The sequence below is a fragment of the Marmota monax genome, unplaced genomic scaffold, assembly GCF_021218885.2.
Source record: "Marmota monax isolate L192 unplaced genomic scaffold, Marmota_monax_Labrador192_F-V1.1 WCK01_AAM20220418_F8-fsc00102, whole genome shotgun sequence".
Taxonomy (NCBI): Eukaryota; Metazoa; Chordata; class Mammalia; order Rodentia; family Sciuridae; genus Marmota; species Marmota monax.
In genome coordinates this window covers 2,122,787-2,224,355 of record NW_026692494.1, presented here as the reverse complement: position 1 = coordinate 2,224,355, position 101,569 = coordinate 2,122,787, and the positions used below count along the sequence as shown (strand labels likewise).

The window sequence follows — 101,569 nt, the reverse complement described above, 5'->3', positions numbered from 1 at the left end:
GTGTGCATGTGCGTGCACTTACGTGTGCCTCTGTGCACCCTGGGCCTGTGTGTGACCTTGTGTGCTCACGAGTGACTCTCCGTGTCCCAAGTCCACATGTGCCCGCCTAGGTGCAGTGCTGTGCTGCTGAGCTCTATCGGGCGGCTCTCAGATGGCAGTGTGGCTGAGAGGGTGTGACTTCCCACCAGTTCCCATGGTGTGAATGCTCCCATCCTGGCCGATCTCACACCACCTGTGTGGGTCATTGAACGCAGGACAGTAGCACAGACTGAGCAGCACTTGTACCACACAGGCCCCGTGAGCACACTGAGCCTCAAAAAGCACATGAAACCAGAAAAATGCAGGAAAAAATCAGGAAGTGATTTTGCCACAATTTTTATTGTGGCAAAATAAATATTGGTAAAATTTACCAGTGACCATTTTTAGTTTATCGGCATTAATACCTGATGATGAATGCACGATGAATTTTTTTACCCCTTCACTTATTTTATTAAATATTGCACATTATAAATAAAAAATATACAATGTATACAAGGTAATTTTTTATGGCACTGGGAATGGACCCTGTGTGCGACACCTGTCCACCCATGCTAGGCAAGCGCTAACCACCGAGCCACCCTGGGCCTGGCGTGATGTTCCGCTGTGTGTGACCATCCACAAACATGAGTCAAGGAATCTCCAGGGTCCATGTCCCCAGGGTGCATCCTGCACCTGCCTTTGTGTCTCGTCTCTGGCATCGTAGTCCTTGCCTGTGTCCCCTGAGCATGCATGGGACTCCACACAGCTCCACGCACAGTGCTGTGTCCACAGCCTGTGTGTGACACCTGTCCACCCAGGCCTCTGCTTCACACTGCCATCTGCATACACTGTGCTGGGGGGGGGCCGTGTGAGAGAGTGTGAGCACCTCCCCTGGCTCCACCCTCAGTGACTCAGTGAGGTCACACGGGTGGGCAGTGTCAGCCATGGCCAGGGTACTTACCCACAAATGCTACAACGCACAGAGGTGGTGGTGAGCCCTTCCCAGCACAGCCTGTGGACACATGCGTCTCTCTCCCCGTGTGTTCCCATGTGTGTTGAGTGCTGGTCTCTGTGGAGACACATGATGCCTTGCACCCATGTGCCCGGGTGAGGCCCCCACACCCCGTTCCTCTTGAGCAGTTGGTTATGCAGGAAGCTGTGGGGGAGAGGAGGGTGCTGAGCCTCCCAGGTCCTGCTCCACCTCCCACACCTGCCTGTGCGGGGCTGGGGGAGGGGAGGGCTCGTGCTCCTCCAGCCCCTGCTCTCTGCCCTCTTCCCAGACCCCTGGTCTGCCCACAGCTGGGGCTGGCGGTTGAGGAAGGGGAAGTTGGGGCAGAGTTGTATCATCCTGTGGCTTGCGCCAGGCTCTGGGGCCAACTCCCCTGCGCTGGCTGGACACCCTGGCCACGGGTGGTGTGGGCTGCAGGAGCTGGTAGCCAGGCTGGGTACCCACCTCACCGAGAACCAGGCGCCCTCCGGTAAGTAACCTCCCAGACAGCGGGGTCAGATGGCCCCAGGGGACAGCAGCAGGGGACCTGGAGACCTGCAGGGTAGCAGGCAGATGGACCAGGCATCACAGTCCAGCCACCTACTTCCTAAGAGGGTGGGGAGGCTGTCCACCCATTCTAGAGGGGTCTGTGGCCAGAAGAGGTGACGGGGCTGCTGGGGTCCATGGGGAGCCACGGGGTAAGGGGAGAATGAGGCCCAGCAGCCCAGGAGTGCGTGGGGACAGGGGATGGAATGAATGGGGATCGGAGGACCCTGTGGCAGTCGCCAGTCATCCACTGTTCAATCTGCAGATTCTGGGTCCCCCATGGGCCTCCCTGAAACTAGCTCTGAAGGGGACCTGGGGAATCCAACTTGCAAGACAAACTCTCCCTTGAGAGTGCCATCCAGGCACCAGCCAGAGAAGGGCTTCTCCCCATCTTCCCAGATCGCCAGAGGAGGACCACCCTCTCCCCGGCAGCCGAGGGGGGCCTCTCCCTGGGGAGACACCCCTGTTGGCCACCTTGGGGCACCTCCCATACCAGCTGCCGGGGAGGGGAGAGGCAGCGGGCTGTGGTCTGCACGGGCACGCCCTCTTCTCAGCTTCCTCCCAGCCCCGATGCCTCAGGGAAGAGCCCACTGGGGTCCCAGGATGTGGCCTCTGAGCCAGGAGGGGGCGAATTTGGAGCTGACCGCTGGGACTGGGAAGGAAGGAACTGGTGGGTTTCGCAGGGGCCATTCAAATGTCTACAGAACCTGTGGTTCTGAAGAAAGGGCTTGACACCCAAGAGCAGTCAAGAGAGGGCTGTCTCCACGCTGAGTTCCCTTGGGGTGACTGTGAGTCCCTCTAGGAGAACTTCCAGGAAAGGCAGCCTTTTCATGAAGAACCAGCAGAACGCTGATCACAAACCCTTCAGCGTGACTGTGGGGGCTGTCTCCACCCTGCTGCCCCCAGCTCCTACACAGGGCTGGACACATGCTGGTGCTCGGTCCAGCTGTTGTCAATACTATGATGACTGCTGGGCAGACGTGGGTTCAAATCCTGGCTCCCCTGCCTCTGTGTGTTCACCAGCAAGTTGGCTTAACCTTTCTGGGCTTCAATTGCTCATCCATCAACCGGCGGCCGCGGTCATGGGGTCTTGCGTGTGAGATCTTAGTGCAGTGCCTGACAAGCCACAGTGGCTCATCTTCCCCTTTATAATCTGTTCTTGCACCAGAGCCTTGGGCCTGGGCGGTACCCACCCATGTGACTGACACCTGTGTGTCACCAGAAACTTTGTGTTGTACTCAAGAAAGACCCGAGACTGGTCCCAATCTCAAAGCAAGTCCCGTGGTCCCTTTAGCCACAGCTACACCCTTTGTGGTTTCCTTTACCCAGTCAACTGCAGTCTCAAAATACTACATTTCACAAATACTGTAAGGGAGAGAGATCCCGTCTGCAAAACGGTCACTAGCCTATTGTGATAGTTGCTCTACTCTCAGTTCCTGTTGTTAATCTTTGTGCCTGATTTATAGATTAAACCTTGCCATAGGTGAGGGTGTTGGGGGGACAATGTGTGCAGGACTGGGTGCTGTCTGTGGTTTCCAGCAACCACGGGGGTCTTGAAGGCACCCCTGAAGATCAGGGGGAACGCTGTATCCCAGGGTGGGCTCCTTCAGGGTCCCATCTCCAAACAGGACGACCATCACCTCCGGGGACCCTGTTTGAGGGCGGCTCTTCCTTGGCGGGGTGAGGTTTGGCAGCCAGGGAAGCTGTACCGCCACGTGGGTCCATGGGAACAGACTTCGGGCCCCCAAAGGAGAAGCACCTTGAGTGAAGCAGGGGACCAGGGGCAGCAGAGACCTTGGTGGATCTGGTGCCGGGCCCTCGGATGTCTAAAAGGGGGACCTGGGGGATCCAACTTGCAATCCCCGGCAGGGCAGGGCGGGAGGTGCGGCCGCCCGAGGAGCGCCAGGGAAGGGCCCCGGGACAGGGCTGAGAGTGGGGTGCGGGTGCCTCGGGCCTCGGGGTCGCGTCTTCTTTCGGCTTCACCACGCTGGGAACGCGCGGGTGCAGAGGTGGCCGGCACTCTGCCACCCTGTTAGGTTTTGTAAAAGTCGATTCCGCCGTGGGCTCCCGTGAGCGCCACCAGGCGGCTGGGCGGCGCTGGCGGGTTCCAGGGCCCGGGCCTCAGTGCGCAGGAGGAGCTCTGGGCTTCCACCACCAGGGGGCAGCACTGCGTGCATGGCCCCGGGTCCCGCGTACACGCCGCACACCACACACGCGCCACTCTTGGGCACACACGAGAAACACACCTAGAAAGAGACTCACAAACCCAGGCAGACGCCAGAAACCCTCAGACAGCACCACACAGACCAGACACGGAGATGCATCCCAACAGATCCCAGGGACATCACACACACACACACACACACAGTATCACAGACTTCCAAAACCACCTAGACGCTGACTACACTCCCATCTAGACAAGTTGACACCCAAGACTGGCAAGTAAACACTCACAAGCCCCAAAATATACCCTTTGTACACTGACATCAACGCACTGTCAAACAGAGACAGAGGCACACGCACTCTCACACACACACACTCACACACACACACAGGCTGCCTACAGGACTCAGGCTGCACGTGTTCTCTCCTGATGATGTCTTGTCTGGCCAGGGCGAGAGGCCCTGGGACTGGGTAATCGGGGCGCTCAGGGCTTGGCCCCCCAGAGCCTGGGGTCCCCCCGGCCCCCCAGCTGGAAACCTGGCCCTCCTCCCCAGCCCCGGGCTCCCATCAGCTGATGCGTCTGGCAGACCCTGGCTGCAGTCTCCGCCCCTTGCTGGCAGCAGGTCCTGGCAGGGATTCCCAGCCCCACTCCCAGCTCCTCGCCGGGCTGCTCATCACTCTCACTCGGGCCCCATGGCAGGCGCCACGCTCAACCACTCCTGGCCGGCCTTCTCCAAGCTGTGGCTCAAGCGGTGGGCTTTCAAGAGAGGTAAGCGGCAGGCGGTGACCAGCGGGCACCATCCACTCAGGAAGGGACTCCGGGCGGCCGGCTCACAATCCCCTTTTTTTGGCTGGGGAACAGACACTGCCTGAGCCGCCCCAGATCCCATGACCCCCGATCGCCCGAGCTCTGGGAACATCACTGACCTGTGGGCCCCCGCTGGTCTCCGAGAAAGCGTCTCCCTGGGCTCCTCAAGGGACTTGTCCCTGGACCAGTAGTTTGCAAGACAGTCCACTCTCTGCACCTGGCTGCTGGACCCCCAGGGGCGGCTGGCTGACTTGCTGGGGGTCCCCTGCTGTGGGTTCCTGGACCCCTGCAGGACAGGAGGCCCAGGTGGCTGCTAAGCAGGAGGCTCAGTTTACCTGTGCAAGGACCAGAGAGGCCCTGAATCACATCCCCCAAGGCTCCGTGAACTGTTTTTGCAAAGACCTTTCTAACTCTCGGGGGAGTTTAGCTCTTGAGGGTACCCAGGTGGTGTCTGGGCCCCCCGAGATATGGGGGGACATTGTGATAGGAGCTGGCCATGCACCCATGGCCTCCAGATTTCCTCAGCCTCTGTGCCTCCACCCACCAACAGGAGCCCCTCCTGGTCAGGCCAGCTGTCCGGCTCAGCCTCACCGAACCTGCCACCGCTGCCCACGTGAGCCAAGTCCTTGTTGGAGGTGGCTTGTGTTCTGTGAAGGAGGGGGTCAGCATGAGGCTCATTAGCTCATTCAACCCACAGACTCTCCCTGAAGGCCTATGGTGTACCAGACACTGTGCTGGGGTCAGGGAGCAGGTGAGAGTGTCAGGGGAACCAGAGGGTATGATTGGGGCTGGAAAGAAATAGGGGAGCTGGGGAACCGGGAAGCAATAGAATCGTGGTCATAAAGGTAGAAATTACTGCCAGTTGTTGAGCCTTCATGAAGTTGAGCACAGAGAGGTTGAGTGACTTACTCAAAAGGTCACACAGCAAATACATGCTGGAGGAGCTAGAATTTGAAGCCAAGTTTGTTCTGGGGTCACCTTTGTGGTGGGTTCTGATCAGTAAATAAAGCAGCCAATGTGGGCGGCCCAAGCACCTGGGGAGGGTATAAAAATCCATCAGTGGACGCAATCCTGAAGAATCAGTGCATGAACCGTGGATGGCGGTGGTGTCTCCCTGTGACCTGGGTCCCCGTGGAGGTCTGTTGTTAATCCTTGGTGTTAATCTCTGCTCCTGGCCGGTGTCTTCCCCCCAGGCAGGTTGAGGCCGCGATTTACAGGCTGCCAGGTGGGGGAGTGAGCCATGGGGACTGACAGTGATTCTTACACCCTTTTATGGCTGATGCTGCCGGGGCTGGCGGAGGCTACCCTGGACCTGAACCCAGGCGGGTGGGCGGCCCCCTGGGGAGCGGCAAGGGGTGAGGGGGGCCGAGCGCAGCTGAGCCCCATCCCTGACTTTCCTCCCCCCAGTGACTCTCCAAGCACCATCCCTTCCTCTGGAGGCCCTGAGAAGCAGAGCCATGGCCATGCTGTGCCCCTCGGAAGCTCTGCCATTGGCTGCCCGGGACTAAGGGGACTTGCCAGGGCAGCCGCGGGGTTGGCCCTGGAAGAGGGGACTGAGCCCTGTAGTGAGGGGCCCATTCTGACCACACGCTTCCCCCGCTCCCCAGGGAGTGCCTATGTAGTGCGGCTGTCCTGTGGGTCACCTGTGTCCTCCCCGCCTGGCTCCTCCCCTCTTCCTTCCATTTCTCCCCCTGCAACTCCTCAGAATGCCATCTTCGGAATGTAGCACATCACTGCCTCTGGACACAAACATTCCACCGTCCTCCAACGTGGACCCTCTGTCCACCCACCAGCCAGTCAAGCAGCCGACAAGTCACCCATCCGCCCACCCCAACCAGCCATCCAACCACCATCCTCCTATCCAGCTAGCCGGTTACCTGTCCATCCACCATCACCCATCTAATCTAACCATTCATCCATTCATCCATCCAACCAACCCTCCATCCATACAGCCATCCGTCCGTCCATCCAACCAGCCAGCCAACCCTCCAGCCAGCCAGTTAACCATCCAACCATCCAACCATCCATCCATCGTCCATCGATCCATTCATCCACCCACATATCCATTCATCAACAAACCGGTGAGCACTGACCCTGCCCAGCCCGACACGGCCCAGGACAGGCTGGTGGGTGTGAGTCCTTGTTTTGAATTCAGAAATACACGTGTTCAAACCCCAGCTCTGTCCTGTGCCAGTGTGGTGTGACCTTGGTAGAGTCAATGTACCTCTCCAAGCCTCCATTCCCCGCTCTATAAGTGAGGACTCCTGGGGACACTGGGGACAGGAGAATGAGAAGCACCTAGGCAGGCATCTAGGACGTGGTCCACACACACAAGAGTTTCACGCTGGATGCCTGAGAACCCAGATTTGCTGAGCCGTGGTTTTGCAGAGCCCTGGTCCAGGAAGAGCAAACAACAACTCAGAGCAAGGCCAGGAGAACGCAGCGCCTCGGGCCGGGTCGCAGAATTGGAGTTCAGCTTCCGGCAGGAAGGGCAGGAAGGAGGCGGGAACAGGCCAGAGCCACACGCAGAATGGGGAGCTGGGGACCCGTGAGGGAGGGGACTTGAGAGGGAAGGCTGCGGAGAGCGTTGAGTGTCATTCTAAGGAGACTGGTGCCTATGGGGGAGGGGCAGTAAAAGGACAGTGACCACCGAAGTGTCATGCTGGGAAGACACACCAGCCCTAAGACAGAGATGGACTGGACGGGAGAGACTGGTGGCTGAAGGTTAGCGGGAGTTGTGGTTGGCAATTGATGGCGCTCAGCCTAGGACACTGGGGTCAGGGCTCAGCCCAGGACATGGGGACAAAGGTCCAACTATGAGAGGGGATGAAGACCAGTCTGTGACATCAGATCAGGGATCAACAGGTTAGGGGTCTGTTCATGACACTGGGATTGGGCTCATTCCTCAGATGAGGACCCAGTCTATGACACTGGGATGGGGGCTCAGTCAAAGACCCAGTCTATGACACTGGGAACAGGCTCAGTCCTCAAATAAGGACCCAGTCCATGACACTGGGATCTGAGCTCAGTCCATGACACTGGGATCAGGGCTCCCTTCTCAGATGAGGACCCAGTTTATGACACTGAGATGGGGGTTCAGTCAAAGACCCAGTCCATGACACTGGAATGGGGACTCAGTCCTCAGATGAGGACCCAGTCCATGACACTGAGATTGGGCTGCGCTTGGGATGGCCGGGCAGTGATGGGGGTGGGCTACGGGGGACAAACCAGGAGCCTGGCAGAGTCTGTCCCCAGAATCAGGGCTCCATGTGTGACCCAAGGCTCAGGACCCAGTCTGTGTTGGGGTCCGGGTTCAGTGTGTGGCCCTGGATTGGAAGCTCCGTCTGTGACACCAGGGTTGGGGCTTGGCGTGTGACACCAGGACCTAGGCTCAACCTAACAGCAGGATGAGGCACTGACCGTGACACCAAGGTCAGGGCTCAGTCTGACACCAGGATGGGGCTCATCTGTGACTGGGAGTCAGTCTCTGAAACAGGATCAGGGCTGAGTGTGTCATCAGGTCAGACTCGGCTTAAAGACTGACCCAGCCCTGACCCCTGATCCTTGGCCTTGGATCCCAGAGCTTCAGGATTCACTAGCACAGGGCAGGAGGGTCTGTCTGTCCTCTGAAGGAGACCTCAGGCCTCCTCACAGGCCCGCCTACTGGGGCAGGCAGACCCCACTGCCCCCTGCTGCCCCTGGGGTCTCCGGGTCCCCCAGGGCCCCCATCGGCCTCCAGGACGTACCCCTACGCCTGTCTTTCCTCTTCCCTCGCAGTCTGTTTAGTTCTGACCAAGGCAGGAAATGCCTTAGCTCTGGGGTGGGAAGAGGGCAGCTTCAAGGCTTGATGAGGACAGGGCACCGAGTGGCTCCGACCTGCCGCAGGTAGCGGGGGCGGGGGGGGGGGCGGTGTCCTGGTGGAGGCCACGGCTGGCCACAGCACTGCGTATCCTCCACCACTGGTGCAAGGTGCGTCAGGGGCAGCGACACAGGGAGGGTGGCTCTGGAGCCCTGGCTGCCGGTGTCTGCCTTCCAGGGCTTGGCCCGGGGCCAGCGCCACACTGGGTTGTAACTGTTTGTTGAGATATAATTCACTTACTATGCAATTTACCAACTTAACGCGTACAAGCCCACGGTTTTTAGCATACTCACAGAGTTGTGCACCCGAGACCACATCAATTTTAGAATATTTTCATTAACCTAATGAAAAAAAAGGAAACTCATGAGCCAGGCATGGTGGCGCACACCTGTCATCCCAGTGGCTCAGGAGGCTGAGGCAGGAGGAGTGCAAGCTCAGCCTTAGCAACTCAGTGAGGCCCTATCTCAAAATAAAGAATAAAAATAAGGGCTGGGGTTGTGGCTCAGTGGTAGAGCACTTGTTTAGCATGTGTGACGCACTGGGTTCGATTCTCAGCACCGCATATAAATAAGTGAATAAAATAAGGTCCATCAACATCTAAAAATATTTTAAAATATATATACCTACGGGCTGGGGATGTGACTGTGTTTAAGTGCCCCTGAATTCAACCTAAAATACAAAAGAAAAAAGAAAAGAAATTCACATACTTGTATCTATTGACCTACCTTCTCCATCTTCCCCAGCTCCCACCCCTGAATATGAAGTGGGTACAGACAGCCCATCCCCTCCCCCTCCCTTGGTTCATCCCACATTGGGGTGGGCAGGGGCGTCGCCTCCCTCTCCCTCCTCTGCTGGCTACAACAGCTAAGGACACGGTGGCCACCGTGCAGGGTATCTTCCTACCTGCCATAAGTACCCTGGAACAGGAGGACGGGGAGGTGGGATCCACCCAGCCACAGGGAATCCCCGCTGTACAGTGAACAGGAACCTTGGATACTTTTCAAACTTGTACAACCATTATTGGAAGGTTCTGGAAGGACCAGTCTGGTGGACTGGTCCTTGTTTTCTCCTCTCCACTGTGCTGCCCGCAGGTCCCCGGAACTCTGGGTCTTTGGGACTCCAAGGTTAGAAGGGAGATGAGGGTATGTGGAAAGAAAGAGGGAGACTGAAATTTCCCATTAGAGCCTCTCCTGCATCAGGAACTTGCATTTGGTCTGTGGATCCTCTCGCACTGCCTAGCAGATGGGGATTTTGCTGGAACACGCGTAGTGAGTCAGTTTCACTCATGAACCAACTTGGATCGGCTAGCAATGGCTGCTCAAAATAGAGCAAACGCTCAGCAGGAAAGAGTCTCGTGCTTGACTAGGAATGTCTGCCGTAGGCTCAGGCTGAGGGAGGTAGCGCACACAGTGGCTTTGCCAAAACCTCGTCCCTCTTCCCATCATCCCAACAACCCGGGTGAGCAGGGGCAGGTGCAGAACCGAGGTCCTGGCCTCCTCTGCCCTCCCAGCTCAGCCCTAACACCTGTCCCTCCTTCCTCCACAGGCTCTGAGCCCAAGCCATGCGTCCAACCCTTTGACTCCAGAGCTGCCACCTTGGCCACCAAGAGCAGTCGCGAAGCCTGGACACCTGAGAGCCCCGACTTCGTCTCCACCATGGAGGATGAGCAGGCAGGTGTCTGGCTGTGAGAAGGGCAGGAGCCCGTGACAACAGGGGCAGCAAGTGCACTTTGTGTAGCACCCGCCTTTTACCCAGTCTCAGTGAGCTCTCACTGAAGAGGGGTGAAGTGGTTACCATCTTGTGTGACAGATGAGGGACTGGAGTCCTTTCTGGAATAAGAAGAGGGAGGGAATGATGGATAATGTATGTATGTATGGATGGATGGATGGATGGATGGATGGATGGATGATGGATGGATGGATGGGTGGGTGGATGGATGATGGATGGATGGATAGATGGATGGATGGATGGATGGATGGATGGATAGATGGAGGGATGGATGGATGGATAGATGGATGGGTGGGTGAATGGATAGATGGATGGGTGGGTGGATGGATAGATGGATAGATAAGTAGATTGATGGATGGAAGAATAAATAGGCTAGATGGAAGGAAGACTTGCTTCACATCAGACCCTCTGCTGTGTGGTTGAAGCTGGAGATAGGATTGAGATTTTGTCTAATGTCCTCATGACAACCTCCAGCCTGCTTCTGGGGAAAGGCCCCACTGGGATGGGGGGTGTGATCCTGAGGAAGAAGGGGCCGAGTCATGGCTTCATGAACACAGCTCCACTCCGGCTCTGCTAGGGATAGAGATGACCAAGTGGTGTGAATTGGATTCCCAGGGAGCACATGCAGAAGGAGTTGATCTGAGATGGTGTATTAGTCCACTTTTCATGGCTATAACAAAATACATGAGGAAATTAATTTATAAAGAGAAAAGGGCTATTTTGTTTCATGGTTCTGGAGGTTCCCATGCAAGATTGAGTGGCCCCATTACTTTGGGGCTCTGGGGAGAGAGGCAGGAGTGATAGCAGAGAAAACCACTCACCTCATAAACCAGAAAGCATAAGAGAGACTGAGAACCTGGTGTTCCCTTCACGGACATGCCCCTCCCTGGTGACCTAAGGATCTTCCGCGAGGCCCCACCTCTCAATGGCTCTGGCACCTCCCAAAAGTGCTCTGTTAGCCAACTTTTCACATGACCAAGATGCCCGGCAAAACAACTTAGAGGAGGAAGAGTTTACTTGGCTCGTGGTTTCAGAGGTCCAGTCTGTGGTCAGGCGACTCCATTGCTCCAGGCCCAAGTGAGGCAGAGCACGATGGCAGAAGGGTGTGGCCAAGGAAAGCAGCTCGGGACAGGGAGGCCAGGCAGCAGAGGGCAGGGAGCAGGAGGACAAGATACAGTCCCCCAGGGCATGGCCCCGGCCGTCTAACTGCCTCCAAGTACGCGGAAGCTGGGACCTGCCCGCTTAGTCCTCTCAGGTTAGGCTGGCCCGGTCAGGGGCCGGCTGCCGTGATCTCACCATCCACCTCCTGCATCAACACAGGAGCGTTTGGGGCGCACCTCAGGTCCAAACCAACAAGGCCAAACCGGGGGCCACTGCCCACAACCAAATCATCGCAAGGCCTGAGGTCAGTGGCACCATGGCCAGAGCACATGTGGGAACGAGAAGCCAGAGAGCCTGGGTCCCACGACCCTTTCCAAGGGCATACTCCCAGCTGGCCGAGGGCCCTCCCACCGAGTCCCACCTCTGGAAGGTTCCGTGCTGCCTCCCAACCCCACCGCCCTGAGGACCAAGCTTCCAACCCACGAACTCAGGGAAAACACATGCAAACAGCGGCAGATGGCCCAGCCTTAATGTCCTCAGGTCAGTCGGCCACTGCTGGTGGGTTACCCAGGAAAGCAGGCGACTCCTGGGCAAGGGGCTCGGAGGTGACTGTCCCACCCCCAGAATCACCCTGCTTGGGTGAGAATGGCCCAGGTGTCGGTCCTAGCCCTGTCCCAGACCTGGACCAGGGCGGCAGGCGGTTGGGTGGGTGACACAGAGACAGAGAAACCATGGGCCCCGGAGAGACAGAAAGCCCTGGGCGTTGGGAGGGAGGCTCTGTCCCTGCAGCAAGTCTGTCTCTCTTCTGCAATCCTGTCATCGTCACCCCGTTGGCCACCAGAGCTGGAGACCTGGGCCTTGTCCTTGTTCCCGCCCTCCTGTCAGCTGCCAAGTCCCTCGAACGCTGAGCCCTGGTGAGCCCTCAGTTCCATCCAGCTCGCCCTCCTGCCACCGCCCTGGTGGACGCCACCGTGATGGCTCACCCTGGTGACCTCACGGGTCTTACCCGGTTCCCAGCCTTCATCCTGGCCCCATCCAGCCCATCTCCGCTCTGCACCCCGAATGGGCTTTCTGAAGGAGGACTGTGGCCTCCCCACCCGCCAGGCCCCCCATGGCTACTGGCGGAAGCTTCCAGCTGGCCCGCTGATGTCTCACCGGCAGCCTCTGCATAGCAACTCTTCTCATTCTGGCCTTTGTTGGCTGTCCCCTCCTCCAGGAAGCCCTCCCTAACGCCCTGTGGACAAGGACAGCTGCCCCCCAGTTCTCCCCTAGCCCACTGCCTGGTCACTTCTATCGCAGTTGACAGTAGCAGCTGGGTGCCATCCTCAGCCTTCTCCACTCAGCTCCATGAGGACAGGACGTCATGGACGTGGAGGGCAGCAGTGCACCCATTTTAGAGACAGAAAAACCAAGGGTCAGTCAGGCCTAGGAGCGGGTCTGGGGTCACGCTGAGCTAACGAAGCCACGGCAGGAATGCCCAGTGGCTGTGGCCTCCATTCAGCAGCCTTACTGCAGCTTGAGGATCCCTTATCCGAGCTGCTTGGGGCCAGAAGTATTTGGGTCTCAGAATTGTTTTCTTTTAGATTTGGGAGTCATTGCGTATGGGAAATGGGACTCCAGTCCCCGCATGAAGTTCGTTTATGCCTTGCATGCACCTCATACACATAGCCCAAAGGTCCTTTTTCATTTTTAGGGTCTCTGAATTTTGCTCGTTTTGCTGTGACCGGACATGAGGTCAGGTGTGGGATTTTCCACTTGTGGGTTATGTTGGGCTCAGAACGTTTCGGCTTTTGGAACACTTGGATTTGGGGTCAGGGATGCTCAGCCTGTACTTACTGGCCATCTTGTTTTGAAATTAAGTCACTTTTAAACAGAGCAAAATGAGACCAGAGAAGCAATACGCTTGACTCCTTGGGTGAGTTGTCTTCGTTTCCCGGCAGACACCAGGACGGATGGCCGCTGACGCTTTTGAAATGAAAGCGTGTCTGTGCATTCCCTCCAGAATGGGGAGCCCTGGAATGTTTAGCCTTCTGGGTTTGACTTGGGGGAGCCCATCCCCCAGGCTCCCCTGGATCTGGACAGCGCGAGCCCGGATGGATGGTCAGGACCAGCGTAATGTTTAACCAGAGCCAGCAAAAGCCCCCACGGGCTGCCGCCTGTCTTTCCTCTCCCAGGAAATAAGTCAGAGGATGGGCACAAACTTCCAAGCAAAGGGTGAGCCCTCCCCAGCTCTGGGCACCTTCTGGAGGAGAGCTGGACAGCCTGTGCCACCGTTGACCAGGCCCCCTCTCCCCCCGGCTCTGGCCCGGCTCCCACCTCTGCCTCCGATGAGGGAGGCCAGATGCAGGAGAAGGAGGGAGGCCCAGGCCGGGCCGAGAGGCTGTCCTGACGTGTTTATATTTGTAGAGGATGAAAACCAGAGACGCCAGGAAACCTTGGGGGGCAATGGTAAAGAGACGGCGTCAGAAGGAGGCTGTCCAGGCACCGGGGTTGGGAATGGAGAGCCTGGGGGGAAAGGCCAGATCCGAAAGGAGGCTGCCCTGGAAGTCACATCGGGGCCAGGCGGTCCTTAGCCCACCTGGGCCAGAACCACAGGTATTCCATACAATCCAGGGATACGGTGTTTAAAGGAAGAGAGAGGAGGAGCGAGCAGGGAAACAGAGGGCAAGAATGACCAAGCCTCAGAGAGGTGCAAGAAGGGCTGAGGAGAACAGCACGGAGGGGCTGCGGAAAGGTGAGCGTGACCACACACAGCGACTCCGCCTCTGGGCGCTCGCCCCCAAGAATGGAAAGCTGGGCGCAAAGAGAGACGCGTTCTTCCCACCAGCCAGGCGGAAGTCGCCCTGGTGTCGGGTGATGCAGGAATCACACCACATAAAGATGCGCGCTGTGTCCAGATGGCAGAGCAGCAGCCAGCCGGCCAGGGAGCCTTCCGTCACGGGCTCCAACTGCACAAACCCAGAGGACGCTGCTCGGGGAGAGCCAGACACAGGACACACTCTGCAGGATCCACTCACAGGAGGTCCCCAGGGAGCCCGGGCTGGAACGGAGCAGGAGCAGGTGCTGAAGGGGGCAGAGCTTCAGCCTGGGGCCATGAGAGCGTCCTGAGGTGGGACATTGTGAGTGGGGACTAATGCCACTGAAATGGATTCGCAGAAACGGTCAGGATGGCAACTGTCAGGTTACACACATTTTACCAGAATAAAAAGAAAAGGAGGAAGAGGCCCAACCCGTGGAGAGGTTAATGCAGGTGGAGTGGCCTGCCTCACCCCAGGCAGGTGGGGACCCTGCCCTCTGCCTCCTGTCTACCAAAATCCACAGCTGACCGAAGGCCTGGCTTTGGGCTGCCAAGTATTTTCCATCTCAGCCAAGAAACCCGTCTGGGAATGCCCCCCACTACGCTTTAGTGGGGGGCTTCTGTATTCTTCCCTAACCTGGGAAAGACGGACCCAGCCTGGCTGGGCCGCCCTGGGGTAGGTTCGCAGGCAGAGCAAATGAAACTGCAAGACACCAGTTTGATTTGAATCTCAAATATTGCCACGTTTGGGGTATACTCATGAATAACGTGTTTGCTACTTATCTGAAATCCAAATTGAACTGGGTGTCTATGTTTCATCTGTCAGTGCTATCGTGGGGACTTCCTATAGAATGTACAAAAGGGACCGGTTCCCCTCAGTGGCCTGCTTTAGGCCACCAATCAGCAGAGCCCATCAAGGGCTGCCTGAGATGGCACAGAAGCCTAGTCCACGCCTCAGCATGGGCCTCACGTGGAGCCATGGATCCGGCCCACCCACCCAGCTCCCCACCAAAGCCTGGGGAGAGTCCCAACAAAGACAGAGAAGGGGCAGCTCCTGTCTTGCAGATCCTCAAGGAGTCTGGGAGGCAGCCTGGAGTGCATTCCCAATCTGGGCTTTGAAGGATGCACAGGAGCTCACAGGGCCATCTCTGGATGGGTTGAGCGCAAGCAGAGGTTCTCCAAGCAGGGGAAAGGACGGAAGGATGGTTCTCTGGAAAGATAGCATGACTGGGAGGAGGAAAGAGAAGCAAAGGCCAGAGAAGAGGAGAGAGAACAGTCCATGAGGAACATAAGGCTACATTTTAAGCAAACCTGAGTTTGAGTCTGGCTCTGCTGGTCATTGTGTGGCCGGGGTGAGTCCTTTCTCCTCCACAAGCTTCAGGCTTCTGATCTGCACCGTGGAAGGAAGCACAGCGCCCCCTGGTGGAGCCATCGAGGGATTAGAGATCAGGCAACTTGGGATCAGGGTGAGAAATTCCGGTAGCGCCTGGGCGTTGTCCACATCTCTGCCTCTTTGGTGTCTCACAGTGCCTGGCACCTCACTGCCTCCTGGGTGGGTTGGAGGTGAGGCTGCAAGGGGGCCAGGCAGGAGGTGGACAAGCTTGGAATGTTTTGTGCTGAGCTGAGGAGCCTGGGTCTCCCTACCCTGCCAGGGAGAGAAGTTGCTAAAGGGGCTTCACAGCTCCGAGTTTCAGGCTCCACTGTGGTGGGAGACGTCTGGGCTGAGACCAGTGGAAGGTGGATAAAGCGAGCAGCACAAACGCAGGGTGCAATACAAACCGAGCATCCCTAATCTGAAAACCCCAAATCCAAAGCCTCCCTCCCCAAAGCCGAAACTTTCAGGAGCACTGACCAGACAGACCCTATGAATAGAAAATTCCACTCCCGACTACATGAGACAGGTCACAGCCAAAACACAGGTGCACCACGAAATGCGCATAAAATGACTTCAGGCTATGTGCATAATGTGTGTGTGAAACAGAAACAAATTCATGCTTATATTTGGATCCCGTGCCCACATTACCTCATTGTGTACATGCCAATATTGTGAAATCTCAGAAAACCTGAAATCCAAAACATCACTGTTCCCAAACATTTTGAATAAGAGACATTCAACCTATACAGTTATTATTTAAAATTTGGGTAATATATTCACCATGGATCACCTTGCATTATTTTTGAGTTTTAAAACATATTGCATTAAAATATTTATCTGAGCAACTGAGGGTTTTTTTTGGCACCCACTTGCATTTTGTATCCAAGGCAAGTGGCTCACCATTCCTGGCTTGGGAGAGATACTTAGGGTCCAGGAGACCTGCGAGGAGATCCCCTAAGCAGTCCAAGAAAGAGGCGAGGAGCTCGGACGCTGAGTGAAATTGTACCGTCGGCACCAACAATTGCCTGTCTCCACACAGAGCTTTTACAAACTGGGATCACAGACGTCAGCTTTCATGTGCCTTAAAATAAGCTGGCGAGTTGGATAACAGGTCCCCAAAGCCAGTTAGGTAGGAAGAGTAAGCCCTAATGTTCTACCGCACAGTGGAGTGACTATAGTTTACAATAATTTCTTACATATTTTATGAAGAATTAGAGAGGAATCCAAAGCCTCTCTCTCTGATACTTAAAATTATCCCATTAGATGGTTACATTGTATACATGTAGCAAAATTGTCACACTGTACCCGGTGAATATGTACAGTGATTGTATGTCAACTAGGAGTAGACACTAGCTGGTGAGCAGGAGGGCAGAGGTGACTGTCCATGATGATCAGATGGGGATGATAAGGTAAGGCATGGCCCTTGGGGGACAGGTTGAACCGGAGGGACATAGGCAGGGCCTGGGTGCTGAGCATAGAGGTCTCACGGCCAGGAGATCCTGGCTCTGCTGCCCCAAGTCAACGCTTTCTTCTCCCACAACCTATAGGAAGATGGTTTTCCAGCGCCGCTCAGTGAGAGCACGGAGGACCTCAGCCTGGATTTGGAAGCCCTTCAGGGCAGCGAATATCTCCAGGACCTGGGTCTAGGGGCCGCTTCACACAGCCAGCCTGGGGAGGCCATGGGCAGCACCCCCCGTAACAAAGAAGGTGGAAGAGATTCGCCCTTGTCCAGCTCAGCAGGGGCCCAGGTCCTGCCATGGAGACGGAGACGGAGACGGAGCTGGGAGAGGTCCCGGAGCTGCTCAGGGAGCTGGCAGAGGTGAGCCCCCTCTGCCCCACACCCCACCACTGCACACCTTCATGGTGCACCCCCAGAACAAGGCAGGGGTCTGGAAAGCCAGGGCCAGGTTCCAGCATACACTGCTACCCCATGCCTGCATCGTCTAGCTCCAGGGCCACGAGGGTGTCTGCACTGTCACAGGCAGCCTGGACATGAGCTTGCATGAACATGTATGTGCCTACAGACCCACGTGCATGTAGGCACACCCAGTGGCATGCAGAACACACCTGCATGCACTAGCATGGAGCCTGTGAGGGCACACGAATCCACTTGTGTGCTGATCAAATGTGCGTGCACAAGCCAAATCCAAGACGGCGCTGCACACTGCAGGCACACACCAGCCTGGGCACACGCCAGCCCGGGCACACTTTCCTGAGCACATCCACGCTCAGCCTACACAATTTGCACATTTGCCCTTGGAAGCCAATAAGGGGCGTGGTTTGCACACTGCCTATGCAACATGCACCACGTCAGAGATCACTTGTGATCCAAACACAGATACTTGTTCAGCTCCATGCACCCCACAGCAGCAGCAGCAATGAAGAGGGGTCTTAGCTGCCCACCCTTGTCCCTCCATCCCTCCCATCACCCCAAATAGGAATCTAGTCTGTGCCAAAAGGTGGGTCTGCGATGCAAATGTAGCATTGGCAAATCTAACCAGGCTTCCTCCATAGTAATGCAGACCCCTCCTATGTGAGGAAGCCCAGAGCTCTCTCTGTGACCTACACACCCCTCCCTGACTTGGAAGGGCCCCTGCAGGTCCCCTCAAGCCCTTGGATGCCTGGGGCAGTGGTCTGGTAAACAAGACTGAAGCCCTGATACTCTCCCGTCTCCCCAGGCTCAGCCTTGATGCTTCAGCCTCGGATGCGGGACCCTGTCTCCCTCGGACACTGGCTAGCCTTACTCTGAATCTGTCAGGAGAGGGGCTGAAAACTTGGACCCAGCAGTGTCTGTCTGGGGATGAGACCCCAGCAGAACACCCAGGCAAGGTGGGTGTGGCCTGCAGCTGTGCACAATAGCACACCTCTGCGTTTGGAGGCCTGTTGCAGGCGGAGAGGGCGCCTCCCAGAGCCGCAGAACTCACTTATGAAGGGGGCGTCTCCCTCCTGAGAGTCCATCTGAGCAGGCCATGCTCTTTCTGTTGCTAATAGCACAACCCCACAGACCCGATAAGTGGTAAGGAGGTCTGTTTGGGCTGGTGATTCAAAGAAGTCCAAGGTTAAGGGACTACATCTGGTGATGGCCTTCTTGCTGCCAAAGTCCCAGCATGAGGGACAGGGACCAAGAGTGTTTTCTGGTCTCTCTCTGTCTCTCTTCTTATATAGCCACCAGGCAGGATTCAATCATGGGAGCTCCACCCTGGTGACCTTATCTGAGCCAGTCACCTCCCAAAGGCCTGACTCTAACACCATACTGGGATGAAGTTTCTGTCCTCTGAGTTCCTCGCACTGGGCACAGACTCCAGCATGGGAGGGGGAGGGGGAGGCCATATGCAAACCATAGCAGCATCCCAGGTCCGTGAGGTACCCCTGGGGTGGGCAGAGAACCTCGGCCACAAATGCAGCTGATGAGCACCCGGCCAGGCTCAGAGGGCCTTTGGTGGCTGTGTCTGCAGGGGAAGGGGTCTGCAGCTGGCGAGGGCTCCTCTCAGACCTGAGGCCAGCCCACAGCTGGGGGGTGTGTGGCTGGGCTGGGGCCTAGGCTGGGGCATCTTGGCCCCTGATGCAGGTGGGCATTCCTGCTCCTGCAGCTTGGGGGCTGGGGTTCCAGCCCACAGCTGGGGATCCTCGCCAGAACTCTGGCCCATGGCAATGGACATTATGGCCATGTCAGTGTCCTTCGGCTGGGGCAACTGTGTCCCCAAGTTCTGTGACTGTAGCCCTGGCTACACGTGGTTGGGGCCCTTGATCTGGGGAAACTGCCTGCAGCCAGGCTGTGTCCCAGGTTCAAGGAGGTGCTATTCCCTGCAGAAATGTAGCAGCCCCCAGCCAAGAGTGAGGTCCAGGTCAGTTCCCCTGTCCTGCGAGGAGATCAGCTCCCTGGAACTTGCTCCTGGCTTGGAAGTGCCAGCCCCATCTGTACAAGGTAGCCTGGCCTAGAGTGCTCCTCATTCACACCAGGTCTGGGAGGGAAGGGGACAGGGAATGGGGTTCCACTAAAAGGTCCCATGGGGGAAACCCAGGGACAAAGGCTGGTGGAGGGGCTTAGGGTCCCCTGGGTAGGAATTGGGCAGTCCTGGTGGTCCAGAGGTGGGAAGACACCTTCTGCATCTGCCCTCCCTCCCCCGGGGTCTTCAAACCAGGGCAGATAGCCCAATGCAGTGACATTGCCATACACCCTGGGTCTCCCCTGCTCTCCCGTGGGGCACATGCGCTCGCTCTCTCTCTCTCTCTCTTTCTCCCCCGTCCCCTTGCTCTCTCCTTGCCCCCCCACCTTTGTCTCTGAATCTCCAGTGTCAGTCAGACCTCCTGTCTAAACCCCAGTGGGCCGCATTCAGGCCAGTCCGTGCCCCTGTGGCTTTCTCCATAAGGAGGGACAATGAGCCTATCTCCTTGGGCCACTGGAGTTCGCTGAGCTCACACCTGTGAAGTACTTAACAGAAGAGCTCAGGGCGCTGGGGACACTTTCCTCCCTGGCTCTCTGTCCTCTTTCCTCCTCTCCTCCCCGACAGTGACAAGTCCCATCAGGGTGGTGTCCAGGGGACTGGGGTGGGCGGCTGCAGGGCTGGGCCCTCTCACCTGTGCCCTCGTTGGGGGCTGCTTCTAGGCCTGGACCCGCCCGTGCTGGAGTGCCTGGAAAAGGACCACGTGGAGCCAGACCAGGTGTGAGTGTCTGCCCCGTGGAGGGTCGGGGGGCTGCCTGGGGGTGGGGGCCAGGGCAGAGGGTACAGGGAGCAGCATGGCTGGCCATAAGTGTCCGGGGCCAGTCACCTTCCCACTTAGTCCTCATAACCTGGGACTTCTCTCCCAGACCATCCTTCTCCCAGGGAAGGGACAGAGGCCCCCTGGAATGGGTCTCAACCTGGCACTGGGAAGTGGGTTGGGATTCCCAGATCGGGCTGCACCAGGAGCCAAGCCCTGCCCAGGGCTCATGACTCATCCTGGGGAATGGGGTGACTGTGGGCTCCTTCCTCCCACCTATCCACAGGTTGATTGTTCAGCAAGTGCTTCAGGAACTTCGCCAGTACCATGGGTAAGTGGGGAAGGGTCAGGTGTGAGGAACAGGTATGAGGGCAGGCGTAGGGGTGGACGGGCATAGGGGACAGATGCAGAGACAGGCGAGGGAAAAGTGTGAGGAACACAAGTTTAGAGGAACAGGTGTGAGAGGAGAGTGAGGCAATAGGTACAGCAGTGGACAGGTGTGGGGGACAGGTATAGGGAAGGACGGACGTGGAGACTGGTTGGGAGAAGTGTGGGGAACACAAGTTGAGGGTAACAGGTGTCAGGGGACAGGTATGGGGGTAGACAGCTATGAGGGACAGGTATAAAGAAGTCAGGGAGCAATGAGGGAGAAACAGGGGACAGGATCGGGGAGGAGCCAGCTGCCGCGAGCCTGGCAGATGCGGAAGAGTGCCTCCTTCCTAAGACACCGTATCTGTCAGAGAACATTCCCCTCGTGCTGGTATTGTCTGGCCGATGTCACTGGTCCCTGCCACAAACCCTGTCACAGGGTCTATGTGAGCAGGCTACCGGTCAAGGACTGGTGGGCTCTTAGCCCTGGCACCTGTGCCCTGAAGCCTGGGAGGAAGGTGGGGCAGGAGGAGAGTTGGGCGGCTGCTGACCCAGGCGTCTGTGCCTCTGATCCTGCAGGGCCCGGCAGAGGGCTCGCATGTCCTGCAGCCCTGGGGATGCCCAGTCGAACCTCACCTGGTTTGAGTTCCTGTCTGAGTAAGTGTCAAGAGCTGCTGCAGGTGGCTGCAGTGGGGCGGGGCATCCCTGGGTCAGGATTCGTGAGCACAGATTTTATCCTAGCAGCAATGGGACTTCGGGCATAATCAGTGATGGTGACAGAGGACGGGGACCTCAGACAGGACAGAGGGTCCCTGACTCACTCACGCATTCACTCAACAAACATTTATAGAGATTAGCATTGTTCCGGGAGCCATGGGGGCTGGAGGAGCGGAGTCTCCCTCCAGGGCATAGATTCTGCCAGGGCTGGAAGCGTGACTGGCTTGTTTGTCACCAGCCTTATAAATATTTATTAAATGACTGTGTATCGGCAGTCATTTAGGGGAGACGTACAGTGACAGTGTTGCTGGGAGGGGGAGGATCAATACCAATAAGACCTGAGGCAGGTAGGAGGTGGGTATGGATTAGAGGGAGGGGTCAGAGGTGGATGGAGCCATTTCTGGACCAGGCTGGAACCTCAAGCTGGAGACTATGTGGCGTTTCCCTCTGCAGACCCAGGCCCCCTAGCTCCAAAAACATTGCAAACCCTGCACATGTTTGTTGAGTGAATGAGCAAAGGAGCCAGGGATCCTGCAAAGAGTAAGACAGGATTGGGATGTCACAGGGGAGAGAGTCCAGGATGGCTGCAGCCCCTTTCTGACCGGCCTCCCCTGCCCCCAGGAGCGAGGATGGTGCCAGTAAGAATGAGAAGAACGACAAGAGCACCAGGGTGAAGCGTAGTCTGAGCTCCCTCCGCAGCCGGGTCACCAGGCAGAAGGAAAAGGTCAGGGGGCTGGGCCGGGGGCTCTCTTCTCCTTCTTCAGCTGCACAGAGCCATCTTGACCCCGGAGCCCTGGGATTCAAGCTGGGGCTGATGCACAGGGTATGAAAGGACCAGCTCTGACAGAGGGCATCCTGTGACCCACCCCTGTCGCACACAGGGGAAGAGCCCAGCACATGTAAAGGACAAGACTCAGGAAGCTCGAGAGAGGCGGGAATGTGTCAACGGACACCAGCTGGTGCGAGGAACCTTCCTGGGTCACTGCAGCTGCCCGCTCTGCAGCAAACCCTTCCTGAGCTCCGGTGAGTCCAGCGGCCCCATCCAGTCCCCTTTGCTCTGTATAGCCTCACTCCGTTTCACCCTTGCCCTGTGCAGCAGATCTTGGCGGCTCCCTGGATAGAACCGGGGATCAGGCCCTGAGGACAGGGCCCCTTGGGTTATCTGAGAACTGGCAAAATTCCCTTTACATACCCACTTGTGTTATTACAAGAGTCCTCCTGCAGACTCTGGGTTCTGACAAGGTATTCCTTTGAGGGCGCTGCCGTGAGAAAGTGCCAGGTGCCCACTGGTTGAAACACCAGAAATTTATCACCCCACAGTTCTGGAGGTTGGAAGTCTGAGATCAAGGTACCTCCAGGATGCAGCTCCCTCTGAAGTGACAGAGAAGGATCGTTCCAGGTCCCTCTCCTGGCTTCTGACAGCACAATTCCAGTCTTCACATGATGTTCTCCCTGTGTGCGCGCCAGGGTCCCAATTTCCTCTTTCTCTGAGGACACCAGTCATGTTGGATTAGGGGCCCCACCCTACTCCAATGTGACTTCATCTTAACTAAGAACATCCGCAAAGATCTTATTTCCTAAAAAGGGCACATTCTGGAGTACTGGGTGTTGAGAAGGGTTGGACTGCAACATATGAATGGGGGGCAGGGACAGTGGAACCCATAACAGGCATTGTCCACCCTGGAGCTCTCCGTGGTGGGGACAGCAAGAGTCTCTGCTCAGAAATAGCATCAAGCTCCAAAAGCTCTGAAAGAAGAGCTCTGGTTGTGTGTGTGTGTGTGTGTGTGTGTGTGTGTGTTTTGTATTGAGGATCCAATCTGCAGACTGTTTACAGGCAGGACTCAGGCAAGTTCAAAGTTTCTGGACCTCAGCGCTACTAACACTCAGGGCCAGGTAATTCCTCAGCATGGAGGGCTGCCGAGCATCCCTGGCGCCTCCCCACTAGACCCAATAGCAACCATCCTGTCTCCAGTTGTGACAACCAAAAATGTCTCCGAATGTTGCCCAAAGTCCCCTCTGAGATTGTCCTGGATGACACTCAACAGGCTAATAAGATAACTGCAGGCCCTAGAGTGGAAAGCAACATTCTCCACCCACTGGGCAGGAGCCTCCTCCTGATCTGAGCTGCAGGTTTTGCATTTCTTGACTCTGCTTGCCCCAGACTTGGGTATTTGCCTTCTTCCTTGTCCCTACTCTTCCCAGAGTGCTATTTTGCTGACTAAGGGGCTACGGGCATTTCATTGATGTCCAGCTTTGAGCTTTCTCTCCAGAAGGTGATCTCCAATGAACTTTGTCATACATGAGCTGTGTTCAGCCAAGGCTTGCATTAGCTTTGCAGAAGTCTTGCATGTGCTGACAACTGGAGCATTATGAGGCCCTTAATTTTAAGTAGCAGGTAGCTTCCTGTTCCTCCTGTTATTCTGTTCTCTTCTGCAGGGGGTGGGGCTCACTGGATCTTTATTAGCCATCCAATTCAAGGGGCAGGTGGGATGTTGGCAGAAGGAAGGGCGAAAATCCAGAGTCAAGCCTGCATGCACAGAGCAGGTGCCGGAAGCCTGCTCCTGAGAGTGCTTGTTTGAACAGGTGCAGCCAAATCCCTCACTTATCACCTGCATTGCTGCTTCCTTGTTCATCACTGTCCTTTAATTTCTGTTCCTTTTTTTCTCAGTGCTTCTCAGAAAAAATCCTGAGGTCTCTCTGCTCAATTTTTGTGTCATTAAAGGACTTTTTGTGTGTCTTTGTGGGCCACTCACCTGCAGTCTCACTGTCCTTAGGGGACTTAGATAAACCCAACTGAGACCGATGGAAGTAGAATTTGCATTTTCACAAGATCGCCCTAGAGTTCTGGATGGCATTAGTTGGCTACACGCCACCTCCTACTCTAAGGCAGGTTTTTCCACCTCCGCTGCAGACGTTTGGGGCCAGTTCATTCTTCTGCATGAAGACCTAACTTGTGCACTGAACGGCAGTATACAGGCTGCAGGGATGTCGACTGGCACCTCAATGCCAATAGCAACCTCTTTTGCCCCCCTGTTGTCACCATCACAAATGTTATGTCTCCTGACATTATCAAATGCCCGTGGAGGCAAAAATCACCTCTGGTTGAGAACCACTGTTCCTAGGAGTCTTCCTGTCCACCCATGATTTCAGCCTCAGTGTCTACAGTTTTCTCTTAAAACAAGGCTAGTTTCCCACTCTCAGGCGCACTTAGGGTCAAATCCAGCTTTTGGTATGGCCTGCAAGCTAAGAATTTTTTCCTAACATTTTTAAGTGGCTGGAAATGAATATTTGGGGACACATGAAATAGTACAAAATTCATATTTCAGAGTGCATAAATAAGATTTTGTTAGTGTACAGCCATACTGGTTTGTACACGTATTACCTGTCCCTGCTTTCAGGCAACAATGGCAGAACTGAGTAGTTTGCAGCAGGGCCTGCAAAGGTGGAAATATTTACTGGAGGGCTCACCCCTGAGCCAGGTTATCCAGCAGCAAACCAGCCAAACCCAGCAGGGTGGCTTACCGTGACCTGCGGAGCAATAAGTCCCTTACAAATATAGCCTTTGAGATCAAGGAAGATTTGAGTGTGTGTAAAAGGTAGCACTTTGCATAGTGCCTGGTGCACAGAGGCAGTGGTACTATGTGTCACCCTCCTCCCCCTCCCCATCACCATCATTATTGTGTTTGTTGCTGTTGTCATCTAAGGTCTTTCACCAGCAAGAGGCAATGAAAGCATTTAAATCATGTGTTCTGACCACAGCTGCCTTCACACCTGTGTCGGGACGCATGTACCACCAGTATATGCACCTCATTTCCAACAGGTGCCCCCGGTTATGCCTCAGAGGTATCCAGGGCCAGATGTGACTGTCATATAGAGGAGCAGGCTGGCAGTGTGGTAAACAGAATAGAGAATGGGTCATGCTCCAGGTAATTAGGGCAGGTGGTCTCCAGGGGAAAGCTGGGATGCTTTCCCAGAAACCAATCCACATAGTCCTATTCCTGGTCCTGACCTTCAATGCCCTTCAGAGTCTGACCCCACCTACCTTTCCACTTCTCTCCCACCATTCGGCCACCCAGACTCCATGATCTGGCCACTGGGAAGGACTGTCTAATGAACTATGTCTGTACCTTTCTGGAACCTCCTGTTCCTTAGACATGCTCCGTCTCTTGACTAAAAGTCTGGACCTAACCTGAGTGCTATCATTTGCCCCACACCGTACCCCACACCAACTTCCATACTGAGAGCTCTTGACAATGTAACTGTGTGTGCTGAAGTGAATTTAGTTTGGGGAGATCTTCTTGGCCTATTAACCAGCCTGAACTTTTAGAATCACTGAGCTCCACTCCTGGTTACTGCCCAACTGCCCCACCTGGGGTGGGAGGGACCTGGATTGGACAAATAGCTTCAGGGTTGGAATGCAATGGCACCTGGGGGATTGACATTGCGGCAGTATCTGGCATGTCTACAGGTAGTCTAACAGCACCTGGCAAGGAGGGATCTGGAATGTGTTTCAGATTCTCAACACCTGTTTGCAGGTGTCTGATAATATCCGCATTGGAAATATCTGGTGTGTGTTTTGGGGTAACTGAAAGCTCCCATGTAGGGTCTTGGATATGTTTCTGAGTGTCCAAAAGCTTGTTGAGGGTATCTGCTGGCTCCTAAGTAGAAGTGTTTGGTGCTTTCTGAATATTTGGCTTGATTTTTATACCTGAATGTTTGAGGATTTCCAACGGATCTAGGTAGGGTGTCTGACATGTTTCAGGGTGGCTGGAAGCCTGTTTGGAGAATTTGGTGGCACTTGCCTGGGTGTCTATGTGTTTGGGATAGCTGATGCTACCTGTGTTGGGGTGTCTGAGAACACCTGTGAGGTATATGACTCATTTTTCCCAGATCCACTTTGTAATCTACGCTGGGCCTTCTCAACAGACCCTGCCCTCTCTAATCCTTGCTGCCAGAGGAGGAGTTCCCCTTAGATACTGCCAAATGCGGCACCCCCCCCCACATCCCCAGCCTCGCACACACAATCTACTGACCCCCAAGACATCCCTCCACCCTATGGGGATCCTCCCCCAGGATTCCCTCCTCAGACGTGCTAATCACCTGGGCTCCCACTGGCCCTAGAAAATGCCTCCAATTCCTTGTCCCCCCACCAGGAACTCCCCATTCCCGGGACATCCCAGGCCCCCGGTGCCCTCCCCAGCCCCCTCCCCTACCCACCCCACTGATCTTCCTTCAGGATCCTCCCAACTCCAACTTCCTCTCAGGCGCCCCTAACCCCAAGATCCCCCAGGCCCGCATTGTCCCTCAAAATAAAAGTCCCCTTCCCCAGCTCCACGAATCACCCAGGACCCCAGCGCCGCCGACCTCTCAGGATCCCCCCAACACGGTCATCCCGGCCCCACACACAGGGTCTCCCATCCCAGCCATTCTGGCTCGGGTTGGCCCGCCTCTTATGAAGGAACGCCCCCAACCCCGCAGACCAGCCTCATAGGCTGCCCTGGCCCTCACCACAAGGACCCTCCCCGTGGGGTCCCCGCGCCTCCAGCCTCCGCGGAGCCGACGCCCCGCCCCGCCGCGCCCCGCCCCGTCGCTCGGCGCCGAGCCTAAGGCAAAGTCCCAGGTGCGGGGACCTACCAGCCTCGAGGCCACGCCCCCGTGACCACGCCCCCTTCCTGACCACGCCCCCGGGCGGGTCGCGCAAGCGCCGCTCGCTCTGCGCTGGCTCCCGCTTCCGGCTCCGAGCTGCGGGCGACTGTGGATCCGCTGAGGCCGGGCGGAGGCGGCGGCGGCGGCTGCGGCTAGAGTGGTGGAGGAGCGGGAGGAGAGCGGCCTGCGGGGAACCGGGTCGAGGTGAGGGCAGCGGGGCAGTCCCGAAGAGGACTGGGCTCGCGGGGGAGGCCTCAGTCCCCCTGGGGGCGGCCTGGGGCACGGACCCCCCGGAGCTGCCTCGGGCCTCCCGCCGGGCCCGGTAGACTACGTTGGGCAGGTGGATGGATGTCCGGTTCTGGCTGCCCTTTCAATGCATGGGGACTCTGGGTGGCGAATGCAGTTGCAGAGGTGCAGACATTGTCCAGCCAGTCTTAGGGCGCAGCAGCCTCTCCTCCAAGAGAGGAAAGGTCGCTCGCCTGCAGCCTCTGCTCCTGGGTCAGGGGTGCCTGGGGGCAGGACCAGAGATGAAGAGATACCCACGACAGTAATCAGCGCCCTAGTGTTTTAGGCTTCCCAGGAGAATTCTGAGACCCCGGAGCAGATGTCCTCCCAACCAGCGAGCGTTTGGGTACAAAATCGTGCGAAGCGGGTGTGCTTCCGTTCTTCCCTACGCTTCTTTCCAGGTTCTTGGCTAAAAACTCAGCAGGTGCAATGCAGCTTACCTTGCCGACGGGAATGAGAAGCCATTCCTTGAGTGTTTTGTTGTAGCTGTCTTCCCCTTACCTTTTACCTGTTGCTCTGTTGATATTGCTGGCCGGGAGGGTAAAAACTTTCTCAAAGTTTTAACACGGAAGTAAGGCTAAGAGCAAAACTTTTCCCCCTTTGCCTTGTTCTCAGAGAGATGGAACTCCAGCCTGTAACTTTCAAGGGTCCCTTCTCTTTTTAACCAGAATTCCCGAATATGTGGACAGTCCCACAAGGGAAGATGGTTTGGGGTTGGTTTTGCAGGAATCCGAGTGAATGATTAATCCTGGAGCGTAGTAGGAAATATCAAGAGCATAGGTTTGAGTGTCACATCAGACCTGGATTCTGGTGTCAGTTCCACCACCTGTTGGCCATGTACCCTCACCAAGCCTTAGTCTCTTCCATTTTTAAAATGGGAATAAGGGTGAGTTGGGGATTCAGTTGGTTAAATATGTGTAAGGCGTATGGCAGAGTGCCTGGCATATGGTGCATGCCCAACATAGTGTTATATAACCTGTGCCTAGGTACCCAATCCCAGACCTGTATTTTTTTCTTTTTTTATTAATTTTTTAAAAATTTATATATGACATCGGAATACATTGCAATTCATATTACACATATAGAGCACAATTTTTCATATCTCTGGTTGTATACAAAGTATATTCACACCAATTCATGTCTTCATACATGTACTTTGGATAATGATGACCATCACATTCCACCATCATTTCTAACCCTATGCTCCCTTCCTTACCCTCCCACCCCTCTGCCCTATCCAGAGTTCGTCTATTCCTCCATGCTCCCTTTCCCTACCCCACTATGAATCAGCCTCCTTATATCAGATAAAACATTCTGCATTTGGTTTTTTGGGATTGACCAACTTCACTTAGCATTATCTCCTCCAGATCCATCCATTTACCTGCAAATGCCATGGTTATATTCTCTTTTGTTGCTGAGTAATATTCCATTGTGTATAAATGCCACATTTTTTTTATCCATTCATCTACTGAAAGGCATCTACGTTGGTTCCACAATTTAGCTATTGTGAATTGTGCCGCTTTAAATATTGATGTGGCTGTGTCCTTGTAGTGTGCTGTTTTTAAGTCCTTTGGTTATAGTCCAAGAAGAGGGATAACTGGGTCAAATGGTGGTTCCATTCCCAATTTTCCAAGGAATCTCCATACTGCTTTCCATATTGGCTGCACCAATCTGCAGTCCCACCAGCTGTGTATGAGTGTGCCTTTTTCCCCATATCCTTGCCAACACTTATTGTTGTTTGTATTCATAATAGCTGCCATTCTGACTGGAGTGAGATGAAATCTTAGAGTAGCTTTGATTTGCATTTCTCTAATTGTTGGCAATGATGAACATTTTTTCATATATTTGTTGATTGATTATATATCATCTTCTGAGAAGTGTCTGTTCAGTTCCTTGGCCCATTTATAATGATTGGGTTATTTGTTTTTTTGTTTTGTTATTTTGGTGTTTAACTTTTTGAGTTCTTTATATACCCTAGAGATTAGTGCTCTGACTGATGTGTGAGGGGTAAAAATTTGCTCCCACAATATAGGCTCTCTGTTCACCTCACAGATTGTTTATTTTGCTGAGAAGAAACTTTTTAGTTTGATTCCATTCCATTTATTGATTCTTGGTTTTAATTCTTGCACCATAGGAGTCTTATTAAGGAAGTTGGGGCCTAATCCCACATGATGGAGATGGGGCCTACTTTTTCTTCTATTAGACATAGGGTCTCTGGTTTTATTCCTAGGTCCTTGGTCCACTTTGAGTTGAGTTTTGTGCATGGTGAGAGGTAGGGGTTTAATTTCATTTTGTTGCATATGGATTTCAGTTTTCCCAGCACCATCTGTTGAAGAGGCTATCTTTTCTCCAGTGCATGTTTTTGGCACCTTTGTCTAATAAAGATAATTATAATTTTGTGGGTTAGTCTTTGTGTCCTCTATTCTGTACCATTGATCTACCTGTTTGGGTGCCAGTACCATGCTGTTTTTGTTACTATTGCTCTGTAGTATAGTTTAAGGTCTGGTATAGTGATGTCTCCTGCTTCACTTGTCTTGCTAAGGATTTCTTTAGCTACTCTGGGTCTCTTATTTTCTCAGGTGAATTTCCAGACCTGGATTTTTAGGTTGACATTCCAAGTAATAAAGGGTCCAGAAAATTTGAGCATCTCGGGTGTCATTTGAACTGGGTCAGGGTTAACACTTATCAGTCTTTTGCTATTTCTGTGGGTCATTGAACCCTTCTGAGGAAAACACAAAAATGAAGACATTTGTTCTAGAGCAAATAAGAGTAAATTAATTTTAATTTAATCAAAGGCATAATTAATTATATTCCTGTAAAGGCAATTTGTTTTGGTTTTGTGTGGCTTATTTCACTTTTAAATTGCATAGAGAAATGAAAAAGAGGTGCTGTAATTCTTTTTCTCTCTCCTTTCTTTCTTTCTTTCTTTTTTTTTTTCTTTTTGGTAAATTGACTTGAGAATGCCCCCACTTTGCAAATTGAAGAGGTACATAGGTTGTTTCTCATGAATAGCTGTGGAATAATTTTCATTCTTGTCACATAGTAGCAATTAAGGCCCCAGCCACTGCACTTGTTGTCACCAGCCCCAGGGACTAGGGCCGTGGCAACCAGCTGTGCCTCCCTGGGTGTTTACCTACCACATGTTTAACATAGTTCTGATCTTGTATCAAGGTCTCCTTGGTTCACATATGCTGGGTCATATTTCCATTTCTTCAGACTCCATCTGTGACTTTTGAAACATTTTCACTTCCAGCTATCTTAAATAATTTCAAGCCCAGAGACCTTTGATAAGTCCAGCCAATCATTGTTTCTTTGTTGCTTGTTAAGTAAACTTCACTTTACCCCCAAAGTGATCCAGAGCTGCTGTTTTTGAAAACCCTCTCTCCAGGTGCAAAACAGTTCCAGTCTGCAGCTCTGGAGCTGCCTGTAGGAATTTGTTTGGAGGAGGAATACAGCAGATGGGGGAGGGAGGAAAACTGGTTAAAATAATGTCCTTTGGGGGTCTCAGCTGCAGCTATGCTTTTTGTGTGTGTGTTCATATCAAGTTGTGTATTCTAAATTCAGCTTGCTTGCGTCTCTGTTTTCCCATGTATAGGCAGATTCGTAATTTCAACTAAGCATAAAGTTGTAGTTAATTATGTTCAAAGTAGTAAACATACTGATTTGTGATCAAACCTTGAAAAAATATTCTAGAGGTTTCACTGAAAGTATAAACACGTTATAAATAGTTAAATTTTGAATTATGTCACTTTTTTAGTATAACAGCTTCATGGAGATACAATTCATGTATCATAAAATTCACTTTTTAAAAATGTACTACTCGGAGATTTTTAGTATATTTCACAGAGTTTGCCACTATCATCAGTATCTAATTCCAGCACATTTACATTTTATCAGTTCATTAATCTTATGAGTGGGATTCAGGAGGAGAGAGATTCAAAAGAGGGCAGCAGTTGAAGCAAGCAGCCCCTCCACTGGAGCATGGGGCTGAGGAAGGAGAGGACCACGTCAGATTCTTGGCAGGAGTCCAGCGTAATCCTGCATACAAGGACATCCCAGTTACGCAGTGTTTATGGATAACTCTAATTTGCTGAGGTTTGTTTAAAGAGTAAAATTGAATCTAGAAAGAATAATAAATCATGAAGTCATACACAGTAGGAGGTCCATGTACTCAGTAGTCCCTTTACCAAGGTGAAATGGAGAGTGACTGACCAGATGCAGTGCAGAGCAAGAAGCTGAGCATCTGTGGACAGTGCAGGTAGTGAGGAAGCAGCTCTGCGGTGTCCACAACTCCAGGCTAGGATGATTAGGCTGGGTCCCATGACCCTCTGTGGTACCCACTTGGGGAGTCCTAAATGAAGAGCTCTGAGAGAGATGGGAAGTTAGAAAAATTAGGATCTTTATATAATGCTTGTGGGAATACAGAATGGTGTAGTTGCTGTGGAAGACTGTCTGGCAGTTCTCCAAAAGCTTGAACACAGAATGAAAGCACAACCCAGCAATTCTGGCTTAGGTATATGCTTGAAAAGAAGGAACCCACGGGGCTACCAAATCCCTTACTGATGGTCCTTGACTTAACCATGGAGTTACATGCTGATGAGTCCATTGTTAAGTTGAAGACTCATTTAATAAGCTAACATAATGTCATCGTACAGTTTCTACTGAATGCATACTGCTTTTGCATGATCAAAACCAAGAAATCGATTTTGATTTTATGGTAACTGGAACCATCGCAGGTGGGTAATGTTCAGAGCAGCATTCCTTAAAAGTCTGTCTCCTGTCCAAACCCATATCCACTATGCTAGAAACAACCCAGCTGTCCATCTTGCAGTGGGTAAATAAAATATGGCCCATCATACAATGGAATATTGTTCAGTAATAAAAAGGATTGAAGTTCCAATACGTGGATGAACCTTGAAAACATCAAGCTTAGTGAAGTCCCCACTTACACCAAGCATCCAGAACAGGCACATCCATGAAGACAATAAGCAGATTTGTGGTTGGCAGGGGCCAGGGTGGGGGGGCCTAGTGGAGATGACAGCCAAGGGGCTCAAGGTTTCTTTTTGGTGTGATAAAAACATTGTAAAACCGATGGTGATGGACGCACAACTCTGTGAATAACTAAAGGGAGAGGTGAGAAGAGAGCTAGAAGCACAGTGGAAATGGGTTTGGACATGGGACAGAATTTTAAGGAGCGACTTGGGACTGAGTAGCCAGAGGTTAAGGACTAAAGCTAAGAGAACCCCAGAGACAGAGGAAACAACTTCCAACACAAATGGCGGGCTGGATTATTGCCTGAACAGATTGCCTCCTCTGTCGGACACTGTGCCTAGGCACTGGGGATAAAATCATGTACGGACTCAGTCCCCTACCATGGAGGAGACAGTTACCAGGCATGTGCATGCAGTCCAGCATGGCCAGGATGGAGGCAGAGGTGTAAAGAGACAGTTCTGTGGGCGAAGCCCCAGCACAGGCTGGAAAACCCTCTTGAGCCACAGTGGTGGGCTGAGCCTCAGCAGCAGCTGGCAGATGATGGAACAGCACAGCCAACAGCTCAGAGCCAGGACACAGCGATGAGCCGTTATCTAGTAGCATCCTGGCTGGTGTGCTCTGTTTAGGCCTCATGTTATTGCAGAGAAGTCTGTGGTTGTTTTCATCTGGAGTAGAGGATGGCTCAGGAAGGGCAGAGGCTGAGGACAGTGACCTAGGGAGAAAGAAGGATAGTGGAGAGAGGACAGAATTCAGGTCTATTTGAAGATAGATGTGACAGGGCTTAGGTGACAGTGGAGGGGAGAGAGGAGTGTCTTCCGGTCACTACAGGGGATGTGAGCTGGGCCAGGAAGATGACAGGACCCGAGGTTGTTATCTTTCAGGTGACACAGTACTTGCAGCCTTAGGTGCTGCCATCCATCGGTATGATCAGCTTCTCTAAAGGGTATTTTTCAGTGGGGATGCTGAAAGCTGTGTTCTGCCCCCAGAGCACAGACGTCTTCCCCCCACCTCTGCTCCATCCCAAGGTTGTCTGTTTTTTTTTTTTCTTTTCTTGCTTGCTTTTTAAGTACTGAGGTTTGAACCCAGGGGTTCTCTGCCATTGAGCTATATGGCAGCGCCTTACTTTTTGAAACAGCGTCTGACTAAATTGCTGAGGCTGGCCCCACATGATCCTCCTGCTTCAGCCTCCCAAGTTGCCTGAACTACAGGCATGTTTATAGTGCTTTGAGAGGGAGGGGGTGAGGCAGGACAATGTTTAGAGCTGTCAGCTCCAGGCCGGTGGAGGAGGGAGGCAGAGAACCTGGCAGCTGAGAGACGCAGAGTCCATCTGAGATGGAAACCTAGTCAACCTGACAGCAGAGCAGTGATCTGGTTAACGTGCTTATGTAACCAGAGGCGACACCTCCAGCGGTTTCCGAGACCTGTCCACACCCACAGGTGTCAGCACGTTGTTCATGGAGAGTGGAATATCCCTTTGGAGACGGAAGGCCATACAGGTCTCCTCTCTGTTCTGTAATTTATACTGGCCTCCCCACACACTGCTCTGTGAAAACACCATGACTGGCCTGGCAGGCGGAGGGGAGCGGCCCCCAGGACATCCACAGGCTAGCCCTGAGGCCTGAAAACAGGCGCCCTCACATGACAAAAGGGACTTTGCAGGCGTGATTAAGGGTCTTGAGACAGGAGATCATCCTGGATTATCCAGGTGGCCCAGTTTCATCCCAGGGTCCCCATAAGAGGCAGACAGGAGGGTCAGCGACAGAGAGACTGGTGGATGCTGCACTGCCGGCTGTGAAGGTGGAGGGGTGAGGCGGCCCTAGACGGTGGACTGGGCCTCCCTGGAACCTCTGCAGGAACCAGCCCTGCCACACCTGGATCTCAGACTTCTGACCTCCAGCACGGCAGGCTAATAAATTTGTGCTGCTTTCGGCCACTGTTAGTTATTTGCTCTAACACCCTCAGGAAGCTCACATTCCAGTGTCTCATCCAAAATCCAAGATCTTGAACTTGCAGACTTGACCTGGGAGTCCCTACACTTGCCCTCCCTCTCAGCCTTCCTCGCAGCTCAGCGGCCCCTCGTGCTCTGGGCTGGGCTGCTTTGCCCCTTCAGCAGGCTCCTGCCCTTTCCCCTTCTCTGACCTGGTCCAGGGCCCTGTCTCCTCTCAAAGGGTGGCAGCACGTGACTTGCCAGCAGGAGCCTGGGCACACTCCTGGGTGTGAGAGATGCCCCTCAGCCCCACCCCTTGGCTCTCACCCGTGGGACCCGGGACACAGCAAGGCTCCTCCTTTAGTTGGCTTGTGGTGGGCGTGCGGGTGTCAGGGCACGGTGCTCATTCATTCAGCAGGCAGCGGCTGTCACAGGCGCCAGTGGAGAACCCAATTAGCTATTACATTAAATTAGAATTTTAAATTAAAGCAATTTAAAAAAATAACTCAGTGACGAATGAAGTGTAGCAGCAAATGCCATAGAGGTCCACTCCAGAAGTTTGAGGAACAGTTACAAATCAAATCTCGTAAATGTGTGCTACTAAATGTGTCATTAGCTCCACCCAGCTTACATGATCAGGAAGATCAGACCTTCCTTTTAGGATCTCTTTCTCTTTCAGGATTTTTTAAAAGCTCCAGTCAAGGGGCAGCACCCCCACCACCGCCACACAACCCGGCTTCCCAGCTTGCTGGGGAAAGGCCTGTCGTTCACAGGGTTTTTTTTTAATTGTAATGTTATATTTGACATAAAATTCACCCTTTTATAGTGTGCAGTTCAGTGGTTTTTAAGTTTATTCACAGAGCTGTACAAGCACCACTACTAATTCCAGAAACTTTTCTTCACTCCCAAAAGAACTCCCATTCCCAGCTGTCATTTCCCTTACCCTGTCCTCCCAGCCCCTGGCAACCTCCCTCTCTGGATTTGTCTATTCTGGACATTTCAGATCAATGGAAGACTACAACATACGTGGCCTTTTGTGTCTGGCTTCTGTAGCGTGACATTTTAAGGCTCACCCAGGCCTGAACTTTGCTGTTTTAATCTGTAACAACATGAATGTAGAAGCAGTAGTGACAGGGACGTGCCAGAGGGGAGCACGGCTGCCCTGGGGCTGCGTCAGTTTCACTTGGTTGCCCTAAACCTGTGTCTCTGACTGTGGTTGATTGATCCTTGTCCTGTCTCTGGGGTGACAGTGAGTTAGCTCCTGGCTTGAAGGGCCTCTTAGTCCTGCACTATCCCATAAATACTGCCCAAATTGGAGCATTAACTGGTTTAAAGCTAGAATAAACAGAAACAGCTAAGGTGAGATCCAAAGGCCTTCTACATGGTTAAACTAAACACTGAATGTCCCTGTCCTAGAGATTTTAAAGACTAGGGTTGCAGGGCTGGGGGTGTGGCTCAGTGGGAGAGCACTTGCCTGGCTTGCATGAGGCCCCAGGTTCAATCCCAAGCACCGCACAAAAGTGGGAGAAGGAAAAAAAACAAAGCTAGGCTGGCCTTCAATGGTCTAGAAGGTTCTCCCAGTAGATGAGCTTGAGGACCAGAGCGGCTGGGACTCTGAGATGGGTGCAGTTTCATTTCGACTGTGAACATTGTAAACGGTGACCCAGAAGTTTTACCAAAGGAGACTCATCTGTGTGACCCTCAACAGACCGGTATTTTCTATTCTGTTTTATTTTGTGAGAAACATTTTTTGTAACTTACAAATGGGCTCCAGCCCATAATGTCAGAGTGCTGCCTGGGGATTCCAGTGCACATACAGGAGGAAAATGTGTGGAAAAGATGAAGCACCCCGCCACACAACAGGCAGTTCTGCCTCGGACACTGCGTCCATTTCCAAGGGCTGCTGCAGCAGATCACCACGGTGACAAACCAGTGGTGGTTTAAAACAGCAGAAATGGCCTCTGGGTTTGTTTTTCATCACTATAACAAATACCTAAGATAAACCAACTCATGGGAGAACTTTGCTTTGGCTCACACTTTCAGAGGGTTCAGTCCATGGTCGCTGGCCTGTTGCCTTTGGGCCTGGGGTGGCACGGTACCTCTAGTGGGAGCATGGGGGAGTAAGCTGCTCACCTCCAGGAAGCAAAAAGGAAGGGGCCACCCGATAACCCCTCCAGGGACAAGGCCCCATGACCCAGCTTCCTCCCTCTAGGCCCCACCTCTTAAAGGCTCCACCACTCAACACAGGAGCTTTAGGGGAACACTTAAGAGGCAGACTCTTGGGCTGGAGTTGTAGCTCAATGGTAGAGTGCTTGCTTAGCATGTGTGAGGCACTGGGTTCGATTCTGAGCACTGCATATAAATAAATAAATAAAATAAAGGTCTATCAACAACTAAAAATGTAGTTTTTAAAAAAAGTCAAACTCTTGCAGTTCTGAGGGTGGAACACTGAAATCAAGTGTCTGCAGGGTTGGGCTCTCTCAGAAGGCACTAGGGAAGAATTTTTCCATGCCTCTTCCAGTTTTTAGAAGGTAGCCAGTGGCCAATTTCTCAAGTCTCTACCTCCCTATTCACTTGGGCTTCTCTTGTCTATCTGTCCCCTCTGTGTCCATGTGTCTTGCTGTGTCTCAGTCTCCCTCTCTTTTTTTCTACAAAGACATCAGTCATTGACTCTAGGACGCACCCAAAATTGAAATTGCACCTCAGGATCTTTACCTAAGACATCCCCACAGGCTGTCTTCCCATGTAAGGCCACGAGGTTCTGGGTGGGTGTGAAAATGAGGGGGACACTGTTCAGCCAAGCGCAAGAACCTTCTATTGCAAATGACTCTTCAATGAGGAGAAGTCTGCTGGTTACTAGTGCTCGTTTTTTTAGGTTCTCCATAGTGCATAACAGTTTTTCAATATTTTCAAGTTACAGTGAGTGGTAAACTTGGGCTCATGCAGAAGCCAGGTAATTGCAGAAAGAAAGAAGAAAGCTCTTGGATTCTTTCTGGAAAGCTTTTGAATCTATTCTCTGAAGATAGCTTGTTATAAAGTATAAATAGGTGCCTGATATTATAATCTGTCAGATGTTTGGCTGTTTGTCTATACTCTGTGTAACTATTCTCTCCCAGTGCATTCAAACACCACTTTCACCAAATACAGATGTTAACATGGGTGCAGTGGTGGGCATGTTAAGTACCAGCTATGCGGGAAGATGACTGGGAGGATGACTTCAGCCCAGGACTTCAAGGACAACTCGGGCAACATAGTGAGATCCCCGTCTCAAAACAAAACAAACAGTTTCGTAGATTTAGAAAGGGAAAGAGTTGTAACAGCCATCACCCCCTGCACCTACCTTACAATCTGACCTTGAGATGCAGGATATATTAAAATATATTCAAGCTCACAATGTTGAAGTTGTAAGTGGAATACTAATGAAGGTCTTTGCAAGGTTCTGGGATTAATAGTTACACCTGCATTCCTAAGATGGGGAACTTGAGAGGCTTGGAAACCAACCTCTGGGCCACCTGTTTGCCGCAGCATGGGCTGTTTCAGGACTCTGGAATTCACTAATGACTCCCCCGTTAATCCACCTTGGGCTTCCTTTATTGGGATCCCTTCTGCACTTCAGGCATAGCAGTGAGCCGCCTGGCGGGGCTGACTGGAGAAGAGGTGCTTCCTTCCAGGACAAGCCAGTTTGGTTGTAGACTCTGGGATCAGCAAACTTTCTGCAGAGACCCAGAGAGTAAATATTTTAGGCCAGGCTGCTGGTCAACCCATACAGTAGTGTCAAGCTTTTGAGCTTGTTTCTGGGGCCATGGCTGTGTAGCTTTGTAAATGTCCTCTTCACCTCAGGTCTCTCTGTCCTTGCAGGGACCCTTTTTATTCTGTGGTGCATCTTGCAGGGGAATGATGATCCTCCGTGGTATTTGCAGATCAGGGAGAGGGGTCTACATGACCCACACCCCAGATAAACAGTGAGACTTAGTTGTTCAAGCCCCTGCTTTGGAAAGTGGGCTCAGCCCGCCTTGGGCAGGTTCAGACTGGAAAGACTGGTGAGTCTTTTCAAAGTTCCCTACCCCGTCCCATTCCAGTTGTCTTCTTCCAGAAATGCAGTGCCCTTGAATCATTTCCCAACTCATTGAAGGCAAACAGGTTTTTTCCTGGCATTCTGATGACTCTGTGCCCTGCCTCCCCTGCGACAGAATGCTTGTTATCTGCTGAAAGAAAACCCATTGGCCTCCACCAAGTATTTGATTTCCTCTGTCCTCTTTACGGCCACCTCTACTAACATTTGCACTTTATTACCCACATTAAAATCGTCTCTGACTTAAAAAAATAAAGCCAGAAGGGTTTTCCAGAAGGTTTCAGATGTGTAATAGCTACACCTGAATTAATCTTTTCAGAATCAATCGTTTTCATTAAAATGGTTTCCAGCCATGTCATTTTGATTTCTGCACAGCCAGTTGTTTTGACATAATTGTTTAAAAGATGCCCAAAGAAAGCTGCTGCCCTTCCTAGCTGGGCCCCAGTGGGCAGAATTGTTTTGCTGAGAACCAGCAGTTCAGCCTCCAGCTTTGCTCCAGGTCTAGAGAAATACTGTCCACAGGCCTACACTTCCCCAGTGTTGGAGTACCTGTGAATGGCATGGGAGGTCCTCCATCCTGGTACCAGAAAGTTGTGTGAAACCTGAGCCAAAGGAAGTGAGTAAGCCCCAGGACAAGCCTGGGCACTTCAGAGCCATCTCCACCCCATTCTTGGCCTTTTGTGCTTTTTTTTTAACCCCCAAATAGGGTAAAAAATGAGATCAGACCCCAAGCTTGTCTTTCTTCTCAGTCCCTTTCTGGCCTTGAGACGGGGCTCTAGCCTCCTGATTAGATTTGCCCCTTCCCACCTCCTTTTGAAGGGCCGCTTCCTCCATAGTTGACTCTTAGGGTTCTCACCTCTTCCTCCTCGTGAGCAGCTCCAACACTCCTCCCCCGGCCTTGTGCAGCAGTCACCTTTGCTCATCAAGAGACTCCAGATGCCATATGGAGCCGTCTTAGGTCCCCTGTCTCCACTAACAGTCCTGTGATTGCCCAGGGGTTCAGTGAGTGCAGGCTGAGAGGAGGACACCTTGTAGCACAAGCCAACTCGGTGGGGTGTGCTGGAACTGACCTCTTGGGAGGCTGCCTGGGTCCTGTCACCCAGACAGCTGGCAACGGAGGCGGTAGGAAGAGTCGCGGGTGTGGTTTAGCTTCTGCCTTGTGAATGCTGTCAGGCTCCTATAGGAAATCTAAGTCCAACCTGCGAGGAGCCACAGCTCTGAGGTTCAGGTCTCCTCTAGCAGTCACATCCTTGTAAAATGCCATTTTAACCATTTCTACATGCACCATTCAGTGGCATTAAACACAGACACCTTGTTGCACAACCATCCCACAAACTGCAACCGCCCCTGTTAAGCGCTAACCCCCAGCCCCTGGCACCACCTCTCTATTTTCTGTTCTCTGGATCTGGCGATTCCATGGGCTCCTGGGAGTGGCTCGTGCTGTGCTTGTCCCTTCATGGCTGTCCTCATGAGGTAGCGAGTGTCAGAATTCCCTTTTTAAGGCTGAGTAATAGTCTAGCAAGTGTGTGTGCTGGGGGGTGGGGTGTCATACTTTATCTGTTTTTCTGCTGGTGGGTGCTCAGCTGTGTCCACTTTCTGGCTGTTGTAATTCTGCTGGGAACATGAGGTACAAATACCTGCCTGAATCCCTGCTTCAGGTAACCCTGCAGAATGGGCTTTATGAGGCAAGCTAGATTCAGGAGCCTCAGAAGCCAGCACCGATCCTTATGGAGAAGCCCTTAGCCCCTCTGGCAGATGGACATCAAGTCCAGCTGGTGAGGAAATGGGGTTGACCACATGGAAATGGACAGCTCTGATCAGATCCTGCACATGCTCTTGGGGGTAGGAGAGGCAGCACAGAGATGCTGAGATCTCTCTGAGCTAATCATCCTGTAACCAGGCTCCTAACTAGCTGGGTGAAAGTTCCTGAAGCTACTCATTAGTGCACTGGTACCAATAGGAGGTCAGCACAGGTCCTCTGCACTGTCTGGGTTGTCTGCTTAACATGTCGGTGAAAAAGATGAAGATGTGGGGCTGGGGATGTGGCTCCAGCGGTAGCGCGCTCACCTGGCATGCGTGCGGCCCGGGTTCGATCCTCAGCACCACATACAAACAAAGATGTTGTGTCCGCCAAAAACGAAAAAAATAAATAAATAAAAAATAAAAAGATGAAGATGTAAGAAGCTTCCTTATCAAAACTGGGACTGGGGTAGTGGCTCAGCAGTAGAGGGTTCACCTAGCATGTTCGAGGCCCTGCATTCGATCCTCAGTACCACATTAAAAAATAAATAAAATAAAGGTATTGTGTCCAACTACAACTAAAAAATAAATATTAAAAAAAAAAACTGGGCCTTATGCATCACATGGCAGAGTCAGGACCCAAACAGCTCAGCAGTGGAAGCAGTTGGCTGAAGCACACAAGAAGGGTCTCAGTGTAAGGCATTTGGGTCTAAATCAGGTTTCCCAACCTGGACACGGTTGCCATTGGGACCAGATCATCGTGGTGGGCTGTCCTTGGCATCACAAGGTGTGGGGCAGCATCCTTGGCCTCCGCCTTTTCTGAACCAGGAGCATTCTCTTCCCCCATGGTAACAATTAGAAATGTCAAGAGAAACTAGTGGTGCAGCTCAGTAGTGGACCACGGGCTTAGCATGCAAATGGCCCTGGGAACCAGAGTAGTCCCTGGTTGGGAACTACTGGCCTAAATGAGCAACTATGTGAATATAAGATGGGGAAATCAGACCTAATGACAGCTAGAGAAAGCATCTTAAGGCTTTTAGCTGATTTAAAAAAAAAAAAAGTCTGAGACAGTGGTTGTAATACAGCAGTCCTCCCCCTTGTCCCCCAGAATAAATGACTGATATAATTTGGCTGCTCTGGTACCCTGACCTCTCAACAAAGCCAGACCTTCAGGACAGTCAACTCCATCTTATCTTGATTAATCCTTCCATAAAGCTGCCACCAGATCTCTAGAATCTCACCCACTTCCTATGCCCCAATTTCCGTCTCCCAGTCTAGAGCTCCCTCTGACGCCAGGCTCCTGGATCAGCTGCCATCAGCTGTGACTTTAAGTTCTCATGGGGGCAGGGGCTAGACCCCTACCCACAGTGGAACTGAACTTGCCACCTCTGCCTGGCCCAACCCAAGGTCCTGGGGCCTTGCACTGCCCTAGTGTCCTCTTTCTGCTGCTCCCCAGCCACAGGCCTGGGCGCCCCAGCAGTGTCCTCAGTGCTCCCAAGGCTACCTTCAGATCCAGTCCTCATGCTGCTGCCTTTTCAGGAGCCGAGCCCAGCCACTGCTCTGCATAAACCTCTGTGACTTCAGCTTCAGGGAGAAAGCATCAACCCCAAGAGCCCCAAAGGCCCCCGACAGGACCTTCACAACAAGGGATCCTCTCCATTCAGTGGGACCCCAGACCAGGGACCTCCTGGATGTCCCCTCGCTGCCTCCCTGCCTCCAGTGAACATTATCCAGCAGCACCATGCCCCAGGCCGTGCCAGCAGGGAACAGCACAGAGCCCCCTCCTCCAAGGAGACCCCTCCTCAATAAACAAATACTGTCCAAATTCACCTGCTGGGTAAAATATCTCTGTGACCCCAGATCAATACTCGAGATGCTTTCTTGGCCCTTCACATGTGTCCCCAGGGCAGGTCCCAGCTGGGGGGAGCCGGGGGCACCTGCCTTCTGGTTTCAGCTCTCCTGTTGGAAGGGTGTGCCCTCCTCGAGGGCTGCGGAGTGCCAGGCAGTTCACATTTGTGTGCTTTTCGTTCATGACTTCGAAATTGAACCTGGCTCCCAAGCATAGTGCACAGGCACTGTCCAGTGTCCCTTAGGGCAATTGGGCTGTGACACACCTCACAGAAACAATGTGTTCGCCAGAGAAGCTCCACTTGGGCCCGAGTGGCAGTGCTGCTGGCCACGAGTCCAGCATGGGTGGCTTAACGGTGTATATTAAATGAGGCATCTTGGGGTGGAAACATCAGTGAAGGTCGAGTATTGACAGGAGGCTGGCAGGAGCCTACCCTGCTTCCCCTGGGAGGTGGGTGCAGTGTTCTCTGGTTCGCTCTGCCCGGTGACTCAGTAGGCTGAGAGTGCTCAGAGGAAAACTAAAACCAGGCAGGGAACAGGTGTGTGTGCTGGCTGGGGACATTTTAAATTGTGCAGTGCAGGGGCCTTGGTGACCCAAAGGAGGTGGCACAGGCAGAAGGCGTGGTCAGTCACCAAACCCTGCTACTTTTTAATGCCACTGTTGGCATAAAAATCGCTGCCATCCACTTTGAGCTTTTTTGGTAACTTATTTTAAAAGAATTTGAGTTTTTTTTTTTTTTTTTTAGATTATAGAAGAATTTAAAGAGATTGTGCAGAGTTCCCGTGTACTCTTCCCCCAGGAAGGGGTGTGGGGTGGTGGAGCCGTTCTCCCTGGGGGGCCCCTTCCTATGGTCACCACCACCCCAGATGAGGGTCTCACCACCTTAACTCGTTCTGAACCAGTGAAGCTGTGTCCCCTTGAGAAGGTGGGCAGCCTATCACCTGGACCATAGAGCTGGCCTCAGGCTGTTGTGGCTTCACAGTGATGCAATGTGTGGACTCCTCCAAGTTCCCCAGGTTCTCAGAGGACCACTTTGCCTTTTGAATCAGAGAGTTGCCAAGTTTCATAAAGAACAGCCTGTGGATAAGCGCAAAGTCAGGCGACAGCGATTGCACAGAATTTGTGAAGATAGTTACAACAGTGAATCCAAGGTATTCCTGAAGAGCCCGGCGTTGCCCCCGTGTCCAAGTCGCTAGTGTCCCCCGTGATATGTCCAAGTCGCTAGTGTCTTTGGAAACGTCTGCAAGTGTTTTATTCATGAAAGGAAAAATAAACATTATTAAAATTAAAAAAAAAAATAGCCATGGGAGCCTAGCTCGGTGGCGCAGGCTTGTGATCCTGGGGTGTGGCCTGGTGGTGCCTCGCCCGTCTCCCACACAGAGGCCCGTGTTCCCCCAGCGCCTTTCCTTTTGCAAATCCTCTTTCCTTTTGTAAATGCTCTTGTGCTGCTGGGGGAGAGGGGTGGGATTCAGCCAAGAGTGAAAGGGGACTGTTCTCCAGAGCTCCTCCCGGAGTTTCCTAGGACCCTTCCTATCAGCCAGGAATCTGGGTGAAGGTTTGCACCTCAGGCACACTGCAGGGCCCTGCTGGGAGCTGGCTGGTCTTAGGCCCAAGAGTGTTCCACGCCGTTCTTTTCTTAAAAATATTTTTTAGTTGTAGATGGACACGATACCTTTATTTTACTTATTTGTTTCTATGTGGTGCTGAGGCTGGAGCCCAGTGCCTCCCATGTGCTAGGCGAGCGCTCTACCGCTGAGCCCCAGCCCAGCCCCAGTGGTTCTTTTTTCCTCCTCCTAAGACGACTCACCAGCCGCAGTGTGCCTCGTTAGTTCTTGTCTGTTGTAAGTGAGAATGGAGCTCTGCAGATAAGACGCTGGTGTGGAGAAAATGCCACGTTGGCATTTGTTACAGTTTCCATCCCGAATGTGCCCCACAGGCCTGTGTGCTCAAGGCTGGTCCCAGCCGTGGAAGGTGGTGGGACCTTTGAGAGGTAAGGCTGGTGAAGCTAGGTCCCTTGAAGGGAACAGTGGGACTCTGGCCCCCTCTTTCTCGCTCTGCTTCCCAGCCACTCTGCAGTGAGGAGGGCTCTGCCGTTGCTCCCTCTGACGTACTACGCCACCCCAGGGCCAAGCGACCATGGACTGAAACCTCAAACCAAGCACCAGGATGAACCTTTCTTCCTTTAAATTGATCACAACTTAAAGGCCTCTGTCACAGTAACAGAGAACTGACTAAATGTAGTATTAGATGTTGACTTTTAAAATGCTGTATATATCAATGGAATGATTCAACTAATGGGTATGCTTCCACCTTAAAAAAAACTTTGAGGGACTGGGGTTCTAGCTCAGCAATAGAGCGCTTGCCTCGCACGTGTGAGGCCCTGGGTTTGATCCTCAGCACCACATAAAAATAAATAAAGTAAAAATATTGTGTTCATCTTTTAAAAAAATCTTAAAAAAAAAAAAAAAACAACTTTGAAATGAAGGTTAAGTAAGAATGATAAGGGAGGACTGACCAGTTCCGGGCATCACACAGGAGGGCTGTGACGTCAGCTCAGGTAGCTGCCTGGTAGAGTCCCTGGAGAGCAGAGGATGACATGAAGTCACTTTGTGGAACCAGATGGGGAGCAGACAGCTTTGCAGGGACACAGTGGGGTCAGGTGAGGGCGAGAGCTGGCCCGGTGGATCCCCAGGTGGTGAAGAAGTAGGGGACCAGCGTGCCGATGTGGGCGGGGAGGGTGGGTGAGGCGTTCATCATTAGCCCACCCCCCTTGGGCTCCTCAGCCTGGGGCACCTGCCCTGCAGTCAGCCTCTGCCCAAGGTCCTGGGTCGCTGTAAAAAAACAAAAAATCTGGATTCTGGAATATGCCATCCCTTGAGTAGGAAAGAGCAGAGCAAAGGTGAGGGCAGCAAGCCCAGCGCTGACAGCAAATCAAACCCACCTCGAGCCATGTCAGCCCCCTCTGTTACAGTCCTCCTGCTGCCACCCCCTGACTCTGTCCCCTTCATGCCTCCGTCCCTTTAGCCCGCGACCAGCACAGGCTTTATAGGTGACGGTCTGGCTATGTGGGAAATCCAAAGGGAGTTTGAGTTAAAAAGACAGGCTCGGATTACCTTTAAACTAGCTCCAGGACGGCTTCTTGAACCCCCAGCCTTGAGCTACCCATTAAAGTAGCGAGGTTTACTGAAGAGGCTTGAGAGAGAGAGAGAGAGAGAGAGAGAGAGAGAGAGAGAGAACATGCCAGAGAATGGACTTTTATTGGGGAACAAAAAATTCGGGGGGAAATCCCATCCAATGAAGATTAAGGGGGGCAGTGTCCCAAGGTCAGGTGAGACGATTGGGTCTTCAGGGGCTGTGGCCAGGCACACCTCCACACGGACAATCCCTTGGACCTGATAAGGGTGGAGAAAGCTCTGGACACAAAGGTGTATCTAAGCGCCTCTTGCCCAGCCGGGCAGGTAACTCGGATCACGTGTGAGGATGGCCTCCCACACCTCCCATCTTGGGGCACAAAATGGCACCAAGGTTCAGGTGAGAAGAAAAGGAGTTGACACATGTGTTTGGGCTTGGCACAGACCATGTGTGCATGTTGGCTGCAGCCAGTCACCTCTCCTGACTCGGCCTGGCCTGGCCTGCCCTGGCCAGGTCCATGTCCTAATCCCCTAATCACGTCCATGGTTCCGTCATATTGTATGGCAAGAACAAATTGAGGGTGCAGATGGGATTAAAGTTTCTTATCAGCAGACCTTGAGATGGGGGATCATCCTGGGTCATCTGGAGCCCAGGGTTATCACAGGATTCTCATGAGAAAAGAGGCAGGAGGGTCAGACCGTACTGCCTCCAGGAGCTAGAGAAGGAGGGACTGGATTCTCCTGGGACCTCAGGAGGGACCATCCCCTACCGATGCCTTAATCTTAGCACAGATAGGCCCGTGCCAGATTATGACCCCCAAAACTGTGCAACAAGAAGTAGGTGTTGTTTGAGGCCACCGTTTCTGGTCATCTGTTGCAGCAGCTGGAGGGAACTCATGACTTTGGTGAATGGGAAAGACACTCTGGCAAGTGACGGGAGCCTGTGGTCCAAGGGGCTTCAGGTGGAGACAGCTCCGTCTTCCAGGGGCCACCTCAGGCCCCCAGGGCCATCATTAGGCAGGATTAACATGCGCAAAGGCAAGAAGAGAATGATGGTAAACTAACAAGGCAGAATAATAAAGAGGAAAAGCCAAGAAATTAAACATAGGAGGAGAAAATAGCCTGTGACTTAAAGGAATATGGCAAGATCATGTCAAAATTCTGGCCCATGTTCAGAATTTAAATACGAATAAAAAATTGATACGCCAGAAAGTAACTCAAAAGTCAATGCCTGCGATAATTTTAGAGTGTATCCAGGTGACATTAACTCACCTCTAAGAGCACCTGCTTGAGGAAGTTGCCGACATTTTTGTGTTTTTGTGAGACCGATCAGGGGTGAAGAGTAGCTTAGCTGAAGGGGTCAGTCTTTAGTCCTGAAGAACCCAGTTCTGCTTGAGTAGCAGCAGTGTGTAAACGCATTTCCTCAGGTAGTTTCCACTCCGTTTCATTCAGCAGGTAACTCCTGGCATTTTGAGGGTGTTCCTGGTGTCCTTTCTGTCTTACTGGGTGCCACTTGTGACAAAAGAACCTGGTGGCCGCACAGCCTGTTGCATGGAGACTTAAGTGGTACTTCAAATCCCACCAAAGCTACTAGCCCTCGAAGCCGCAGTTGTCCCTGATTCTGCATTAATTTCTTTACTTTTTTCAGTGCTGGAGATGGAACCCAGGTCCTTGCACGCACTGGTCGAGCTCGACCACTGGCTCAGCCCCAGCCTGGCTTTTCTCCTTAAGACAAGGTCAGGTTTATGATGGGGTTTGCACTGGGCCCCTGCTGGCCTCGCCTTTGGATGCCACCCTCATCCTGTCCTCACTCTGTCCACTGTCCTCATGTAGGGCAGGGACGCAGTAGCCCATGTTTTCATGCCAAGAGAGGCTGACTAAGCACACAGATCTGATGTGATGCCGGCACCCAGGTGGGGGCACGTGACCTCTGCCTTAGGGTCAGGTGTAGTGATGGCCCTTGCCAGTCGTGTGCTGGGCTATAGTGTAACAGGCACACTGGCCCAAAGCTAGCCATGCACAGGGGGGCTGGGGCTAGGTGCCAGGGGCTCTGCGGACCCCCAGTGCTGCAGGACAGTGTTGTTGGGGTACAGGATGCCAATGATGTCAAGAGGTGAGGCTAAGAAGGATCCCAGACACCAGAGATGGGGAGATGAGAGTGAGCAGTCACCAAGAGGCAGCCCAGCCTGGGCTCGTGCCTCAAACATGAGGGAGGAGGTTCCAGAAGAGCCCACAGGAATGGCCATGGGAAGAATGAGGCACAATGTCAAGTGCCTGCAGAGGGAGTGTGCCATCTCCTGGGAAGTGCTGTTGAGTCCATGTCCCCTGCAGGGGGGACCACAGTCTCCCCAGCACACCACAGTGCTCAGTAGACATCCACTGAACAAACCAAAGAATCTGAGCAAGTGCTGGGAGTGATACTGGCCAAATTATATGGTACTGTGTGCAGGTACAAATATGTAGCGACAGATCCCTCGTTGTGTACAACTAATGCACCAATTTTAAAATGTGAGGAAAATAAATTAAAAAAGAAAGAATTTCCGACCCTCAACCCACTTGCAGAGTTGGAAGTGCAGCGCAGTTCACCCGCAGCCTGAAGTCTAATGCTCCCAGGAAGCTTCCAGAACTCAGGTAATCTGTTAATGAGGCCAGCAGGGCTGGGCAGGAAGACGCAGCTATCCGGGCATGGGGCGAAAGCATGTCTCATGTTCCTTCTGTCACCAGCCTCCACATCCCTAGGAACTCCCTCTCAGTGTCAGTTTGCATGGCTGTGGAGGGCCCAAAGTATGAGGAAGCCATCCCTCTGGCCAGTTTCTACCAGTGAGGACACATCCCAAGGAAGTGTTCAAGATCCTTTACCCGGATGTCCTTCACAGTTGTGTTTATACACACAGTCACACGTCACTCAACTTGGCATGGGGATGCATTCTGAGAAATGCCTCACTAGATGATTTCGTCACTGTGTGGACCTCATAGAGTGCACTTAAAGGAACTAAGGTATCACATCACAGTGTCACATGTGACGTAATCCGTGGGACCCCTGTCTTACATGCAGTCCCCAGACCTAAACCACGCTATGTGGTGCTCAACTGCACATGAAATGTTGGAAGCAACCAGGTATGTGACATCTGAGGAGTGCTTCCCGGTGATCAGTGCAGAGGGTTTCTGAAATCTCTTCAGCAGTGCGTGTGGCACCCACATGCCCCGCCTTCTGCCGAAAGGAGAGGCACAGTACCCCCATCATGTGCTCGGCCAGACTGTGTGCAGTGGTCCCTTCTGCAGCTCACAAATGATTGACCCTCAGCAATGGATTCACCCTCCTCAGAGAAACTAACAGAAGTAAGAATGGGAAGGAACGTGCTAGACAGGAGTCGCGGTGCTTTCTGGTTGTGAACTGCTGAGCAGTTGCTATTTAAGTGATCTCAACAGGGTGCAGTGAAGGAGATGTCAAGAGACTTGGCACAGATGGACAGGTGGGTGGGCCCCACCTGTGTAGCAGAATGAATGAAAAAACTGGGGGTGGGGGGTGATTAGGAACCTGCCAGAAGCCTCAGAAAAGTTATAGCACAGTGTGTGCAGGCCTGGGTCAGTTTAGGTCATATCAGCACCAATGCAATGACAGGAACCTGGGGGCTGAGTTGCTGGCCAGCCAGGTTCACTGGAGTTGATCTCCAGTTCAGGCAGAAGGCCCATCGCGACACTGGAAGCTGTGTCCTGATGGGCACCCTAGTGGGTTTGGATGCAAGTGGGCTGCAGATTCTACGAGGACTCAGAGATTGAACAGCGACACAGGAGTCCAACCATGACTCAAGAGGAAGGATGAGAAAATGGGGATGTGTTTGTAGAAGAAGTAGCCGCGGATGGCAGGGATCGGTCGGTTCTCCTGAAGGCTGTCCCGCCAGCAGGCAGAGGACAAGGCTCTTCTAGGGGCTCTGGGTGCAAGGGCGACATTGGTCCAGGCAAGGATTTCTAGTTTTGAGTAGTTCTTAGATGGCAGCTGCCCCAGTGTCTCTGCCTCTGGGGTGCGACGACTCTGGGGAGCACCTGTGGTGGAGTTGCAGTGTTGGTCCTGCTGGGATGGCTCACGGCACTGAGCACGGTGTCCTCGAGGTTCTCCACACTGTGTCTGTGTTGGTCCTCTTCGTGGCTGAATCATGCTCCTTGGCATGGAGGGACCTCATGGTGCTCATCTTGTGTCCATCCCCAAGTGGCCTGGTCTGGTGAGCTGTGAGCACGCCTATATGGCCATAGGCGGATGGACTAGTGTTGCACACTGCACCGCCTCTGCCCTGACGGGGACCTGACTTGTCCTTTCCTAACATGGCCTGGAGTCCCCCACCACCTACCTTTTCTTCTCAAAAAATAATTAATTAATGTTATTTCTCAGCATAATGAACGTGGCAATAAACTTGGAGGATAAGATGATGGATTCTTCCGTTGTCATGCCTGTTTGTGTTTAAATTCACTACACACACCCACACAGTCAAGACAAACACCTCGGTTTCGTTGTTGTTTGTTGATGAATGCCCCAGTGTGGAACCAGACATAAAAAGAATACCTATGATCCCATTTATATCAGGTTCAGATGCAGGTAGAATCAGCTACGTCGTCAGAGGTAGGAAAGGGACTGTCGCCTGTGGGAAGGAAGGAGGGGTCGTGAGGAGAGGACATGGCAGTGTCTGCAACTCCCGAATCCTATCTTGACTGAATGGTGGTTGTGCGGTGGTTTGCTTTATGTTAATTTTTGAGCTGTTTGTTTGGGGTACTTTCCTGTATGTGATACACCTCCTAATTTGAAAGACTTAAAATCTTGTGAGGCCCTGCAGAGTCTCTGAAGAGGCCCCATTCCCTGTGCATGGTGGTCACTAGTATCCCACCTCCCTCCTCCCTGTGCCTGGAACTGGCAGGTCCCATCTCGGCTCCCCTGCTCATTCGCCAAGCACCTGGGGCAAATCTGCCTGTTTCCTTGGCTATGAAATATGACAGCGATCCCTGCTGTTGAGTCACTGGGAGGATGAAGGAGCGAAGAAGTGCACAGTACTTAGAACTCAGCCTGGGCTGGGATTGTGGCTCAGCGGTAGAGCGCTCGCTTAGCACCGGCGGGACCCGGGTTCGATTCTCAGCACCACATAAAAATAAAGGCATTGTGTTGTGTCCATCTACAAAAAAGATTCTCTCTATATCTCAATCTCTATCTCTCCTTAAAAAAGAAGAAGAACTCAGCCTGGCACATAGTGAGTCAAGAGGAGGAGCTGCTGCTACAAATTAGCACAATTTTAAAAATTACCTGGCTGGCAGTGAGGCTGAGCGGAAGAGCACTTGTCTAGCACTTGCCCTGGTTTCCATCCCCAGCACAACAGAGTAATAAATAAGCACGCAAGTAAAATGATGTCGACTGGACTTGAGTTTGCAGGTGGGAACTTACAGGCTGGCTGGTTGGTGGTTGAGTGGGGGGTGCAGTCATCCTCAGTATCCACAGGGCATTGTTTCCAGGACACTCCACCAAGACCAAGATCCGTGGATGCTCAAACCCCTCTATAAAATGGTACTGTGTATGCGTGCCACTGAGGGGCCATGCAACCTGCCACCTTCGGGCCCAAGGAGTGCAAGCTGTCTCTAGATGGCTGCACAATGTAAATTCCCTGTAACTAGCTATACTGCATTGTTTGTGGAAATGGTCGGGGAGACATTTCTACATGTTCTGTACAGAACTAAACTTCTCCCGGTGTTTGGTTGTTCACGTATACAGACACAAAACCCATAAATTGGGGGCAACTGTTCCAGGTTGAGGAAGAAGATTCTTTCTGACTCATACTTATCTTCTAATCTTCAGTGTCTTTTTAAGTTTTCCTTTGTCCCCTGAGGCGTGGAGTTAAGTGGGTTTTTTTTCCTCCTATATTTTAATTCTCTTTTACAGTTGGCTTGTGTGACATCAAAATGAGGCAGAGCAAAGAAATCAATGATTTTTCTTCTCATCGATTCAGTCTCACCTCAGGTGGCCAGAAAGCCAGGAACTGTGAACTGAAAACTTCATTTTGCATCAAATTCTCTCTAATTGTCTCCAAAGCACTTGTCAGTAACTGGTGCTTGCTAGAATTCTCCAGAGCCAGTAGCATTCTCAGCCTTTAACAAAAGTCTTGGTGGAAACAGAGCACAGGTGGTTGGGTGGGGACGCGGGGCCTCACTGCATAGGAGGAAAGAAGCAGGTATTTCTTAGGCTGAGTCGGTGTAACTGGGAGCTGCAGGTACCCTCTTCTGGTCTGCTTTTTCCTCTGGTGGCCTTTTGCAGAAAATGCAGTGATTTCTGTGCCAGTCATTTTGCCATCGAGGGGCAGCAGCAATCTGCAGTTTGGAATTTACAGTGGTTTCTTAAACACTGGCATTTTTCGGACTGGAGTGTGGCTCACTGGTAGAGCGCTTACCTAGCATGGGCAAAGCCCTGGGTCCAGCCCCAGCACACACACATGCACAAAAGCTCCTGTTTCTAGAAGGCAGTGTACTTCTGCGTTTTTCTGGGTTGTGCGTAAATGGTGGTTTAAAACTGAGTAAGACTGTGAACATACATTGGACTTCTTCAGAACTTACTTTCCATGGGCAGAAGCTGGGTCTTCCTCTTAACTAATCTCCCTGCTGGTCCTCCTGATTCCTGCAGGAGCTAATGGGTTTGGGGCGTCAGGAAAAAGCCTGTGACTTAGAAGCATCCGTGAGAAACTGAGTCACGCAGAAACAAAGCTGCAGAAAAGCAGTCCCTGCGAACTGGAGCCTTCTAGCGGGGGCCCTTTTGCCCCCCTGGTTGGAGCTCCTGGGTGGGGTCATCACACCTGCCATGTAAGCTTCCTCAGATATCTGACTTGCCCCCAGAGACACTCCAAAAAATCCAAAAGCCAACGCAGAACAGGTTCTAAAAATCATCACGAGGACAGGCTGTGGTCTGAGTGTTGCTGAGAATGAGTGTGTTTTTCCATTTGGGCCAGAGGCGCTTTCACACTGTCACTGTTCATCCCTGCCTCTCCTCCAGGTCCCCTTGCAGGGGCAGCTCAGTGCCGCAGCCCCAGATCAATCGCTCCTCTCAGCAGGGGCAGACAGTGTTAATTGAGTGCCAAGGGCCCCCTTTTTTCCCTTTTCTTTCTGTCTTTCTCTCGTCCAGTGCTGGGGATGGAAGCCAGGCCTCCTGCCTGCTAAGCGGAACGACTTGCTACCTCCAGGCCAAGGGCGGAACGACTGATTCCTGCCAAACACTCGACTACAAATCGAGTCTGTCCCCTGCAGAAAGGTGGCTGTATGTGTGTCCCAGCAGCTTCAGTGAGATGCTACTCACATGCCATATAACTCACCCATTCTAGCGTGCCCTTCAGTACTCTTAATATATTCACAGAGTCGCCGTAACTGATGTTAGGGCCCAAAGAGAAACCTCATTTCCATTAGCCATTACCCTCCAGTCTCCCACAGTCCTAGACTTGGTTGGTTTGTTCTGTGGTGCTGGGGATGAACCCAAGGCCTCACACATACTAGGCAGGGACTCCACCACCAAGCCACATTCCCATGTGCCCATTCTGGACACTTCCATAGATGGCTTATCTTCTGGGTGGTCTTTTTTCTGACTTCCTCCGCTGGGCATGGCATCCTCGGGCTTATCTGAGCTGCAGCATGTGTGTGGTTGAACATTTTCATTGTGTGGACGCCCTGGACCACATTGTGTCCATCCATTCATCAGTCAATGGACTTTGGGTGATTTCCACTTGGCTTCCATAACTTGTGCGCTGTGAACAATCCTGTGTGATATTTGTGTGGACGTGTGTCTCACTTCTTAGGGCATGTAACCAAGAGTATAGAAACTGTGTACCCCCGAGGAACGCCAGGCTGTTTTTCAAAGCACTATTTTACATTCTTGCTGCAGCCTCAGGTTTGCATGTGGTAACCTCCCTCTCGACTGAAGAAAACTGTCACCAGGGAGACTGGAGGCTTTCCCTCCTCTGGCAACAGACTTGCAGGCCCCTGGGCAGCAGGTATACTAGGGGTGGCTGGGATTTGTTTTAACCAGGTATGATAAGACTCAAAAATGCAGACTTCTCCCTGTGAAAGAAGTCATGGAGGCAGGCATGGTACATCATGCAGAGCTGCACCAGGAGGACCCAGGGTGGGTCAGAAGGCAGAGGTAGTGAAAGGGAATGTAGGCATGAGCCTTCACTGCGGTTTCTTCAGGCAGGAGTGGGCAAGGCAGAGTAAGCAGGCCCCAGGCTGCTGGTGTGAGTCATTTTAGCAGGCGCTGCACATAGGGCTGGTCCAGGGGTGGTCGTGACCTGGAGTGCCAGGGCCTGATGAGGAAGGGTGGTGCCTGAGAGCTGGGCTGGCTGGGTTGCGTGTGAGAGGTTCATGTGAGTCCTTACAGTGTCTAGAATTTGATTCACCTTGGGAGGGACGATCCCCCAGGGTCAGCAAGGCAGATGTCAAAAGCATCAAAAACACAGAATGAAAAGATGTGATTAATACAGCTGTTGGTGGCAGAGCTACTGGCTGCCACAGTTGCGTGTTGCAGAGATGTGATTTGTGACTGTCTGCCCTGAGCCATGAAGCTTCATGTTGTCTCCTGAACCATCCAAGGCAGCATTGAGTCAATCACCGATAGTTTATTAGCATTTTTTGGACCAGGGACTCGTACTTGGTGTTGATAATGGCTTTTCTTCCGGGGACTGTGTGATTAAAGCAGAACCCATGAGACATCAGGCCAGACCTTGCTTCCCAGGAAAGTTCTGCCAGCCAGGCCAGGAGGCTGAGCCAAGGCTGCATTTCAGGATTTGTCGCATATTTATATATTTAGGTCATAATTGCCCGGGTGGGGTTTCACGTGGTGTGAAACTGGCAGGAAATGCCCGCCCTGAACCACATAGACGAGGAACGACTCATGATTTCTTTGTACACAGGTATTTATATATGAATGACATCTTGGGTGCTTTAGTCTACCATAACAATAGTAATCATTAGCCATTTATTAACATGATGTCTGTCACATAAATGGCATCGCCATTGTGCAGGACATAGTGAGGAATGAATAGCTATGAAAAATATGTGCAGTGTGGGATCACACAGCTAATGATTGGCATCTTCGTTTACAAGCTTTCTTCATTACTCTTCTGCCAGAAAATCTTAATACATAGTGTCTTAATCCATTTTCTGCTGCTATAACAAAATACCTGAGCCTTGATAATTTATAAAGAGCAGAGATTTATTTATCTAATGGTTCTGGAGGCTGGGGACTCTAAGATAATGGTGCTGGCATCTGGCGAGGGCCCCATGCTGTGCCAGGCCATGGCAGAAGGTGGAAGGGCAAGAGAGGATGGGGCAAGAGCCACTGGGGGGGGGGGGGCGGGCAGCTTGCTGTTATATCAAATCTACTCTCGCCACAGCTGACCCACTTCAGTGAAAGCGAGATCAATCCATTCAGAAGCAGAGACCTGGTTTCCTCATCACCTCTTACTAGACTTCACCTCCCAATGCTATCGCACTGGGGATTGGATTTCCAACAGATGGCCAGGCGCCATGGCCACGCCTGTAATCCCAGCAACTCAGGAGGTCAGGAGGCTAAAGCAGGAGGGTCACAAGTTCCAGGCCAGCCTCAGCAACTCAGTGAGGCCCTGTTTCAAAATAAAAAAGGGTGGGGGATATGGCTCAGTGGTGAAGGGCCCCAGGTTCAATCCCCAGTACAAAAAAAAACACCTCAACACATAGACTTTGGGGGACACATGCAAATTATGCGCGTACCTATCTACACATTTGCAGCCATCCAAAATTTCTACCCAAATTAGCACTCACAATGCTGAGTCCACTCCCTGGGAAAGCTGCTGAGAGAAGCATGCTTCCCCCTGGGCCAGGATCCGCGCCTAGCCCCTTCACAGACTCCATGCTGCCTAGGACCAAGCCACAGCTGCCCTCCTCCAGTGACCTAGAGAAACCAGTGGGTGAGTGCACCGGGGACGCAGGAGTCAGGTGGGGAAGCCACCAGATTCCCTTCTAATCCTGCTTTTTGTCCTCACCTGGAGGGCCTTAAAAGCAGTTTTCACCTTGAGAGCACCTCCGCCACACAGCCCATCCTGACAAGACTGGACTTCAGTGGCTGGCTGGCCAAACAAGAGGGAGAAACTCAGCCCAACGCATGAGCCATAGTCGAGCTTTTATTAAGAGTCACATCTTGTGACTTGATGGTGCACACTTGTAATCCCGAAGGCTCAGGAGGCTGAGGTAGGAGGGTTAAAATTCAAGGTCAGACTAAGGAAATTAGCAAGGCCCTAAGCAACTCAGCAAGACCCTGTCTCTAAATTAAAAAAAAAAAAGAATAAAAAGACTGGGGATGTGGCTCAGTGGTTAAGCAACCCTAGGTTCAATCCCTGGTACCTAATAATAGTAGTAATATTTTGAAAAAGAAAAAAATTGCATCTTTCTGAGCTGGGGTATAGCTCGGTAATAGAAACCCTGAGTTCAATCACTAGCAGTGAGAGAAAAAAAGCGCATTTTTCCATCAATAGCAAACATTTCCACCAGTGAACACGTGCATCCTCCAATCCAGACCCTTACATTGATGGGCAGACGCGTGTGGACGACCCTCTGGAGCCCCACCGCATGTTGGATTGGTTTACAGTCACTGTGTAAAGAGCCGGAGCTTGGCGTCTTTGATGGCAGCACTCTGTTCAAGTGCTGAGAACAGGGCAGCTAAATCAGCATCGTGCCCCGCGGTCCCTGGGTCTTAGCGTCGCCCTGACATCAATCTCAGACTAATTATCCTTGCGTGTGTGTGTGTGTGTGTGTGTGTGTGTGTGTGTGTGTGTGGTGTCCGCACGAGCCACTCCAAGGGCAGGGCGCCTGCTTCACATGCATAGGTGATTTACAGCAAGCACAGCCCACCCTCAACTCTCCACCCCCTGCAAAGACCCAGGGGGGTGTAGGAGGGTTTTATTCTTTTTTACTGTTTTACTGAAGGAGAAAATACTATGCGGTTTCCACACTAAGCGGTCACAGTGGGGACCCATTTCCTGCGCTCCAGCCCCGCTGCTTCAGCCAATACAGCAAGGGAAGGCGCAGCTGTATTTTCTAGAAGGATTCCGCCAAGGCATAAAAACGGTGCAGACCAGCCTGGCACGGCGCCGGGTCCCGGAGCCCCGAGCGCCAGCATGGGGAACACGCATTCCAAGGGTGGCGACAGGCACGGGGCGCTCCCCGGCCACCCTGAGCTGTCTTTTTACAGCTCTTTCCCCAGGAAATGGAGCGAGAACGTCTTCTTAGATAATGAGCTTTTGACCTCTAAGATCCTGTCGGTGCTGCGGCCCCAGTCGGAGCGGGGCTTCCGGACCAGTGACCTCCGCTACCCTGCCCACTTCTTGAGCACCAACTCTGTCTTTGCCTCTGTCGCAGCCTCACTGAAGGAGCACCCGAGGAGCAGCCTTCTGTCTGATGGCAGCCCGGCCCCATCCAGGAATGTCGGCATGACGGTCTCTCAGAAAGGGGGTCCCCAGCCAATACCAAGCCCGGCCGGACCTGGGGCACGACTCGGGTAAGCCAGGTCCTCTCTGCCACCAGGTACAGAGGGAGGGATGGGGCAGTGGGTGGCACTCATCAGTGGCCTCTATGAAAGGAGGCACATTTCTTGTCTGTGTGAATCGGCAGGGTAGCCCCCCAGGCAAAATGATGCGTCCTGGGGTGGATTTGGCCACCATTGAGCCAGTTTGCTTAATACCCTTGGCTTTCATTGTCAGGGCTTCTTACTGCTCAAGACAATGCCGATGCCGAGTCCTACAGCCCGGTCTCTGGGCCTTGCCCGGCTCTACAGGATGCCGAGGGCCCCGGGTGTGCTTTCAACAGTGCTGGGGCAGAAAGTACTGCGGAAACCCAGTGCTTGCGGCGACCTCTCCATGAGTTCGTGGAGAAGGGAGCCAATTATCTTTTTTCTCTATGAACAGACTGTCTTCCCGCCCTCCATTGTGAGGCTGTGTCCTTCTAAGTCCCATAGATAGAATTCCGTGGGCTCTGGTGGGCTCTGGTGGCCAGCAGCGGAAGCCCACAAATCACACCCCTCAGATGGACCTGGCCATTTAGGTCACTGTAATGGACAAAGTCCTGGTCGTAGGTCAGTAGTCTCCTATTTTAAAAAATGACCTGTGACCAAGTTAAAGGCCTCTACTGGAATCCGGAAAGTTCTCTGATCACATCTAATCAGGTGGAGTAGCAAACTGACTTGCCTCCATAGACTGGGGAGTGTGTGTTCAACTCAACCTTTTGAAATGGTGGTTGTGATTATTTCCACATAGACCAGCCACAGGAGAGATGGATGAAGCTGACTCTGTGGTTCTAAAATTCAAGCAGGCAACTGATGACTCCCTAGCACTCACGTCCTCCAATACCGAGTCTGTTTTTGTAGAAGGTAAGTTGGTCCCAAGTCTTGAGGCTGCCACATGGTCCCCGTCCATACTGGGAGGTGCTGGCCAGGCTCTGCCAGGTTCTGGCCCCCCCCAGCAGCCCCCGTCTTTCCCTCAGATCCCTACATTGCCTCGCTGAGAAGCGAAGTCGAATCGGACACCCACGAGTTTGAGGCCGAGTCCTGGAGCCTGGCTGTAGAGTTGGCCTACGCCAAGAAGCAGAAGAAAGAGGTGGTGAAGAGACAGGATGTCCTGTACGGTAGGAGGCCAGCACCGCACCCAAGCCCATTGCTTCTCTTTCTTTGTATCTTTCTCCTTTTCTGCTCCCTAATTCCATCTGGGCGTCTGGGCTCCATGGCCACATTACCCTCGCTGCGTTACCCTAACTCTAACCCTAACCCTCTGCGCCCCCGCCCCCAGGGCAGCCCTGCCTGCCGGCCTGGGGAAGAGGTAGCCAGGAAGGGCTTTGTTAGCACAGGTCCCTGTAGTTAAGCCTGGCCAGATGCCCAGAGCTGACTCATTCTTGCCTTGTTGGTGGCTGTCTCCGTCCATTGGGGTTACTCTGACAGAATTCCATAGGCCAGGTGACTTGTAAACAACAGAAGTATATTGCTCACTGGGTTCACCTTGGTTCAGAGAGAGTCCAAGGTCAAGGCGCAGGCATGTTTGGTGTCTGGTGAGGTCCACTTCCTGGTTCGCAGGTGGAGCCTTCTCACTGTGTCTTCACGAGGGGGAAGGGGCAGGGGCTCCCTGCATCCCTTTCATAAGGGCACAAATCACATCCTCGGTGACTGCACTCTTGTGGTCTCACCACCTCCCCAAGGCACCACCTCTGAATAGCATCACTTTGGGGTAAGGTTTTAACATATGAAATGGGGGGCACAGACATTCAGTCCTTTGCAGTTTGGTCTGATCACAGACACACAGAGGTGTGTTACACTACAGACCACAGACATGGAGTTCCTTAGAACAACCATCTTTTTTTTGGTACTGGGACTGAAACCCAGAGATGCTCCACCACTAAGCTGTATCCCCAGTCCTTTTTACTTTGAGACAAAGTCTCACTAAGTTGCTGAGGCTGGCCTCAGACTTGTATTGCACCCATCTCAGCCTCCCAAGTTGACTGGGATTACAGGCATGCACCACTGTGCCCAGCTCAGAATGACTGCCTTGCTGGAAACAGCCTTGAAAGGTCTTTGTGACTTCAGGCATGCATCTCCTGGGTCCCCTCTTTATCCAGCTTCCTTTAGCCTGGGATTCCCACAGCGTTGGACAGGGGAGGATGGGAGGCCTGGGCAATAAGAATGGCCACAGGCGCATACCTGCAGTCCTAGCTACTCGGGAGGCTAAGGCAGGGGCGGTCACCTGAGCCCAGAAATTCAAGGCCAGCCTAGAAAACATAGTGAGACCCTGACTTTAAAAAAATAAATAAAAATTTTAAAAATAATAATAATTAAAAAATAAGGGGCTGGGGCTGGGGCTCAGCGGTAGAGCACTTGCCTAGCACGTGTGAGGCCCTGGGTTTGGTCCTCAGCACCACATAAAAATAAATAAATAAAATAAAGGTAGAAAAAAAATAAGCTTCATTTACTAAATAAATGTATAAAGATAAACAAGAAAGGCCACAAAGGCAGACTGAGGTGGAAAGCTTCCAGGCCAGCCCCACCCAGGCAGGCAGGCAGCACCCACCAGTGCCCAGCAGGACCGTGGAGCCCGCGTGGGTAAGCCCTGCTGGCCATCTGCACCCCACAGAGCTGATGCAGACAGAGGCACACCACGTGCGGACCCTCAAGATCATGCTGAAGGTGTACTCCAAGGCCCTCCAGGAGGAGCTGCAGTTTGGCGGCCGGGCCATCAGCCGCCTTTTCCCCTGCGCAGACGACCTGCTGGAGATGCACAGCCACTTCCTCGCTCGGCTCAAGGAGCGGCGCCGCGAGGCTCTGGAGGAGGGCAGCGAGCGGAATTACATCATCCAGAAAATCGGGGACCTCTTGGTGCAGCAGGTGGGCACCGTTGTGACCCGGGTGGTGCCTCGTGAGTCCTCACCCCATCTCCATTCCTTCTATTAATAGAATGTAAAGGCTCTGGTTTATCTGCATGGCTACTCCAGAGCCTGCGGCTCACGTCCTAGGAGCACAGAGGCCAGAGTAGCCAACATGTCTGTCTGGACACTGTTCAGAGCTGTGCTCTTCTAGGCTGTTGTTTGGTTTTTGCTTTGAGATTCTAATCGCTGTTTCTGCTGGCTAGAAACATAATTCTGACCAGGGCTGTCCATAGCAGGCCTGCAGAGTCCAGGCAGAGGTGGACAGCGGCAGCAACACCCGTCATCTGACCCCAGACTGCTTGCCCAGAGTGTCCCAGGTCAGGCAGTAGGAATTAGGAGCCAGTGGGAGGCTCCGTGGCAGGAACCTGCCTGGCACACACAGGCCCTGGGTTCCACCCCAGCTCTGTACGACAAAACAAATGTAAAATTACAAGTAATTTTTTTATTTTCCTAACATTCTTTTGACCTAAATTTCTTTCTCTTCTTGAATCTTTGCAAGCTTTGCAGCATCTGTGAGTAGCAAAGCCCTAAAGCACAAAGTTTTCTTGTTTTACTTCGATGGTACCTTATCATTAAGACACCCGAGGCAAGCACATCCCTGATGGTGGGTGTATTTATTAAAAGGTGAAATTGCAAGTCAGTCCAGTGTTCACTTTAGCACAATCAGGTGGACTAGGTGAAAACATTCTGTGGCGGATTCCAGGTTTCATTTTGGTGACATTTCCATCCTCCTCCATGTTAGTTTTCAGGTGAAAACGGGGAGAGAATGAAAGACAAATATGGTGTGTTTTGCAGCGGCCACAATGAAGCCGTCAGTCACTACAAGTTACTGCTGCAACAAAACAAGAAATTTCAAAACTTGATCAAGGTAAAAAAAAAAAGTTGTTTAAAATACTTCTTTGCTGTTGTTTTTTTCCACCAAACTGTAACATCTTGGATTCAGAAATAGTGAGTTGTTATAAAGCAGGGGTTTTCACAATCTGGTTTGGTTTGGGTGACACAAGCGTCCTTTCACAGGGCTGCCCCACCCTGGGAACTGCCCTGCAGAGCCACCCCATTCTGCGTGCAGAGGCTCCAGCAAGGCACAAGTTTCTCTGAGCTCCATCTTCTCCCCGCCTGCCCCCCGAGGCCCATGGGATTCCCTTGACTGAGCGTGTACAGCCACTTGAGCTCAGAGCCAGACCCCTCCACACAGCCGCAGTCCATGGAGTCAAGCTCTCCCCACCTCCCGTGTCCCAGAAACGGCACTTAGGAGCTGAGTGCCTTGATGCACGCCTATGATCCCAGTGGCTCGGGAGGCTGAGGCAGGAGAATCACAAGTTCAAAGCCAGCCTCAGCAACTTAGCGAGACCCTGTCTCAAAATAAGAAGGGCTGGGGATGTGGCTCAGTGGTTAAGCGCTCCTAAGTTCAATCCCCAGTATCCAAGAGGGACAAGAAAGAAAGTCAGAAACGGCATCTGGGTCAGGCCACGCAGTTCATCCACAGTTGCCTTTGCAGCAGCCCCAGCTCCCTCGGTTCCAAGCTCCAGAACAGCTCTACAGTCTCTTCCCTGGGCCCTCGGGACTTTGTTCTGAAGTGGCTTTCAACAACTAATGGGCTGAAATTAAGAATGATCTGCGTTTAAATTTTGTTCCAGGCTTGGTGACTCACGTTCATAGTCCCTGCTCCTCAGTAGACTGAGGCTGGAGAATCACTTGAGCCCAAGAGTTCAAGGCCAGCCTGGGCGACATAGCGAGAAACCCCATCTCAAAAGAAAAAAACAAAACAAAAAATCTGCTCCATGATCCCCTCAGTAGATGGACTTGAAAGGGAAAGAGCAATTTCAGACCAAAATTCACTCAGCAATGGCTGTCAAATGGCCCATCTGACAGCATGAACCATCTAGAAAGAGGGCAGAGGGTGGCAATGGAGACAGTTCCCATGAAACCTGCAACCACAGATTGTCACAGTCCCAGAAGGACACTCGGGTGCTGTGGAAGTGGCTCTTTACTATTGCCGGCATTCCTGAAATACACAAGAGTAGTGGCGCTAATCCACGGAATGCGCGGAATGCTCCATGAGCACAGGAGACTGCTCTCCACCCCCCAGGAAGTGAGACGGTCAGCCAGAGGTGTGTGTGCATCAGCAGCCACCAGGGAGCCCGTTCTACCACAAAGGCACATGCCCAGGCTAGTTCCAGGAGCTTCTGGAATGACAGCCGAGCATGCATGTCTGATGTGCACGTGTACATGTGTGTGTGCACGTGGTGAGCAGCTCAACAGGTGATCCCCACAACTGCCCCATGACTGGACCTCATTTTCTCTTTAACTGGTCTTTCAAGGCGAGGTCACCTTTGCTTGTGTGGCCTTCTGTATATCCAGTATGTGCTTTCAGATAGCCAGTGTGTGTCCCCAACAAAGCAGCAGGGAGAAGATCCCAGCAAGCTGGCAAGGAAGCCCTGGAGGCTGGTGGGCACAATCAGCGGGAGAGGAGGTGTTAATGCGGAGCCGTTCTACTTTTTGTTTCCTAGAAAGTTGGCAGCTTCTCCATCGTGAGGCGGCTTGGTGTGCAGGAGTGCATCCTTCTGGTCACTCAGCGCATCACCAAATACCCTGTGCTGGTGGAGCGTATCATCCAGAACACAGAAGGTAGAGAAGCACACGCCATGCCCAGGGGCCACAGCAGGGCAGGGGTCCCTGTCCACCTGATGAAGGTTTTACCAGTGGATTGGACAAATTCCCCTAGCAATCCATTATGCTGGGTGTTGGGGTTTCCCACCTGAGGAGGGTGGGGCAGTCATCACCATGAAGGCAGGGGCTGGGTCTCCTCCGCTCGTCACCACCCCTAGTGTAAACTGGGCCACAGAAGGCGCTGGGTCAGTATCTGTGACATGGATAAATGGATTGAGACCAGGTCATTCCTGGGTTGTCCAGACATGCCTGGAGATGACCTCTGTGTCACATGACCAGGGTCAAGAAAGTGAGGAGCCTGGAGCTGTAGGGGACAGAGGAAAAAAGGCTGATAGCCAGCCCAGGAGTTCTCGGGGCCAGGCAGTGTTGATCATCGGGTTTGGTCTGTGGGAGAATGAGAAAAGTTCCCCTGCCACATCCTCGGAGCAGGATGGGCCAGCTCCAGGTTATAGCAGGAGGTGGAGGGAATCTTTTATGATGAGCTGGAGGACTTGGGAGGAGTTTGTGTGCCAAGGAGAGACCAGAGAGCCATGCAGGGCAGTTGTTGTCACTTAAATTGTGCCTTAGCTTCCACATTTGACAGAAGCTCTACCTGAGTAAAAATGAAACTCTGGGCTATGGCATTTATTTTGGAGACCCATTTCTACCTCAGAAACTACAGATGGGAGGTAATTCTTGAGGGTTCCTCTGACCCAGGGAATGCACCTCACAGATCCCATCTACTTAGTGAAGCCATTTCCATTATGTTCTTGAGCACGGAAAAAGAAAGTGCTAACTCTGCTGTGTGTGGCAGCTGGCACTGAGGACCATGAAGACCTGACTCAAGCCCTGAACCTCATCAAAGACATCATCTCCCAAGTGGATGCCAAGGTCAGTGAGTGCGAGAAGGGCCAGCGCCTCAGGGAGATCGCAGGGAAGATGGACCTCAAGTCCTCCAGCAAACTCAAGAATGGACTCACCTTCCGCAAGGAGGACATGCTACAGCGGCAGCTGCATCTGGAGGGCACGCTGTGCTGGAAGACCACTTCAGGGCGCTTGAAAGGTAAAGCTCTGTCCCTGGCCACCTCTAGTGGGGGCCGTGTTGGACTGGGGGCACTGTCTTGGAGTGGCAGGTACTATCTTGGATTGGTGAGTGCCCTCTTGAATTGGTGGGCACCCTCTTTGAGTGATGAGCACTGTCTTGGATTGTGAGTGCCATCTTGAACTGGCACCAAGCCAAGTGGTACAAATATATCTCACAAGATGTGACCCTTGCCCTCCTGGGGCTTCAGCATGTGGGACAGAAAAAGAAACAAGTAAACATTTACCAAAAAAAAAAAAAAAAGTGGTTAAAAGTGTGGTAAATGCTTTGAAAGAACCAGCAGACTGCAATGAGAGAGAATTGGATGAAAAAGGATTTCTGACTTTGCTAGTGGTATCAAATGGCTCTCCCAGAAGGTAATATTTGTGCTTCCTGCAATGTGAATATACCTCAATTCAGGATTTGCACTTACATGCAAAAGCCTCATGATGCAAGATGTTCATCCAGAGACAAGGCACCAAGCAGGACTGGAGCATGAGGGGACTGAGACAAGCCCTCCCTAGTCACTGCAGTAGGGGGCAGGATGGGAGCACCAGCAGCTCATGGTTGGGTGACCTGGGCAGGGAGCATGACAAGATTCGTCTACACTGAGCCATCAGCTAGAGCAGCTCCGAGGCCAGGCCCGGCCATGACAGCCACCTGTCATGATGGCCTGGTGGTGAGGCTGGAGTCCTAACTTCAGCTCTGAACCTTGTCAGCTGGAGCCTGAAGGGATACCTAAGAGGGGACTCCAGCATTCACTGGTGATAGATATGGAAACCCAGAGTGATGGGAGGGTGTGAGTTAGACAGGAAACTTCTAGGCTCAAGTAGAAAGGTCTGAAGCAAGAGACCTCCTGGAGAGACAGTGACTGTCGGGCTTCCCAGTGAGACCCGTGGCTGCACAACTTCTAAGACGCCCCCTCTGTGCTCTCTGCAGATGTCCTTGCTGTCCTCTTGACCGACGTGCTTCTACTGCTGCAAGAAAAGGACCAAAAATATGTCTTTGCCTCTGTGGTGCGTACCCAGTGTCTCCAGACCAGGTCCTGTCTGTGGGGACCTGGTGGGTGTGGCCATGAAGGAGGGGGCAGGGGACACGGAGAGGAAGTGCCACTAGAACGCTGCACTGTGGCACCCCAGGCCCTCCCTTTCCTGACGAGGCCCAGGCTCCCATCCCCACAGGCTCTCCACCTCCATTCTGTTTCCACGCACGTTCTTCCTCTGCCAAGGACTTGGATACTCACAAGCGCCAGAATCGTGGCCGGGGGAGCCTTCCCTCTTCCCGGGGACGCACAGGCCGTATTATTAGACGCAAGTCCAGGCAGCCACTGCTCTGTGAGCTGTGACCATGTTGACCCCAGGACACCCTTGTCAGGGGAGCAGCACCCGCCCGGCTGTGTCACCCAGAACCCTACCCCAACACTGGCCCAGGGCACCCTGGCATCTCACAGCACAGACCCAGCTGCAGGGCAAGGAGGCCAGGCCCAGCCTTCCTGGGGCTCCAGCCCCTAAAAAGTGTAAGGAAGCCATTGGCTTCCAGGTCACCTGGAGAAGAAGGCCCTCACCACTGAACCATAGAATCACATAGCTTCCCCCAAAATGTGAAGTGGCTTCTCAGGGGCTGGGGCCATGGTTCAGCAAAGCGCTTGCCTAGCATGTGCACGGCCCTGTGTTCCATCTCAGTAGCTTCTCAAGAAGTCCCCCACTGCCACCCGGCCCTGTTCTTCCCATCTCAACCCCCTGCAACTGTGTCAGGCTGTTTTGTCAAACAGATGTCCTGCCTTGACCCATGCACCTCAGAGCCTGCCATGCCCGCACAGGAGGGTGACGTGACAGGACAGTCCGCTGCCCTGGGTGGCTCTGTGTGCCCACCTTGCATCACAGGACAGCCCTGCTGGGGATTGGTGTCCTGCCTTGTCCTGTAGTTAGCCAAATGGGCCACTGTGTATCCCAAGAGATGGGGCTCTGGTCAGGGGTGAGACATAAAGTAGCATGTCTTGCACCCCAAAAATATATGGGCAGGGAGACCACATTCATCTGGGTGTAACTTTGTTTCAGAAACCTTTACAGTTCAGAAAAGCACAAAAAAGGAAATCAGAAAAATCCTGTCACCCAGGGACATCGACTTGACTGTCTTTACCGTAGGGGGTCTGCTCAGCCGAGCTTTATGCCTTGTAGGTGTTACAGGCGTCCACAGTGACCACTCCATGTTGCCACTGCACTCTGGAAACCACAGTAGAGAGTATGTACTAAGCCACATGCCAATGAAACCCTTTTACACAGTCAGGCAGTGGGCCAGATTGGCCATGGACTGGAGCTTGCTGACAGCTGGGTCTCCAGTGATAAATGCATGTATTTTAACACTGCATCTTCAAGCTTCATGTTCTCTTACAACCTGCTTTTTTATTCCTGCTCAATACACTTTGAAGCTCCCTCCTCAGTGCATCTCTTACCCTGTGGCATGGTGTTTAGTGGCTGCCTGCTCCTTCTATTTTATAGCCATCCTACATTCTATTGACTCTTTCCAAACAACTTAGATAAACGGTCTTTTATTAATCTATTCTCCCGTTGGTGGATATGTGTGTGGTTTTGCAGTTTGGAAATTGGCAGGTGCTGGAGCTGCTTTGAATATCTGTTTTGGCTGTGTAGTCACATGCTCCTGACCATATCTTTTTTGGGGGAAGGGGGTGTTTCCTGGTTATTAAACCAGGGGTGCCATACAGCTGAGCTCCATCCTGGGTTTTTTTGTTTGGTTGGTTTTGTTGTTGTTGTTGTTGTTTTTAATTTAAGACAGTGTCTCACTAAGTTGCCCAGGCTGGTCTCAAACTTGCTATCCTCCGCCTCAGCCTTCTATATAACTGGGATTACAGGCAGGTGCTGTCCTGACCATATCTTACAGGTTATGAAGAGAACATTCTCATGGGTGGAAAGCCAAGACTTGGGGAAATTAATAGTTTTGGTCCAAATGGGCTGAGATCCCCCCAGGGAACATTCAGACCCCCAATAAGGGATGGTTGGACATGTTTGCTGTGGCCACTGTGGATGTGCCTGTACAGACCAAGTGACTCACACTGGAGAAATTTAATGTCTCACCTTTCTGGAAGCTAGAAGTACAAGATGAGGGTGTGCACAGGATTGCTTCCTTCTGAAACTCTCTCCTTGGCAGTACATGCCGTCTTTTCCCTGTGTTCTCACAGGGTCATCTCTCTATATATGTCTGCGTCTTCATCTCTTCTACTGAAGACACAGTCATGTTGAAGTGGGATCCACGTTACTTGATAAATCTCTGTCTCCAAATACTGCCACGTTCTGTCATGTCCTAGACTTTAGGACTTCAGCAGGTCTGGGGACACAGCTGAGCTCATGGCACAGTTGAGAGGTGCTTTTCACTGGTCTACTACAGCATTCTCTCTCACCAGTGCCCAATGGGCTGGGAGGACTGGTTGGCTCTGGGTGGCCTGTGATACAAAAAACAGATGAGGAGTTTTTGTTCTTGTTCTATACCGTGTAATGTTGTATCCTGAGTTTTGTAGGATGTACCTGCATTACTAATTATTTTTAAGTTGTTACTGTGCCTATAGTTCCAGCTACTCCAGAGGCTGAGGCAGGAGGGTTACTAGAGGCCAGGAGTTCAGGACTAGCCTGGGCAACAACATAGCAAGATAAAACTGACACATTTAAAGGATGTTAGGATATCATTGCAGTAGTGTTTTTCCCCATTTGGCAAAATATCTGTGTTTCAAGTTGTTTGCAAGGAAACAGGGCACATGGCTTCCCTCTGTGTCCCCCGCCCCCAACCCTGAGACTCTGGTCCTGCTTTGGATGCAGCAGGTAAAATGTGACCTCCCCTCCACCTATGCAGGACTCGAAGCCACCTGTCATCTCTCTGCAAAAGCTCATAGTGAGGGAAGTGGCCAACGAAGAGAAGGCCATGTTTCTGATCAGTGCCTCCCTGCAAGGACCTGAGATGTATGAGATCTACACCAGCTCCAAAGAGGACAGGAACTCCTGGATGACCCACATCCGCCAAGCCGTGGAGAGGTGAGAGAGCCTAGGGTCTCCCTCCCCGACACTGGTGCATGTTCCAGACTTCATGTCCTTGGCTTTGAGGGAGCCTCGGCCAATCAGCAATGGCCTGTGCAGTCCCTGAGAAACCCCTTGTTTTCCTCTCTCCCATCCCTCACAGATGTTCTGTCCATCTGCTTCTCAAAAATGGCACCATCAAAATGGCACCATCTCAAAGATGGTGCCATTCCAGCTCCTTTCAACAACAGTCCAACCTCTCAGGTGCTAAAAAGGCCTGGATGTGTCTGGCCAGCAGGGCTGAAGGGCCAGCAGATCTCACCTGGGCCTTTTGCACTCATGGGCCACTTGGCCAAACACAGTGGGCTTTGCCTGCACACAAGTCTGAGACCAGACCGTTGCCATAGGTTGTGGCTTCCTGTCCTTCTTCCACCCATGCCACGCCCTCCTCTTTCCACCCGCCTGAGTCCAGGTCTGCCTGGTAGATGGGCAGAGGGAGGCAGTTCAGCCGGCTCCCTGCTGCCCCTCCAGGTGCCTGGAGGCTTCTCACCACCTTAGCCTATTCCAAGCTCCATCGATGCTCAGAAGCTTCAGCCTCCCATGCCTAGCAGTCCCCAGCAAGCACTGTCCGGTGGCAGCCTCTTCGAGGGTACAGCTGGACACTTGGAACCCTTGCCTGGTTACACTCTTGACACTTAAAGACCACATGCATTCCCTCAGTTCCCTGAGGGGAAACCACTCCCAAAATCAGAGATACTCTTAGCAGCTGAATCTACGGAGCCAGCGTAGTGTCAGAGGCCCACCAGTTAATTCTGTATGTCCCCTCTCTCTGTAGCTGTCCCGATGAGGAAGAGGGACCCTTCAGTGAGGTCGAGGAGGAGCGGAAGGTCGCTGAGGCCCGCGCCATGAGACTCCGGGACTTTCAAGGTAAGGGGTGTCAGCGTTATGGGCATGTCCCCTGTGTGGCCATGGCTCTGCAAAGCTCTCCTGAGACAGCCAGCCCTGAGCCCCCAGCCCTCAGAGGCGTCCCTGTTCCGTTCTGTGGAGACTGGATGTGGAGGATCTCACCACCATGCGGCCAGCCACTTTGCTGTGAGCCACTCACGCCCTGCAGCTCTGCGAGGGCTTCGGAAGGGGACTGCTGACGAGGCAGTGATGTCCCAGAGGCTTCCTGGTCTCTGCAGGGGTGTGGGAAGGGAGAGAGCTGACCTCGGGGCCTCCAGTCCCTTCCAGACCCACCTGTCTGCATTCAGGAAGGAGGCGCAAGCACGCAGAGGTCAGCAATCAGTTTGGGAGCATTTTCTTCACCCTGAAAACAAAACACCCCTTAGCAGTCACTTCAGCCCCTGGCCACCACCAGTCCCCATCCCATCTCTGTGGACACGCCCATTCTGGGCATCTCGGGTCAGTGGAGCCAGGTCCTTGTGCACCTGGCTTCCCTCACCAAGCACAGTGTCTTCAAGCCCGATCCACATCATGACATGTCAAAATCTCACTCCTTGTTGGTGACCGAGGGGTGCTCCAGGGTGGATGGAGCACACGGTGTTGGTGCGTCCTCCTTCCTGTGCGGCAGATTCTGTGAGAGGTGGATGTGGTGACTGCCCGAGCAACTCCTAGTGGGCCTGACAAGTCCCTTCCTCCTTCCCACTCACTGTGTTATTTATTTCTTTGATTAAGTGATAGTTAGGCGATAAGTACATGGAATTTAATAGTCTATATTTTATTTCTTTTGTGGGGAGAGGTGCTTTAAGGACTTTATTTATTTTAATAAATTTGAGAGCATTAATTAATGTCCAAAAGAAAGACGAAAAGAATCCCGTTGAACCCTAGAAGGCCTGACACCTAAGGTAGTGCGGATCTCCTCGGCTTACGCTGGGGTCCCATCCCAGTAATGTTGTGCTTACACTCAAGCTGCCAAACATCCCAGCCCGGCCACAGGGCCACTGTCACGTCTTAGTTGTTTCCTCTTGGGCCCAGGAACTGCTGCTCACAGCCACTGCCCCTGCTCAGCTCACAAGAGACTAGCCCAGGAAAGGACTAGAAATCAAAGCTCAGACACATTTCCACGGAACACATAGCGCTTTCGCATCATTATTAAATCAAACTACTACAAGTTGAACCATTGTGAGTGGAGGACCATCTGCATTAATTTCGTCTCATGCTAATTGCTATTTTCTGCTGGGTGGTAACTCGAGTTTATCCCGGGGGGAAGCACCTCCGGGAAGACTCTGTCCTCCTGCTTGGCCCCAGATCCGAGGGCACAGAATCCAGGGGAGGCTGACCCAGCTGACCACCTCCTCCATGTCCCTCCACAGAACGACTGAGCCAGAAAGACCAACTGATCGCCCAGAGCCTCCTGGAGAAGCAGCAGATCTACCTGGAGATGGCAGAGATGAGCGGACTTGAGGACACAGCCCAGTCGCGTGGACTCTTCCGTGGAGGCGATGCCTCGGAGACCCTGCAGGGGGAGCAGATCCTCAGATCGGCCATGAATGAGAGTCAGTCAGCACCCCACCCTGCCGAGCGTGTGGGGAGGGGGTGTGCTCTGGGATCCCAGGCCAGGCCTGAGGCTGTCTCGCCTGACCGAGGTCCCAGTGCCTCACTGCAGACACACACTTTCTCTTTCTGTTGACACACACTCTCCAGGTGCCCCCACCAGCCCTGGGGATCTGAAGTTGACTGATACAGGCCCCCATTCTTTCTGAGATATCCCCAGGAAAACGCACATGCACACTTGGCAGGCCGTTTCAGGGAACACCCCCCCCCCCCGAGCCATGGCAGAGGCCGCAGGCCAGTGAGGTGCTCCCTGTCTCCACGCATGCTCTGCCCTTCTGCCAGCCGTGGCCAGGCCTGCTGCTCGAGCCCTCAGAGCACAGCAGAGCTCCAAACACGCCCAGCGTGGCCGCTGCACCCTCCACTGGCCCAGCATCGTGCCACTCTTTCAACAGCAAACAAGACAGGCACAGCCCCATCCTTGGTAGCTTTCCTGCAAGAAAAGAACAGAAACCAGATGGCATGGGGGTGGTCAGTCTTTCTTCCTCCAGCTTCACCCACACTGTCCTTCCACCCATTTCTCCAGTGGCCATTGTCCTTGGCCCCTGAGGACACTTGCATATTCTGCACCTGGGCCTAGAATGTTCTCTCCACCTCTTCAGCTGGCCAGACTTTTGGTCCTAGAGGGCTATATATGAAAAGCCCCTCCCCCCAAGAGTTACTCCCTGTGTGGCCCTCATGACACAGCATGGCCATGTTCACATTTGCACTAGGCCTGGGTGGAGGCTGGTCACTGCAACCAGCGCCTGGGTGGGCTAGTAGGAGGGACACGAGAAGCCAGCACAGCCCTCCCATGTGGCCACTCCTGGCCTTGGCCTCTCACTTGGATTGGCAGGTCCTGGTCGCAGTACCAGAAGTGAGGGAGTGCAGGAAGCACCGGGAGTGCAGGAAATCGGGGCTAGAAGCTGGAATTCCACATCAGACGGTGGGGTGACCAGCACCTAGTGAGCTCCCCGGGGTCTCAGCTGCTCCCTGACACCCCCAGCGTGCCTCCACAGTGTGGCTCCTTCCTCCTGTCTCCTTCCACAGTCGAGGGTATCCAGAACCTGATCTGCAGGCACCTGGGCTGCAGCAGTGGCCTAGCGGAAGAGGGAGGTGGCTCCACAGGCCTGCCTCGGAGGGCTGAGACCTTCGGAGGCTATGACAGCATGGGCAGCCCTAGCAAGAGTAAGTAGTGTCTCCTGCCTCGCCGCCCACCTTAGGGGCTCGATAGCAACAGGTCTGAGTGTCCTCTGAGGTTGCATTGTTTCTCAGAACATTCACAACCCAGTCCGGCCCAGCCATTTCTGCTGGTCTCTGTGCTACAGAAGCCCTTGCCTTGGCTCACACCTGTCGTCCCAGCAACTCAGGAGGCTAAGGCAGGAGGATTGAATTTCAAGGCCAGCCTGCTGAACTTAGCAAGATTGACCCTGTCCCAGAATAAACAATAAAATAAAAAAGCTGGGAATGTGGCTAAGTGGTAGAGCATCTGCCCATCACTGGCAAGGCCCTGAGTTCAAATCTCAGTACTGGGGTGGGGGAAGCCACCATGGATTTCCTACCTGGGCAGGGCTGAGGGCAGAGGAGGGCTCCAGATCCCATGGGATCCACAGCACCCTCACAGGCCTGGCCTGGGCTTCCCAGATGGCAGTTTTAAGAAGAAAGTCTGCAGCTGGCGAGGGCCTGCCAGCAGCCCAGACTCGAAGCTTGGAAACGGAGATGTCCCTGGGGGCTGCGAGGAGTCACCGCAGGCGGTACGTGACCTCCGGGGATGTTGTTCACTCCATACAGAATCAGTCCAAGTCATTGTAGTTGTCATCAACTAGTGTGACTAACTTCTGTTGGGTTGTCTGTTTCTCTGTCATGGTGACTTCCCCAAGTGCTGCCGTTTTATGGCAAATTAAGGTTCTCTGACCCGATTGCCATGCAGCCGGGTAATTTTGTCCTGCAGCCCCCTGGGAAAGGCAGCCAGTGTTCCAGGAGGGAGGCGGGGAGGGGACAGGCTCAGGGCATAGCCGTGGCTTCATCAGGAGCCTCAGGCTGTCGGCACAGGTATAGTAACACCTACCAGATGTGCCCACGTCTCGCCGGCTCTTCCCTCTCCTTGGACTCAGAAGGCCCGTCACGTGTCTGTCCTTGCCAAGGTCTGGGCTCAGAGGCCGCAGCCAGCTGCCTCTGGCCAGCTGAGGCTTGGACTCGCCTCCATGCCTGGAGCTGGTGCACAGGCTCCACATGTGGGTGGATGGTGATGGCTGCCTCCCACCTCCAAAGCTACCCTGTACCTTCCTTCTGCAGACACCCGGATGGGCATGTCAGGTAGCCAGCAAGACTGCCCCCCCCAGAGGCCCAGCCCTGGGTCATGCCAAGGGAATGTCTTGCTGATCTCAGGCAGACTGCACCTCCTTGAATCAGTCCTGGACGCTCTGGGTTTGATGCTATGGTCTTTGCAGGTGGAGATGCCAGGTTCAGAGACTAGCCCCCGGCTGCCCACTTTCCTGGAGTCAGAGGTAGGTGGCATCTGGTCCACCTTGGGGATGGCACGCAGGCCCCATGTGCTACTGGACAGAACCCAGAACCTGCCTTTCTCTCCACAGCTTGTCCAGCGGATCCAGACCTTGTCACAGCTGCTCCTCAGCCTCCAGGTACCAGGGTGTCAGGGAGGGACCAGCCACACTTGCCCTTTCCTAGTTATCTGGGTCTGGGCAAGGACGTGGCTCTCACAGGCCCGGCTCTGACCCTGTCCACAGGCGGTCATCGCCCAGCAGGACAGCTACGTGGAGATGCAGCGGGCAGCCATCCAGGAGCGGGAGAAGCAGTTTCGACTGCAGTCGACGCGCGGGAACCTGCTGCTGGAGCAGGAGCGGCAGCGCAACTTTGAGAAGCAGCGAGAAGAGCGTGCGGACGTGGAGAAGCTACAGACTCAGCTGCGGCAGGAGCAGCAGCGCTGGGAGCGAGAGTGCGCGCGCCAACGGCAGGAGTTGGAGCGCGCAGGCGCACGGTTGCAGGCGCGGGAAGGCGAAGCGCAGCAGCTGCGTGATCAGCTGGACCAGGAACGTGCAGAGCTGGAGCGACAGCGCCGGGCCTACCAGCAAGACCTAGAGAGGCTGCGCGAGGGCATGCGCGCGGTAGAGCGGGAGCGCGAGCGCCTGGAGCAGCAGCGGAGGCTCAAGAAGCAGCACACAGTGCCAGGGGCACTGCTGCCCGGGGCGCTGGTGGAGGTGAGCCAGAGCCTCGTGAGACTGGGTTTTCGGGGTATCAGGTTGGCACACGCATTTGCAGGTGTGAGACCGAATGTCAGAAAACACGAGCATCTGGTGTAAGAGTGAATGTGTTGTGGGCTGGCGTGCAGCTCGGTGGTAGAGGGCCGGCCACGCACGCGTGGAGCCCTGCATCCTACCTGGGGCACCACAGATGAAGATCAGAGCGATGGTGTGTGAGCGTGGGGCACTCCTGTAGGCCCAGCACTGGGGAGGCCAAGGCAGAAGACTCAGTTGAGCCCCGCAGGACCGACCCACGTGGGGGACACAGCCACATCCTCTTGAAAAAATATTTGTAAAGAGTGAATGTACCAGCGTGTGTGTGTGCGCACATGTGAGAGAGCTATAAAAGTGTGTCTGCACACTGCAGCAGAAAGCACAGTAAATGTCCATGTCTTCTTTTTCTCAAGAAGTAGTTTGTCTAAGCAGCATAAATGTGAATGTGACTTTCGTGTGTGAGAGAGCATATGTGTGGCTGAGTGTGAACATGAGTGTGCATAGCTTCAGGTTGAGCCCAGCTCTGCATGCAGAACAGACATCCCAGGGGCCATCTGGACCAGGTGCAGGGATCAGCCCTCTCAGCCCCGTCTCCCCATGGCCTGGCTCTCCCTGTCCCCCCAGAGCCTCCCCACCCCCCAGGGCCTCAGCCTGGCAGGCCCCTTGTGCACATCAGGGAGAGCGGCCCCGTGGGAGAACTCCCTGCAGATTCAGCAGCACTGGGACATATCTTCTGTCACTCTTTCAGGCCCAGCCGCCAAGCCACCCTCCTAGTTTCAATGGGGAGGGGCAAGAGGGACCCCTGGCCTTGGCTAAAACACCTGGGACCCGGGCGAACCTGTTGCTATCCGGTGCTGGGCCCGAGTATGTGGAGCGCCCTGAGGTGGCCCGCCGGGACAGTGCCCCAGCTGAGAGCCGGCCAACCAAGAGTGACGTGCCCATCCAGCTGCTGAGCACCACCAACCAGATTCAGAGGCAGGCGGCAGTGCAGCAGCAGATCCCCACCAAGCTGGCTGCCTCCACCAAGGGCAGCAAGGACAAGGGCAGCAAAAGCAGGGGCTCCCAGCGCTCGGAGAGCTCAGGTGAGCCCAGCCCCGGCTCCAAAGCCTGGGCCTGCAAGAAGTGGGCTGTCTCCAGTGCCCCTTCCCCCTGGATCCGGAGATCCAGCCATGGGCAACTTGTGAGTCTATAGGGGCTCAATGGGACCAAAAGTGGGATACTAGTGCCACCTAGAGAGGGTGCCAGAGGAAAACCAGAAGGTGCAGCTGTGACATGCCAGGGCCTCCCCTCCAGATGGAGGCCTTTTTCTCAAGCAGAATTGAAATGGCAAGCCAGGCCCCACGTGCTTTCCCACAACAGGCCTGAAACAGTAGGATGGGGGACAGGGGAGCTTCCGAGGGTCACAGGCCAGAAGTCACCTGCTCACTTAGGACCATGTAGCTAGAGCACAGGACAAGTGCCAAGGGCTCTACACAGTGTCCTGGGTTAACAGAGGGGGACGCTGCAGCCCAGAGAGGCACAGTCCCTTACCCTCGGGCACCTGCAATGAGTACCACCCAAGAGTGAGCCGAGGAGCTCCTCCGTGCCTGCCCACTGGGAAGTGTTCCCCAGGTCACAACTAGGGATGTTCTGGGACATTCTTAAGGAGCAGAGCCTGTGTCCTGTGACCTCTGGGGCATGAGGGTCACTGGAAAGGGATACTTCCCCGAAAGCAGTGCCTTCCCTTTGTCCAGAGGTTGGCTGACTCTGAGGGTCTGCCCTGGGCACTGTCAGGTGGGGAAGGTCCGGCAGTCCTCCCAGTCCTGAGGTGGCCTGCCGCAGGGCCCAAGCTCCTTCCCTCTTCCAGCTTCATTCGACCTCAAGCAGCAGCTGCTTCTCAACAAGTTGATGGGCAAGGACGAGACCGCCTCTCGGAATCGCCGGTCACTGAGCCCCATCCTGCTCAGCAGCCACAGCTCCACGCCTGCCACAGGTGAGCCCAGCACCCCAGCAGCGGGGCAGTCTGCAGCACCTGGTGACATCTGACACCCCGGTCCCCTCTCTCTTCCAGACTCCTACGTCCCAGCCCCGAGTCCAGCCCCAACCGACATCCCTCCTGAGGCCTTCTTCATCAAGGCTGGGGGCACATCCTTCCCACCTGTGCCCCCGGCTCCCTCCCCACTACAGGCCACCAGGGAGGAAGCCAGCAAGGAAGACGTCATCTTCTTCTGAGGGGCTGTGGCTCCAGGGACAGGCCCTCTGGCCTGTCTACCCTGAGTCTCTGGGGACCCCATGGGGTGACTGCCTGCCCAGCTATTGTCCCCTCCTGCCCAGGCACACCCCTGATGTCCATCTGGCCTGGGTCAGCCTGTTGGTGCTTCGGGTCTCATGGCTCTGTCTGTAGGATTAGTGGTAATGCCTGGGTAATTTCATAAACCTTTTTTTTATTCATACATAAAAGAAAGTTTTTAATGGAAAGTTGAACCAACTAAAGCAAGGAGTTGTTTTAAGCCGTAGCACCCCTTTGGGTAGGAGAAAGGTCAATTTCCAGTTGTTTGCCCAGGCAGTGAGGAGTGCCAGGGGGGCCAAGGAGCTGAAAGACAGGCCAGGCCTGGGTCTGAGGAGCCGCTGGCCAGGCCAGGCTCCACAGGTACCAGGAAGCACTGAGTGAGTCAAGTCGTGAGGGCACCAGGAGGGGCCATGGCATCCGTGTGTGTCTGCAAGTCAGGCAGAATCCCCCTCCAAAGCAGCCCCTTCCACGCTGGCCACCAGGAACCTCTGTCGGCAGGGCAGGCAGGGCCCACCCAGGAGTAGTGAGGACCAGAGGGAAGGGGCGGCCATGGCACTTCAGGCATGTTTTGTGGGTTCGGAAGCTCGTCCTGAAGGGGCCGACCAGGCATGGCTCCTTTAATTTGACAGAGGTTTCCCAACCGCTGGTCTGCTTCTCGAGGGCACCTGCCGTCCCCGCCGCTCAGCCCGTCCAGGGCACCAAGCCTCGGGCTCAGCCAGGGCTGGCACAGGCACCCCAGCAGAGGTCCTCGGTCTCCTGTGAAATGGGCAGATTTTCCTGGGGCTGCTAGGAAGAAGCCCCTGGGCTGTGTCCGGCCAGAACGGGAGGGAATGCCTGGAGAGGCTGCCAGCAGGTGCACAGGGGGCCATCTTGGGGCGCCTCACTTGCATTGGCCTGTTGCGGCCTGGAGTCAAGCTTCCCCTAGAGGACTTGGGGCAGGGCTTTAGGGGTGGCCCAGATGGTCAGATCCACATTCCAGCTGCAGCCAAAGCAGAGCCTGGCTGCCCAGGGCAGGAGGGGCGCGTTGCCAGCCTTGCCCCACAGCCCAGGCTTCCCCACGTTGGAAGTGTTGACAGCAGGGCCAGGTCCTGGGCTGGTCATTCTTGTTCCCAGAAAGGGGCACTTGGGCCCAAGCCAGGGCCAGTGTCCTGGGGAGCCTCAGTGGGGAACTCAGCCCTTCTCCTGCTATGTCAGCAGAGTCACCCCCTATGATGCCCAACATAGTAAGCTGGGGGACGTTTCCACCACTGAGGGACAAGTGGGCACAGAAGAGGGGAAACTGTTAGGACCTGTGCAGCCTGCCATCAGCTCCCTGAAGCCAAGGTGCCTGCTTAGTTAGTGTCCCAGGCTCAGGAGGGGACTGGGCAGGTGCAGGCACTGACCAGGAGCCAGGGCCCAGCCAATGGCTAGCAGGGTTCTGAAAGCAACAGCTGTAGTGAGTGGTGTGGTGTCCCAACCTCTTCTCCAGGCTTCTGGCCTCTGAGAACCTTGACTTTTCCCACCCTGGTCCTTTTCCATCAGCAGTGCTGTCCTGTTTCCCGAGTGTCCCCAACCCACCAGATCTCATCTGTGCCATGTTTATAATCAGTGTTTTGTATTTTTGTACTGAGACATATTGGAGCACTTTAGAAAGGCTAAATTCCTGCTCTACCGCAAAGAGAACATTCCTGGACTCCTGCACTGGCTGGCCTCCCAGCCTGTTTGTCTGGACCACCCACCCAGACATGAGGACTCCTTGAACTTTAGACAAGCGCAAGGAATTTCTGCCCAACCACACAGCGGACCATCAGCAGGAAGGGGGCCTCCCCGTCAGGTGGCCAGGGAAGGGGGGGCTCAGTCAGGCTCCACACGCAGTAGGGCAGCATAGCCGGTTCACCCTCTTACCACACCCACGGTCACTCCTGGGTAGAGCCCAATTTTATTTGTAAAGCTGGTGGCTGCGTAGTTCCCCGTTTCTGTGGGTCCATGCTTGTGGTCTTTGGTGATCGTGACCATGACCTTAGCCAACATGACAATTACTTCACAGTGATTATGTTTCCTACCACCAGGTGTTTGGGAACCACCCTAGAACTTAAGACCAGATTCTAGCAATAAAAGTGTCTAAGATGATCTCTGACTTAAGTGGTTGTTCTCGGAGTTTGGGGGGCTATCTCTAGTCCAAGTGTCAGCCTCAGGGACGCTGGGAAGCAGGGGAGGGGCAGGCAGGAGGTGATAGCCATCTGCACAACTGCTGTGGGGCTAAGTCCAGGCATAGGGATGCTAGCCCCTTGGGGGACTTTGAGCTGGCCCACTCCCTGGTCTGTCCCCTGCTAAGTTCCCCCAACCGCAGCTGTCCCCCGAGATCTGCCTGACAAGCCCCTTCCCCTGAGGCGCCCCTAGGCCTTCCTCTGCAGAAGTGCACGGGCTCCTGAGAGGTCGAGTCCTCCACCATGGGGTGTGCACAGATGTTCCAAAGGAAGGCCGTGCTCGGGGTCCACAGAGGGGCCAAGCCCTGAAGTTGAGAGCTACTGAGCCACAACAGACCAGCCTCCAAGACAGACGGTGGATTAGTGGTCACAAGCCCAGGGGGAAGGAGGGCAGCGGGCGATGGCTAAGGGTGCAAGGTTCCTTTTTAAGGAGTGAAAACATTCTCGGCTGGTTGTGGGGGTGACTGCACAACTGAATCCACTAACCACTACTGGCCCGTGCACCTGGAGCAGGAGAGGGGCAGGCAGGGGGAGTGTGCTGCTGTCAACTTCAGAGGGCTGGGTGGCTCAGTGGCAGGACGTGGGCTCAGCACAAGGCTCTGGGTCTTGTCCTCAACACAAACAGAAAAAAACTAAAAAAACACGAAGAGCCACTGGACCCCTCAGAAGTGGGAAGGGGGCCCCCTTTTTTGGGAGCACCTACTTGCTCTGTGCCTGCACCCCATATGGTCAGTGTCCCAGGCCTTCTGGTCCAGCTTGTATGCCTAAGCCTGGCTTTCCTTCTCTGGTTTCCTGTGGCCAGGCACCACATGGAGGCCCTTACAGGTCTGAGCTGTTTGAGGCTGCAGAGGGGTTACTGGGTGTTGCCAAGACCCCACCCCTCATCTCCCTGGTGCCCCTGTGCTGAGGGCCAGGGTAGACACGCACCCACCCACATGGATGGAGACTGACTGGGCCTGGCCCACGTGTGGGTCCTGACAAGGAGGCCCACAGATTAACAGGGCAGGGCACCTGGCCTGGGGACAGGGAAGGGGGAGAGTCCGTGCCACATGAGGCTCAAGGGAACACACACTGCCCCAGGGTCTTCCCAGGGGTGTGCAGACTCAAACATCCTTCTTTGCCTTCAGACTAGAGAACGAACACGTCCCAGCCCACCACATTTCCATGGTGTGGCACACATGATGTGACACCAGCTCACATGGCCTGGCCTCAGGTCAGAGCCCATGAAATGCACATAATGGCCCAAATGGACCTCAGTGGCCGTGGGTCCGTCACACGTGATATGAGTTAAGTGTAAGACCAGAGCCACAGTGAGCAGGAGGAGGGTGTGGCATGGGCGTGGCCTGGCAGGAAGCAGCATCCCTGTCCCAAAATCTGAGGCTGCAGGGAAGGGCGCTCAGGGCTAAGGCTGCCCAGGGTGAGTGGACAGCACTTACTCAGAGACGGAGAGAAGCTGTGGGACCAAGAGCATCCTGGAAGGCAGGCTGAGGAAGTGAGGTTCCAACTGGGCTGCGTCCGCTGGTGAGAGCCAGTGGGTGTGGGCCTGGGCGGCGAGGGGCCAGGAGCCATCAGTGTAATCATCTCACACTTGAACTGAGCACCAGCACCAGAATGTTTAATTGATTCTCATTCCAGCTTTCCCAAGGTCTCACTTGAAGCATGGCATGTGTCTCTCCTGCTTGTCTTCATTGGCATATAGGACCCGGCCAGCAGACAGAAGGCTCTGCAGAGGCCCACACAGGGCCTTTCCAAGCTCTGCCTTGGCTTGGGAGTCCTGGGGTCTTCCCCATTTGGCCCTCAGAGAAGACCTTTTCCCACCAAGGCCCTGGCTGGGATTGGAGGGTCCCCATACCAGCCCCTCTTCCCTCCCTACCTATGCACCTGCACCAGGGCTGCTCAATCACAGACGCATCCCCTGGCTGGTGGTTGCTCTGGGAAGGGGCCCTCCGTCGGGTCCAGCTGCATCCACCTGCTCCTCACACCACGTCAGGGGCTGGCAGCCTCGGGCTGGCCACTAGCCTGGGCCGCCTGGTAGATGCTGAGCAGGGAGGAGATGGTGCCCATGAGGCCCACCAGCCACGGGGGGAAGCGGCCGGCCCACAGGACACCTGGTGGCAGCCAGTGCACGGCGTTGGCCAAGTCAGCCAGGTTGCTGAGGAGCGTCAGCACCTCTGAATGCATCCGCACCTCGATGGCCCTCTGCTTGCTCTGGGGCAGCCGACTGTGGGAGCAAAGCAACCACTCACAGCCCGCCCAACCCCTCGCCCCAGGAAGGCCCCAGACTGGAAAGAGGACGGAGCCTGCCTGTGAGAGGGAACGGCTGGCGGTGAGGCCATCCTGACCTTCCATAGGGTCTGCACCCCCAACTCCCCCATAGGGAGCCCCCAGCCTCAGACCCATACTCCAGACTCCCTGGAAGACAGGTGGGGAGGTTGTATGGGGGCTATAGGGTTTTAGGAAGATACCACAGTGACAGTGGCTACTGTCCTCAAAATCTTGCCTAGAGATCATCCTCCCAGCCAGGGGCACAGCCCTGAGCACCCAGCCCTGGGTCCTTGCTCTAGCAGCCCCAGTTTCCCCATCTATGAAAGGTTCTACTTCCCACCCAGAGGCCAAGGTGAGGCCCTGTGGCCTGCACACACACGGGCCAGGGAGGGGACAGCTGATCACCAGCAGCCCAGAGGGGCACCTTCCCGGCAAGGCCCGGACTTACCTGGTGAGGTTGGCCATGGGGTTCCTCAGCCTCTGCCTCAGCCTCAGCACCGTCCACAGGGACCTGTAACATCAGAGACAAGAGGGAGACCCACTGGAGCAGCAGGTACCCTGGTGGGGCAGGGCCTGGCTCCCCGAGGCCACCTGGGTTGGGGGGCCTCTGCCACCTGTTACTACAGCCACAGGTTCCTTCAGAGTCTGCTGAGCTCTGGGACAAGGGCTCTTCCCTTTCCCTGCCACCAAGGGTCCTGTGCCTGCAGGGCAGAGCTCCGCCCCTGGCAGTGCCTCAGAAGCCCCCAGGACAGGTCACACAGCCCCATGCTGCCCAGGCCACACCATGGACCTGCCCAGGGATGAAAGGCCATGAGCCAAGTCCCCCTCTGACCTACAGCCTCTGCCACATCCAGAGCCTGGCCCAGGAGTCTCTGAGCACATAGGGAGAGACAGGCAGGCTGCATCCACAGACAGCAACCTCAAGGGGACCTCTGAGATCAAGGGGTAGCCACTGCCAACAAACAGAACATGAGGAGACAGAGTCCCGGCAGCATGAAGACTAGAGACTGGAAGGAGCTGCTCAAGCCTAGGCAACGGGGGCCTACTTTGGGGGGGGGGGGGGCGTCTTTCTGGTTTCCAGACTGTGGACAACTAGCACCTTGTCAGGGCATTGGTAAGGATGTGCCTCATCCTGGGACAAGTGACAGCAGATGCAGGCACTGTCCCCAGAACAAAGAAGGTTCAGCCTCCCTTCAAGAGGTTAGGGATGGCTCCTCCTCACTCCAGGGATCTGGGGCTTCTCGGCCATCATTAACATGGGGACTGGAGGACCCTGCTCCTCAATGTCTTCTCTAGGCCAGGGGGTTTTGAACAAACTGTCTCAGCAAATTTGCAGAGGAACACATTTAGGAGGAACCCATTACTGTGAGGTTCTAGAAACCGTCAGCTTTCAGAGCACAAAGGCAGTCAGGAAACGGCTGGCTTGTTCCTTTGGGGATTCTGCTGACAAAGCAAGCAGAAGTCAGAGTCCAGGGAGAGGTCACCCTGCCATCCGCGTCTCTAGTTCCTTCTCCTTCCTGGGTCTGGTCATCAGAATCACAGCCCTCTGCCCAAGAGGTCCCCAGAACACGTGAATGTGTGGCTGCAGGAAGGATGAAGTACCCTAAGACGGGGGTCATCCCAGATATCAAAGGGGGCCAGCTTCACCACAGGATCCTCAAAAAAGGGAGGCAGGAGGGTCAGGGTCAGGGTCAGAGAGATCTGGAAGATGCTGCTGCTGGCCCTGGAGATGGAGGAGGGGGCCACAAGCCAAGGGCTGAAGGTGCCTCTAGAAGCTGGGAAAGGTGGGACCAGCCGCCGAGGCCTTGACTTTGGCTCAGTGAGTCCTGTGTCGGATCCCAGCTGAAACATGACCTTCTAACTGCAGGACTGTGACATGATCAATCTCTGTTTAAAGCTACCAAGTCTGTGTCATTTACTACAGCAATTATTAGAAATAAACATGGCAGGGTGGCCAAGAAAGAGAAAAACTCCAAGAGCTGGAGACCAGACCCTCAGGCCAAGGCAGCCTGCCAATGCCACCGCAGCCCTGCTGAGGAGACTCCACCAGGGACCTCAGGGCTCCCTCTGGCTGATGTCACTCACCTGGCAACCCCCAGGAGCAGGGAGAAACCCCAGAGGGCAGTGCTCAGGGTCCACCATCTGGCAGAGTCCATGCGGAGGACCTTGGCGTCAGCGGCCCAGGCCACGTGCTCGCACGGATAGTAGAGCTGGTCAGCTACGTTGCCCAAGACAGACAGCCAGCGGACAAAGACGTCCTTCTCCTGCAGCACCAGGGAGACGAAGGGCCCGCAGTCAGACCTACACACTGCCCACTTCAGGGCTGTGGCCGCGGCACCATTTCTCCCCAACACAGTCCCAGGATCATGCCCAGGCCCAGCAGGCTGTCCATGGCCAGCTGCTGCAGATGAGGACGGCCCGGGTCCCACAGGCTCGTTTCTGCTCCGAGCAGCAGGTCTCAACTCAGCTGGGCAATGGAATCCCCAGGGGGTTTAAAAAGCCCATGCCCCAACGCCAGCCCTGAGGATCCTGCCTCCATGGCAGGCGACGCCAGCTCTGGGATGTTGTCCGTGGATCTATATTTTAAGTTCCTCGGGGATTCCTCCCAAATCCGGCCAAGTGGGGACACCTGCACCAGCCTGCCTTCCTGAAGGCTTCCAGTTCCTGCACACGGGCTCAGCTGAGGCTCTCTGATGCAGGACCCTGGGTGGGGGCCAGGGCAGGCCACATGCAGGGACCAGGGGGAGGAGGGTGGTACAGTGGGACATGAACACCAGCTGCCACACCCAGTGTCAGCTGCATGCCAGGCCAGCACAACAGTGCAAGGCTTGTGTCACCTCCCCAAACCCAGGAGCTCAGCACCTCACATCACAGACTGCAGATGGAAGCCCTTCGCTCCTCCTCAAGCAAGGACTGGCCTCCTGGCAGATGAAACAGAGCCCCCAGGAGCTCTCGGTCTACCCCATGCTGGGCCACCTGCCCCACGTGTTTGTTCTTTGGGTTTTTGTTCTGTTTGCAGCGCAGCGTTTAAACCCAGAGCCTTGTGCGCTGAGCTCCACCCCCAGCACCTCTGCCCCCAAGTCCAGAGTAACGACCTGTATGTACCCAGCCAAGCAGAGCTCAGTGCAGAAGCAACAGATGCACAAAGCATACCAGGTGGCCATAAAGAAAACAGGAGATCTGTTTGGAGGGATCAGAATTGGCCTCCCAGTTGAACTGTTCGGAGGAAACGGTAAGTGGTAGAACAGAGTAAACGGTCCAACTAGCAACAACACACTTGCGCCTGCGTAGATACAGGAAATCTCCCCAAGGAGACAAGGAGCTGATCACAGCTCCTCTGAGGAGGAACTCTGGGGTCCCAGAGATCAGGGTGGATGATATACTCATGGGTCACACAAACAAGCAAGCTTTGTTTTTAAATCAAGGGCTGGGGATGTAGCTCAGTGGAAGAGCTCTTGCTAGCAAGTGTGAGGCCCTGGGTTCCAACCCCAGCACTGCAAAAAATTAAAAATAATAAAATTCAAATTAAAATGAGAACATCTGATCATCTCAAAATAGAAAGTAAAATTTAAAAGATAATAAACTGTCCAACAGGGAGCCCTTTGGGACAAGCCCATAAAACACCAGCTGAGCCCAAGGCCACAGGCTTCCCAAGGGTGGGGACCCCTCCCTACAGCCCCTGCAGTTACCTCTGACCCCAGGCCGTACTGCTTGGTGTAGACAAACATGGCCAGGTCGTCAAAGAGTCTCAAGACGGTCCTGCAGTGGCTGAGCTGGGCCGACACCACCAGCAGGCGTGTGCCCACTTCGGACCTGGCAGGACACTGTTCAACCAGGACCCCGCCAACCAGCTGGCAGCAGTACCCCAGAGTTCGGATCTGTGGGAAACCAGAAGCAATCAACATGGCACTGCTCCTGAGCTGCACTGGACCAACCGGCCGGGCCCCCGGCCCTGCAGGACTGAAGGCGCAAAAGTCAAAACCAACAAGCATCCAACAAAAGCTCAGTCCGAAAGCAGGACAAATGGAAAAGCAGGACAAATGGAAAAACACCAGACAATGGTCTAAAAGGAGAGTCTAACAAGAGTCCTGGCTCATGTCACTGAGGGGCACAGCCTTTGGGGACAGTGGTAATGGGGACAAAGAAAAGAAAACTGCTTCCCACCTCCTTGGTCCTCCTTTCCCAGCAGGCCAGAGGAGGGTGAGGTTGGAATGTACATTTGCATCTCCCTGGCTGGGCAAAGCCCTTAGCTGGGCCGCAAGCTGGGAGCAAGTAACCTGTCTCAACCCAGTGAACAGGATAGTAATTTGTTTGAATTACTTTAGTGACAAAGGGCCCACTCAATAAGTGATTTGGAGGATCACAAGAGCGATCAGGTTCACCACCCGTATGTCTTTCATTATTTCACCTGCTTCTCAGAAATTGCTAGTTCCTGTTGTTTTACATATTACTTTACCTGTAATTCCTTTTGAGCCCAGGTGTAATGGCAAAACACTGCCATTTAAGTGTCCAACTTAGGAGGTATTAAAACCTGACCATTCACCCATAGGGGACTTGGTTGGAACCTATCTGCCTCGCCACCCTGTTCAACCTAAATGCTACCTAGGAGGGACTGGCCAAGACAAGCTAAGAGTCCAACCTAAGGGACTTGGATGGAAAAACCTTAATGCTCAATTAGAAGAGATTTAGTTGGAACCCAAAAATCCAGACATAGGGGGAGTCCTGAATCATTCTAAATGCTGAGATCATTCACAGCAACCTAAGAAGCAACTACAATGACCTAGTCAGATACTCATATCCAAAGGTAGGAATCTGCTTGGTTAGTAAATGTCCAGTCAGGATGGGTTGGCAGGGACAATCTAAATGATCAAACTACAGGGGACTTGAATGAAACCCACAATGGCTAGGTTACAGTAGGGGCCTGGCCATTGTGGGCTCCCTGGTACCAAGTTGGCTGAAACAACCTAAATGCTCAACTTGAGGGGATGTGGTCAGAACCTAAATGTCCAGCCACGGGGGAAGCCCTGCAACATCCTAAATCCCCAGAAGAAAAACTGTTCAGGACAACCCAGGAACTAACTTCAGTGGCCTGATCAGATCCCAAGGGCTCACACGAGGGAACTGAGGCAGTGGTTTGGCAGGAACAACCTGTATGTCCACCCTTAGGGGGCGTGGTTTGAGTCTAGATCAGGCAGGGCCTTTGCAGTGAGCGATCCTGAGCGACCCTGTCCCCTCTCTGGCCTCAGTTGCCCCATCTCTGAACTTCGACGGAACTCGTGGCCTCCGGCCCCGCTCGGCCCCAGCCTCACCAGGCGGTCGCGGCCCCGGTAAGACTCCAGCGCCGACGCCAGACCGTTCAGCGCCGCCATGGCAACTCCGCCGTGACGTCAGCGCGCCGTCAGCGCGCCGCGCCAGGGGGCGGGGCTAGACCGCGTCCCAGGAGCTTCCGAGTGGCCCGCGAGCACGCTGCGCAGGCGCGGCCGCTGCCCTTTGTCCCTGAACTGGACTTTTGTCTGTTCCACCAGACTTTGCAAAAGTTTGGCGGCAACGTGTGTGCGGCCCGGGCCTGTGACCGGATGAGCCAGCTGGCCGTCATTTGCCCCATGGCGGCCTGATCAGCTGCCCACACACAGGGCATTTCAAAATTGTGTGCAGTAACCATGGATTAGCTCGCCCAAAATTTCTCAAAAAAGTGAACACCCATTTCCTTTTTTTTCTCCCCCTTTCTTTGAGGTGGAGTTCACATAACGTAAAGGCCACCATTTTAAAATGTATAATCCAGTGCCACTTAATACATTCACAGGTTGTGCCCCCACCTGCCCTCACTGGTTTCAAAGTATTTTCATCAGTCCCAAAGGAGACCTTCAGAGGAGACCAGAACATGCCACCACAAAATATGCCGCCTTGGCATGAGGAGTCCTTTGAGCTAAAGGCAAAAGCACACAGGAAAACTCTCTGCCCTCCCACTATTTTCCTAAAAGGAAGATAAGTTTACAAAGGTGTCCTCCCACTTACCAGGAGGGACAAGTGTCCATCACTACAGACATCTCTGGGTCCTTGTGCACCAGAGGAATCTATTTAACAAACTTTGCTAACCGTCCTTTAGCTGCCATTTATCTTTCTATCCATAATTTGCCACCACGAGAGACTCAAGTCCTTCTCCCTTGTCTTGTCACTTCTCTAAAAATTCACTGTTCCTGGTTGATGATGCCTTATAAATAAATCGGAGTTCCTACCCACCTCTTGAGAATGACAGTTTTCTGGGTGTCGCCCATGTATACCTGAGATACCCGTGTTAAGGTTTGCTTCTCTCCAGTTGATTCTTTTGTTACAGGGTCCATCTCAGCTTAGAACTGAGGGTGGAAGGAAAATTATTCTTGCTCAACACCGTGGTCCTATTAAGCAGTCATGCGTAATAGTCCCTGGTCCTGGTGACCACTAGTCTGCTTTTTCTATACATATTACCTATTCTTGATATTTCATATAAGTGGAATCAGACAATATGTGACTGCTATGGTTTGGAGAGGTGTCCCCAAAGGCTTATGTGTTGAGGGCTTAGTCACTAGCCTGTGGCATTATTGGGAGGTGATGGAAACTTTAAGGGGTGGGGCCTAAATTAGGTCACTGAGGGCATGCTCTGGGAAGGGACATTGGAACCCTCCCATTCCTCTCACTCTTTCTGCTTCCCAGCCACCCTGAGGTGAACAGTCCTCCTCTGCCACATGCTCCCACCATGACATTGCTGTGTCACCCAGAGCAATGGGGTCAAACAACCATGAACTGAAACCCCTGAAACCGTAAGCCAAAAGAAACCTTTCCTCTTTACAAGTTGACTCAAGTATCTTGTTACAGTCGTGGCAAGCTGCCCAACACGATGACCATTTGTGTACTGCTTCTTTCACGGAGTGTAACATTTTCAAAGTTCACCGACACTGTAGCATGGTCCAGAGTTTCACTCTTTTATGTGGCTGAATAATATTCCACTGGATGGTTATACCGCATTTTGCTTCTCCATCCATCATTGATGAACATTTGGGCTGTTTCCACCTTTTGGTTATTATGAACAGAGCTGCTGTGAACATTCATGCCATGTACTTGCTTGACTACTTTCTTTCAGTTCCTCCGGGTATTTATCTAGGAGTGGAATTGCTGTGTGTATGTGAGGTGCTGGGAGGGAACCCAGGAGATCTTTACCCCTGGGTTTTTTTGTTTGTTTGTTTTGTTTTGTTTTTGTTTTGAGACAGGTTCTAAGTTTCTGAGGGCCTTGCTAAGATGCTGAGGCTGGCCTCAAACTTGCAGTTCTCCTGCCTCAGCCTCCTGGGATGACAGGCATAACTTTCTAAAGAACCACCCAACTGTCTTCCACACGGAGTGCACCATCTCAGAACTTCACCCGCTACCCTAAGGACACGTATGACTGCACATTCTTGCCGCAGGACTTTGCCCTGCTGTTCCCTTTGCCCAGACACCTGCGTGGCTCCCATGCTACCCTCCTCTGAATGTCCCCTGAATATCATTTTCTCAGGAGAGCTGCCTGATCACACCCTCGGGGACACTGCCTGCGGTTTCATCCTCCTCAGCCTTTAGCATTATCGAATTGATCATCTGCATCACAGAAGAGGGGTCTTTTTTAAGCTTTGAGGTTCAGGGCAAGGCACTGGCTCTGTTCTCAGTGACATCACATCCTGGCGGTGGTCTTGGCTGGAGGCCAGAGGATGGGAGGCGCCAGGCTTGCTCCTTTCAAGACAACTCTCTCCGGAGAACGACCAAGAAATCCCACAAGAACTCCCTTCAGAGGACATGCCCAAGGACCCAAGGGTCCCCCAAGCCCCACCTGCCAAAGGTCCCAGCAGCCCCCAATAGCGCTGCACTGCCCGCCGAGCCTGCAATAAGGTGGACCCTTACAGGACGCACAAGCAGCTCCCAAAGCACAGCAGCCATGGGTGAGGCCCTGGGTTTCATCCTCAGCTCTCCATATAAATGAAGATTCATTGACAACTAAAAAAATTTTTTTAAATTTTTTTTAAAAACAAACTACGTGTTTCGTTTATTCTTCTAGTTGCCTATCTCTCCTCAACAGATTGTGAACTCCACCAGGGCAAAGATGTTGGTCTGTCCTGGAACAAAGTGGTTCTCCGTAAGTGGGATTGCTTGCAGGGCTCAGCTCCTGTCCAGGGCTCTCTTCTCACCCTCCATATGGTCCTGGGAGAACTTGTCCACTCCCAGGTACAGGGCATTTGGTTGGAACTCGCCACAGCTAGAGCCGGGAGGGGATTGCAACAAGTAAATGTCCAGTTAGAAGCATTTTGGCCATAATCTAAACATCCATCCGTAGGACAGCATCCTGAACCCTTATGTGACATCATTCAGCACAACCCAGGAACTAACCTCGGTGGCATGACCAGAACCTAAATGGTCAAACTGGAGATTCGGTTGGTATGGGAAGGTCCAGCCTGATCCAGTCCCCAGTACTCTTCCAAAAGACAAGATCCCTGGCTGGGCGCCGTGGTGCACACCTGTCATCCCAGCAGCTTGGGAGGCTGAGGCAGGAGAACCTCAAGTTCAAAGCCAGCCTCAGCAAAAGCGAGGCGCTAAGCAGCTCAGTGAGACCCCGTCTTTAAATAAAATACAAAAGAGGGCTGGGGATGTGGCTTGGTGATCAAATGCCCCTGCATTCAAATGCCCCTGCATTCAATCCCTGGTACCCCTGCCCAAAAGAAAAGATCCCCGGAACCCATCTATTTCTTCCTGGCCCACAGCCCCCTCCTTCAGCAGTCCCTGTTCTTGCTCACCTAAGACCCTGACTTCCCCATAACAGCCCAAGCAGTGCACCAGGCCTGGTTTATGCTTGACAAGCTCCACCATGGAGCTACACCCCGCCCAGCCCCACAAGAAAATTTTAACTCCACATCCAACCAGTGCCCGTCCCTAGTAAGACTTGAGTGCAGGGGGGGGGGGGGTCTGTGTGCATCATCCTCCTGTAATTGGGGTCACTGTTTCTGCAGCAGAAAAAGATCCAAGCCAAGATGGAAGCGTGCAGAAGAAAGGAGGCCTCTAGTTTCTGCTGATGCATAGTTGGGGGATCCTTTCTCTCAAGCCCGTGCAGTCCCCCACGACTTTGTGATACCACAGTGCCTTTCTCCGGGCAGCTGCTGGGTACCAGGCCCTGTTCCAGGCACCTGAGACACATCAGTGAGCTTTGCAGGCACTACCCAGCCTTCCCAGCACCCGCCATCTGGTTAGAGCTGAACTTGACCTTGGAGAAAGAGACTCAAGCTGGCCTGGCCTTCACAGCTGGCCTTGGTGTTGCTAGGCACTAGTCTGGCAGTCACAGCTGGGCCCCGGCCAACATCCTCCTGCTCAACATAAACAATCCCATGGAATGCCAGCATCAGACAAGGCCACTCTGTGACCCTGGGAGGGCAAGACAAAACAAGCCCGCTCGGCGAACACATCGAAACCCAGGCAGAACGTGGGTGAAGGACCCCCTCCCCCTAAGGAGAACCTTGATAACCCTTCACCCGTCGCAGATTTAGTCTTGCTGCATTCCTCCAACTTCTTCCTGAAAACGATTAAGATACGCAGTAACAGAATGACCTCAATCCCGGCTTCCTGTGAGCTCCCGATCTGCCTCCCAGACCCTCCTTTTCCCAGCAGGCAGCAGGACTAGGCTGAAGTATGAATTGCAGCCGCCTGGCTGGACCAAAGCCAGGAGCTGGCAGCAGGTGCTCAGACCTCAACCCAGGGGGCGAAATGATGATTAGCCTGAATTCAGTGAGAAGGAGCCATCGCGAACTGGGTCAGCTTCGCCACTCTGACATCGTTATTTGGTTTTGGTTTTGATGCTTTTAATTTCTCAGTCAACTGGGCACGATGGTGCACGCCTGTAATCCTGGCAGCTCAGGAGACTGAGGCGGGAGGATCGCGAGTTCAAAGCCAGCCTCAGCAAGACCCTAAACTACTCAAGTAGACCTGTCTCTAAGTAAAGTATTAAAAGCGCTGGGGATGTGGCTTAGTGATTGAGCACCCCCGTGTTCAATCCCCAGTACCCCCAAAAAAAATTTTCAATTAGTTTTACTGAAGTACAATTTATACACAATAAAATTCACCTTTTTTTCTTTTGGGAGTATTAGGGATTGAACTCAGGGGGCACTTGACCACTGAGTCACATCCCCAGCCCTATTTTGTATTTTAATTAGAGACAGGGTCTCACTGAGTTGCTTAGCACCTTGCTTTTGCTGAGGCTGGCTTTGAACTTGCAATCCCCTCCTGACTCAGCCTCCCAAGCAGCTGGGATTATAGGCGTGCGCCACCGCGCCTGGCTAAAATTCACCATTTTAAGTATACAGCTTAATGAGTTTCAGCAAGTGTATACAGTTACATAATCCACCATGACAGTCAAAATACAGAACATTTCTATCATTTCCCAAATCTCTCTTGCCTCTCTTGTGTGTTTTCTCCCTCAGCCCTGGGGACTGAACCCAGGAGTACTTACCACTGAACTACATCCACAGTCCTTCTTTTTTTTTTTTGAGTCAGGTTCTCACTAAGTTGCTGAGGCTGGCCTCAAACTTGCAACTCTCCTGCCTCAGCCTCCCCAGCCAATGGGATGACAGGCATGCACCACTGCTCCTGGCCTCCCCCTCCCTTTTTAAAAATATTTTCTAGTTGTCAATGGACCTTTATTTTTATATGCGGTGCTGAGAATTAAACCCAGTGCCTCACACATGCTAGGCAAGCCCTCTACCACTGAGCCACACCCCTAGCCCCTGTATTTTTATTTTAATTTAAAAAAAATTTTTTTTAGTTGTTGATGGACCTTTATTTTATGTATTTGTATGTGGTGCTGAGAATTGAACCCAGTGCCTCACACATGCTAGGCAAGTGCTCTACCATGGAGCCACAACCCCATTATATTTTTGAAATTCACTAATTTTTAAAAACAATTTTAGATATAGGGTTTCATTACATTACCCAGGCAGGCCTTGAACTCCGGGTTCAAATGATCCTCCTGCTTCAGCCCCCTTAGTGCTGGGATACAGGCACGCACAGTGGGTTTGGTACACTGTATGTTCACAGGAACACAGCACGGTGTTTTGATACATGTGCATGCTGGGCAATGACCTCCTCAAGCTAATTAACATAGGCATTATCTCACACAGTTTTTGTGGTGAGAACATTTAAAATCTACTCTCTGGCTGGGGGCATAGCTCAGTGGAAGGGTATTTGCCTAGCACGGGGGAAGCCCTAGGTGGATTCCCCAGCACAGCAACTTTCAACTATACAGCATAATATTGTTATGCTGTTGTATTATATATTATTTTTATTTGTCTGATCATCTCAAAAAAAAAAAAGTAAAATTTCCAACCACTGGGTATGGGGTGAGGCCCTGGGTTCCATCCCCAGCAGTGTTAAAAAAAGAAAAAAGAAAAAAAAATCCAACGAACAAATGCATCCAGCACAGAACCAAGTTCAGGGTCCTTCAACTCTCCCCCCGACCACCTCACTGGGCCCAAATCCTCCTCAGTGTGTTCTAACTCTCAGGCACCCCTGGGACCACTAATAAGCCTGAGTCAAGTCAACCTGGAGCGTGCGCCTGAACCCTTTGGCTGGTGGGGCAAACTGACCCCATAAGAGTGCGCCTCGCAGGTCTGTGAGCCCTGGGATGATGTTAATGGATGCAGAAACGGCGGGGAGGGGGGAGAGGGGCCACCAGGAGGAGGCGAGGAACTGCTCCCGGTAGCCTATGGTGACCAATACTCACTGGTCATTACCATGCAGTCCCATTTTCCAGATGACAAAAATGAGCCTCCAAGAAGTCATGTCTAAAAGCCTCAGGAAGCAGGGTTGAGAGCCAGGTCCCCCCGCCTGCCTCCAGGGATGCCAGAGGACCATTGTGACAGAATCGTCAGGGGAAGCTCTTGGTCACAATACGCTGAGCCGGACCACACTTGGATGGAGCCCTTGGAAGGACCACATGAGTGTCCTCTGGAAGAGCTGGGACGGAAGGAGTCCAAGAGTCCCACCTGTTGCCAAGTGCAGGATTCCTTAGCTCCCGTGTCATCTCTTGAGGTAGGTCTCTGTCCTTGTCCCTGACCCTAAGTGGAAGGATACTCAAAACTACCTGGCCAGCAATCCTAGTTGTCAGACTCCCATAAACTATTTTAGAAAGACAAGAAAGCCCCAAGTGGCTGAGTGGAGGGGCTGCGAGTCTGAAGTTGAAGGTCGGAGAAGGAAGGGAAGGGGAAGGTTCTGACCCTCAGGCAGCCAGGAGACAGGAGGAGGCCGAGGGGAATGGGTAGGGCCCTGACGGCTGCAGACACAGAAGGAGCACGTGCTGCTTCAACAAGACAGTCGCAGGGGCTGCAGGGCTGGGGTCGAGCAGGACGAGAGTGGGCCCAGGTGGGAAGGAAAGGAGCCATGGGTGAGGATGAGAAGAGGGGTTCCTGTGTGAGACACACATGGAATACAGTGGTTGACATTGGGTTCTAGAATCAGAATGAGCCCTGGTTTCAAATCCTAGGCAAATGGCCACCTCCCTGAGTCTCAATGTCATATACAAAGCAAAGGCTAAAACCCACCTCACAGGGTCCAGCGTATTAAAATGGGTGCAAAGTGAAAATTCCATACATACTAGCTGTGGATGGACATTTTCCCCCATAATAGTGACCCCTCTGTTCTAAACCCTACTACCATCACCCCAACTTCATACTGAGAAAATGAGGTTCTCACCAGGGTCTTGCAGGACCTGGGGCCCATTCCTCTCCCATCTCATTGGCTATGGTGTTTTCATTCACTTACCTTACGTGTCTCTGGGCTTTTGCACTTTCTGTTCCCTCTGCCTGGGATGCTGTTCCCCCTAGATACTCAAGTTTCTCCTTTCCAGCTTTGTCAGATAGTTAACCAGCAGTCATCTCGGGGATATGATCCCTGCTTAAAGCTGCAACCCTGGACTGGGGTGTAGCTCAGTGTAGAGGGTTTGTCTAGTACCAGGGAGGCCTGGTTCCATGTCCGGCACCACAAAAACAAAACGAAACACCTGTAACCCACCGAACCCCTGCATGACTTTTCCCCCCACCACATTACCACCAAACGTACACTGCAACTGATGTTATTATATTTATTTACAATTGTACGTCACTCCCTGCTTCATTGTCAACTACATACAGATTCTTGATCTGGATAGTTAACTGATGTACCTGCCCCTCCCCGGGCCTAGAACAGTGCCTGGCACATGGCAGGCACCAACCGAAAGATCATCCCTCCACTTTCCCTGGGGGCAGGCACAGCTGGGCCTGTATTCTGGTGTCCGCCACCCCCCACCCACCCCCAGCGCAGTGCTTGGTGTCAGGAAAGGAGTCAAAGGCAGCATTGTCCTCCGTGTCCACTGGCTCAGTCTCGTGTCTTTGCCCCCTCGCATGTGGCACAATGTCCGGTGCTAGCAGCGAGCGCCCTCCTGCCGTGCCCGATGTCCCAACTGGACTTCCTCAAGGCCTCGCACTTCGCACTGGGGCCGGACTCCCGGCTGCACCGGGGCGCCATGCAGTCCACGATGCACCGGGACTTCCCGGCCCACCCGAGCCCCACCCCGAAGCAGCCGAGGGCGCCGCCTCCACTCTCGGTGCTCTTCCAACACAACGCGAGCCGGGCGGGACCGGAGCAGGTGTCGGAGATGCACCGCGAGTTCACGCCACGGGACGTGAAGCCCCCGGAGGAGACGCGGGAGCGCACGCTCGCCATGCAGTCCAGCAACCTGCGCATGCACGCGGACGAGCGCACCGGCGTCGGCTTCTCCAACGCGCGCGCCGCCTACGGCTGGCCCGAGCAGCCCGCGCACCCCCGCGAGCTGATACGCGGCGCGCGCCTCATCTTCGACCGCGACTCGCTGCCGCAGGGAGACCGAGACCAGCTGCGCGTCCCGCCCACCACGCATCAGGAGCTCTACCCGCCTCAGGACGTGTGCCCGCCGCCGCGCGCGCCTTGCTACCACCTCGGTGAGCGCGTGCCGGGGCCCCCTGAGCGATTTGAGGGAACACTTGGCCATGTCTGGAAACATGGTTGGTTGTCACCCCTGAGGCTGAGCGTGCCGCTGGCAGGCAGCGGGTAGAAGCCACGGAAGCGGCTAAGCATCCCACCGTGTGCAGAGCAGACCGCCTGCGAAAAGGGTCAGTAGTACCACGGTCAGTAGTACCAGGCTCCGAAAACCTGCAATCTCCCGGAGCCTCGGTTTCTGCCTCCGTGGAGTGGATTCTCTCCAGAGAGAAGTCCCCAATGCTAGTTTGAGGTCAGGCAAATCTGCTGAGTTGCCTACCTAACCCCCAGCCTTACGGCCTTAGTAACTAGGAGCAAATTGGCCTCTCCAAGCTTCACTTTTCTCATCTGCAAAATGGGTATGATCACAGGGTCCAACCTCACAGGAGCTGGTGAAGCTGAAGGAGCCCAGGCTGCACGGGGTACCTGGCAGGTAGAACAATATTAGCCACCATCTGTGTGATTTTCCAATTCTGTCACTCCAGGGGTCCTTCCTGTGGACATCAGGAATCACAGTCCCTCCAAGCTGGACTCGGGGATTGTCAGACTTGAATTTGACTCTTAGTTCTGGCCCCTAATTTTTGTGACTTCAAGTAAGTTCCTTGCCACTCTGAACTTCAGGCAGGCTGCAAGACAAGGGGACACCAGGCCCAAGAAGGCAGTGCAGAGCACTGACCCTAGAGCCCGGCTCAGGACTTGGTGGTTATTCGTGATGCTGTTACCTTTATTATTATGGTGTTTTCTGGACTGATCAGGGCTGCCCACCTTCCTCCCCAGGCAAGGAATCAGATCCCAGGGGGCCTGAGGCTGCAGGGAATCCATCCCACTCCCCTCTCTCTCCCACCTCCTCTTCCCCTCCACAGGTGGTCCCAACACCCTCAAGTGGGGCTACAAGAAACAACAAGGGACCTCCTACCGGAGAGAGTTCCAGGCCCTGCCGGGCTCACCTGCCTTAATGTGTAGGAGGGTAAATCAAGGCTGGGCCGGGGTTGCTGGGGAGGGCAGCCATGGGGGCTGGGTAGTCTTGGCCTTCCATCCCTCTCTGTCCACAGGCCTCCTCCTCTGTGCAACTGGGAGACTGCAAGCTGGGCTATGGGCTCATGTTTTCAGACCTGAAACAGACCCATAGGCCCCAGGGGCTGCCCCCAGACAGGTACCAAAGGACCACTGCCTTCCCCTGCTCCAATATGGACCGTGGCTCTCAACAGCATGTGGGTGTGCCACTTAGGTTCCTAAAGCAGTTGCTGTCAAGGTCTCCATCCTGGTCTGGAAGGTGCCACTGTTGGGCCAGCTCACCCACTATTAGGGTGCTCTGGCTTGACCAGTGGGCCGTTGCCCTCCTCCCCTTTCCTGGGAGTTGCAGGGGAAAACACATGGATCCCTCCTTCCTTACCCGCAGGTATGACAAGGCTCAGGCCGCCACTCACATCCACCATGTGAATATTCGTCCTGGAGACGGCCTCTTCCACGACAGGACCACCATGACCGACCACTTCTACGCCCGGGAGCCAAGTGAGAACTACTCCCTGCCCTGCCCCGGCTCCCTCGGCAGCTTTCCCCGGCTGCTCAGCACCTACTCTACCACTGACAGAGCCTTTTGTTCTTCATGGGGATCAGACTCCGAAGTCCCACATCCTGAAAGGAAATTGGCACCCGGGCCCCGGCAGCCTCAGCACCTCCATGCAGTTCTTCCACGGCCAGGTCAGTGGGTAGGGAGAGGTGCCAGGGCTCATAGGGAAAAAGACTTAAAAGGCAGAGCAAATAGCAAGTGCAGAGGCCCTGCGATGGGTGTGAGCTGGACACATGCCAAGATCTCTTGGGGTCTCTTTGTACCATCGAGGGCAAGTCACTTCACACCTCCCAGCCTCACTGGCTCTGTCCAGAGGGGGAGGGAGCCTCCAGGGCCACCAATGGGAGGACTTGGGAGCTTCCTGGGTACCTGTGGGTCCCACAGGTACCACCAAGCACCCAACCACCTGGCCGCCACATGACCCATGAGAATTTGAAGTGCCACGTGATCCTAGGAGAGGAGAAGCTGCTGGGACACTTTTTCCAGACCACCACGGGCTCCCATTACTGCCCCCAGCATGTGGAGGGGTCACAGAAGATACCCAGCCTCCAAATGACACAAAGCAACCTACCCAAGGGCACCTGTGGTGAGGGGAGTGGTCCTTCCCCCTCTAGAAAGCCCCTCCCGGTCACAGCTCTGCCCTGGTTGATGGCTGTGGCTCTGCCACCTAAGGCTTAATATCCTACCCAGAATTGACTAGGCCCCCAACCCACCCCTGGGCTGCCCCACCCCTGGTAGCCTTGGCCCTCCCTCCCCCTGTCCCCCATGGCACAACCACCTACTTCCTGTCCCTTTTCTTATCTTCCCTCACTTCCCACAAACCCCTCCTCCTGTTGGACTCTAGCTCCTCAGGAGCCTACCCTACCTGGTCATGTCCCTAGTTCATCTGGACGGGCCCTGCCCCACCCCCAGGCCAACCTTAGAGCTTGGCCTCTGAGCCCTTCCCCGCACCTCAGTCTGTCACATCACCGAGGCCTTGTCCTCTGCCCTTTCCGTGGCCTCCCCCTTCCACATCTCCAGAGTTCGATTTTCTAACCATGAACCAGAAGATGCTGAAGCCGCACGGAAGAGCTAAAGCCCTGGTGACCAAAGAGTTGTTACAGAAGGTGAGACAGGGGAGGGGTCCAAATCATTGTGGACTCAGAGTTTGTGTCAAGTCCACTAGGGTCACAGCCTGGTCAAGGTCACCCCTAGCTCACCGCCAGGGTCAGGTCAGCATCAATTCAGGGGTATCTTCATTTCACCAGCCAGAGTTAAATCTCAAGCTGAGGGGATTAACTTAGAGTCACCTAGGATCACCCCAGCCCTGGGGTCATTCTAGGGGCACCCCTGGTTTCTCTCCAATACCTGGGTCAATCAAGACTGGGGCCCCTTTTGCCCACCTCCCCAGAAACCAGTCACCAGCCAAACCTGGCTGAGCCTGTTCCCACTCTTTGATGACCCCAGGGTGGTCCAGGGCCCACAGGGTGGCCAGAATAGGTCAATTCAACAGGCTGCCCTCCCAAACCATCACCCTGACTTCACAGTGCAAATACAGCCACCTGGAGCCCCCGCTGGGTGGACAGCGCTTCCTCTCAACCAACTACCAGGTTGACTTTCCTTTCAAGTACCAAGGCCCAGTAGTACTGAAGACGATGAATTTCCAGGAAAGCCACGTGCCCCTGGGCACACCTCGCCAGCTGGGCTGCAGGCGCAGGAAGGTAGATCCTCAGACCCCACAGATGCCTATGTACCCATGCCTCAGCCAGTAGTAAATGTCACCTTGATGGCATCCTGTCCCATTCCATTAGTCGTCTGTTAAAGAGGATGCTTGGATGAGTGGGGGCCAGAGGAAGGAATCACACTGGAGAGAATGTCTCATTCGTTCCATGGAGAAAACCCTGGATGCCTGACCAGACACATCGGCAAACCTTGGGGTTACTCTGAATGATGTGAGAGTATAGAGTCACAGTGTGTGACACAGGCATTGGGGTGGGGGTTCAGGATGCAGGCTCCTGGGCCCCGCTGGACACGATCCACATCCTGACTCCTCCAGGTCCTGACTTCTCCAAACTTTACTGGAAGACTGGGGTTAACCTTGCTGGACCCCATTTTCCTAGCAACTGATCTGCACCTACCCCGAGCGTCTAGCTTTCCCCAGGACATAATTCTGCAAACCGTCTCTTCCTAATGAGAGTCATTGTTACCTTAACCCCTGTGAGCTTGATCTGTAAAATGGAGCAAAAGAGCAAATCTCTCATGAGATCCTTACAACCGACGGGAAGCTGAGCAGTGCACTGGTTGGCCACATGACCAGCCCTCAGATCAGAGCAGCACCCAGGGAAAACCGAAAAAAGCCACAAGGACACAGTGAGGTCCCAGGAGGTAGGTGTGCAGCCAATCGAAAGTCAGAAGGAAAAAGGTGGAGTCAGGCCCTAAAGCCCCCGAGTGACCAGTACCTTGGACAGCGACCGACCTTTAAGGTCTGGGGTCTGGTGAAGAAGTTACATCTACCTGGAATAGCATGGGCCTTGGTGGCCAAGCTGTAGGCTGTTATAACCCTGTTTCAAAGAATGAACCTGGGGCCAGACCTCCAAAGACCAAGGCGCCCCGTCCAACAGCCACAAGGAGCCAACCCTGAGCCTGGTCAGGTGCCCTTTCTCCCTCGGCATCAGCTCTTCGAGGCCAGGCTCTTATTTGCACAGCAAGGGCAGGAGTCCAGCTTGGGACCCCACAGGAACAGGATGGCCCTTTTGGCTGCACTCATAGATAGTCCCACACTGACCCCAAGAGGGTCTGCTGGCCACAGGACCCTTCTGTGCTTGCCTGCACCGAAGACATTTTGCAAGACGCTGCTCCGAGTTGTGTTGTGATAAATCTGGGTTCTCACTCTCGGCCCCGCTGGCATCTTGGGTCAGATAATTCTTTGTTGGAGGCTGTCCCTGTGTATCACAGGGTGTCCTTGATCCATTAGTTGTTAATAGCGTACCCCACCACAACAGGTATTGCCAAATGTCCCCCACGGTGAGGTGTGGTGGAAATTGCCCTGGTTGGGAACCACGGCAACAGAACATCCTGTTCTGGTGAAGCTAGTCTGCCTTTTGACCAGATAACTAGAACTTTCCTTTCTGCTTTAGCTGCTAGGAAGCTCAGGTCTCTGTAGCTCCAGTTACAGGGCTGCTTGTGCTCCTGTCTAGTTCCAGGGATGGTTTCCCGCAGCCCAGAGGCCAGGTGAAAAACAATGGGTGGGATTTCAGCACAACTGGAAGCATTTCCTAGTCATGGAACTGAGCAGCCCGGGGTGGCTGGCCAAGGGAGAACAGGCACACTACTGGAAATGTTCAGTGAGCAGGGGAAAACACTACAGGATGATTCTGGGTGTATTTTTGAATTTACACCCATTCCTCTATTACATTTAGCACCCCCCCACACACACACACACCAAGGCTTCTGACCAGGATGAATAAAAGAAGATTGAAAGTGGGAAAACCAATTACTTTTTAAAGGAAAACAATTTCATCAACTGTAAGCAGCACCTGGCAACAGGACTCAGACCTGTCATTTTCCTGTCTTGGACAGGTGGTTTCAAGCTCTGAAATTCCTCATTTCCTCAGCTGTGAAATGGGGACACAATAGTTCCTCCTTGGTAGACAGAGGGATTACAAGGATTAAATAAAATGTGGCTGTGCTTGGCACAGGGCCTGAATTATCTGACCTACAGCTCAAAGAATGGCGCCTAAAAATTGTCTTAAGTAATTTTTTTTTTGTAAGGGACAGAAACCAAGCTCTAGCCAGTCCAAGCAAAAAAGAATTTTATTGACTTAGAAACAAGAATGTCTGGAATTGGGAGCTGGGAGTGCCTTGGTGCTAGAGCGCCGGCTTAGCATGCAGCATGCGGATGCCCAGGGTTGCATTCCCAGCAGAAACGGGGCGGGGGGGGGGGGGAGGGACAGGAGGAAAGAAGGAGGGAGGAAATAGAGAGGAAGGACAGAGGGAGGGAGAGAGATAAAGAGGGAAGGAAGAAGGAAAGAGGGAGGGAGGAAAGGAAGAAACCAAAACAAGGTCTGGAATTGGGTCTCACATGGGGTATGCTGGTTCCTCATCTGGACTGTCTTCCTCACCATCTCTCAATCCTATTTCCCTCCAAATGATGGAAAGGAGGATGAAGATAGCTCCAAAGGAAGGAGCTATCTCCCCTTCTCCCAGTAGAATTTAAGAAACACGATGATTGGTCCATTTGAGTCACGTGCTCAGCCATGAATCAATCACTACGCTCAGAGGAATGGTGTACTATGATTGGTTGGCCCAGTTGAGTAGGCCACTCTGAAACTTTTGGTTCCCCAAACTTTACCGGGAGACTGAGGTTAACCTTGCTGGACCCCATTTCCTAGCAACTGATCTGCGCCTGCCCAGCACATCTAGCATGCCCCAGGGCATAATTCTGCAAACCGTCTTTCTAGTGAGAGTCATTGTTACCTGGAGAGAGAGTGGAAGGTGTTTGGGAGTGACCTAGAGACAACCAGTGTCCCCCAGCTATTTATGGTCCCAGTTTTACCTCCCACAGCATTACCTGTCCACTCTTTCAACTTGGAGCAGAGAACTTAGTTTTAATAATCAAAATGGAGCAGATATCAGCTTTTGCTTCATAAGAAGCAGAAAAAAAAGCTTGTGTCTTCCAAGACCTTGCTGAAGGCTGCATGAAAGCTCCCACAGATCCCAACATCCTGATATTTTTGTTAAAAGTCCCTCAATCCACAGTCTCAGGAGACATGTGATCGGAGTTTCAAGATAAAATAGGCTACAATTTAATTAGCTGTTTTTCTTCCACATAACAGATTTCTGAGGAGTGTTCTTCTACGAGGCTGTCATATACATCCAGACAGTCTGTGTACTGCACAAACCTAGGGAGCCCTGTTCACTTTATAATCCATGCAGGTGGTGACCCGACTTTGCTTAGCCATTTCCACATTTTAAGTTATTTTTCTCAATGAATGAAAGGGACAGAAATCCTAAAACTAGTTCAGAACCCTGGAAATTTGTTGAGACTAGAAAGAAGGCTTCGGGCTTCAGGCACAAATCTAGCCAGAGCGCTCTCCTTGTCTAACCTCTACATTCTGGTGTATATTGGCCTCATTTTCCAGGCTGTTCTGAACAACAAAGGATGTGACTGCAGACATGATGAGTCCCTATAGCTCATGATCCCCGATGAAGGGCAAAACCCACCAACTTCACATCGTCATCCCAGACCTAGTTCTTGTGGCCATGTTCTTTGTTAGTACATGGAGATTCATATCAAACTGGGGAGCTTTAGACACAGATCCAACCACAAAAGCAAGGTGCTCAGATGAGCTGAGCAGAGAGAAACAACAGATGTCCTTGCGCATGCTGTTGCTAATGAGATTATCCAGGGGTGACAGGATGAGGCACCAGAGACCCCATCCGACTGAAGTCATCTCAGATCATTCAGATCCACTGTGAACTGGCAGGAAGGTCTCAGACCATAGTCCAGCACAGACTCACAAGGTTCAGGAAGGGACACACGCCTGGACATCTGGTTGCTCGGGGCTGTTGGTATTTGCGGGTAGGTGGTGTTCAACACACCAAAGATTCTCAGGAACCCACCTGTAGTCCAAAAAAAAAAATGATTTAGCTTCTTTAGTAAGGAGACAACCACCACGGGGGACCTTAGGGTCCCTCTAGAAGAGGGAATTGGGATTTGGGGAGGATTTGGGCTTATGCTGGGTGGTTTTAAGGAAAGCTGAAGCGACTTCAGAATGTGCTGTGAGGAAGCAGAGAACAAATTCGTGGCAGAAGATTCAGTGATTTTTAGATCCGAGGTGGGAGGATTGAAAGAGTCGCTGCTGCCATTGGCAAGAAGCAGTAGCATTTGCATTAGTGGGGAGAGGAGGGTGGGCACTCATTTTTTTGTAGTTGCAGTGTGTTCTCGTCTCTATCTTGGTTTAGATATGATCACAGAGTGGCCTTGTCTGATCATTGCTTATATTCTGTGGCCGTTGTTTATGTTTAATAAAGAACATCATGGCCCGGCTGCCAGCTGCCAGGGGCTGTTTTTTCTCACCCCCTCCCCAGCAGGGAACTGTGTTGCCAGGTAGTGTGTCCAGAGCCCTCCCCAGTCCTGGCTAAGGTTTCCCAGAAATCAGCAGCCAAGACAGGCACTTGGAGTCCCCCAGGGACAGCAGCAACTCGTCATCTGGGTAGGAGGCTGAAGACACTAAGGGAAAGAGAATATCTCAGACTCTGCTCCCCTGGGGGTGTAAAAGGGTGTACCCAGAAAGAGTGAGGGGTTCCACTATAAAGAAAAAAAATTGAGAAATTCTGGATTAAGTAAAGATAGACATGTTTTTAAAACCGTGGGGCTTCTCAGAGGCCTCACCATGCTCCTGTGCAAGGCGAGTCTGCCCCAGCCATGTCACAGTTGCTGTCTTTTGAACAAAGGTAGTCAGAGACATT

At 53.3% G+C, this 101,569-nt stretch overlaps 3 protein-coding genes and 1 long non-coding RNA gene across 6 annotated transcripts; 2 read left to right on the top strand and 2 right to left on the bottom strand.

Moving 5' to 3' along the window:
* The first annotated feature begins 1,100 nt into the window (after window positions 1–1,100).
* On the top strand, window positions 1,101–77,176 carry Arhgef18 (Rho/Rac guanine nucleotide exchange factor 18). Of its 2 annotated transcripts, XM_058579167.1 has the most exons (29): window positions 1,101–1,125; window positions 9,928–10,056; window positions 16,935–17,202; window positions 18,062–18,212; window positions 19,194–19,308; window positions 19,990–20,047; window positions 20,371–20,415; window positions 21,033–21,110; window positions 21,792–21,894; window positions 22,052–22,193; window positions 56,216–56,354; window positions 57,109–57,221; window positions 57,335–57,475; window positions 58,969–59,219; window positions 60,003–60,128; window positions 61,771–61,888; window positions 62,724–62,972; window positions 63,930–64,006; window positions 66,852–67,030; window positions 67,848–67,939; window positions 69,328–69,510; window positions 70,595–70,732; window positions 71,189–71,298; window positions 71,995–72,051; window positions 72,139–72,186; window positions 72,292–72,762; window positions 73,547–73,880; window positions 74,645–74,770; window positions 74,849–77,176. In XM_058579167.1, exons 1-29 carry the CDS (start codon window positions 1,116–1,118, stop codon window positions 75,007–75,009), a joined length of 4,212 nt encoding a protein of 1,403 aa, XP_058435150.1. In that variant the 5' UTR covers window positions 1,101–1,115; the 3' UTR covers window positions 75,010–77,176. The 2 variants fall into 2 exon arrangements, with proteins under 2 accessions (XP_058435150.1, XP_046299839.1); XM_046443883.2 differs by lacking the exons at window positions 1,101–1,125; window positions 9,928–10,056; window positions 16,935–17,202; ... (5 more) ...; window positions 21,792–21,894; window positions 22,052–22,193 and adding an exon at window positions 26,895–27,020.
* A 1,671-nt stretch (window positions 77,177–78,847) lies between these two features.
* On the bottom strand, window positions 78,848–84,959 carry Pex11g (peroxisomal biogenesis factor 11 gamma). 2 transcript variants are annotated; one of them, XM_046443885.2, is made up of 5 exons: window positions 84,828–84,959; window positions 83,208–83,396; window positions 81,604–81,782; window positions 79,967–80,029; window positions 78,848–79,474 (listed from the first exon to the last, which is right to left on the bottom strand). In XM_046443885.2, the coding sequence occupies exons 1-5, from the start codon at window positions 84,885–84,887 to the stop codon at window positions 79,240–79,242; spliced, it is 726 nt and encodes a 241-aa protein (XP_046299841.1). In that variant the 5' UTR covers window positions 84,888–84,959; the 3' UTR covers window positions 78,848–79,239. The 2 variants fall into 2 exon arrangements, with proteins under 2 accessions (XP_046299841.1, XP_046299843.1); XM_046443887.2 differs by having other exon boundaries at window positions 78,848–79,291.
* A 2,582-nt stretch (window positions 84,960–87,541) lies between these two features.
* Window positions 87,542–89,182, bottom strand: LOC124092385 (uncharacterized). The gene is made up of 3 exons (XR_006851579.2): window positions 89,024–89,182; window positions 87,907–88,133; window positions 87,542–87,775 (listed from the first exon to the last, which is right to left on the bottom strand). It is a non-coding gene; the product is annotated as an uncharacterized LOC124092385 (long non-coding RNA).
* A 3,570-nt stretch (window positions 89,183–92,752) lies between these two features.
* Saxo5 (stabilizer of axonemal microtubules 5) lies at window positions 92,753–98,791 on the top strand. Its single transcript, XM_046443757.2, has 8 exons — window positions 92,753–93,512; window positions 94,413–94,516; window positions 94,602–94,702; window positions 94,949–95,061; window positions 95,141–95,250; window positions 95,504–95,705; window positions 96,140–96,225; window positions 96,646–98,791. The coding sequence occupies exons 1-8, from the start codon at window positions 92,753–92,755 to the stop codon at window positions 96,868–96,870; spliced, it is 1,701 nt and encodes a 566-aa protein (XP_046299713.2). The 3' UTR covers window positions 96,871–98,791.
* The last annotated feature ends 2,778 nt before the right edge of the window (window positions 98,792–101,569 follow it).

Bases quoted from the DNA above. Each gene is read 5' to 3' on its own strand.
- Arhgef18 (XM_058579167.1), top strand. The intron at 20,416-21,032 runs GTAAGTGGGGAA...CTGATCCTGCAG, and splicing joins GAACTTCGCCAGTACCATGG to GGCCCGGCAGAGGGCTCGCA. The intron at 70,733-71,188 runs GTAAGTAGTGTC...TGGGCTTCCCAG, and splicing joins CATGGGCAGCCCTAGCAAGA to ATGGCAGTTTTAAGAAGAAA.
- Saxo5 (XM_046443757.2), top strand. From the start codon at position 92,753: ATGGCAGGCACCAACCGAAAGATCATCCCTCCACTTTCCCTGGGGGCA. The intron at 93,513-94,412 runs GTGAGCGCGTGC...TCCCCTCCACAG, and splicing joins CGCGCCTTGCTACCACCTCG to GTGGTCCCAACACCCTCAAG. The intron at 94,517-94,601 runs GTAAATCAAGGC...CTCTGTCCACAG, and splicing joins CTGCCTTAATGTGTAGGAGG to GCCTCCTCCTCTGTGCAACT.
- Pex11g (XM_046443885.2), bottom strand. From the start codon at position 84,887: ATGGCGGCGCTGAACGGTCTGGCGTCGGCGCTGGAGTCTTACCGGGGC. The intron at 81,783-83,207 runs GTAACTGCAGGG...CTGGTGCTGCAG, and splicing joins AGTACGGCCTGGGGTCAGAG to GAGAAGGACGTCTTTGTCCG. The intron at 80,030-81,603 runs GTGAGTGACATC...CTGATGTTACAG, and splicing joins CTGCTCCTGGGGGTTGCCAG to GTCCCTGTGGACGGTGCTGA.